Source organism: Coregonus clupeaformis, chromosome 20, assembly GCF_020615455.1.
Source record: "Coregonus clupeaformis isolate EN_2021a chromosome 20, ASM2061545v1, whole genome shotgun sequence".
Taxonomy (NCBI): domain Eukaryota; kingdom Metazoa; phylum Chordata; class Actinopteri; order Salmoniformes; family Salmonidae; genus Coregonus; species Coregonus clupeaformis.
Genome location: NC_059211.1, coordinates 20,059,038 through 20,201,854, shown reverse-complemented (window position 1 = coordinate 20,201,854; position 142,817 = coordinate 20,059,038). Strand labels below are relative to the sequence as shown.

The window sequence follows — 142,817 nt, the reverse complement described above, 5'->3', positions numbered from 1 at the left end:
CTCTGAAATATGCCGCAAACTCGTCACATTTAGATGTGGAGGAAGGTTCACATAGGTTTGAGGGGGTAGGATTTATCAGGCCATCAATGGTCAAGAAGAGCACTCTCTAATTATTCTGATTAATAGTGATCAAGTTAGAAAAATGAGCCCATCTGGCATTTGTAATTGCCTTGTTACAGTATATACAGTGCATTCAGAAAGTATTCAGACCCCTTGACTTTTTCCACATTTTGTTACGTTACAGCCTTATTCTAAAATGTATTCAGTTGTTTTTTTCCCTCATCAATCTACACACAATACCCCATAATGACAAAGCAAATATCTCATTTACATAAGTATTCAGACCCTTTACTCAGTACTTTGTTGAAGCACCTTTGGCAGCGATTACAGCCTCGAGTTTTCATGGGTATGACGCTACAAGCTTGGCACACCTGTATTTGGGGAGTTTCTCCCATTCTTCTCTGCAGATCCTCTCAAGCTCTGTCAGATTGGATGGGGAGTGTCGCTGCACAGCTATTTTCAGGTCTCTCCAGAGATGTTCGATCAGGTTCAAGTCTGGGCTCTGGCTGGGCCACTCAAGGGCATTCAGAGACAAATCCACTCCTATGTTGTCTTGGCTGTGTGCTTAGGGTCGTTGTCCTGTTGGAAGGTGAACCTTCGCCCCAGTCTGAGGTCCTGACAATGCTGGATCAGGTTTTCATCAAGGATCTCTCTGTACTTTGCTCCGTTCATCTTTCCCTCGATCCTGACTAGTCTCCCAGTCCCTGCCGCTGAAAAACATCCCCACAGCATGATGCTGCCACCACCATGCTTCACCGTAGAGATGGTGCCAGGTTTCCTCCAGACGCGACGCTTGGCATTCAGGCCAAAGTGTTCAATCTTGGTTTCATCAGACCAGAGAATCTTGTTTCTCATGGTCTGACAGTTCTTTAGGTGCCTTTTGGCAAACTCTAAGTGGGCTGTCGTGCCTTTCACTGAGGAGTTTCTTCCGTCTGGCCACTCTGCCATAAAGGCCTGATTGTTGGAGTGCTGCAGAGATGGTTGTCCTTCTGGAAGGTTCTCCCATCTCCACAGAGGAACTCTGGAGCGCTGTCAGAGTGACCATCAGGTTCTTGGTCACCTCCCTGACCAAGGCCCTTCTCCCCCGATTGCTCAGTTTTGCCGGGCGGTCAGCTCTAGGAAGAGTCTTGGTGGATCCAAACCTCTTCCATTTAAGAATGATGGAGGCCACTGTGTTCTTGGGGACCTTCAATGCTGCAGACATTTTTTTGTAACCTTCCCCAGATCTGTGCCTCGACACAATCCTGTCTTGGAGCTCTACGGACAATTCCTTTGACCTCATGGCTTGGTTTCTGCTCTTACATGCATTGTCAACTGTGGGACCTTATATATACAGGTGTGTGCCTTTCCAAATCATGTCCAATCAATTGAATTTACCACAGGTGGACTCCAATCAAGTTGTAGAAACATCTCAAGGATGATCAATGGAAACAGGATGCACCTGAGCTCAATTTCGAGTCTCATAGAAAAGGGTCTGAATACTTATGTAAATAAGGTATTTCTGTTAGTTTTTTATATACATTTGCAAACATTTCTAAAAACCTGTTTTCGCTTTGTCATTATGGGGTATTGTTTGTAGATTGATGAGGAAAAATAATAATTGTATCCATTTTAGAATAAGGCTGTCACGTAACAAAATGTGGAAAAAGTCAAGGTCTGAATACTTTCCAAATGCACTGTATGCCAAGTTGCTCTCTCAGAATAACATAATGGACCTGCAACTTTGACTTTCTCCACTTCCGCTCTGCCTTTCTGCAATTTATCTTTAATTGATTCGTTTCCTCAGTCATCCAAGGTGCTCTCCATTTGGATGTGGCCTTTTTCAACTTTACTGGAGCTATGGCATCAATGGTTGTCCCTTGGAAAAATTGTCCTTAATTTGCTATAAAAATGATCAACTAAATCATCACAAGAGGAAGGCAGAATAGGTGATGGAGTATTGTTCATACACTCAATAAAATCTGTAGCAACTTTAGAGGTAAGATAGCGTTTCTTACCAACAAGGTAGTAAAAAATACACAGTGGTGATCAAATAAAAAAAGCAACATCAACAATAGAGGACGTGTCAATAGAAAGCCCCTTGGTAATAACCAGGTCCAGAGTATGGCTGCGGTTATGGGTGAGCCCAGTAACATGTTAGATAAAGTCCATAGAGCTCAAAAGATTCATAAATTCATTGGCCTTGGAGTCAGTCTCTTTGTCAACATGAATATTAAAATCACCCAAAACAATGATTTTATCATAGTTCTCAAGGACAATAGACAATAGATCAGATAAATCAGTAAAGAAAGTGGGGCAGTGCTTTGGTGGCCTATACAGGGTTATGGCCAGCACTGGTGGCTGACATTTAAACAGTATAGCATGATGTTCAAAAGACCCAGTGTCGCCAAACGAAATATCCTTACAGCTGAGAGCATGAGTAAAAATAGAGGCTGTCCCCCAACCCTTTTCCCCTTTTCTGATAGAGTATGAAAAGCTGTAGTCCGGGGGGGAGGCTTCAATAAGAGCGGCACTACAGTCTGATGACAGCCATGTTTCAGTGAGAAACATGCAATCAACTTTGCGCTCGGTAATGAGGTCATTCACAAGAAAGGTTTTACTAGTGTTTGCTCTAACATTTAAAAGTGCCATATTCAATGAGTGTGGGCCACTCTGCCCCTAAGGCCTCTGCCTCAAGGTAAGCAATGGAATAACAACACAATTATTAATGTTACAACCACATCTCCACTCTAACAGAATGGTAGGAGATGACAGTTTGTATAAACTCACTAGAAGGCGGAGTTAAAGGAACATAATTAGGTTATTCACAATACTCATAGTGCCAGGAGTTTATATGCTTTCCAAGTTCTCTGTTGCTTATTCTGACAGGGAGAACTGGCTCACTATCAGACCCTGTCCGTCAGTCTCTTAACTAATGAACTACTGAACCACACAACTACTGACCACAACCACACAACTACTGAACACACAATTACTGACCACACAAATACTGATCACACAACTAATGACCACACAAATACTGACCACAACTACTGACAGCATCTACTGACCACTACTGACCACAACTGCTGACCACAACCACAACTTCTGACCACAACTACTGACCACACAACTACTGAACCACACAACTACAAGGACAGGTTTGAGTAGCTGGTGAGGTTGTGTCTCTCTCTGGCGTGAGGTAAGCTTGGCTTATATGGCTTATATACATAGTTTGAGCTTTGTCGAGTAAAGCTTAAACTATGTATTTAGATTGTAGTTAGGTATTGTAGGTAGTTATCGTGGGTTGTTGTATGTAATTATTGTAGGTAAGTATTGTATTCGGCTGAGCCCGGTGAAGCACGAAGCTAGCTAACCCACTACCTGGACTAGCTAGCAGGTAGCTACTGGTAACTATTAGCAACTGTGGATAGTTGTTTCACGCCTGAGAGTACCTGTAATTACGCCAGCTAGCTGCCTACAATAATTACATACAATAATGCCTACCATTCAGCTGTTTTTCTAACCTCATTGTCTGAAGCGTTAACGTAAGGTAGTAAGTGGCTACTGTGCTCTAAATGTAGCTGGCTTGTTGCTACCTGGATAGCTACTAAACAATAGCTGGAACGACCTAGCGAACAGACGCGAACTGGCTGAGTCAATTCAGTGGCTAGCTTTGCACTTGGCTAGCTAACAGTGGCTGCTAGGGGTAAGTTATAACCTACATTTGTGTTTTGTTTTTACATACTGGTAGCCAGAGTCGTTCAAGGGAATTCGGGACATGGGTGACTAGTTAACGTTAGCTTGGCTCTCTCTGTGTGTTCGTGCCGTGGGAGGAGGGGTTTCTTCGTTGGCAGAAAGCAATGGCTAGCTAGTATGCTAACTATTCTAGCTAACTAACTGGCTGAATAAGTTGACGACGGACTCGCTCAAGCTGTCGGGACTAACCCACAACGTTAGACACGGACACGAATGATCTGCTTGGCGTGTTGACACACTGGTGCTTTGTTGTGGCTGAGTATTGGTGCTAAACTGTGTTGTTGGAGTCCGGCATGCTAGTTGGCTGTGGCGTCATTTGACTAGGTGCCCTGGACGGTTTTCACGGAAGAATACTGTACCAAGTTAGCTAGCTGAATAAACTAAGTTAGTCTATTCCTAGAAAACATTGAACCGCTGTAGTTTACAACAATTATAGTTTCTGAGGTGGAAGTTGGGAGAGTTATATTTGGGTGTTTCAGTGAAACGTAAGTGAGGGAGGCCCCGTTCTCTCGCTTTCCCAGATGTTTAGTTCATTTCATTCCGATCTCCTTTGCATTATTGTAGCCATTTTCTGTAGCCTGTCAACTATGCCTCTGTCTATCCCTGTTCTCTCCTCTCCGCACAGGCTATACAAACGCCTCACACCGCGTGGCTGCTGCCTCTCTAACCTGGTGGTCCCTGCAAGCACGACCCACATGGAGTTCCAGGTCTCCGGCAGCCTCTGGAACTGCCGTTCTGCGGCCAACAAGGCAGAGTTAATCTCAGCCTATGCTACCCTCCAGTCCCTCGACTTCTTGGCGCTGACGGAAACATGGATTACCACTGAAAACACTGCTACTCTTACTGCTCTCTCCTCGTCTGACCATGTGTTCTCGCATACCCCGAGAGCATCTGGTCAGCGGGGTGGTGGCACAGGAATCCTCATCTCTCCCAAGTGGACATTCTCTCTTTTTCCCCTGACCCATCTGTCTATCTCCTCATTTGAATTCCATGCTGTCACAGTCACTAGCCCATTCAAGCTTAACATCCTTGTCATTTATCGCCCTCCAGGTTCCCTTGGAGAGTTCATCAATGAGCTTGACGCCTTGATAAGTTCCTTTCCTGAGGATGGCTCACCCCTCACAGTTCTGGGTGACTTCAAACTCCCTACGTCTACCTTTGACTCATTTCTCTCTGCCTCCTTCTTTCCACTCCTCTCCTCTTTTGACCTCACCCTCTCACCGTCCCCCCCTACTCACAAGGCAGGCAATACGCTTGACCTCATCTTTATTAGATGATGTTCTTCTACTAATCTCACTGCAACTCCCCTCCATGTCTCCGACCACTACTTTGTATCCTTTTCTCTCTCGCTCTCCTCCAACACTACTCACTCTGCCCCTACTCAGATGGTAATACGCCGTCGCAACCTTCGCTCTCTCTCTCCCGCTACTCTCTCCTCTTCCATTCTATCATCTCTTCCCTCTGCTCAATCCTTCTCCCTCCAATCTCCTGATTCTGCCTCCTCAGCCCTCATCTCCTCCCTTTCTGCATCCTTTGACTCTCTATGTCCCCTATCCTCCCGGCTGGCTCGGTCCTCCCCTCCTGCTCCGTGGCTTGACGACTCATTGCGAGCTCACAGAACAGGGCTCCGGGCAGCCGAGCGGAAATGGAGGAAAACTAGACTCCCTGCGGATCTGGCATCTTTTCACTCCCTCCTCTCTACATTTTCTTCATCTGATTCTGCTGCTAAAGCCACTTTCTACCACTCTAAATTCCAAGCATCTGCCTCTAACCCTAGGAAGCTCTTTGCCACCTTCTCCTCCCTGCTGAATCCCCCCCAATCCCTCTCTGTGGAAGACTTCGTCAACCATTTTGAAAAGAAGGTTGACGACATCCAATCCTCGTTTGTTAAGTCAAATGACACTGCTGGTCCTGCTCACACTGCCCTACCCTATGCTTTGACTTCTTTCTCCCCTCTCTCTCCAGATGAAATCTTGCGACTTGTGACGGCCGGCCGCCCAACAACCTGCCCGCTTGACCCTATCCCCTCCTCTCTTCTCCAGACCATCTCCGGTGACCTTCTCCCTTACCTCACCTCACTCATCAACTCATCCTTGACCGCTGGCTATGTCCCTTCCATCTTCAAGAGAGCGAGAGTTGCACCCCTTCTCAAAAAACCAACACTCCCTCTGATGTCAACAACTACAGACCAGTATCCCTTCTTTCTTTTCTCTCCAAAACTCTTGAGCGTGCCGTCTTTAGCCAACTCTCTTGCTATCGCTCTCAGAATGACGTTCTTGATCCAAACCAGTCAGGTTTCAAGACTGGTCATTCAACTGAGACTGCTCTTCTCTGTGTCACGGAGGCTCTCCGCACTGCTAAAGCTAACTCTCTTTCCTCTGCTCTTGTCCTTCTAGACCTGTCTGCTGCCTTTGATACTCTCCGAGTTGGGCATCTCCGGCGCAGCTCACTCTTGGATTGCGCCCTACCTGACCGGTCGCTCCTACCAAGTGGCGTGGCGAGAATCTGTCTCCGCACCACGTGCTCTCACCACTGGTGTCCCCCAGGGCTCAGTTCTAGGCCCTCTCCTATTCTCGCTATACACCAAGTCACTTGGCTCTGTCATATCCTCACATGGCCTCTCCTATCATTGCTACGCAGACGACACACAACTAATCTTCTCCTTTCCCCCTTCTGATAACCAGGTGGCGAATCGCATCTTTGCATGTCTGGCAGACATATCAGTGTGGATGACGGATCACCACCTCAAGCTGAACCTCGGCAAGACGGAGCTGCTCTTCCTCCCGGGGAAGGACTGCCCGTTCCATGATCTCGCCATCACGGTTGACAACTCCGTTGTGTCCTCCTCCCAGAGTGCGAAGAGCCTTGGCGTGACCCTGGACCCTTCTCCGCTAACATCAAGGCGGTGACCCGATCCTGTAGGTTCATGCTCTACAACATTCTGAGAGTACGACCCTGCCTTACACAGGAAGCGGCACAGGTCCTAATCCAGGCACTTGTCATCTCCCGTCTGGATTACTGCAACTCGCTGTTGGCTGGGCTCCCTGCCTGTGCCATTAAACCCCTACAACTCATCCAGAATGCCGCAGCCCGTCTGGTGTTCAACCTTCCTAAGTTCTCTCACGTCACCCCCGCTCCTCCGCACACTCCACTGGCTTCCAGTTGAAGCTCGCATCTGCTACAAGACCATGGTGCTTGCCTACGGAGCTGTGAGGGGAACGGCACCTCCGTACCTTCAGGCTCTGATCAGTCCCTACACCCAAACGAGGGCATTGCGTTCATCCACCTCTGGCCTGCTGGCCCCCTACCTCTGCGGAAGCACAGTTCCCGCTCAGCCCAGTCAAAACTGTTCGCTGCTCTGGCACCCCAATGGTGGAACAAGCTCCCTCACGACGCCAGGACAGCGGAGTCACTCACCACCTTCCGGAGACACTTGAAACCCCACCTCTTTAAGGAATACATGGGATAGGATAAAGTAATCCTTCTACCCCCCTTACCCCCAAAAAAAAAAAAACATATTGTAAAGTGGTTATCCCACTGGCTATAAGGTGAATGCACCAATTTGTAAGTCGCTCTGGATAAGAGCGTCTGCTAAATGACGTAAATGTAAATGTAAACTACTGACCATAACCACACAACTACTGACCACATCCATACTGTAGGGCCCAAAGAACCTGCAACACAACCACATAACTACTGACCACAACTATTGACATAAACACATTTAGCATCTCCTGGCTTCCACATGTAGCCTACAAGCCACTGATGCTGACCTTTAGAACATCTACATTTTAAAAAGTCTAATAGATCCATGTAATATAGCCTACACCTTCACAATAAATCCATTATTTATTTTAGACAGGTCTAAAGAAGCATGATATGAAGAAAATGTAGTCTATTTCAGAAGAACAGAATTGCATACTCTCAGTTGTCCTTATGTTAAGTCCTGATGTGGCTATGCCAAATGGCTGTGGGCTACACTAGTTCATTTAGCAGACAAGGTTTGCTTAGAATTCCGTGGCATTATTTTATATTATTTATAGTATGAAGAATACAATTGAACAAAGCAGAATAAAATAGAAAGGATATTTTCTCCAAAGGATTTGAGGGAGTGCGCACATGTGGCTATTCTTTGTTGAGTGGTTAACAAATAAATAGGTCCTCCTATATGCTTAATTTAGAGTTATTCATGTAACTTTAGTTGTTCTACAAACGTTGGGCTATATGTTTAGATTTGTAATACATTGTAAGGCTGCATGATGCAACTCTAAAAGTCACTTGAAAGGCTTGAGCTCTGCTTTGTTTTTTTTTGCGCAGGCTGTACACACTTAGTCAGTCTCTCATTCACAATTTGAGAAGCACTTGATAATGCCTCGATTTCACAATTTGAGAAGCACTTGATAATGCCTCGAATTTCCCGGTGGCATCCCCTTTGTGTGGCCATAATGCACCCCAAAAATATCAATGCCTTTTGTAGCCCTTCTCTGTAAATGCTGCCTGCTCCGAAGCAACTCTCATCTCACTCACACGGCTCTCCATCATGTGATCGTGTCTTTCTTACAGGCTACAAGTGAAGACAGACACATCAGGGACTCAACTGCGTGCTGCCTTATCCAATTCCGAGGTGCATATTGAAGATATTGGAAGAACTGTCCACTTTTACTTTTCGTCAGCCAACAAGATGAGTAGGCCTAACGAACAGCAAAACCACTAGCCTATGTCAATCTACTATCCCCCATAGTAAAACAGTTGACCTATTCTATTCTGTGCAATAAATAAATATTCCAAACATAGTCTGGGACAGTTGTGGGATGCGATAGATCCCAAATTAATACAACCACTAGCATCAAAAAAACATTTTTATGCAATGAGGCTGATGCAACAGATCAGAACATTTAGCTTTAAATGTTGATAAACTATTAGGCTATTTCTTCACTTCATAAGCTGCACACGACAGTATGCTTTAAGCGCGAATGTTCCATTCGCAGGAAAACACCATTATCAAAAGTGACCGCAAATGCGATTATGCATGTAATGATTTATTATAAAGGTGAATTGTTATGGTGAAAATGATCTTCCCCAAACTTCAACTCACACCCTGCTTATGTATGCCAGTTAGGCTCTACACCCCTTGTAAAGCAGGTTAATGTGCTTAATTTTAAGAAGTTATTTGGCCACTTTAGTTTTGATACAAACCTTATTAAAACATATAGGCCTATGGCTAGGCTACATGAGGTGTGCCCCTATTATTCGAAAAAGTCACACAAAAAAGGCATTGTTTCTTATGCTGGGCATCTTTCACAAGTGATAATATATAATTCACAAGTGATAGGCTAATATTGTCACCCATCAGATTATTCTCGCTTTGGATAAAAGCGTCTGCTAAATGGCATATTATTATTATTATTATTATTATTATATACTAAATAATATACAGTGGGGAGAACAAGTATTTGATACACTGCCGATTTTGCAGGTTTTCCTACTTACAAAGCATGTAGAGGTCTGTAATTTTTATCATAGGTACACTTCAACTGTGAGAGACGGAATCTAAACAAAAATCCAGAAAATCACATTGTATGATTTTTAAGTAATTCATTTGCATTTTATTGCATGACATAAGTATTTGATCACCTACCAACCAGTAAGAATTACGGCTCTCACAGACCTGTTAGTTTTTCTTTAAGAAGCACTCCTGTTCTCCACTCATTACCTGTATTAACTGCACCTGTTTGAACTCGTTACCTGTATAAAAGACACCTGTCCACACACTCAATCAAACAGACTCCAACCTCTTCACAATGGCCAAGACCAGAGAGCTGTGTAAGGACATCAGGGATAAAATTGTAGACCTGCACAAGGCTGGGATGGGCTACAGGACAATAGGCAAGCAGCTTGGTGAGAAGGCAACAACTGTTGGTGCAATTATTAGAAAATGGAAGAAGTTCAAGATGGCGATCAATCACCCTCGGTCTGGGGCTCCATGCAAGATCTCACCTCGTGGGGCATCAATGATCATGAGGAAGGTGAGGGATCAGCCCAGAACTACACGGCAGGACCTGGTCAATGACCTGAAGAGAGCTGGGACCACAGTCTCAAAGAAAACCATTAGTAACACACTACGCCGTCATGGATTAAAATCCTGCAGCGCACGCACGGTCCCCCTGCTCAAGCCAGTGCATGTCCAGGCCCGTCTGAAGTTTGCCAATGACCATCTGGATGATCCAGAGGAGGAATGGGAGAAGGTCATGTGGTCTGATGATACAAAAATATAGCTTTTTGGTCTAAACTCCACTCGCCGTGTTTGGAGGAAGAAGAAGGATGAGTACAACCCCAAGAACACCATCCCAACCGTGAAGCATGGAGGTGGAAACATCATTCTTTGGGGATGCTTTTCTGCAAAGGGGACAGGACGACTGCACCGTATTGAGGGGAGGATGGATGTATGCGAGATCTTGGCCAAGAACCTCCTTCCCTCAGTAAGAGCATTGAAGATGGGTCGTGGCTGGGTCTTCCAGCATGACAACGACCTGAAACACACAGCCAGGGCAACTAAGGAGTGGCTCCGTAAGAAGCATCTCAAGGTCCTGGAGTGGCCTAGCCAGTCTCCAGACCTGAACCCAACAGAAAATCTTTGGAGGGAGCTGAAAGTCCGTATTGCCCAGCGACAGCCCCGAAACCTGAAGGATCTGGAGAAGGTCTGTATGGAGGAGTGGGCCAAAATCCCTGCTGCAGTGTGTGCAAACCTGGTCAAGACCTACAGGAAACATATGATCTCTGTAATTGCAAACAAAGGTTTCTGTACCAAATATTAAGTTATGCTTTTCTGATGTATCAAATACTTATGTCATGCAATAAAATGCAAATTAATTACTTAAAAATCATACAATGTGAAAGCTGATCCTCCTCTTTTCAGTAGAGGCCCTCACTCTGAACGCAGCTACCACTTCATTAAAGCCGTTAGATGCAGTTTATCATAGCGCACTGCGCTTTATTACGGGCGACAATTTTAGTACTCATCACTGCATTCTCTACCAGAAAGTTGGTTGGCCCTCTTTGATGTCACGTCGGTTGATATTTTGCTATGTTTTCATTTATAAAGCCCTTTCACAAAAAGTCCCACTGTACCTAACACCATTACTAAACTTTAGACATGAGTTAACACACCCGATCTCAGGGATGGCTAACTCTGCAAATTCCTTTGGTCTCTACTGAGTTAGGTAAATCAGCTTTTAGTTTTCTGTCACCTTATTTGTGGAACAATCTTCAAAATGTTATTTCATTTGATGTTTTGGTGCCTCTCGGGCAATTCAGAAAGCTGATTGACGACCTTATTACTGATTAATGTATGTTTTTTATGACTGTGTTTTTCTTTCTTTCTGCTTGCATTTTGTATTTATGTGAGTATTTTCTGTAATTTATGTAATTCAGGGCGCATCTGTAAAAGAGACCTTGGTCTCAATATGACTCCCTGATAAAATAAAGGTTAAATAAATATTTAAAGCCTATATAAAGTGTAAAAACCTACCAATAGCCTTGGCTCACGTGAGCACAAATTTCCCCCATGCTGGTAGAAATACAGTACGTCATTTGCAACTGTGTCACAACTGTGTCACAACTGAAACTTGCAACTTGCCAACTCCTACCAGGGTCACCCAGCGACCTTGTCCCTGGCACACTTCATCTAAATACATGGAAGCTTATCCAAGATGTGTGCCAAGCCTGGTGGCAGAGGCCTTTAAGCTTTCTCAATATCCATCTCCTCATGTCCAATTCACAGAGAACCATATCATAATATTACACATCATTCACCATGTGTCACCATGTATGATATCAATTCGAAACACAAAGACACAGTAGCAAGGACAGTGGGTCTGCCTAACCTATTCATTTGACATTTTGCTTTCATCTTGTTGTATATGGGCGATATGTTCAAGAACCCATTTCAATTATATATTTTCATTACACAAAATCACTGTAATTTGATGATGACATACATACAGAGACAGTATAATCATATAAGTTACCTTTAGAATGATACTCAAATACATTCAAATAATATAGGCTACATTTACATGCAAACTTCAAAATGTGTTGATACTCTTTGTTAGAGTAGGTTACTTAATTTTCTGCTCTCAACGTTTTAATAAAGTACAAGGAAATGTTCCTTATAATAACATCCAGTCGGTGGGCTGGAACTGCACGCGCTTTAAATGGACGTGAAACGTGTGCAAAAGGAAAAAGTCTAAACGGGATCATTGGGACGTCCCAACTCTGATGTCACCCTTTTGAAGTTGACATTTCAACCAGTTAAGGTAAGGGTTAAGGTTAGGGTTATGGTTAGGGTAGGGGTTAAGGGTCAGGGTTTAGGGGGTATGGATGTCCCAAGGATCCCAAATAGCACTACCCGTCGTAAATATGCACGTCTTTACGAAACGCCGACGTTGATTGGAGCCGTTGGGTGTTCTGGGGACAGTGATTGGACACAAATCTGAGGTATGACCACGAGTGCGTACGTCTGCGTGACGCAAGTCACAGTTGGCTACAAATTGAGTGCTCGCGCGTCTTTATCAATGAAGTAGTAAAGACAGCTGGGCTACAACACAACACAACACCAGAGAAAATAGAATAATACCGAAACTTGAACTACTCCCTACCTCATATTATTTGGATTGTATTTGTTATTCACTGTTAGTGTCACTTCAGCTGGGACTTGGAGCAGAAATCAGAAAAACCGACTCAAAATGAAATGCGTTATAGGAATTGGCGGGTAAGTTATTAGTTGTCGTTAAAAAATATGTTTATTATATAATACACGTATATTTTGATTAGTAGACATTTATGAACTCATTAGTTGACATCAAAAGTCTAAACAATAACACATGCAATGTTACTTACTTAGCATGCTAGTTGGCAAGGGGGTTAGCTACCTCTCAAAGTAGATTTTCTCGTCAGCTAAGTTTTTTTATTTTTATTAAAAAATAGGTAAGAATCCAGGCAACTTTAGGCTAATTGTATTAACGCCATGTATTGTACTAACGTTAAGTAGTTAACCGGAGACTTGGTTGTAGCAAATCCCTTGGCACGTTTGTATGTTGTCATAGTCGGGCGGGAGATTTAAAATTCCAGCGCGGACTTTCACATTGAACATTGGAGGGAGTCTTTTTGAAATTTGCAAACGTGAGAGTCATACGCCTTGCTGGCAACTTGTATTCTAAATGTTTATTAAGCTGGCAAAAAGAAATAGTCATGCTATGTATATAATGTAACATTTTACTTGGCTGAATATCAGGCTAGATACCGCTAGATGTGGGACTGGCAACGTTTCGAGTTGTTTTCGAAGCTAACTTCTGACTAAATTCAGAGATACACTTACCAAACTTACCTAGCTAGTTATACCATTAATTTTTTTGTTTGATTGCCAACTTATTCAGAGTAGCTAACATTAGCTAGCTGAAATAGCAAGGTAATCAATGTGCCCAGTTCTGCCACAATGGCTAGGTTACTAGCTAGCTATGATGGGAACCTCAAAATTCTGCATGTAATGTTGACTGCTATTTAAGTAACTTACTGTAACAATACCTCCAAGGTATACTGATGAGTGTTGTATAGACTGTTCAGACGTTCAATGCACGGACGCCTTGCTAAATCGCATGTCATGTTTATCTATTTTCAGTGTGACCAATGGTGGGAAAACCACATTGACAAATAGGCTGATCAAGTCACTACCTAACTGTTGTGTGGTGCATCAAGATGACTTTTTCAAGGTAAACTTAGTTTTCTGCTACAACATATGTGGCTATACAGTGATGTATTTGCATGACCTTGCTAAGGGAAGGGCAAATATCCAAAACACTCACAACATTAACCAATAGCCATGATGTATGCCATCTACGTCACCTGTCCATAACTTTTTATTAGGTCTGCATAGTATGCTGTAAATTAACCTAGCACTGACATGATGCATAGCCTTAGACTCCTCCCTCAGTCTTATCTTTGACACACTCCTTGCTTATTGCCTTCCTAATTTCTTGAATTACAAACTATGTATGCATTGAACTGTACATAATCATAACTTCTGATTAACTCACTGCTCTTATGCTTTGTTTCCAGTGTTTTATTGATGACTCACTGTATGCAAAGCTACCGGTTATATATGGTTTCTCAATGCTATTTTGCATGTTATTATCCCCTGCATGCTTTGGCTGGGTGTGCCCGGCTTGCCGTGTTCAGCATGTAATAAGGTCTGCCCGTATACATATCAGCCTGCAGTTGCAGCAATGTTTTATTGGTGACTGTTATTTCAGAAACCTGATCAGATAGAAGTCGGGGAGGACGGCTTTAGACAGTGGGATGGTAAGCCTGGATTTCACTGTAGGAGACGCATAACTGATCATTGTACTTGTCCCTTAGGGTAACAAAGCATCCCTCAAAATTGCATATTTGATAGTACATACATGAATAGTAATACTACCCTAGAGCACAATTCCCATTAAACAAGACTGAACACATTTCTTCATCCAGGTGTGTCCCTTTTTTGCTAAACTTATTTCCCCTCTGCCTTTCTCTGTTCTATGCAGTGATCACAGCGTTGGACATGGAGTCCATGGTGAACACGATTCGAGGCTGGACTGAGAACCCAGTGAAGTTTGCCCACTCCCACGGTGTCAACGTGTCCCCTTCCACAGAGGTTGCCGACCCAGAGCAGCAGATCCACATTCTGATCGTGGAGGGCTTCCTTCTGTACAACTACAAGTGAGTTCATCTGCACAACTGCTAACTGGAAATTTACTAGCTAACGGGAGTAATCAGCTGGTTTGTGCAACGTGTAAAAATAAATTGGGCCATGGCGTATTCAAATTGCTTGCAAGCATTAGTTGTCATAGGAATAGGGGACAAGCTGTCTCAAATTTGGATTCGAAGAGTTGTATGACAAATATTTGGACTAGTGTCCGTTCAAGTGACATGTGGGCTGTGTTGGCAGCTAGTTAGAGCATGCTTTTCTCACTAATACACAGGGCTGTGTTTACACAGGCAGCCCAATTCTGGTCTTTTGACCGATCTGATATTTTGCCAATATTTGGGTTAAGTTCAGAATTGGGCTGCCTTTGTAAACTGCTGTAGAGGCTGGTCCTGCAGTGCAGGTAAGGGTGTCAACTGAATGAGGCACTCAGTGCTGTTGGATGATGTGTTCTCCAGAAGTGTGCCATCTCCATTATGGGGCTCCAGAATGCAGATAGACTTCTGAGAACCTCAGAATTGTACATTGGTGTAGAACTAGAAGTTACCTTGTTCTGTCATGTTCCCCCAGGCCCCTGATGGACGTGTACAACAAGTGCTACTACATCTCCATTCCATACGAAGAGTGCAAAAGGAGGAGAAGGTGGGAATGGGGAGACTTCAGATCACTAACATTCATATGTAGCTATAGTATGGTGGTCGTTCTGTCTGAAAAGAAATGACAAATCTCCTTTATTTTAAATTGAAAGTTGTGCTAAATTCATATTTTTGTTTCCTTTTTAGTACAAGACAATACACCGTCCCTGACCCCCCTGGCCTGTTTGAAGGCCATGTGTGGCCCATGTACTTGAAGCACAGGAATGAGATGGTTGAGAGCTGTTTAGACATTGGTATTTACACGTTTGGCTCCTTTTTCATTTGTCAGTGAGAGTTATTGAATTTCAGCTATGCAATTAGGTTTCTGTAGCCATTTTGGTGGTACTAGCTAGTAGCTACGACTTCTCTTTGGCAAATGTCCTGATCGAGCTTTACATTTTGCTATAGCGTATCTGGATGGTTTGAAATCAAAGGAAGATCTCTACAGCCAGGTGTATGAGGACATCCAGAATACACTGTTGAATCGTTTATAGGTAAGAGGTGACAATGGTGTGTTTTGACTTATGTCCTCTAACAGTGTTGACGCTAAATTGAGTGTGGTTATCTAACTTTACCTTTTCTGTTTTATACAGCAGGAACTCAATCTCCAAACCTGTATAGACCTGTAAATAGCACCAAGACTGAAGATGTCGTTTTTTTAAATTAAAGCATTCTTTTTTTAAATTGTATTCCTTATTCTGTTGATAGTATTGAAGGAATGTTAACTTATGTTTTACAGAATAATCATTTCTGTTTGTTTTCTTATCTAATCTCTTGTTACTCCATTACTTCTGTTAATTAAACCACTGCCTAGTATCAGAGGTAGAGGGTTTACTCTTACAAAAATCTGCCCATGAAAATATTTTTGTATGGAGGCCACAAAAAAAATAGGGTTTGCTAAATCTCCAAATAAGGCTTATTTGATCAATTAGAAGTTTCATGGTTAGTTGTTTTGAATGCACTGATATGTGGACACATGGCATTTTGTTAGCTTTGAGAAAAACAAATCTTTAAATCGGAGTTGTGCCTGTACATCTGCCCTCTCATTGGCTAGAATGGTCCCACCTGAACTGGCTGTGTCTTCCATCGTTGAGGACATGTATTTACTTTGTTAGTCAAGTGACCACTCTATTCTATCTTATGAATATAATACATGTTTGCTAGTATGTACTTGCCTGCGTTTGGCAGGTAAATTGTCCATCTCAAATTAAATTGGGTTGTTGCTATTCTGAGACTTTTCAATGTTACTCCTGTGTCCTGTCTTTATTTACATTTCTCAAATGAAATGAGGTACATGGGGTATCAATAAACAGATTCAAGCCAGTCTGTGTACACTCACAAAGCTGTCCTAGGGTTGACACAAAACAAAGGAGTGTTAATCTGTTTTAGGCTTGTGTATGTGCATACAGTAATATATATATATACTTCCACATTCATTGATTGAACTCGTACAAAGCCAGCTTGATAGAACACTGGTATATTTGCCATTGGGAGAAAAAATACCGGTATGATGTGGTAAACTGATTCTATGGTTCATGTGGAAGTTAAAACGCTGTCCTTGTTTACATTGTTTATCACACCATTAGATTCACTATAAAGGCCTAGTATAGTATGACCTATTGCTTTTCTAATGAAATGTGCATGTTGGTGTGTCTGTCCCTAAGGATGTTGCTCAACTGTCATTTGGTCGAGCTGCAGAGCCTTAGTAAGTGAAAATTGAAGCGGTGTTGGCAGGCGACTGGAGTAACCCCTGTACTTCCCTACTGGAAATACTGAGGGTTGAGGAGAGCGGAAGAGCTCAACTTCTCAAACTTCATGTGTGGGTGTTGTTGATCTGGAGAAAGGTTTTGACAAGATGATCAGCTCACTCATCTCCCTCTCACTTTGAGGCCAATGTGTTTGTCATGTTTCAATCCTAATAGTATTATAACAAATGCCCAATAAATGCCAATTTCAGGTGCTTTGTTGGTGGGGCCTACCAGTTCCCTGGCATAAGCATTGGAGGCTGTGGATTTGTGTTGTATGTCCCCCATATTAGTACGTGCCAACTGTCTTGCAGCAGTGTTGTGTAACCTGGAGACAATGGCGTGATAGCAGTGACAGGTGTACGATGTGTCATTGTGTGAACTGGACTCAACACCAAACATGGACCCTGCTAAGCTCTTTCTACTAAACTAGACCAACGGTCTTAGATCTCATAGATCCAAATCAACTTGTTGCTATTTGATAAAGTTTTTATGTTTCTGTAAGCTCACTTTAATGACTGCAGATTTTCTAACCAATGCAAACTGACTAAAGGTGGAAATATACAAATGCCATGGTACATAAACCAGCTCTAATCATCAGCTTTTCCTTACAATACACACACACATCCTACTGAAACTATGCTTGAATTATTGAAAACTGCTTTACAGTCTAGGCCTATATTGAATGTTAACCTGCGCAAAAACAAATCCTGTCTAGACATTTTCCTGGAAGAACAACCTTTTCGAAGGGAAACGTGTGGATAAACTCTGTTGTACATCCATCAATCTATGCGTTGCTGAAAAGTATCTACAGTTACACTGACCTACCAAGTCAAAGAGCAGTAAGTGCTCATAGAGTGAAACAGAAAATGTACTTGTTTTAATTGTCCGGCCAAATGAATTGTAAGCAGATCATTGGAGGTGTGGTTACCTGTTGCTTACTATGAGGTTATTTTTTATTCATATTGACCATGACCTCTGACATAACCTTTGACCCTAGACGGCAGTTACTGCCTTCTTGCTTGGTACATCCACTGGAATATGTTTCCATGCCGTTAAAAAAAAATATACAACCTTGTGTTCAGAGATTTCTTCGTATGTGGCTGTCAGTCTCATAGTTTGATACTTCGTATCAGCAAAGAGCAATAAATAATACCAAGGTAAACTGTAATAACTGCAGCCCAAAGCTTGGTGAAACCAAGGTAAAAAAGCAGTAACTCACATGAGTGATTGCGGTTACTGCTTTTTTCCTTGGTTTCACTGTAACTTCTTCCTGTTACTGCAGACATGGCATTCTGTATTAAATCAAGGTGAAACTGCATGCCAACAGTTTGTAGTGTAATGTTTGGCATGGTTAGGCAATTGAAGCAACAACACAGACGTTGTAGTTTGGTTTTAATAATCATGTAACTGCCTGACTGATGGTGCACCTCTCTGGGAGTGTTGTACATTGTGTCTACAGTCTTTCTCTTATCTCTTAAGCTCCCTTTGTAACAAATGCTTCTATTTCTTTAATGACTGATCCTAATTTATGGCTTCTGAACTTGTCAACGATTATAACAGTCATTGCTATGCCACAGTGAAGTACCAAAAATGTTTCTGAACAAAATGCTACAACTGTACCTTGTTTGAAATAAATATAAACATATGGTTTACAGATGACAAGGGGAGTTATTTACACAAAATATTAGCTGGTGCAATGAACATAAAACATTGCAATATTTCAACTTATCAAAAATGAGAAGAAATTGTTCGAAAAATAAAATAATTTATGGTAGTCTAACACTTTACAACACAGAATAAAGTGGTAATAACATGGTAATAGTATGGTTTCTCATAGCAACTACTGGCATCTAACATAGTTACATCCCAGAGTTCTACCTGCAATGCTACCTATGACCTGTGCCCCATTGACCTTAAATAAATAAAAACCAATTGACAGGGGGGAAGGGCTGTGAGGAACCTGTAGGAGACCGATATAGTAACCACCCGTTGGCACACATTCAGTTGCAGCCAGCTAACCTTGTAATGGTTGCCCTCTGGAAGACAGACCCTCACATACAAATTGCTAAAAGGCTCTGAGTGCTTGTGGACATAGACAGGTTGAGTGTTTATATTTAGCTGGGATTCCTGCATTGTCAGGTGAGGAGATATAGTGCTTGTATAAAGATGGACACCCCCACCCTCTAATCCACAGCATGACTGGCCTGTTGCCCATAGCTACCCTTCTGACTGACAGGCAGCTCCCTACCCTCAGCCTGGTCTCATAGACTAGACATAACATAGTGAATATAAATCCGGGACACTCAAATTACATTTACATTTTAGTAATTTAGCAGACGCTCTTATCCAGAGCGACTTACAGTTAGTGAGTGCATTTTTTTTTTTTTTCATACTAGTATGATATGTTACGTTTGGTATGGTTACATAAGACACATGGTTACTTAAGGCAAAAATGAAATGGGCAGGGTGGATAGGTGGGCGTGTAACACGAATGTCTAGCAACCCTAAGGTTGCGAGTCCGAATTTCATAATGGACAACTTTAGCATTTTAGCTAATTTACAACTTTTTAACTACTTACTACTTTATAGCTACTTTGCATGTTAGCTAACCCTTCTCCTAACCCTTTTAGCTAACCCTAACCTTAACCCTTTAACCTAATTCCTAAACTTAACCCTAACCCCTAGCCTAGCTAATGTTAGCCAGCTACCTAATGTTAGCCACCTAGCCAGAATTCGTAACATATCATGTTTTGCAAATTAGTAAAATGTTGCATGTTTTGCAAATTCGTAACATATTGTACGTTTAGCAAATTCGTTACATATAATATGAATCGTAATCCGTAACATATAGGAAAAGGGTGTTGGACATCCACAAATTAGTACAGTACATACCATAAGAAACGTAACATATCATACTAAATGGAGTGTTCTGGATAAGAAACGTAACATATCATACTAAATGGAGTGTTCTGGATTTACGTACAGAATAATAGGAAATGCTCTGAGACCAGGTTGCAGCCAACCTTGCTTCTCCTCCAGCCACAGTACACAATGCATCAGAGGGGGACAAATCAGGGGAACGGTGAGGCCTCCTCTGTCAATCATGTGCTCTTATGAATCCACTCTACACCCTCTCAATCACATATGTAATGAGTGGAAACAGAATGACGCACAATAAACCTTGTGCCTTCCCACAGAAACCTACTGTCGCTATCCTCTGTTACCTTGCAACATATAATGGCTGGACAACTGTTACGTATGAGTTGCATTAGCACAGAACTGAGCTGTATATTTACTTTATTAAACCCGATGCATATATTATAATCGTATACCACAGAAGTGGTCGTGGAGCCGTTTTATGCACAGTATATGCAATAGCTTACATAATCTTTTCATCTTACTATTCATAACATACAGGCATTCGTACTGTATTGTATACTGCCATCGGACAGTGATAATTAGAGCTCTTCAGTTGCAGACTATTCTAAGACTCCTGCACTGTAACAGATCTGACGTGAAGGCTTCGTGGAACATATCTGACCAGGACGGTAACAGATCTGACCTGTTAGATATCAGATCTCTGAGGAAGGAAAAGTTCACACTGTTTGACAGCAGCCAAGACTTCCATAATGATATATGTCAAATCATCATAAACCATTAAGTGAGATACAGATCAGTTTCTTACATAACTATAGAATTCATGTCTGGGTAATACTGGCAAAAAGCCATGTCTCTAAAACCTAAAAGAGACGATTGGTCATTGTGTTGGTATTGGTTTGCATTGGCATTATCATTCAAAATTGATGTATTGTAAAACTTTAATCCTCCCCTGAAAATGTAGATAAATAATTATCTTGCCATTTATATTTGGCAGCTTATTAGAGTGAGACACTACAAAAAGCTAGACTATTTCTATTTCATAAGGGCAACATTGGAACCAAGTTTTGTCATTTATGGTTTGTATGCATGTTTGTTCTTCACTGCAGATGTTATGGTTATAAAATAAACCCTCATTTAGATGTCAACCTTGCCATCTATCATGGTGCTCTTGAAGTAAATTAAGTGTACAGCGATATCATCTTTGTGTCCCATTATGGCATCTGTGAGCACATGGGCTGCGCCATTGAGGCAATCTCCATTTTGAAGTAGTACATTTTCCGCTTCTACTACATCTATGAGTTGGCAAACAAACTGAAAGTGTGCATACTGCCACCTAGTGTTTGCTCACAAATATAATTAATTGGCTGATCCCTCCTGACAACCCGGATGGAATAATGTGATCTTTCCTCAACACATAGGAAGTCCCACCCAGTTGACTACTTTAAAATGGTGGAAGCCTTCAGTGGCAATCAATGTCCATGCCAAAACGGGTTTTATCCATCTAGAGTCCTCTATCTAACTCTATGACTTCAGCCTTGCATGGAACAATACAGGGGTAAACAAAATGTATGCACTCACTAACTGTAAGTCGCTCTGGATAAGAGCGTCTGCTAAATGACTAAAAATGTAAATGTAAACTGGACTACAGGTCGTATGGCAGGCATTTTGTAGTTTTACTTAACCGAGTCAGGTGCACTGCGTTTCTTCCAGTAAATAAATAGGCTACCTTCCCTAGAGGTCACTGCCATCATGTGGTAAGGTTTTCGTGGTGGTAATTGAGAGATTTAAAGAGAGTCATAGAGAAACAGAACTCGATAACCCCTATTATTATCCCTCAGCTGTATGGTATGCACTACTGTATTTCAGAGAAGTAGTGTGAGGTAACACAAAGCCCACTGTGTGATTTTACCGTGTGGCATTTACCGTTAAAATAAACAGTGTGAATGGATCTCAAAGAGCCATGCAGTGGCAGCGCGCGTCACCTGCCTGTGTGCTTATTTACATGATGCAAATAGCGCCTACTATGACACATTTTCTATTCAGGTATTATGAAGGTTTTCAATTTAATCCACGTATACAACCTATTGCTTATGATGGCGATCAGTCAGTTGTGACAGAAGTTCCCAATTAATGCCTAAAGGTGTGTCATGACATTTGACCAAATCAAAGTTGAATGACCAATCAGGGGACACATACGTTTTTGACTAAAATCACTTAATTTACTTTTAGATATCTTGCCTTTTCAGTAAAAAATCTCAAAGTGCTCTGAGAAAGGGCTACCTACCAACTATGGGCAAAATGTACTTATACTGAACAAATAGTTCTATAGCCCACCCGACGGTTAAATTAAACATGGTATTTGTAAAATAAGCCCTTGCTCCTGTCTGTGCAAGCGTAGACAAACGAATTCTATGAAAGTGAGTGGCTATATTTCCACTTTCCAAGTCGTTCACCTGACTTTCATTGTGGAGATTTGGTGCGCAACCGCATGAGGGAATCAAGTGTGTGTACAAAACATCACCCGTATCCCAGCATCACTTAGACTACATTTTCACAGAAGTGTCAAATTTACGCAGTTAATGTCCCAGAGTTTGGTATAGTTCAGATAATTTTAGCCATGGAGAAGTTTTATTTCTACCTTTCTGCCTGCTTTATGTTCTGGTTCGTTTAATCACTGGACAGCTCCATTTACGCACGCGTATGGGGTCATTGGAGACACATAATCCAATGGGAGAACGACGGTCGGGTGTGTAGATTACTCAGCACGGGGTCTGAATATCACGCACCGGCACAGACGAGGAGACTACCTGTTCAGCTCTACCTGACCACCAAGAGGGATTTCAACAGACATCACCCACCTTCTGCAACAAATAGATCCTCTAGAACTAGAACATTGGTTCTGGAGGAGAGCATTCGATCGAAACCCAGCATATTCTGAATGCACTGCGCGCAGTGAGTCAGACGTCTCGGTTCTGGGCTCTTCGCCATTGGCCGCGACTGCACGAGCGCAGCCAGAAATCAACCGCACGTCACATCCCCGAGGGATACGGAGCCGGTGGCGGAATACCCAGGAGCGCGTCCGCCTCCCCAAGGAGGCACCGGCTCGACTTCCAACGGTACTGGTCTCGGGGCTCTCCAGGAGTTCTCAGGTTGTGGGATCCCGAAGGGGAGGACGAAACCCTGCTCGGGATGATGTCAGCCTGCCGGTTCGGCGACAGGTCTCTGCGTCACGGGTTAGGAGCGAGGAGATTACACATGGTCGCGGCACAAACCAGGCGCGACACGAGAAACCAGAAGCATCAACCCAGGCACCCACATCTGGGTACGTGAATAATACAGAGGGTGCAAACACTAGACAACGCGCCCCGCGCACTGCCAAAGCAGTGGATTCCATTTCCTCATCCAGACGCATTCCAGCTCCAGAATCAAATGCATCTCCAACTGCTCTGAGTGCGCTTTCTGACAATGGCGTGGACTCACTCACAGCCCCAGCAATCACTCGCTCGCAGCCCCAGCAATCAAGGACGGTTGAAAGTAATAATATGATAGCTGACCCAAACAAAAAACACCAAAATGCAGTTTTCTATAACATGTACCCGTCAGGCGGGAGAACCACAGCACCTGTGCGTCATCCACCGAGAACAGGCTATGGCACCAGATTATTTCATAACGGTAAAGTAGAAGGTGATGTGACAATATACCTTATAGAGTATTTGCTTTGCATTATGCAGACATATATTTACATCCAGATAAAAGTACAGTATATTACAAACAATTTATAAAACTCTCACACATCCTTGTAAATCATACAACTAACATGGATGGCTTGTGATTCCTCTTCCCCCAGTCTCCCAGACCTTGTTCCTGACCTCTACTATATCCAAGCTGCTTATTATATCCAACTTGTACAGATGTATGCCCTGAGATGTGCTAGAGAGGAAAACTGTCTGTCATGGTAGGAGTTCATGTTTTATGATTGATTATGCATATCCGTGTAAGATCAATTGCGCTAAAACATTTATCTTGACATCATCTATGGGTTATATCACAAATGACATCTACAGTTAGTTGATTGATTAGGTAGAAATCAGACAGGTTGTATGGACCAGACTTCTTTGGCACTGGCCCGTTTGGGAGTAACAGTATAGTGACAGAGCGTCATACAACCTGGCAGCCAACCTAGATTTTCTCTCTCTGCTCTGCCAAGTAAAATAAACTCCAAATGAAAGGCTGTGGATTCCTGAGGTGAATGTCAAACTGTCCAAAGTACACCTCAAGCCTCCTCCTCAGTGTATTCTAAAGTATAATAGGTGAACCAATATTAACTTGTTATTATGTTGCTATTAAGTTGTCATTAATGATCATTCAAATGACGTTCCATGCACTTATCAGTCATAATTGGGGTCAGGAGTATTTTCTGACCAAGAAAGTTATGGTCAGGTCACATTGTCAGGAGAAACTCCTGGTCTTAGTCACTATGTAAAGTACATTATTTTGATTGCTCTCCCCCAAGGTCAGCATATTGACCAGGTGTCAGAGACTACAGGACTCTGCTGAGGTTTCCCCAAAGGGTGAAGAACCAGGGGACAGCTGACTTCCTCCCAGTCAAACCCAGACACCAGTGGGAATGGCACAGCTGCCACCAGCACTACCACAGCATGGTGGCCTTCAGTAACTATGACCTGCTGGATGTCATCACGGGCAGGAAGGTGGCAGAGGGACACAAGGCCAGCTTCTGTCTGGAGGACACCAGCTGTGACCCAAGAGTACGCAGACGCTTCGCTTGCACAGCACACACACAGGTTCTGATAGTTTAATCGATCAGTCAACCAATCAATCAGTTTTTTATGTGTTTTTAATCACTTTTACATGTGTTTGGTACAGGGATTGGGTCCTGGTTGCTATGACACCTACAATGCCAACATTGACTGCCAGTGGATTGACATCACGGACGTGCCAATGGGAAACTATATCATTTTTTAAATTTCTCCAAAGCATATTGCAAAACTAGCAACGTGTCATTGACCTATCTTGTCTCATGATGTCATACATCATGTGATGGTGAACCCAGTGCAGGAGTCAGATTTCTCAAACAACATAGTGAGGTGTGAAATCAGGTACACAGGAACCTATGTCCACACCAGGAACTGTAGGATCACTGGGTAAGTCATAGAGACTTTCTGTATATAATTTATGTACACATTAGATTTATTGTACTGTGAAATATGTGTTTGTTTATCATTGGTTTATGTCATTGATTCCACAGGAGTTAATCCTAAATTGCTCTGGTGGAGTGGTGTCACGACTTCCTCCGAGGCTGCCTCCTCTCCTTGTTCGGGCAGGCTTCGGCGTTCGTCGTCACCGATCTTCTAGCCACTGCCGCTCCATATCTCATCATTCCATTTATTATTGTCTTGTTTATTACACACACCTGGTTCATATCCCCTCATCAGTACCTGTATAAGTGTTCCCTCTGCCCTGTTGTCCCTCTGCCCCGTTCCGCTGGTGTACAGCTATCTTTAAGTCATACCACATATTCTCAATTGGATTGAGGTCTGGGCTTTGACTAGGCCATTCCAAGACATTTAAATGTTTCCCCTTAAACATTTACATTACATTTACATCATTTAGCAGATGCTCTTATCCAGAGCGACTTACAAATTGGTGCATTCACCCTATAGCCAGTGGGTTAACCACTTTACAAATTTTTTTTAATTTTTTAATTTTTTTTAAGGGGGGGGGGGGTAGAAGGATTACTTTATCCAACACTGGAGTGTTGCTTTAGCAGTATGCTTAGGGTCATTGTCCTGCTGGAAGGTGAACCTCCGTCCCAGTCTCACATCTCTGGAAGGCTGAAACAGGTTTCCCTCAAGAATCTCCCTGTATTTAGCGCCATCCATCATTCCTTCAATTCTGACCAGTTTCCCAGTCCCTGCCGACGAAAACCATCCCCACAGCATGATGCTGCCACCACCATGCTTCACTGTCGGGATGGTGTTCTTGGGGTGATGAGAGGTGTTGGGTTTGCGCCAGACATAGCGTTTTCCTTGATGGCCAAAAAGCTCAATTTTAGTCTCATCTGACCAGAGTACCTTCTTTCATATGTTTGGGAAGTCTCCCACATGCCTTTTGGCGAACACCAAATGTATTTGCTTATTTTTTTCTTTAAGCAATGGCTTTTTTCTGGCCACTCTTCCGTAAAGCCCAGCTCTGTGGAGTTTACGGCTTAAAGTTCTCATATGGACAGACACTCCAATCTCCGCTGTGGAGCTTTGCAGCTCCTTCAGGGTTATCTGTGGTCTCTTTGTTGCCTCTCTGATTAGATTGCACACAGGTGTAATAATAATAGTTTGTAGGCCAAACCGTTCGGACGCTACAGAAGTTTTTGTGAGAAGACCAATTTTCAGCATGTCTCATGGTCCGACAAACAGCTGTGCCACCTTTCACCGCAGATGCGGAAGGCAGACATAGGCAGATGCGGTCGATTGAGACGCAGCCCATGCAGAAAAAACTGATATCTCTAGCTTAAACGGACAGATTTTGTATTATGTTACTTAGATTGACGCACGGGTGCGTCAATAGACTCTTACCTTTAATTAGAATTTTGCATCAATAGACTCTTAAGTATATGGTGTACCTTTAATTAGAATTCTGTCGACAGACAGAATACATTGAGAGAACTGGTTCAGAAAATAGGGATCAAGTAGAAAGTCATCTATATAAATATATGCATATTCATCTCCGTTTTAACACCAACTGGTAGATTTAAAAATAGTCTGATCTTGTAGATTATTTAGGCTAATTTTAGGGTTAGGAATGAATTATGGTTTGGAGAGCCTTTAAGCACAAATTATATTGATGAATAAAAAATATAGTGGTTTGATTCATTCTGATGGTAATGTTAGTGGAAAATTAGAGTACATAGAATTATAATAGGGAGAATAGTGAACAATAGTAGGCTATACCCTCCTCTATTGCCTGCACTAACCATGGAACTGTGCGATGACACAGCCAAGTACTGCGCCATGCATCGGGTTCAAACTGTTATGGCTGCTTCATAACGATTGTTAATTTACATGTCTTTAAAAAAAAATATTATCAACTGTTACTAATGATCCTCAGCAACAACCACATGGTTGTGATGGCATTTACAGAGGAAGCAATGTAATTAAATGGAATGATAATTTAGGCTATTCAGGAATACGCATAGAGAGAAAAGTGCATAAAATGTTATAATGTTCCTTTTAAGCGCGCTTAACTTGGGTTAGAATTCCCCCCTATGATAATACACACAGGTTTGTTATTGACCTTGGAAAGGAATACACTTGTTTGGAAAGACAGTAATTATTAGCTTTTGGAAGCAATAAGAAAGTGTGACTGTGGTCTTTCAAACCCTCACTCACAGTGTGCACTGTATTGTTGGGTGTTTAATCTGTCACCTCCCATGGCCTCATCATCCCCAAATGAAGCATTGACAAAGATTCTTATGAAGTATCACTGAATTAGCATTGGCACAGTTTCAGTGCATGCAAGGAACCGGAGAATGGATGGCCTTCTTTAGAGTGGAGGGAGAGGGGCATGTAGGGGTGAGTGTCTGAAAGTATCAGGTAATACTTACTGTAAATAAACAGAGACAGACACTACCCAGTGCACGCAACATGTAAAGCGTTGGTCCCATGTTTCATGAGCTGAAATAAAAGATCCCAGAAATGTTCCATACGCACAAAACATTTATTTCTCTAAAGTGTTGTGCACACATTTGTTTACATCCCTGTTAGTGAGCATTTCTCCTTTGCCAAGATAATCCATCCACCTGACAGGTGTGGCATATCAAGAAGCTGATTAAACTGCATCATCATTAAACAGGTGCACCTTGTGCTGGGGACAATAAAAGGCCACTCTAAAATGTGCAGTTTTGTCACAACACAATGCCACAGATGTCTCAAGTTTTGAGGGAGCATGCAATTGGCATGCTGACTGCAGGAATGTCCACCAAAGCTGTTGCCAGAGAGTTGAATGTTCATTTCTCTATCATAAGCCACCTCCAACGTCGTTTTAGAGAATTTGGCAGTACGTCCAACCGGCCTCACAACCACAGACCACGTGTATGGCATCGTGTAGGCGAGTGGTTTGCTGATGTCAACTTTGTGAACAGCGTGTCCCATGGTGGCGGTGGGGTTATGGTATGTGCAGGCATAAGCTTCGGACAACGAACACAATTGCATTTTATCGATGGCAATTTGAATGCACAGAGATATCGTGGTGAGATCCTGACGCCCATTGTCGTGCCATTCATCCGCCGCCATCACCTCATGTTTCAGCATAATAATGCAAGGCCCCATGTCGCAAGGATCTGTACACAATTCCTGGAAGCTGAACATTTCCCCGTTCTTCCATGGCCTGCATACTCACCAGACATGTCACCCATTGAGCATGTTTGGGATGCTCTGGGCGACGTGTATGACAGCGTGTACCAGTTCCCGCAAATATCCAGCAACTTCGCACAGCCATTGAAGAGGAGTGGGACAACATTCCACAATCAACAGCCTGATCAACTCTATGCAAAGAAGATGTGTTGCGCTGCATGAGTCAAATGATGGTCACACCAGATACTGACTCGTTTTCTGATCCACGCCCCTACCTTTTTTTAAAGGTATCTGTGACCAACAGATACAAATCTGTATTCCCAGTCATGTGAAATCCATAGATTAGGGCATAATGAATGTATTTAAATTGACTGATTTCCTTACATGAACTGTAACTCAGGAAAATCTTTAAAATTGTTGCATGTTGCATTTTTGTTCAGTATACATACAGAGTCAGCTGCTATACCAATGTTATTTCCTATAACTATAGAACCATGTCACATGGGTTCATAACTTTGAATAGTCTACTTTTACAATACTGGTTTTTACATTAAGAGAAACTTCTCTAAAAGTGGTGGAATACCTTGCAAAGACAGTTGAACTATTCATAATTGACCTGTTGACTGTGTTTTGGTTAAAAATGTTCTATGTCTTGTTAGCAATAAAATATAGACGTTTCATTTCAATGATATCAAATAACAATAAATAATCAAGTAATATAGAGGACAAATAACCATAAACAAAAAAGTAAAAATTAATTATTTAATGTGAAATAGGTTCTCCTATAGATTAACTATTATTTATATAATATATTATTAACTTCAGAACCATTTGACTAGTAGTCTCTAGTGCAAGATGAGACAAGAACACAGCCTTAGACATTGGCGCCCTCGTCTGGTGAAAATGAATAATGTCGCAAGTGACATAGGACAGAAATAAGCGTTGGATATTTAGATAAAAGAACAACAATCAATTAAACTGTTTAACCACACATGTGGTTGTATTTAAAGGAATCAACAGATTTCGCACCAAGTATTTGAGAGCAAAAACTTGTTATTCAGGAATTCCAACATCACTTGGGGCCCCCGTGTAGCTCAGTTGGTAGAGCATGGCGTTTGCAACGCCAGGGTTGTGGGTTCGTTTCCCGGGGGGGGGGGCAGTATGAAACATGTATGCACTCACTAACTGTAAGTCGCTCTGGATAAGAGCGTCTGCTAAATGACTAAAATGTAAATGTAATGTTTTGAGTTCTTTGAGCACGCCCCCATTCACATCGACGGGGCTGTAGTGGAGCGGGTCGAGACTTTAAGTTCCTCAATATCCACATCAATAGGATCTATCATGGTCCACACACACCAACACAGTCGTGAAGAGGGCACGACAAGGCCTCTTCCCCCTCAGGAGGCTGAAAAGATTTGCATGGGCCCTCAGATCCTCAAAAGTTCCACAGCTGCCCAATTGAGAGCATATTGACTGGGTGCATCACCGCTTGGTATTGCAACAAGGTCAGATCGTGAAGTCAATGATCGGGTCGGAAAGTCGGAGCTCTAGAAAGATGCCAGGGTTCCCGACTTGGAATTCATAGTTCGATGACAAGTCAAAACGATTTTTCCCAGTCGGAGCTAATTTTTCCCCGAGTTCCCAGGTGTCATTAACGCACTGAGGTCAGAGATTTCCGAGTTCCCAGTTGTTATGAACGCAGCATATCTGCCAACCATCAATTTATATATACACTAGATAACTTATTGGGGGCGCTGTGTTGAAGCCACCATGCCTCCATCTTGGCACTCCCCACAGTTTAATTTTTTTAGAAGCTATAGAAATGCATTTATTAATGTCTACATAATTTTTTACCACATGTATTATATTACAGACACCTTAATGCATACTTTGAAATTAGATTATGTGAGCTAAACATAAATCTGAAAAAATATATAAAAACATGATCCTTAAAGTATAATTTTTAGAGATTACTAATGAAAGGCCTCCTGTAGCTCAGTTGGAAGAGCATGGTGCTTGCAACGCCAGGGTTGTGGGTTCGATTCCCAAGGGGGGCCAGTATGAAAAATGTATGCACTCACTAACTGTAAGACGCTCTGGATAAGAGTGTCTGCTAAATGACTAAAATGTAAATGAATACTGTAGAATTCCATTCATTCCTATGGAGGACTGCTCCTACCCGGGAGTGCCAATATGGCCGACCGGCTGCTTCAAAGCCTCTCAATGGCCAATACATAGCATCTGTCATCCAGGGTTTATATACATCATTTCTGGCAAACCATTCAGTATCATTCGATAGCAGTAGACCAAAATGGCCATCATCAATAACTTGGCCTTTCTTGCTTTATTGGTTGTAACATTAACAGTTGCATTGGCTAGTGCCGATGACCGAACGAAAACGGTGGAATTCAACGTAAAACCCGGCGGAGAGGTCCACACGTTCTCCGAGAAAATGGTAAACGATATTAGCTAGCTAGCTGATGCATGAGCTAGCAACAACATTCAGCTAGTAAACAGTACTGCTAGTGAAGTCGTGTATGCTGCATTATGTGCTCAGAACAATTTTGTCGTCATGGAGCTGTTGTAACTTACTATTAGATCATGTTTGTGGCACAAATATGCATACGAATTGACTGTTTAGCCAAAGAGGGTTAGCCAGCATGCTAACTTGCCGGATAGTTCCCTGCAAGCTATCGTGCTGTTGGATATTCACATAGCTATGGTAGCTAATTCAAATAACAAACAGGCATATGATGGCACCACTCACAAATGAAATCTAATTTAAACCATCTAAAAATAATAATAATAACCAGATGATTTTTAAAAGGCTCTGGTCGTCGCATGATGATGAGGCAACGACCTCTGATATGCTGACACGTCTCTACCAGAGTGCCACAAGGAGGCCTTTCATTGGTCTAGAATAGAGCTATACTTCCTCCATGGTAATTGTCCAGAGTCAATAGCTGTGTTCGAATACTAACCGTACTATTTGTGACGTAAATTGAGTATGTAGTATGCTTATTGGTCATAGTATTGATATACACTGCTCAAAAAAATAAAGGGAACACTAAAATAACACATCCTAGATCTGAATGAATGAAATAATCTTCTTAAATACTTTTTTCTTTACATAGTTGAATGTGCTGACAACAAAATCACACAAAAATTATCAATGGAAATCAAATTTATCAACCCATGGAGGTCTGGATTTGGAGTCACCCTCAAAATTAAAGTGGAAAACTACACTACAGGCTGATCCAACTTTGATGTAATGTCCTTAAACAAGTGAAAATGAGGCTCAGTAGTGTGTGTGGCCTCCACGTGCCTGTATGACCTCCCCTACAACGCCTGGGCATGCTCCTGATGAGGTGGCAGATGGTCTCCTGAGTGATCTCCTCCCAGACCTGGACTAAAGCATCCGCCAACTCCTGGACAGTCTGTGGTGCAATGTGGCGTTGGTGGATGGAGCGAGACATGATGTCCCAGATGTGCTCAATTGATTCAGGTCTGGGGGAACTGGGCGGGCCAGTCCATAGCATCAATGCCTTCCTCTTGTAGGAACTGCTGACACACTCCAGCCACATGAGGTCTAGCATTGTCTTGCATTAGGAGGAACCCAGGGCCAACCGCACCAGCATATGGTCTCACAAGGGGTCTGAGGATCTCATCTCGGTACCTAATGGCAGTCAGGCTACCTCTGGCGAGCACATGGAGGGCTGTGCTGCCCCCAAAGAAATGCCACCCCACACCATGACTGACCCACCGCCAAACCGGTCATGCTGGAGGATGTTGCAGGCAGCAGAACGTTCTCCACGGCGTCTCCAGACTCTGTCACGTCTGTCACGTGCTCAGTGTGAACCTGCTTTCATCTGTGAAGAGCACAGGGCGCCAGTGGCGAATTTGCCAATCTTGGTGTTCTCTGGCAAATGCCAAACGTCCTGCACGGTGTTGGGCTGTAAGCACAACCCCCACCTGTGGACGTCGGGCCCTTAAACCACCCTCATGGAGTCTGTTTCTGACTGTTTGAGCAGTGCTCTGGCAGTGCTCCTCCTGCTCCTCCTTGCACAAAGGTAGAGGTAGCAGTCCTGCTGCTGGGTTGTTGCCCTCCTACGGCCTCCCCCACGTCTCCTGATGTACTGGCCTGTCTCCTGGTAGCGCCTCCATGCTCTGGACACTACGCTGACAGACACAGCAAACCTTCTTGCCACAGCTCGCATTGATGTGCCATCCTGGATGAGCTGCACTACCTGAGCCACTTGTGTGAAAGCACCGCCAGCATTCAAAAGTGACCAAAACATCAGCCAGGAAGCATAGGAACTGAGAAGTGGTCTGTGGTCACCACCTGCAAAACCAGTCCTTTATTGGGGGTGTCTTGCTAATTGCCTATAATTTCCACCTGTTGTCTCTTCCATTTGCACAACAGCATGTGAAATGTATTGTCAATCAGTGTTGCTTCCTAAGTGGACAGTTTGATTTCACAGAAGTGTGATTGACTTGGAGTTACATTGTGTTATTTAAGTGTTCCCTTTATTTTTTTGAGCAGTGTAGTTCATATGCCAAAACTTCCCGGGTGTTGTACTACATTCGCCAAAATACGAAGTATACAAGCAGTGGACACTATTTACGTGCTTTTGGTCCCATAATGCAATTCTTCAGAAAACAGGCGTGGCTTCACAACAGCTTCAGATTTAAAGAAAGTGGTGGAAAATATGCAGCCGAAGTCCGACGAGAGCGGATACAAATTCATTGCTTTAACTAATTATGACAAATGTTGAGCTATGTAATAAAGTAATGCCTTTTCAAATAAGTTACACGTTATGTTGTCTGACAATTTGTTAGCTTTGCTAGCCTTACGAACCGCATAGCATATCATTACAGCAGTTGCTTGTATGTACCGGTATATGTTATCTAGCTACCGTCCTAACGTTAGTTGGCTACTAATACATCGAACTTGCCAGTATATTAACTATATGCTATCTAACTAACTACCCAACGTTTATTGACTTGATTATACACGTCATTCTTAGTTTAGCTAAGTGGTTTAGACGTTGTGCGTTCTCAATGGACATTGTTAATGAAGTCGTAAAATGTCTAACAAGCTAGCAAGAAGTTGCATAGCAACAGCATCAACTTCCAGTAGACAGGCGACGCGCTAGTACACTCAACTGAAAGGATACTGATCGTTTACAGTATACTAAAAAATGAACTAATAGTATATAGTATATACTCATTAAGTGTTCTTAGATACAGCCCTTAGCCGTGGTATATTGGCCATATACCACAAACCCCCGAGGTGCCTTATTGCTATTATAAACTGGTTACCAATGTAATTAGAACAGTGTAAAAATAAATGTTTTGTCATACCGGTGGTATACCAAGGCTGTCAGCCAATTAACATTCAAGGCTCGAACCACCCAGTTTATAATACCTAATTTTAAACCGGGTAGTTTGGCTCCTGGATGCTGATTGGCTGAAAGCCGTGTTATATGATGCCGCGTTCAAAACAACTGGGAACTCGGAAATCTCAGACTTCCGACTTCAGTGCGTTAGACAACTGGGAACTTGGGAAAAAACGAGCTCCGACTGGGAAAAATAGTTTTGAATGGTCATCCAACTTGGAATTCCATGTCGTAAACTCGGGCATCTTTCTAGAGCTCAGACTTTCCGACCTGAAGATGACTGACGTCATGATATGACCTAGTTTTTTCTCAAGTTCCCAGTTGTCTTGAAGCACCATGAGACAGTATACCACAGGTATGATGCAAAACGACTTGTTTACTGTTCTAATTACGTTGGTAACCTCTTTATAATATCAATAGCGCACCTCAGGGGTTTGTGGTATATGGCCAATATACCATGGCTAAGGGCTGTATCCAGGCACTCTGTGTTGCGTTGTGCTAAGAACAGCCCTTAGCTGTGGTATATTGGCCATATAACACAGCCCCTCGGGCCTTATTGCATAATTATAAACTGAATGGTTCGAGCCCTGAATGCTGACAGCCGTGGTATATCAGACCGTATACCAGGTGTATGACAAAACATTTATGTTTACTGCTCTAATTACGTTGGTAACCAGTTTATAATAGCAATAAGGCACCTCGGGGGTTTGTGATATATGGCCGATATACCACGGCTATGGGCTGTATCCAGGCACTCCGCGTTGCGTCGTGCTTAAGAACAGCCCTTAGCCGTGGTATATTGGCCATATACCACACCTCCTCGGGCCTTATTGCTTAAATATACAATAGTAGCCTATGCATTTTTGAAAATCAAGTGCCCCTATTTATTACAAATTGCAGATCTTTGAGATAATAATGAGCATTGTTTGACTCCCAAAGATCCCATTTGACTTCCAAACAATTAGGCCTACAAATAATGAACACACATTTGTCTTGTCTATTAATTATGTTCATTCCTGGCTCCATTTAATCACCAAGAAAATGTAATTAATGTCTACAATTACTACTACTTTCACAGAGAGAATATGAATGTTCATTCACTTATGCATCACAAGGGGGAACCAACGAGGTAAGTTGTATCCTAATTAAAGTTGAGTTTTTTTCAACCTAATAAATAGGACATTTCATTCTAGTCTAGTGTTGAAACATAGGCTACCTGCTGTAAACTGATTAATAGGTTTCTAGTGTGAAGTGTAAAACTAAATTCTAATGTAGATCACCAGAAAGTACATTTCAACCTTTGTCAGAATACATAATCAAAATCAAAATATTGATATTCTAATAACATGTATTCATGTTGTGTTGTTTTAACAGCAATGGCTGATGAGTGTGGGCCTGAGCGATGACGACGGCCTGTTCTCCTGCTCAGTGTGGAGGTAAGCTGTAAATCCGTCTGTGAGGTTACACTCTGAACAATGGATGTTAGGATGCAGAGATATCCATGTACACTGAATTACTTACTCATTCAAGTGTCGCATGGTGGTTATTCACCCGAGATGTCCCAGTTCAATCAGTTCCAGTTTGTCATCTTGACTTTGTCTAATAAATAACTAATAGCAGAATCAACAGACTTCTGTAGTGATTTAATCTGTCTTCATTTTGATTTCTTTCTTCCTTTTTGTTGATAGACCCCAGGGGAAGTCCTACCTGTTTTTCACACAGTTCAAGGCGGAGTTGAAAGGAGCCAAGGTTGAATATGCCAGCGCATATGTAAGTATCCAACATACAGATGGGTCATCTAATTTGCTATCCTATCTGCATTTCTACATAATAATGCATTGGAGCAGAAACTTTGCTAACATGTTTTGTTGTATAAAGTAGATAACATATCTGTCCAATATCAGCATATCGTTGCTGTAGCATTGACTTGTCTTCCCCTCTGGTCTCCTGGTTCAAGTGCGCTATTGTCTGTCTCAGTGATAATGAGGTAAAACTGCACATCACCATGGAAACATTTCTTCTGAGTTTCCGGTGTGTTCCTACACATTTTCTGACTTCTGTCTGTCTTTATCCTGATTTACTGGCAAGCTAAATCAAAGCTAATATAGGGTTTATATGGGTAGAGATGATCAAAGAGATTGTTATGGCAACACACATAGGTACATCCCCTATGCATTTATTTGGACAGTGAGGCTAAAAGTTTTAATTTGGCTCTATACTCCAGCATTTTGGATTTGAGATCAAATGTATTATATGAGGCGACAGTACAGATTGTCGCCTTTTATTTTAGGGTATTTTCATACATATCTGTTTTACCGTTTAGAGATGAAAGCACTTTATGTATCTAGTCCCTCCATTTGAAGGTATCATTCATTTAGGACTATTTTCAGCTGGCGTTAAACCAGCGCAATTTTCAAACGCATGCTTGTCTGCAATTTCGACCTGTTAAAGTCGGCGCTCTTCTGTTTTCAAACCCTAGCGCCAGGATTGGTAATTTACCTGAGCTCGCTTGCGTTGAGGTGGGAGAGGTGGCAATATCTGAGGTGTGTCCTTAAAAACGTGCGACAAAGTGCCAATTTCAGGCAGCGCTGGTGGGGAAATTTTAAGACCAACCAAAAGCTGGTCTTAACGGTTGGTTATGGCATGGATTTTGACAGCGGAAGCGCAGCCTATCCAGCTGTGACGCACATTGCCCATATGTACATGGAACAAGATAGATTTTTGTGTCCATAAACCTGATATTTAGAAACATAAAAAACACATGTTTTTTTTCCCCATTTAATGTTATTAAAAACCATTGCCTCCTCTCAACGAAGGCTGTTTTTTTGGGGGTCTTGCCCAATGCATTCACCAAGTAGTCAATACTATCATAAAGGGTTTGACTCATGAGACTGCTTTGAAATGTATCTTAATCACCAAAGCTTAATTAAAATATAACGTTTGGGAGTATCCTCTTTTTACTGTATCTATGTAGGTAATTGTACATTATTTTAGCCAGCTCCTATTATTTTGGATGTGCATAAAACCCCCTCCATGTTGGCTATATGACCATCATGGAACTACAGATGAGATGATCCATTGACACTCGTATTTAGAAACATTGAAGTTATTTTCCTGTAACAATTGCTCGTTTTTCGTTTGATTAAAAAACAAGCCCTTATAGGCTACCCTTACCCTACTATAATGAAAGCTGGTTCAACAGCAATGCATCTAGTATCTTTCTTATCCTGGCCATGCATTAGCCAAATAGCCTATCCATAAAAGGTTTCTAAGTGGTCTACTCGTGAGGCTTTTGCCGACATGCTTTTGCATTATTCATAATTCACATAGGCCTAGCTGCAGTGCAAAGGCTACTTCATTCGGCTTGTATCCATCCCCATTTTCAAAGAGCGCCTCTTGTCCGGTTACCAAAGACGCACTCCTCCAAACATATTCAAATTATTCAGTCCTGTAATCGCCCAGAGGTGGGACCAAGTCACTATTATTCGAGCCACAAACAAGTCTCAAGTCACAAGGTCAGAGTCTCAAGTCGAGTCCCAAGAAGAAAGGGATAAAGTCCAAGTTGTACATTCAAAGAGCAAGTCGAGTCAAGTTTTTTCAAGTCAAGTAAAAAAAATCTATACATGCAATGACTTGTTCACCTACAAATCGAAACCTTGGGACTATAGTTCTATCTGATGTTTTTGTAAAAAATGAGTTAGTCACATAATAGATCTTTAGATGATTCTTCATACCAGATAGAACTTTCTAGTTTGGAAATTTTCACTTACAATTTACTTTGTTGAAAAAATCTAACTTCACAGACAAAATGAAAAACTAGAAAGTTCTATCTGCATTAACCCATTTTAACTTGGCACTATAAGGTTCTATCTGCAATCCAATCACCAGCTTGAACAAATACAGACGGACCCATCAGAACACATCTTTGCCATCTCCCACTAAGTATGGTCTAGGCTAGTCTAGCCAGCATAAAAAAAACTGTCAGAAATCTTAAAGTAAATGATGGCACATCATTGTTCAGTGATGGCAGTAATTTGTCTGATGATCATAATACATTTCTTAATGTATTTGATGTGTTCTGACTATCTTGGTAAAAGTGTTATTCAATCATTTTTTATTTTTTTATTTTAGTCATTTAGCAGACGCTCTTATCCAGAGCGACTTACAGTTAGTGCATACGTTTTCATACTGGCCCCCCGTGGGAAACGAACCCACAACCCTGGTGTTGCAAGTGCCATGCTCTACCAACTGAGCTACACGGGGCCATTTATGTATTCAAATGGCTACAGTTTTCTTAAAAACTGAACATGTCTACTTCAGAAGTGTCAGATAGAACCTTCTGGTGGAACCCAGAGTGACACGCACACAGGGTCAACAATCGCTGCGTAAATGTAGCCTGTCATTAGTCATAAACGGTGATGCATTTTCAAAATGCAAGATACAGAAATTAACTGCATTTTAGACCTGCATTTTGAGCTGAATGTCATTCATAGCGGTCAATATCAACTGGCGATATCATGTAACATTGTTACTTCTCTGGAGTCCAGAGCAAGCAGGATCATATGGCCTACCTGTATGAGGCGGGGGTTGCAGGATCAGATGGAAAGGATGATCTGTAGCCTTTTTCTTCCTCACAAATATCGTAATTAATTTGCCATAATTAAGGAACTCTGGAGCTCTGTCAGAGTGACCATCGGGTTCTTGGTCACCTCCCTGACCAAGGCCCTTCTCCCCAGATTGCTCTGTTTGGCCGGGCGGCCAGCTCTAGGAAGAGTCTAGGTGGTTCCAAACTTCTTCCATTTAAGAATGATGGAGGCCACTGTGTTATTGGGGACCCTCAATGTCTGTTGGTACCCTTCCCCAGATCGGTGCCTCGACACAATCCTGTCTCGGAGCTCTACGGACAATGCCTTCGACCTCATGGCTTGGTTTTTGCTCTGACATGCACTGTCAACTGTGGGACCTTATATAGACAGGTGTGTTCCTTTCAAATCATGTCCAATCAATTGAATTTACCACAGGTGGACTCCAATCAAGTTGTAGAAACATCTCAAGGATGATGGTGGTCCTCTGTAGCTCAACTGGTAGAGCACGGCGCTTGTAACGCCAAGGTAGTGGGTTCAATCCCCGGGACCACCCATACACAAAAATGTATGCACGCATGACTGTAAGTCGCTTTGGATAAAAGCGTCTGCTAAATGGCATATTATATTATTATTATTATATTATGATCAATGGAAACAGGATGCACCTGAGCTCAATTTCGAGTCTCATAGCAAAGGGTCTGAATACTTATATAAATAAGGTATTTCTGTTTTTTATTTTCAATACATTTGCAAAAAATTCTAAAAACCTGTTTTCGCTTCGTCATTATGGGGTGTTGTGTGTAGATTGATGAGGAACATTTTTAATTTAATCAATTTTAGAATAAGGCTGTAACGTAACAAAATGTGGAAAAAGTGAAGGGGTCTGAATACCTTCCGAATGCACTGTACTATACAATTTACGGGAGCCTAGTATTTGTGTTTTATTTGAGAAGTGTCAAGGCCTATAATCGTTGAAGTAAATTACAACAATGTTGACTGCCAACACTCCAAACATATTGAGCAAACACTGGATGTTTCTTTTTTTTACTATGACTCCTTACTGTAGTCTATGCTATTTAATAAACTGTATCAATCCACAATGGATTAGAAAGAGAATATTCCGGAGTTGATGACAACGCAAAGACATCAATAACAGAATTTGAGACAATGGCTAGATACCCATAGACTTCCTTGCAGTCATTGTGCTAACGCTAGTTAACATTGGCACGCGAAACTACTAACTTTTCTTCATACTGGACACAGAGACATAAAAATGGTATCCACAAGTTCATCTGACTCTGGGGAAGTATTGTATATAAAGGGCCTCATTGCCAAAATCCCAAAGTATCCCTTTAAGCCATCAAAACCCAGCCATTTCATGGAACTCATAATTCCTGCAGTGAAAATAGCTAAAATATTTCTGATTTCTATAGCCGTAGTGCCATCGCTAAGATTGACATTGCATTAGGTTTGTTAAAATAGACCCCATAGTGTAGGCCTATTAAATCAATCATGATTATCCATAATCATGTTAGCATCCACATGAATGTAGAAGTGTTCAGAAACATTCTATTCTTAATTACAATAAAAGTGACTCCAAAATGACACAATACATTATTTACCATTCATTTCTATTGGGCACAACAACATCTGAAACACAACCAAAACAAACTGCAAATGCATCTAACTACTTTGTAGAGTCACAAGCTTGATGTAGTCATTGTGTGCTAGGAATATGGGACCAAATACTAAATGTTTGACTGAATGTAATACACTATAAGTGAATTTGTCCAAATACTTGACACCTTCACATAGGGGGGGACTAGATGACCTACATAAAGTGCTTTAATTTCTAAACGGTAAAACAGATATGAATGAAAATACCCTCAAATAAAAGGTGACATTCTGTACTGTCATCTCATATAAAACACTTGATCTCAAATCCAAAATGCTGGCGTATAGAGCCAAATTAAAAGATTGAAAGAAGTGAGTCTTATTCAGTACATTTAGTAATTGCTAAAGTCTACCAGTTGTCCTCTGTAGCTCAGCTGGTAGAGCACGGCGCTTGTAACGCCAGGGTAGTGGGTTTGAACTCTGGGACCACCCATACACAAACATTTATGCACGCATGACTGTAAGTCGCTTTGGATAAAAGCGTCTGCTAAATGGCATATTATTATTATTATTATTATTATTACCAACCTTGCCATTAGGCATCCCAGCTAAGATAGACAAGCTAGCTACTCTAACTTGATTGATAGCCTGAAATGGCTTCTTGGTAGTTAGTTATGAGGTTGGGAGATTGGGAACCTATCTGGGCTAGCTAAAGCAAACATTATAAAATTGCTAGGTGGCTAGTAGTATTACAGAGAAACGACAACAAAAAATGCAACAATCTTTTTTTTTTTTTTTAACAGGACAAATCTGAGGGGGCACGGGCCCCTGTGTCCCCTTATGGGCTCTGTAGGGGAGTGTATTTGAGAGAACTATATGTATTGCAGTCAGAGAATACATTGTTAGCATGTTGCATTCAGATCTAACAATTTATTATTCTCTCAAGTAAATGCTGCTGTGTTCAGAGTACAGGCAACTGTCTCAGATTAGTCGCATCACATGTAAATTGCACGCAGTGATTCCCAAAACTGTTTGTGCTGCGACCCACCCACCATAAGCTTTTGTTATCTCCCTCTGATTTACTAAGTAAACTAGACCAGTGATTGTAGTCACGACCCAGTTTCCCACCACAACTCCACATGAATCAATGACAACCCACCAGTGGTTCCCAAAACTCCATTCAGGGAAACACTGTTCTGAAACATTGTTCTGAAACACTGTTCTGAGGAGTCTGACAGGGGAGGAGGCTTTGTACATCGCAGCACACACCGCTCTCCCACAGGGCTCTCCTTGAACAGCCTCCCTCGCAAGGACAAAGCCCCAGACAGATACTGTCACCAGAACAGCACTCTTCAACCTCTCCTCCTGCCGGCACTGTCCCCTGTGAAAAGACCGAGAGAAAAAATAACACTCACTAAATGTTGTGATAAAAATATCCAGCGCTCCTAAAAAGCAAAGCAACTTCTCTACCTTGTCACTCCACTGTAACTCTCCTTGCCTCTGCCATGATGAGTTTCTCTTTTTTCCATTCACCAACCCTTTCCCTTGTTTGTTATTTATTTTCTCGTCAATCCCCTGCTCTCATCTCTGCCCGTCATCGTCTCTACAGTCCCAGACTGCAGCGGGAGGACAGAGGGATGTGACTTTGAAGGAAGATGAATTCACTGTGGGAGATTCTACAGGTGAGATGACTAGTCTGCTTACTGCTGATCTACTGCACTCCATCTGTCTGTCACAGCAGCTCAAAACTCTTCTTTTTTTTTTTACCCAATTGTCTGGAATGAAGAGTTTCCTACAAAAGTGGATGGAATTATACTATGTTGTTGTTGACATTCTGCCATCATTGCTATGATTTTCCAATATGAAGATTTAATCTACAATATATTATAACAATTTACTGAATGTTGTTTTTGATTGAACGTTGTACTTGTGTTATGATTCCCACGGGGGGCCAGTATGGGAAAAAAAAAAAAAAAGATAGTGTAAGTCGCTCTGGATAAGAGCGTCTGCTAAATGACTAAAATGTAAATGTAATGATGATGCGGTAACTAATTTCCTCTCCCATCGCCCTTCCAGTGACCCACAAAGATGGGAAGTTCCGCGCTGAGCTCTCCAAACTGACCATTATTGGCCGGACACGACACGATGAGCTCTGATTGGCTGGAAATTTGAATGACTATTGTCATATCGTCCAATCGTGACACCCAGGCGAGCTCTCAAGACAGGCCAATGTACCCTACTGTCCACTACAATGGCAAATGGATGGCATTCAAACACAAAGGACGATACAGTAATGAGTTACAGCCTGTCAGCTTGGTGGTCTACAACTTTACTGTTCAATAAGTCTATCGTTTATTTTTTTTATTTTATTTTTAGGAATATGGCTTTACTGTATGAGGATGTCTGATCTTGGCGGGTGTAGAGAGATGTAGGGTCAGAGGATTTATCATTCTTATGCTAAGCCAGGGAAATGTGAGTGATCTATTGGCTTCATCGTGCACACGTAAACACAATTATGTTTTTCCAATCTGCTGCTTCTCTCTGCAAGTAAATGGTTAACACAGACAGAGTAGAGCAGTGAGCCCAGTTTCTCTGTGCTTTTGATCTAGATAGAGCATGGAGCACCTGATTCAACCAACCAATCATCATTCAATGCGGTTGATTAAGTTTTACTCCCTCCTCTCTCACTCCTACCAACAGTCTTAATGAAGCTAGGTTGAGTTTTAGAACAGATGCTAATTTGGCCCACCAGGATTAGAGATGTACTGTCTTGCATTGATGTATGGGAAAGTTAGTTAGCAGCACGTACCATATCCATCCAGGTTTATCCCTGTCTGTCCAGAGGAGGACCTCTGTGTTGATAGTGGAGTCCCCCTCCTCACCAGCGAGAGTCCCTGGGGTCCCAACAGGAAATGCCACAAGGCGCTGACAGGCATCGAGAGACAGACAAACAGAAAGTTACTTATTTTTTAAATTGTCTTTTCTACTGTGTTCTGATTCACAGTGTGCAACTTATGCTCCAATAAAAGTCATGTCTGGGAATGTGAAATGTTTGTTCTCATGTTTTGTTTTGACAGAGCTGTGCTTGATCAGAAAGTCCCTGCTTCGTGATGGTTGTCAGCTTGGATTACTTTCAGAAAAGTTCAGTGTGCTGATGTTTTACAGTGCACACATTTTCAGTTCAGTAGATTCCATAGACCTACAGTGTAACTTAATGTTCCACATAAGAATGGAGCTACTACGCAAAGTAATTCAAAATGCTTAAAGTTTTTGGACATTACAAATGTATATGTGTGCACATCAGTCTTGGCAATACATTGTTTTCCCTTCCTACTACAATGGCACCTTTATTTGCCAATGTTTCACTTTCTGTTGGTTGAGTTGCCTCTCTCTAACCAAACTATAAACACGTAATTACTATTGTCCATCTGTTACTACTAGAACTGTTTACTTTGAACTTTCCTGTGTCTATTTAACCATCAGAAAACATAGCCAGAGCCAACATTGTTTAAAATTGCATTGTCATGTATTCCTAAGATCCCTGATTAGAACCATGTTTCCAGTCCCAAATGTATCTGCTGAAGTACATGTCAAGTCTACAAGAGGGCATCAAATTAAACACTTATGATCTACAACATTCAATGACATTTTACAACAACTGTGATACATTTAGATTGCTTCTGAACTACGGACACGATGATACGACCCAATGAGTGAGTCATGACTTCTCTCTCATAAATGCTCTCAGACAGTTTGGCCTGCATTTCCCTGTCTCTCTTTCTTCCTCTGTATCTCCTGACTGACATTTACAGGGAACAGATGGTGCTTGTGGAGGAGGGGGTTCAGGCTAGAGGCAGTGGAAATGCAATAGTGTCACCACCAGGGGCCCTTTGAAGGATAGGACTAATGACCAGCTGCCCCCCTGTCTCTGTCCCCGTCTCACCCTGACACACATCCAAGCACAGGGTGACCATGTCAGCCAAGAGACACGTGACGCCAAAGAGGCATTCTCACTTCCTATTTGGCCCTGTCAATATCCTGCAATGTGAGCATCTGCATCGGGACCTAGTCTTTACAAGTGCAGTGGAGCCAGCTGTTGCTGTCTCTTATCCTCCTATTAAGATTCGGTCAGAGCCAAGGCAGGAAGGGGGACAGGGTGTCAGCACAAACGCGGCATGGCTTTGCTGACATATACTCACCCGAGACGCCTCCCGTCACCTTGGAAACTTGGCCTCTACTCCTGCAGCTCTGGCTGTGGCTCCATCCATCCAACCGCCTCCCTCACACCGTGGTCGAGAGCAGCCTTCTTTTCACAGTGTATGGGGGAGTCTTCCTGGGGTCCTTTCCTTTACTTGCCCGATCAAAGTTTCCATTGTGCGGGTAAGGAGGAGGCTTGCGGCCCCTGGGCCCTGGAACTCTCCCTGGGCCATGAGGGGCCACCTGGCCCTGGGTTAGCCCCAGTGATTTAGCAGATGTTGGCCTCAGCCCCTCCACCCTGGTCTGGGTCTCAGGGTCTCTGGGTTGGCTGACAGGGAGAGGCTCCACCATGGGTGGCCCTGCTTGGGTCGATATGGTGACAGAAAGACCAAGGGCAGAGGGATGAGGAGGGGGACTACTTTTTTTGGGGGAAAGCCCAAGGTTGTGAAAGAGAGTAGGGTTGAGGGGGTAATGTAGACTGCTCTTTTTGGGGTAAGAAGCAGGATTGTGTGGGTAACGCTGACTCTTGACTGAGGGAGCAGGGGTGTTGGGGTGAGGTGGGTTGGTACTGAGGGGGGAAAGAACAGGGGTGGGAGGGCAAACAGGGCTACTCCTATGAGGGCTGGGAGCAGGTTGGTGGGGGAGGCAGACCGGGCTGGAGGCAGGGTTGTGAGGCTGATGTGAGTTAGTCCTGATGGGGGAAGACAGAGCTGCTTCCCCCTGCCTGGCCTCCACACCCCTGAGCCTCTGGTGGCTGCTGCCCTTCGCCACTCCACTGGAGCTGGAGGTGGAGCTGCTGTCGATGGGCAGGCTGGGGCTGGCCTCCTCTTCACTCAGGTCAATGGATGAGGTCAGCAGCTCAATTTGCTGTACCACCTGTGAGAGGGATTAGGCTACACGGTCAGAGATGGGGCTGGAGAGATGGGAAGAAAATGAGACTGGAGAAAAAGTTTGATCTGCCTCAACCTTTGTTCTGTGTGCTCGTGCTGTTGCTAAACAAATTGTTTTTCTCACTTAACTATTCAAATTCGTTGGTGTCTTCCTTCAGGTCCCTGACCTTCTGGTCTGGGAAGAGATTTTCCGTGACCACACTACAACAGCATTGCTGGATGTTTCTCCACACATTTATTCAACTTTCTAACATTTACAATACCCTCGCTCTCAGGCTGCACTGATGCTGAGAGGGGCCGATTTACATGTCACTTTTACAGGATGAGAGGCAAGGTTAAGGCATTTCCATAAATGGATTAAAAGCATGGTTCCAGCTGCTCCCCTTTCAGCATCTGGTGGTGGAGGGACTGGAGAGGAGAGGGTACCACTGCTGAGCATCACTTTCAACCATTGCATACATTAGGTAAATAGAGCATAGCGAACGCCACTTCCTACCTTTAAAAATTCAGTGAAAACTTCACCTCTGTGCTGTTTCATAGAAAGACTGTCACACTGTGGTGGATAGATACTTTGCAAGCAGTGATTCTGAGTGCAGGAATAACAGTGTATATCAATGTAGACGCCTCTTTAATGTATGTAAAAGTAACAAAGTAGGGACTGGGATTATGGTCTTTCTGGAACATGCAAAAATAGCCCACGGTACAACTGCTCTTTAACAGTCCCTTCAGGACCTGAAATAGCGTGATAATTTGTTTATACGAATATCAAAGGAACATCAAAAGAACCTAGCTGGAATATCTTGGAGGCTAAATGACAATACCAGGATCTCTCTCTCCCTCAGAAACAACTTAAAATCCTTGCATCAAAGACAGACCCTAGCTGTAACTTATAGGCAAACAGAAATGTCTTTACCTCCTTCATCTCCTGATGGATGTCCTTCAGGCCTCCTAGAACCTCCTCCAAGTTCTCCACCACTTTCCGGATCTGATCCCGGACCACCTTCTGGTGCTTCTTTGACCCAGTCAGGCCTGACCCACTCCTGGAGCCCTGGTCACCACTGGGGGGCCTGGTCTGGACGTCCTCTGGGGCGGGACAGGGCTTACTGGGACTCTGCTGAGGTTTGAGAGTGGGACCTCCCATATCTCTCTGAGGAACCTCTGTGGAGAAGATGACCTCATGCAGAGAGCTGGGTCCATTGTAACCCTCCACAGGTCTAGTCAAGTCTTTCTGGTGTAATTTGGTCTCTAGTCCGCTTACTGGTCTAGTCAAGTCTTTCTGGTGTAATTTGGTCTCTGGTCCGCTTACAGGTCTAGTCAAGTCTTTCTGGTGTAATTTGGTCTCTGGTCCGCTTACAGGTCTAGTCAAGTCTTTCTGGTGTAGTTTGGTCTCTGGTCCGCTTACAGGTCTAGTCAAGTCTCTCTGGCTGTTTCGGACATTCTTTTTGTTGGAACTCAAGGTGGAACTGAAACTCTGGTGTCTTGGTAAGCCCTGTGTGGCTGTGGCTGAATCCACCCAGCTGGATGTATGAAGGTCTTTCTGACAAGTCTGTCTAGAATAGCCCCAAAGCTGGTCCTCCAAACAAACAGGCACTTTACAGCCGTCTTGACCTTTGAACTGTGTTGGCGGAGCGGGGCAGAGGACGGGGGCCTTCACGTACTTCCTGACTGAAGGGTGTGGTAAAGTCTGGCGGGGGTTCCCAACAAAGGAGCATTCTGTGTAGTGGTCCCTGACAGATGACCTGTGTCTCAGGCCTGGCTCTGGAGACTGGCCATGGCCCCACCTGGAAGGACTGCCCGCTTGGCTGCTCAAATCTGGCTGCACATGATGCTCCCACAAGCCGAAGTGCTGTCTCCTAGCCTCCAGACCCAGTTCATTCAAATGGGGACCCGTCCTTTCCTTCCCATGTATGTTGTTCATCACCTCTTGTGATGTAAAGCCTACCTCCTTGGCTCTGTTGGGATAGGTAAGGTTGGCGTCAGCCCGCCTGCGCTGCCCATTGAGTCCCATTTTACTGTGGTGGGCCCTGAGTCCATTGTGAAGCCAGAGGTCGAGATGAGGGTTGCTGTGTTGAACGCCTCTGTGCTCCCCAGGCGCTCTGGTGTCTGAGAACATGATAGAAGCAGTCCAGCAGTCCCAGAGAAAGACTCCTTAAAGAATGAGCTTTTCCTCCAGCTTCCCGCCCTTGCCATTCACATGGAATGTTTTTCTCATTGACTTCTCTCTCTCCTGCTCTTTCCCTCTTTCTCCCCAAAAATGTATTCCGCTTATTTCTCCTTAGACCCCCACCCACTTGCTCCCTTTTCCTGTCCAAGCCTGTGTCTCCCTCTCACTCGCTTTCCCTCCCTGCATCTCTGGCTCAGTTGCTGTGGCACGCTTCCTGTCTCTCCCCCTCTCTCACTCATTCCCCCTCCCGCCCGCACTGCGCTGTCTCCCTTTCTCGCTCTTTCTTCCTCCCACTCTTTCTCACTGCTGTACCTCTCTCTTTCTCCCTCTGTCGCTCTCTCTCTCTCTGTCTGTCTGTCTCTCTCTTGCCCCTTATATCCCGCTTGTGGAGGGAGACTAGTGGAACTTCAATCAAGATTCCTGTTTTTTAATCCCTGGTAGACGCTGTGTCTCCGCGTGAGCCTCCCCACTCCAGCTCTCATCTGATTACTCCTGTTCTGGCTCAGCAGTCCATAGCAACACTGCACCCATAGCATACAGCAGTTAGTTACACAAGCATAAAAAAACCCTGACCAGGTACAAGCTGTAACACACCTCCCCCAGCCTGTTAGCTAAAGTACTGCCACCAATGGAGCCGAGGCACCTCTTATTGTTTCATCTTATTTTCTGCTTCTCTGACTTCTATTTGTTCCAATTATGCAGTGGCAGCTGCTATTTGCAGCTCAATTCAAATCCCATCTTGGCATGGCAACTGTCTGGTTTAGTTGGCATGTGTCTGACAAGCCCAGAGATGCCTCCTAGGTGTCTGTTTACTCACCGTGCAGCTCCCTCCTTGGATGCACCCTAAATGAGACAATGACAGTCACTGAGAACACTGACAGTGGCTGTCACTCGGGAAGAATAGTTTCAGCATTTGCCACAAACTTACTCAGCACAACAAACTACTCATGTGGAATCCCCTTTAGTGGCAATAGGAAAATTAATGGAGAAATACTGCAGAAAGACCATGACATGGTCTAATAAATACATGTACTCAAAGTGATGGGGGTTAATCCCCATTCCAGGGTAAGAAGATTCCTTCTCAAAACGTGAGCGCCTGTGCTTAGTTGACCACTGCTGTGTGGATAACAACTAACTCTGGAAGTAATAGAGGGGGCTGTCTTAATCCCTCTAAAGCTCTACTTGAACATGGTTTACGCTCTTTCCCATTCCCCAGCTGCTTCCAATTGCTGTTTCCTTTGTTTCAGTGAACACCTCTGCTGCACAATCACTCCATTCCCCATTGTTCACAAGGTCACTCGCGAACGTAAACAGATCCCCAAAAATGCACACACCTGGATTGTAGTGCTCTCGTGTGCTGAACTTTAGTCATCATGTAGCTACCTCTGATTAAAACTCTCTAATTCCAACCAATCACCATCCCACTGTGTGTGGACCATAAATAACGTCCAGGCAGCGAAATGCACAATGGTAGCTCATTTTAAAGTCAACGTGGAATAATAAGTATGTGTCGCAGTTGCTCGTCTCACAGCAGTCGACGTACGGTGGAGCCCAGTTAGAGACCTTCACTCCATCCATTACGGTAATGTGTGTGCTTATAGAGCCACCCCAGCTTTACAGGACTACATAGTAACAGAGCCACAGTAGACTAGCTACAGTGCATTCGGAAAGTATTCAGACCCCTTCTCTTTTTCCACATTTTGTTATATTACAGCCTTATTCTAAAATGGATGAAAAAAAATATAAATCCTCATCAATCTACACACAATACATTTTTGCAAATGTATTAAAAATTAAAAACAGAAACCTTATTTACATAAGTATTCAGACCCTTTGCTATGAGACTCGAAATTGAGCTCAGGTGCATCCTGTTTCCATTGATCATCCTTGAGATGTTTCTACAACTTGATTGGAGTCCACCTGTGGTCAATTCAATTGATTTGAAAGGCACACACCTGTCTACATAAGGTCCCATCTCTGCAGCAATCCACCAATCAGGCCTTTATGGTAGAGTGGCCAGACGGAAACCACTCCTCAGTGAAAGGCACATGACATCCCGCTTGGAGTTTGCCAAAAGGCTCCTAAAGGACTGTCAGACCATCAGACACAAAATTCTCTGGTCTGATGAAACCAAGATTGAACTCTTTGGCCTGAATGCCAAGACTCACGTCTGGAGGAAACCTGGCACCATCCCTACAGTGAAGCATGGTGGTGGCAGCATCATGCTGTGGGGATGTTTTTCAGTGGCAGGGACTGGGAGACTAGTCAGGATCAAGGGAAAGATGAACGGAGCAAAGTACAGAAAGATCCTTGATGAAAACCTGCTCCAGAGCGCTCAGGACCTCAGACTGGGGAGAAGGTTCACCTTCCAACAGGACAACGACCCTAAGCACACAGCCAAGACAACGCAGGAGTGGCTTCGGGACAAGTCTCTGAATGTCCTTGAGTGGCCCAGCCAGAGCCCGGACTTGAACCCAATCGAACATCTCTGGAGAGACCTGAAAATAGCTGTGCAGCTATGCTCCCCATCCAACCTGACAGAGCTTGAGAGGATCTGCAGAGAATGGGAGAAACTCCCCAAATACAGGTGTTTCAAGTTTGTAGCATCATACCCAATAAGACTCAAGGTTGTAATCGCTGCCAAAGGTGCTTCAACAAAGTACAGAGTAAAGGGTCTGAATACTTATGTAAATGTGATATTTACGTTTTTTATTTTTGAATAAATTAGCAAACATGCCTAAAAACCTGTTTTTGCTTTGTCATTATGGGCTTTTGTGTGTAGATTGATGAGGGAACAAAACAATTTAATACATTTTAGAATAAGGCTGTAACATAACAAAATGTGGAAAAAGTCAAGGGGTCTGAATACTTTCCGAAAGCACTGAATATCCTGGTGGAGCTTCTGCCTCTGTATACACGGCACAGAGACATCAGAGAGAAGCAGAAGCAGGTTATGTAAGAGTATGGTGGAGATATTCCTCTAGAGCGGTGAAAAAAGGGTTTCAGTCACAGTCTGAAGCACCCAAGGGCATGTTGGTAACTTTATATAGGCACTTGATGATTCAAGAGCAACACAGTATAGCAACTATTGAACTTTTTGTTGCTGTCTTAGAGAATGACTCATTACAATAGGAAAAAAAGCAGTATTTTTGTAAGTAACCATTGAAGTGACTGAATTCCCTCAGTTCTTATTCAAGCACTGTCATTCCTGAGTCCATCAGGAGGTCTTGCCACTGTGTAAAATAATATGTTGGTCGGTTCCTGTGTATTTTTTGTTTTTGTTTGGATATCTTCAGGCTTACATCTTTGAAATAACCCGTCAGTCAGGTGCACTCAGAGGATTCACTAGAGCAAGAGGAAAAGAAGACAGGGGGTTTGAAAGACTGACTTCCAAGTTCCAGGTAACTGTCATAGCTCCAATTGCCAGAGGGGATAGCCTCTTTAAGCATAAAGGATGAGGCAGAGTTCACAAAATAAAAGCAAATATAGCCGTTTTCTAACCCAGGATCTACATAGAAAAGAAACTCAAGCATGTAGGAAACTCAATAACAATTCAGCATATGAACTGGAATGTAGTGCTGTGTAGCTCATACATGAAGTAAAAGTGCTCTGTGGATTTCTGAGATTCGCTTGTATATAAGAGACAATACTGCAGGTGCATTACCTTTTCAGGACATTAAAATGATAGCTCATTACGATCCATAAATGGAAAAGATAAGCATTGAAAAAAAGTCACATTTGACATGCCTATCTTTCCCATTCATTTGATATTGAGGCATAGCTGGAGCTACACAACAGATGGTGTGGGACTCATGACATTCAACCACTTTTGAGGTCTGAAAATATCTGAAAAACTTTGATTTTGGAGTGATCTATCCCTTTGAAAACTCATCTCTATGGATGCAGTTCATTAGGATGCCAAGCTGTGATGTGTCTGGTGTTTGGGACAGGGTTGGGGTAGATAGACTCTTTCCATACATACAGTATAGTTAACACAAGGCCTGAGTGGATGTGAGTGGACTGACTAATGATGTCTTCACAGGCCTGCATGGTTCAGCTGCCTCCCTTCTTAAGATGCAGGACTTCTCCTTTGTAGTTGGTTCATTATGTAAAAATTATAATAAAGCCTTAATGGAAGGCAGCTTCATACCAAAATGTATTAAAGTTCACATTAATATCCACTTTGATAATCAAGTCAGGGACTGGCAGGTCCAAAGTTTAATTTTCAGCCAGACCATTGAAGCAAGTCACACTGGGGAGAAAAACAACATTAATAGGTATCAGAGGAGGCTGGTGGGAGGAACTATAGGAGGACAGGCTCATTAATGGCTGGAATGGAATCGATGGAACGGAGTCAAACACGTTGCTTCCATATGTTTGGTATCATTCCATTGATTCCATTCCAGCCATGGTCCTCTGTAGCTCAATTGGTAGAGCATGGCGCTTGTAACGCCAGGGTAGTGGGTTCGATCCCCGGGACCACCCATACGTAAAAATGTATGCACACATGACTGTAAGTCGCTTTGGATAAAAGCGTCTGCTAAATGGCATATTATTATTATTATTATATTATTACAATGAGCCCATCCTCCTATAGCTCCTCCCACCAGCCTCCACTGATAGGTATACAGTATACAATAGGTATATACAGAATTCTTTAGAAATGTGTGCCAGCCATTTTCTGCTAGGCTTCAATGTCTAATTCTCTGTCCACCCTGAAAGAGAATTGTATCTTATTAGGATTCAGAAAATGATTGGACACTTACCAGTACCCTTTCAAGTCTTCACAATCATTCCTTTACATGTCAAAAATGCCTTGAATGGCTAATCTAGCCTGACACTGTCTTTCGGAAATGATCAAAACCAATAGCTAAGAATGAATTCACACAGCTGGCATTCGAGGTAGATGATAAAAGCGCTTCCCATTCACAAGCTGATAGAAAATGTATTTCCTGAATCCTGACCAAGGTAGAATTACTGTAGCCATGTCATTGCTAAGGGGAAAGCTTCATTTCCGCTCCATTGGCCTCCAGCTTTACCTTTGACCTGGGCACGCCTGTTTGGAAATTAATTAAGAGGGAAAAAAGGACCCAAAACAAAATTGTTTGTCAGATAGGAAGTTAGGCTTGTGTTTAGTTTGGGAACATGGCTAACAATATCCTGACCGGGCGGAAGGGATTTTCCTGACCCAATCCAGGTCAGACGCACACAGATTATGTTCTGATCTAGCTGCTGAAACAGCATTAAGCTGGAAAAGGAGTGGTGCTTTATCAAGAAAAAACAAACAATTTATTGATGTAAAAAAAACTAGTATTCATGTATATTTGTCATGTCTAATACGGACAATGCACACTAAAACAAACCTATGTACAACAATGTATAGCGAAGAATAAAAAAAAACACTTCACAATCCATTACTTAAAATAATGTATATTTTGTGAGCTAATGTAAAATGTATAAAGCACATGAATTGGTCCATATTTAATCCTCTAACATTGGGTCCAATTCTAGTAAGTGTGTCATGAGCACAAGCTCTCAGACTTAAACCTGAGAAGTGTTGAGATTGGAAAGAATGGCATCTTTGACATTTAAGAACTAAGGTATCTCAAGTATTCTGGGACTTCCATTTTCTAGTCCTGTGAGCATTCACTTAATACAACTCCCCCAGACGTAGGAGGATGAAGTCAAATGGAGACTACATCATGAAATAAATGGAGGGAATAAAAAAAATATATAGAATGTTACATTTGAAAACAATCTTTATCAAGTTCATACCGGTTTCCCTAAAGGTCCTTCTCATGATTGCTGAGATTGCTTATCTCTCCCTTTCCTCTCTTTGGCAGAACTGCTACAGTACAGACCAGGGAGGTTTCTGTGACAGAGTAGAGAGAGACACAGCAGATCCTGGAGAACACAGCGCTCATTACAACTCTGCTGCAGCTCTTAACCGGTGTACACTGTCACTGAGAATACTAAATGAGGCCACAGCGCAAACAGTCTCCTAGACAGGCTCTGGCCGTACAAAAACACACATATAGGCCGAGAAAATAAAACAACATCCATTATGTGCAGGGTAGTAGTATATAACAAACTAAACAACAATCTAAATTGTTCATTAAAAAACAACTTCACTCCCAAATAGGACTTGCATCAAGCAGAGATGTGATCTCAATCACATTAAATGAGGCTGGGGTGTTGGAGTGGATTAGCTGTAGGTAGGCTATTATTGGCCTGGAGTGGGGGGATAATTCATGGAAGGTACAATCCGGTATTGTTTTAGTCTCTGCTCTAATCCATACCATGTTACGTGACGAAACAGCCTAGGCCTCACCAACAAAGGCAACCTACTTCCCTTTCCCATATCCTCCAGTCAGTAACATTGACATGACTGTATATGGAGAGTCTCTCTCGGCTGCGCAGAAATCAAAGTGTTTTCTGGGCGGGGGTTTCGGTACAGCTCAGATGAAGTTAAAGAGCTGATGAGTCAGCAGCTCAGTGACAATTAGGGTGCACGGCACAATCAACTTCCTCCATGTTTATAGCCCCATGACCCAAATTACAAGCTCTTTGGTGTGCTAGCAATAATTAGGGCCAAAGCAGGCTACAGGTATTTTGATCCAAACACAGTGCAGACTTCCTTAGGATATGGAGTGTAAATGTGATGCTGAAACTGGATTATTGGTCTGTTGCGTTAATTATTGCAAAACAACCACAGTACTGTTTTAACCTCAAGTAGCATTCCTGTCTAACAACAGAGTCCCTTATCGTTGTCCTGAAGTAGGTTAAAATCTACTATTGTCCTCTTCGCTCTGAAAGCATTTCAGCCCATTAAATTCACTACTCATACATATGATCTTCAGGCTGTGTTTGGGAGACCTTCCAGGGGGACAGACAGCCATTGAAAAAAGAGGGGGGGGGGGTCAAAGGTTGCCCTCGTCCAGCATCTTGTTGACACCGTCGCAGATCCTCTGCAGGTGGCTGCGGTACACCTCGGAGGGGCCGTAGAGAGCCGCCAGGAAGTCACAGTCGGCGAAGTGGTTGAACACGTGGTTGACCCGCGAGTGGCTCTTGGCTGTCAGGTGGCGGTTGATTGCCTGGTGCAGCAGCTCCCGGCACTCGTTCAGGATGGCGCTCATCACACGCCGGTCGAATGTGAATTCGATCTGGTGGAAGCTGACGGCCGTCATGGCCAGTGTGTGGACCTTCTTCCTGGAAAGGAGACGTGGACATTGTTGTTATGCATGATGGCTTAGGTACAGTCGATGGCAAAGGACATGCCATTGCTTTTTTTCCCAGCCCAACACAATGATTGGTTTCATTAAGGCTGGAATAAAAACCAGTGCAAATTACAACCTCAACATCCAGGGCTGGCAACCCTAATCAAAGACTATTATACTCCCGTTAAAGATGCACTCCAGGATCTTAAGCATAACACATTTGTAACATCTAGTACGAATTGGATGATGTAGTACACAAAAAAACAGGAACCACTTTTGGCTCATGAGCACCACTTTCAAAATTACTGGCTGAAATTATACAAAAGTTTGAGAGTGCATCTTTAATGCTATCTACAGCCATAATTATTAAATACATAATCAATCATATATCATGTAATCATATAGCATAATCAACCTGAAGCCCTCGACCAGCACCAGTTCCTCCCCGTTGAACTGGTTGTTGCGGTAGAGGATGCCCAGCTTCACCACCATCTTGATGAGGTCCTTGATGATCTTCTGGGCCTCCTTGCGGTTGCGTGTGTACTCCTTGGTGACGCGGTAGAGCTCGTCCAGCACCTCGCTGCTGGTGTCATCAATGAAGAGGTTGGCCACACTCTTGGTGGCCATCTTGCTCATCAGCTTCTTCTGGGCCTGAAGGGCCAGGGTCTTAGTACTGAAGGAGTCCATGATGACGTCTGGAGCGAGGGATGAGGAGAGAGAGAGAAGAGAGGAGAGGAGAGGTTATACAGATGCACACTCACTAGAAATTATGTTTGGCTGCTTTTCCTCCACTCTGCGGTCTGACTCATCCCAAACCATCTCAATCTCTGATAGTCCCACTAAGCCCAAACCTTCCATTCCTGTGGCAGTCCTCATGAGAGCCAGTTTCATCATAGTGCTTGATGGTTTTTGCAACTGCACTTGAAGAAACTTTCAAAGTTCTTGAAATGTTCCGTATTGACTGACCTTCATGTCTTAAAGTAATGATGGACTGTCGTTTCTCTTTGCTTATTTGAGCTGTTCTTGCCATAATACAGACTTGGTCTTTTACCAAATAGGGCTATCTTCTGGTATACCCCCCCCCCCTACCTTGTCACAACACAACTGATTGGCTCAAACACATTAAGGAGGAAATAAATTCCACAAATTAACTTTTAAGAAGGCACACCTGTTAATTGAAATGCATTCCAGGTGACTACCTCATGAAGCTGGTTGAGAGAATGCCAAAAGTGTGCAAAGCTGTCATCAAGGCAAAGGGTGGCTATTTGAAGAATCTCAAATATAAAATATATTTTGATTTGTTTAACACTTCTTTGGTTACTACATGATTCCATATGTGTTATTTAATCATTTTGATGTCTTCACTATTATTCTACAATGTCAATTTTTTTTACAAATAAAGAAAAACCCTTGAATGAGTAGGTGTGTCCAAACTTTTGACTGGTAGTGTAGTTGAATGGAAACGTACCGTAGTAGGCAATTGTCACATCTATATTCTCTGCTCTATGTCTAAATGTCGACAAAAAAAGTAATAAAATCACTGGACAAGTTAATGGAAACATATCTAGTGAAACCTGATAGTGGATTTTCTTAATGTTTTATTACATACAGGGAGGAAATAACAGATGTTTATCTGGATACATTCATGACAACATATGGGAAACATGTTTGCCTTTTACATTTTTTGTGCCAGCAGATGATCCAAAATCATAAGCCAAAGCACAGAGAGAGAATCTGGCACACATTTTCATTCATGGGCAATAAAGATAAAACACCAGGTAAAAAAAACCTAGGTGTCATTTTAGATTTTGAACTCAATTTTGAATCACACATTAGGAATGTGACCAAAATAGCTTTTTACCACCTGAGGAACATTGCCAAGGTGTGGCCGTTTCTATCTCTGGCTGAAACAGAGAGACTCATCCATGCTTTTATTACAAGCAGGCTTGACTACTGTAATGCTCTCCTGTCTGGTCTACCCAAGAAAGCTATTGGTCAACTGAAAAACATACAGAATGCTGCAGCACGTGTACTGACCAAGACTAGAGCACACATTACACCGGTTTTAAAGGCTCTGCACTGGCTACATTTTACGATTATTCTATTGGTTTTTAAATCAATCCACCATTGTGCACCCCAATACATGTCAGATGTGCTTTTGAGTGGTGTACCCAGTAGGTCCCTCAGGTCCTCTGGCACTGGCCTTTTAACTATCCCAAAGCCTAGGACCAAGAGGCATGGAGAAGCAGCCTTTAGTTACTATGCCCCCAGCCTCTGGAATAGCCTGAGAACCTGAGGGGGGCCGAAACTGTGGACATATTTAAAAGAGATGCTAAAACACAACTTTTTAGCTTTGCTTTTCCTTAGGGTGCTTTTTTTTGTTTCAGTTTGTTGTGTAGTAAAATATTTGTTTTTATTTTCATTGTTTTTGTTTTTTCCTGTGAAGCACATTGCATTGCATCCATGTCTGAAATGTGCTATATACATAAAGCTTGATTTGATTTGCAGTTCTGCAAAGTAGCCAATGATAGGACTGTCTCTTTAACTACCGGCTGAATACACATTTAGAACACAAAATAGGTTTTTGTGTGAGGAATGGAAAGGGAAGGGGATACCTAGTCAGATGTACAACTGAATGCATTCAACCAAAATGTGTCTTCAGCATTTAACCCAACCCCTCTGAAATCAGAGAGATGCGGGGGGCTGCCTTAAATCGACGTCCACGGCGCCCGGGGAGCAGTTGTTGTTGCGGGTTAACTGCCTTGCTCAAGGGCAGAACAGCAGTTTTTTTTCCACCTTGCCGGCTCAGGGATTCCAACCAGCAACCTTTCGGTTACTGGCCCAATGCTCTTAACCGCTAGGCTACCTGCCGCCTCCGCTAGGCTACCTGCTATCACGCATGTGTGTGCGTATTTGTGAAGAGGCTAGCTCCGAGCTCTGTGTGTGTGTGTGTGTGTGTGTGTGTGTGTGAGTGTCTGTGTTGCCTGCAAAAGGACAATGACTCAGAGGAAGCCTCAACACATTGTGGCAGCTCATAAACAATGGGTCAGGGGGCCACAGGCTTTCACATCTTCTGCATTTCCTCTGCCAGATGAGCCCAGGCCCCAGACATTACAGCAGCAGCGCCGCAACAACAGGAACCCAGGAACAACAGGTTCAGCTTCAGCCTGCCTCAGTCCCTAATGAAGTAGGATGAGGTTGCTGAGGTGAGGTTGCAGGTAAGCAGAGCCTAGATCTGTGCCCATCTCTAGCATGCCACACGTCAGTATGTGCCCGTTAAAGAGAAACATTAAATGCTACATTAGTGTCACCTCTAATATATGTCAGTATCCTAGCAATCAATACTCCTTCCAAGATTAAAACAATGTCAAACCTTTATTAAAATCCTAAATGTGATCGAATGCTAATCCGAGTGTTCATATTCACAAACAGCAATATTTGCAATTTGTTATTACTGTATATAGTGAGGGAAAAAAGTATTTGATCCCCTGCTGAATTTGTACGTTTGCCCACTGACAAAGACATGATCAGTCTATAATTTTAATGGTAAGTTTATTTGAACAGTGAGAGACAGAATAACAACAAAAAAATCAAGAAAAACGCATGTCAAAAATGTTATAAATTGATTTGCATTTTAAATGAGGGAAATAAGTATTTGACCCCTCTGCAAAACATGACTTAGTACTTGGTGGAAAAACCCTTGTTGGCAATCACAGAGGTCAGACGTTTCTTGTAGTTGGCCACCAGGTTTGCACACATCTCAGGAGGGATTTTGTTCCACTCCTCTTTGCAGATCTTCTCCAAGTCATTAAGGTTTCGAGGCTGACGTTTGGCAACTCGAACCTTCAGCTCCCTCCACAGATTTTCTATGGGATTAAGGTCTGGAGACTGGCTAGGCCACTCCAGGACCATCATGTGCTTCTTCTTGAGCCACTCCTTTGTTGCCTTGGCCATGTGTTTTGGGTCATTGTCATGCTGGAATACCCATCCACAACCCATTTTCAATGCCCTGGCTGAGGGAAGGAGGTTCTCACCCAAGATTTGACGGTACATGGCCCCGTCCATCGTCCTTTTGTTGTCCTGTGCCCTTAGCAGAAAAACACCCCCAAAGCATAATGTTTCCACCTCCATGTTTGACGGTGGGGATGGTGTTCTTGGGGTCATAGGCAGCATTCCTCCTCCTCCAAACACGGCAAGTTGAGTTGATGCCAAAGAGCTCGATTTTGGTCTCATCTGACCACAACACTTTCACCCCGTTCTCCTCTGAATCATTCAGCTGTTCATTGGCAAACTTCAGACGGCCCTGTATATGTGCTTTCTTGAGCAGGGGGACCTTGCGGGCGCTAAAGGATTTCAGTTCTTCATGGCGTAGTGTGTTACCAATTGTTTTCTTGGTGACTATGGTCCCAGCTGCCTTGAGATCATTGACAAGATCCTCCCGTGTAGTTCTGGGCTGATTCCTCACCGTTCTCATGATCATTGCAACTCCACGAGGTGAGATCTTGCATGGAGCCCCAGGCCGAGGGAGATTGACAGTTCTTTTGTGTTTCTTCCATTTGCGAATAATCACACAAACTGTTGTCACCTTCTCACCAAGCTGCTTGGCGATGGTCTTGTAGCCCATTCCAGCCTTGTGTAGGTCTACAGTCTTGTCCCTGACATCCTTGGAGAGCTCTTTGGTCTTGGCCATGGTGGAGAGTTTGGAATCTGATTGATTGATTGCTTCTGTGGACAGGTGTCTTTTATACAGTTAACAAGCTGAGATTACGAGCACTCCCTTTAAGAGTGTGCTCCTAATCTCAGCTCGTTACCTGTATAAAAGACACCTGGGAGCCAGAAATCTTTCTGATTGAGAGGGGGTCAAATACTTATTTCCCTCATTAAAATGCAAATCAATTTATAACATTTTTGACATGCATTTTTCTTGATTATTTTGTTGTTATTCTGTCTCTCACTGTTCAAATAAACCTACCATTAAAATTATAGACTGATCATTTCTTTGTCAGTGGGCAAACATACAAAATCAGCAGGGGATCAAATACTTTTTTCCCTCATTGTAGCAGCTGACCGGCTGCAGATGAAATGTGCCTGCTATGTAACTACTGTGATTTCCACTCTTCTCTGTCTTTTCAAGAATAACAAATCGGTCTCCTTTGAGTGTCAGCGGGAGGCTTCCAAGGGAGTACCCATGTCAGAAATCCGACAAGCTGTCCCTGCAACACTGTCAGAGAGAGGGATACTATGCCCCTCTATCAGTGGATGTAAAAACCGCCACTTTGCCTGCCACATTCAATCACAATGTGTCAATGAGAATCTAAACAGGGTTGCTTTGAGGAGAGACGAGTACATCTCACGACACACAAATAACATCTAAAGTTCACGGCTCTCTCTGCTAGAAGTATGAAAAAACATATTCAGTTTATCACAAAACCGGAAAGCAACCTCTGTCCAGTGAAGTCCACAAAGCATATTGCATGTACAGTAACAGACAGTTACATGACCTACAGCATGGTCAACAAGTTCATGTTTCAGACATTTTCGGACCACTAAACAACTACTGATTTAGAACCACAGAGAGTTACCGCAAGTCGCAAAGAAAACAGGAGCTGCATCCATTTCAACTTCAACATCATCAAATCACCTCTGCTTAGTCAAATACAGTGACAACTAAAAGATACCAAAAACTATTTATTCCAATCAACATAAGCTAAATATGATGTGGCTGTCCATGGTTCTGATTTCTGTGTGTGTGTGCGTTCGTGCAAGTAGATGTTGACTCACCCTACTTGTAGAGAAACGCCAATGCCATCCTCCTCTCTTTTATTTTTTGTTGTCCTAGGCTACCTGGCTAAAATGCTTGCTCGCTAGTCTAACTTCCATTCATAGGCAACATTAGCTAGTTAACGTTAGCCTTCTACATCTAGCTACTGTACATATTGAACTTCCATCCTCTCAGACCAGGGGCACAAAAATGTATGCTCTGGCTGGGCCACCCAAGGTCATTCAGAGACTTGTCCCGAAGCCACTCCTGCGTTGTCTTGGCTGTGTGCTTAGGGTCGTTGTCCTGTTGGAAGGTGAACCTTCGCCCCAGTCTGAGGTCCTGAGGGCTCTGGAGCAGGTTCTCTCTGTACTTTGCTCTGTTCATCGTTCCCTCGATCCTGACTAGTCTCCCAGTCCCTGCCGCTGAAAAACATCCCCACAGCAGGAAGCTGCCACCACCATGCTTCACCGTAGGGATGGTATTGGCCAGGTGATGAGCGGTGCCTGGTTTCCTCCAGACGTGATGCTCGGCATTCAGGCCAAAGAGTTAAATGTTGCTTTCATCAGACCAGAGAATCTTGTCTCAGAGTCCTTTAGGTGCCTTTTGGCAAACTCCAAGCGGGCTGTCATGTGCCTTTTACTGAAGAGTTGCTTCCGTCTGGCCACTCCACCATAAAGGCCTGATTGGTGGAGTGCTGCAGAGATGGTTGTCCTTCTGGAAGCTTCTCCCATCTCCACAGAGGAACTCTGGAGCTCTGTCAGAGTGACCATCGGGTTCTTAGTCACCTCCCTGGCCAAGGCCCTTCTCCCCCTATTGCTCAGTTTGGCGGGCGGCCAGCTCTAGGAAGAGTCTTGGTGGTTCCAAACTCCTTCCATTTAAGAATGATGGAGGCCACTGTGTTCTTGGGGACCTTCAATGCTGCAGAATTCTTGCAGGTTTTTTCTCTGACATGCACTGTCCACTGTGGGACCTTATATAGACAGGTGTGTGCCTTTCCAAATCATGTCCAATCAATTTAATTTACCACAGGTAGAGTCCAATCAAGTTGTAGAAATATCTGAAGGATGATCAATGGAAACAGAATGCACCTGAGCTCAATTTCGAGTCTCATAGCAAAGGGTCTGAATACTGTAAATAAGGTATTTCTGTTTTTTATTTTTAAATAAATTCGCAAAAATGTCTAAAAACCTGTTTTGGCTTTGTCATTATGGGGTAGTGTGTGTAGATTGATGAGGGGGGTAAAAATAATTGTATTCATTTTAGAATAAGGCTGTAACGTAACAAAATGTGGAAAAAGTGAAGGGGTCTGAATACTTTCCGAATGCTTTATAGTACTCTCAGGGTACCAAACACTCCAGGATCCGGATCATAAGGGGATATGTGAAAGCATGTTATCTGTATCATGTACGGTTCATGGATCATTAGGTCTTACAGGGGGCATGTATAGGTCTAAAAAGTTCCTAGAATTGCAATGTCATCATGGTTCTCAAAAATGGTTTGTGTTACAAATGTAATAAGCATATCAAACATCCTTCCTCCCAATGAAGTTTCTATGTGAGAATTGCCAGAACAATCTGATTTACCAAAAATATTTTCAGGCTATGCAGGCATGGAATCACCCACAATGGTCATGTAAGATGTAGCCGTGCTTTGTGTCGAGTCTGAACGGATCACCTCACAATCAGCTATTCACATGAAACATTTCCACTGTCTGGTAATGAACAGTATCAATTAGGATTACTGGCTGCTGCAATTTTATCTTTCATCAAGTTGTGTGTTTTTCCCCGTCCTCTCCTCTCTTCTCTTGTGCTGTTGCATAACAGTGGAGGTGCTAATGAGTGCTGGAAACTCAGTTTTGTGTGAGTGTGTGTGTGTGGGGTACATGCGCACATGGTTGTGCAAGTATATATAGTGTTTGAGTACGTCTATTTTGTGTGTGTGTGTGTGTGTGAGCGTGCACATGTGTACAGTATGTATCTCTGTGTGTTTCAAGTTTGAATGTCACATGCACTGTTTCCCTAGTGCGCGCGTGCTGTCGCTCTCTCATCCTCCCACATTGTATCAGGGGTTGTGCACAGAGCCTAATAGGGAGACAATGTGCCTTCACTCACAAACCATTCTTTTTTACAGTCTTCTCAGATCTAAAAGAGCCTGCTGCGGGTTTAATAATTAATGTGGCGTCATAAAATGTATCACAGATTAATAATTGATACAAGCAATAAAAAATATAAAAAATAGACCAAGGTAAGAAGTCTGCCGTGACGCCACAGGTGAACCAGGAACAGGGCTGAGGGGCCAAACTCAAACAGTGTGTTCTATTGTAACATTGTAATGATGTTGATTGTTTTCTGCCCAGGGACTACAGTTGAAAATGAGCTCTCTAGCTAAATCTGGTGCAATGGCATGTTGTACATGGTCCCTGACAAATAAACAAATAAATAAAAAATAAAGAGAAGCAATGTCCCAAAGCTATCTCATGTGTCATTTGTCTCTAGTCTGTTGTATATGGTCTACTTTCTATGAAGGATAGGGAGGATTCACTGCCCTTCCAAGAGGACGCGGACAGACCGTTTCAAGTTTCCTAGGTAACAGCTGAAGCTGCCTGGCCAACTGAACTTTGCAGTCTTGTAATCAGGTGAAACATCTCTGTGCTGCGGTTGTCAATGAGTTAACTTCCATCTCCACAGGAATAATCATACATTTCCAGCAGTGCTTGAGTGGCAGAAATCATGACAAACAGGTTCAACGTAAATTAATGTTAAGGAAATGAAGCTGGCTTCCTGGCCAAAGTGGAGCTCAGTTCTCAGTTAGCTGAGCAACCAAACTGTAGCAGTAACTGACCCACTTGGTTGTCAGCCATAGCCAGCAAGTGTAGCAACCTACATACAGTACAGCTGCAAGAGGTAACTCATTCATGGCCGCAATTCATGCAAACTTTCAGATGATCCTATTATCCATATTGTAAAGATGCAATCATTCACATCAGAAATGAAAACTGTCATTCAAAACTCATACTGTATATTAATATTAATCAAACATAAAGGTAATAAAAATCGAATCTTGAGTTGCAAACTATGCCTATATTCTACAATAACGTAGGCTAATTATTGAAAGTCTAATGACATTACACACCTATTGGGCATCCCCTTCCTTGAGCCAGTTCTGCCACCTCCCACCCCTCCACTGTATTTTCAAAGGACTAGATATTATTGTTTGCTGTGTGTTTCTCAAAGACTTAAATCTTTATCATTCAGTAAAATACCATTAACTTACCTTTCGTTCAAATCAAACCGGATGCGGGGTGTGAGTAAAGAGACCGCGGAGTACAGTGCTACAACTTGACAATTTAATCTAAGCAAAATCTCGAGTCTTCATTATGGCAATCCATAGCAAATCCATGTACAGCTCCATGAATCGGACCTTCGTCTTTCCTCGAGAAAAGGCTCTTCTCAGTTGACTTAATGTAAATGTATGTACTGTTGTGTAAATATTTGAGTGTTTTCTTCTCTCCCTGTTGTAACCCGACTCCTCTTCACAAAAAGTTTCAAACATGAAGGACTTCGAAATTTCAAGATTGATGTTATTATGGACCAATGGAAGAAACCAGTAAGATTGACCAAACCAATCATACTGTGGGAAAATCCCTTTATCGAGTCAACATCCCCCCTCCCATTCTGTTTCCAGTAATTATCGTAATCTAGCTCCGAAATCCAAGGTTGAGAATTTCCCAAATAAAATGGCATTAGGGGAACAATGAGCAGGAACTATGGAGTGTTGGTTAATGTCATAAAGTCCAGTGGACTACACAATTGTTTAATCATAACATTTACATTTTACATTTACATCATTTAGCAGACGCTCTTATCCAGAGCGATTTACAAATTGGTGCATTCACATTATAGCCAGTGGGATAACCACTTTACAATATGTTTTTTTTATTTTTTATTTCTTTGGGGTGGGGTAAGTGTTGGTAGAAGGATTACTTTATCCTATCTCAGGTATTCCTTAAAGAGGTGGGGTTTCAAGTTTCTCCGGAAGGTGGTGAGTGACTCCGCTGTCCTGGCGTCGTGAGGGAGCTTGTTCCACCATTGGGGTGCCAGAGCAGCGAACAGTTTTGACTGGGCTGAGCGGGAACTGTGCTTCCGCAGAGGTAGGGGGGCCAGCAGGCCAGAGGTGGATGAACGCAATGCCCTCGTTTGGGTGTAGGGACTGATCAGAGCCTGAAGGTACGGAGGTGCCGTTCCCCTCACAGCTCCGTAGGCAAGCACCATGGTCTTGTAGCAGATGCGAGCTTCAACTGGAAGCCAGTGGAGTGTGCGGAGGAGCGGGGTGACGTGAGAGAACTTGGGAAGGTTGAACACCAGACGGGCTGCGGCATTCTGGATGAGTTGTAGGGGTTTAATGGCACAGGCAGGGAGCCCAGCCAACAGCGAGTTGCAGTAATCCAGACGGGAGATGACAAGTGCCTGGATTAAGACCTGTGCCGCTTCCTGTGTAAGGCAGGGTCGTACTCTCTGAATGTTGTAGAGCATGAACCTACAGGATCGGGTCACCGCCTTGATGTTAGCGGAGAACGACAGGGTGTTGTCCAGGGTCACGCCAAGGCTCTTCACACTCTGGGAGGAGGACACAACGGAGTTGTCAACCGTGATGGCGAGATCATGGAACGGGCAGTCCTTCCCCGGGAGGAAGAGCAGCTCCGTCTTGCCGAGGTTCAGCTTGAGGTGGTGATCCATCATCCACACTGATATGTCTGCCAGACATGCAGAGATGCGATTCGCCACCTGGTTATCAGAAGGGGGAAAGGAGAAGATTAGTTGTGTGTCGTCTGCGTAGCAATGATAGGAGAGGCCATGTGAGGATATGACAGAGCCAAGTGACTTGGTGTATAGCGAGAATAGGAGAGGGCCTAGAACTGAGCCCTGGGGGACACCAGTGGTGAGAGCACGTGGTGCGGAGACAGATTCTCACCACGCCACTTGGTAGGAGTGACCGGTCAGGTAGGACGCAATCCAAGAGTGAGCCGCGCCGGAGATGCCCAACTCGGAGAGGGTGGAGAGGAGGATCTGATGGTTCACAGTATCAAAGGCAGCAGACAGGTCTAGATGGACAAGAGCAGAGGAGAGAGAGTTAGCTTTAGCAGTGCGGAGAGCCTCCGTGACACAGAGAAGAGCAGTCTCAGTTGAATGACCAGTCTTGAAACCTGACTGGTTTGGATCAAGAAGGTCATTCTGAGAGAGATAGCAAGAGAGTTGGCTAAAGACGGCACGTTCAAGAGTTTTGGAGAGAAAAGAAAGAAGGGATACTGGTCTGTAGTTGTTGACATCAGAGGGATCGAGTGTTGGTTTTTTGAGAAGGGGTGCAACTCTCGCTCTCTTGAAGACGGAAGGGACATAGCCAGCGGTCAAGGATGAGTTGATGAGCGAGGTGAGGTAAGGGAGAAGGTCACCGGAGATGGTCTGGAGAAGAGAGGAGGGGATAGGGTCAAGCGGGCAGGTTGTTGGGCGGCCGGCCGTTACAAGTCGCAAGATTTCATCTGGAGAGAGAGGGGAGAAAGAAGTCAAAGCATAGGGTAGGGCAGTGTGAGCAGGACCAGCAGTGTCATTTGAATTAACAAATGAGGATCGGATGTCGTCAACCTTCTTTTCAAAATGGTTGACGAAGTCTTCCACAGAGAGGGGGGGTGAGGAGGATTCAGCAGGGAGGAGAAGGTGGCAAAGAGCTTCCTAGGGTTAGAGGCAGATGCTTGGAATTTAGTGGTAGAAAGTGGCTTTAGCAGCAGAAACAGATGAAGAACATGTAGAGAGGAGGGAGTGAAAAGATGCCAGGTCCGCAAGGAGTCTAGTTTTCCTCCATTTCCGCTCGGCTGCCTGGAGCCCTGTTCTGTGAGCTCGCAATGAGTCGTCAAGCCACGGAGCAGGAGGGGAGGACCGAGCCGGCCGGGAGGATAGGGGACATAGAGAGTCAAAGGATGCAGAAAGGGAGGAGAGGAGGGTTGAGGAGGCAGAATCAGGAGATTGGAGGGAGAAGGATGGAGCAGATGGAAGAGATGATAGGAGGGTGAGGTCAAAAGCAGAGAGGAGTGGAAAGAAGGAGGCAGAGAGAAATGAGTCAAAGGTAGACGTAGGGAGGTTGAAGTCACCCAGAACTGTGAGAGGTGAGCCATCCTCAGGAAAGGAACTTATCAAGGCGTCAAGCTCATTGATGAACTCTCCAAGGGAACCTGGAGGGCGATAAATGACAAGGATGTTAAGTTTGAATGGGCTAGTGACTGTGACAGCATGGAATTCAAATGAGGAGATAGACAGATGGGTCAGGGGAAAAAGAGAAGATTAATATTTGACCTCATTAAAGGAAAATATTGCCTCAGTTGCTGAGTTGGGTAGAGAGACAGAAACCGAGAGACAGAGAGAGAGAGAAAGAGAGAGAGAGAGAGAGAGAGAGAGAGAGAGAGAGAGAGAGAGAGAGAGAGATTGTAAAACCAGACACAAGGTGTTTAACAGCAGATATTTTCTGGACAGGAAAGCATAGGTTTTGCCCCGGTTTATGAATTCATGGGTTTAGCAGGAATTCCGGAGGTTATGTTGTTCATTGTGAATCGCATGTTTTAATCAACAATCAACAAGCTCTTTTTTTCTGTTATGGACCTGATGAAAACGAATATAAATAACTCATAAACATTCAAACCAGATTAAATAGGGCTATTTCAAACAGATATCGTAGGTTACATGCATAATCTTATTTATAGAATATCACCACATTCATATAGTTAGTTCATAGGCTACTCTGCAATCCAGTCATCCATAATATTATTGGTTTTTTATGCTTATTGTCATCCTTATCACAGCGCATCCGTGTGGTGCACAGGGGTGTGTTGTACGCTTTACTCGCTGGACGCTCTAGTAGGCCATTAATTAGATGGCAAGCTTGTTCAGGAGCGCCGTTTAGTGGAGTGTTTGGATATTGCCACTTTGTAACCAATAACATACTGTAGCAAACGGTGATACACTGGGAACTCAAAACAACTGGGAACTCGGAAAAATACGAGGTCAAATCATGACGTCAGTGATCTTCAGGTCGGAAAGTCGGAGCTCTAGAAAGAGGCCCGAGTTCCCTAGTTGGAATTCCGAGTTGGATGGCCGTTCAAATAGATTTTTCCCAGTCAGAGCTAATTTTTTTCCAGAGTTTCCAGTTGTTTTGAACGCACTGAAGTTGGAAGTCTGAGATTTCTGAGTTCCCAATTCCGAGTTCCCAGTTGTTTTGAACGCGGCATTACTCAAATTGAAGGCCAGCCGGGGTACTGCAGGCTTCCATTAGCAACTAAACTATCCTTATAACTTATTCTGTGTACGATTTCAAAATAATCGATTCAAGGACATGCATCTGGTGTATTAGGAGCAATTATTTCTACCATGATTGTCGTTCTCCCTTGGAATCAACCAATAGGAAGCTCTATGCAAAAAAAGTACGTACAATTTAACTCGGTGGTCCGAGTTTCCGAGTTGTCTTGAACGCGTTAAATACGTTGTGTGATGACGCGTCGGTGCTACGTGTCTAGGAAGTCATCCAGTCAACATGGCGACGCAACAAGGAGATGTTGATGAACTCTTCGATGTGAAAAATGCTTATTATATTGGCAGTTATCAACAATGTATCAATGAAGCTCAGAAAGTTAAGGTAATTATCTGCTGATAAACCGTTTGTGCAACATGGCTAATAGCTAGTCTTTCTGTAGTGTCGATGTAATACGTTTGGACTGGCTAGCTAATGTTAGCTAATCAGCTAGTAGCTGCTAACGTTAACATCTGTTATAAAAGCAATTCAAGGAATTAGATCATGTTAAATAAAAAACATAACCTACTTGCTATTTCCTCTTTATAGCCATCAACACCTGAGAAGGAGGTTGAGAGAGACATGTTTCTGTACAGAGCATATATTGCCCAGGTAAGTTCATAATTGCACAGATGGAGATATACTTATTGGAATGTGAAATTACGTGTGTAACGTTAGTGTCACTGTGCAATAATTACTATATTGTTTTTATTGTCTAATTTTGAACTATAACTTTATCATCCGAAGATGCTGCCGTTATAAGTTCCATTAAGACACCGCCTGTCAGTATTGTATCAGTTCTCATCTCCTGTATCATTTCAGAGGAAGTATGCTGTGGTGATGGATGACGTCAAGGCGAGCTCCTCGCCAGAGCTCCAGGCTGTCAAGATGTTTGCTGAGTATCGCGCCAACGAGGGCAAAAGGTTTTATTCAGTCAATGTAACATTAAACAGTCAATATAACAACCCACCTATGTAATTAAAATGAAATGCTCTTTGTTGACTCCTTTGGTGGTGTAACAATATTGCTGTCTTTGTTGCTTGTGCAGGGATGCCATTGTGGCTGAACTTGACAAGAAGATGACCAAGAGTGTAGATGTGGCCAACACAACCTTCCTGCTCATGGCTGCGTCCATTTACTACCATGAGATGAACTCGGATGCTGCCTTGAGGACCCTGCACCAGGGAGAAAGTCTGGAGTGGTAAGGACGATCACAGGATACTATTCATGTTTATAGCCCCTGTTATTATGTGTTTTGCAATACGTGAATGTCCTTCTTTTTCTGTTCAGCATGGCAATGACCATTCAGGTGCTGCTGAGTTTAGACCGTGTTGATTTGGCAAGGTATGTCTGCTCCACACACCATCTGATTAAATGCCTTTAAAATACTTTTAAGTAAATTTAGTTCAAAGGATTCAGCAAATTGAGCACATGATTCAGTGTTGGTCATATATGGCGTTGTTGACTTATTTTGACACAAAGGAAAGAGCTGAAGAAGATGCAGGAGCAAGACGAGGATGCCACACTGACCCAACTGTCCACGGCTTGGGTCAACATCGCTGTTGTGAGTGTCAGCCCATAGTGAAGAACCCTACATGCTATAATACATCAGTGGAGCGGGCCTCATTGCCCCTCACCTGAAAAAAAAAAAGGCTTTTATTGACAGCGCACCACTCTCAATGGAAAAGTAGTCATCCCTTTAGGACTGAAGTCAACTCAATTTCTGTTTTTCATCTGATCAACAGAAGAAGGAAAAAAAGGACTCTTGCCTTTCCCTTTTTTTTCAGGGAGGAGAGAAGCTGCAGGATGCTTACTACATCTTCCAGGAGATGTCGGATAAGTACTCCCCCACTTTGCTTCTGCTGAATGGCCAGGCTGCCTGCCATATGGCCCAGAACAAGTGGGAGGAGGCAGAGGGGGTTCTCCAGGAGGCACTAGACAAGGTCATTACTTACCTCAAATGCACTCTTAATATCAACTGTAGACATATTTCAGAGATTAAGCAGTAGAGATGTCTAGAGGGTTGTTTAAATATAGATGAACACTATTTGATAGCATAACATTATAGGGTGTTACAGTGAAGAAATGTATTGGTACAATTTGAATTAGTTAAACCGATTAGTGGTGTCTGTTGTCTTATCCAACCACAGCAATACAAGTTTAGTGTCATCATAAGCAAAATACTTGCAGTTATAGCAATTGTCCAGTAGGTGGCGCCAAATGCGTACAAAATAAAAATATAAACCCTAGACCTGCAGTTGATCGAAGATGGGGAAAAGTGGTCCAGAGTATAACCAACACCTTGTTGGGATGTCACAGAAGACTGATCCTTGATTAAATTATTACACATAAAGATGTCACATATTTTACACTTGTTCAGACAATGTAGCTCAGTTGGTAGAGCATTGTGCTTGCAACGCCAGGGTTGTGGGTTCGTTTCCCACGGGGGGCCAGTATGAAAATGTATGCACTCACTAACTGTAAGTCGCTCTGGATAAGAGCGTCTGCTAAATGACTAAAAATGTAAATGTCAAATTGTGATATAAATACACTAGTAATGCAGTTGTTGTATACATATTTCAGAAAATGTGATGAAACATGTATGAATGAAACGGGGTAATGAGCAAGGTCATACAGTGCATCGAGACATTTCTATGAGAAACAGTGGGTGTTTTCCAACCTCTTATAGAGTCTGTTTTTCCCCTAACAGGACAGCAGCCACCCTGAGACTCTGATCAATCTGATTGTGCTGACCCAGCACTTAGGCAAAGCTCCTGAGGTAAGATTTTGCATACTTTTTGCCACAGATACTGAGAAATGTTTGTCTCTAGCTAGGTTTAATAATAATATGCCATTTAGCAGACGCTTTTATCCAAAGCGACTTACAGTCATGCGTGCATAAATTTTTGTGTATGGGTGGTCCCGGGGATCGAACCCACTACCTTGGCGTTACAAGCGCCGTGCTCTACCAGCTGAGCTACAGAGGACCACGACCAGGTTTGTTTGGCAGACATTATCAAAGCTTTGGAATGACAAAAGGGGGTTTATTCAATTTGCTGATATCTTGCACATTAGTGCCCTTCTCCTTAAACAGCAATAAACTCAGAAGACAAAGTTCTAGGGATAAAGTCTAAAAAAATTCTGCTTGTGATAGTGAGTAAATAATATAATCTTGACTATCTACAGAACACTTTCTTCAATTGGGGTCAAAGTAATCACCAATCAAGGTTATTGAACTCAACCGAGGTGTATATAGATAAGACCTTGTTCTAATGATTTATGATAATGATTTATGAATGTTTTTATATGCATGAACTTCCTTAACATCAATCGGTTATGTATTTGTTGGCAGGTAACCAACAGGTATCTCTCTCAACTGAAAGATGCCCATAGAGCTCACCCCTTCCTTAAAGACTACCTGACCAAGGTACGTGGATTACATTTGCCCATACACATTTCTACTTCAAATCAAATGTTATTTGTCACATGCGCCGAATACAACCTGTATAGACCTTACAGTGAAATGCTTACTTACAAGCCCTTATTAACCAACAATGCAGTTTTAAGAAAAATATGTGTTAAGTAAAAAAATCAAATAAACATTAAAGAGCAGCATTCTTCCTTGTTACAACCTTAGCTCTCTTGGAAGGAAATTTAATGATTTGATTGGTGAGCACTGCAGCATATCAAGTCTGAGCATTTAAAAATAGGTTGACTTTGATTTCATAGACTTCACTACACCATAATTACCCAATTTAAGAAGTGTAAATCAACATTGAAAAGTCTGGTTGTATCGTTTGTTAAACCAGTTTATTTCAGTCTACAACAGTGTCACTAGTTAAACATTTTCTACCATGTGTAAAATGCTTCTACTTTTTTACCTCAGGAGAATGAATTTGACAGACTGACGATGCAGTATGCTCCCACTGCAACTGCGTGAGACAATGGAGGAATCTGTTTGGACCCCAAAACATTATTAATACTGGACACACAACTGATGGCTCCATGTCTCTTTTTGTCTATCAATATGACAAATGCTAAACTGTATGGATTAAAATTGACTTGCACATTTAGAAATTTGAAGAATAAAAAAATACACTTTTTGTCACTCTGTTTCCTTTTAGCATTCCTCAAAAATTTACAATAAATGTTTTATGACCCTGTTTACACCCAGTGTGTGTCCGTGTGAAACCAGTGGTGTAGTGGAGGGTAAACACAGTTTACCAACTTGTTAAAATGTTCTTTAGCCAATAGTTTACCCACCTTTTGCGGAAGAGTGCATTGAATGTATAGGGAGTGTTATTTTTTTCACCGCGATCAGAGTTTACCCACTATGCGTGTGAAATTATCAATTTTTTTAATGAGTGGGCCATTAAATTCATGATTTATAGAAATTCCTCTGTGCATGCCCAATGTACAGGTATATTTTAACTATCTACCCTACACTGAGTGTACAAACATTAGGAACACCTTCGTAATATTGAGTTGCACCTCCTTTTGCCTTTAGAACAGACTCAATTTGTCGGGGCATGGACTCTACGAGGTATCGAAAGCGTTCCACAGGGATGCTGGCCCATGTTGACTCCAATGCTTCCCACAGTTGTGTCAGGTTGGCTGGATGTCCTTTGGGTGGTGGACCATTCTTGATACACACAGGAAAGTGTTGAGCGTGGAAAACCCAGCAGCGTTGCTGTTCTTGTCACACTCAAACCGGTGTGACTGGCACCGTACTACCATACCCCATTCAAAGGCACTTAAATATTTTGTCTTGCCCATTCACCCTCTGAATGGCACACATACACAATCCATGTCTCAAAAATCCTTCTTTAACCTGTCTCCCCCCCTTCATCTACACTGATTGAAGTGGATTTAACATGTGACATCAATAAAGGATCACAGCTTTCACCTGAATTCACCTGGTCAGTCTGTCATGGAAAGAGCAGGGGTACCTAATGTTTTGTATACTCAGTGTATATTTACCAGTGGTGTAAAGTACTTAAGTAAAGAATACTTTAAAGTACTACTTAAGTTGTTTTTGGGAGTATTTGTACTTTGCTATTTATATTTTTGACAACTTTTACTTTTACTCCAATACATTCCTAAAAGAAAATATGTACTTTTTACTCCCATAGAATTTCCCTGACACCCAAAAGTGCTAGTTACATTTCAAATGGTCAGGTAAGTACAGCAATATGGTCCAATTCGCGTACCTACTAATATAACGCGTTGTGATCCCTACTGCCTCTGATCTGGCGGACTCGCTGAACACAAATACTGTGTTTCTAAATGTTGTCTGAGTGTTGGAGTGTTCCCTTCTGGCTCTAACAGGATCCAGCATTTCTCAGATGTAACCTTGTATGTTACGGCACCTATTTGCCCGGCTCTGGTACCTCGCAGCATTATTTATACAATTTGTTCACTGTTTGCACTGTAAACATTTTTTTAAAAAGCGATCAGATTTAAATCAAGTTGCCTCTAGGTTATTTCTCCCGCCTCCTGCGCAATCTTCCTAATCCTTCCACACTGATTTCAGACCTGCTCTCTTATTTGTACATATAGGTTATGGGACGGGCCGGCGAGGTAAGTAACTGATCTTGAAACAGGTCTTGGCAGTGGTGGTCAGCTAGTGAAAAGGTCTGTCTGTATGTAGCCTAGGCTAGTCGTCTCCCTACTGAATTTGAAACAGGGAAAGCCAAATCAAAAATGAATAAGAAAAGGCAATCAACTTCGACGTTTTTCAAGTCCAAAAATCCTGAAAAGTATGGTGAATCGAACCCGAAATGAGCCAGAGAACTGTCAGTTCCGGATGAGAGGAGTGAGAAGCAAACTGCTCCTGATGGCGATGCCTCAGCTAGCAGTGCTGCTTATCCCGCCAGTTCAAGACCAAGCAAATGTATAACCTCTGGCTTGGCAAGCAAAATTCAAAGCTGGGCTGTACAACATGCAAAAAGGTAGGGAGTTTGGGCCCGGAAATGACTGGAGGGATGAAACTAGCAAAAGAGTTGGTGGAATGTACAGTAACATCTTCTGCCTCCAACATAAAAAAGCAACAAAGAGCCCTCAGAATTTTTTTTTTTTTAACATGCCCAAACCAAGGCCCATTTAGCGGCAGCAAGCATTGTACACAAGGCTAAAGAGGACACCTTAACACAGGTTGTAGTTAACGCTCAAAATAAAAACATAGACACTACAGCCAGTCTTCCGAACAGTTTACAAGGAGGCTAAAAGTCACAGACCCGATCATGGTTTTGAGCAAGAAATTGACTGTCAGGAGTTAAATGGATTTGACATGGGGAGAATTCTCCATTCCAATGTTGCTTGCTCCAACATACAGCAACATATTTCCTCCGAAATGAAGCGAAAACTATTTGAAAGAATAGTACAGTGCTCTCCCAAAATCTGCCTAATGCTCGATGAGGCTACTAGTTTGAATAAAAAGAGTGCCTTGATTGTATACATCAGACTTCAGCTGGCAGATATGGACGTACCAGCAAACATTTTTGTTGATCTTGTGGAACTGGAGGATTTATCTGCTGGGGGAATTGTCCGTAATCTGTTATCTGCATTAGAGGGTGTAAAGTTTACTGAGGACTTTCTCTCCAAAACCCTAATTGGAATTACGTGTGATGGTGCGTCTGTCATGCTATGAGGCAAGAGCCGAGTAGCAACAAGGCTCCAGGCCCTCTTCCCTAATGTAACCATTTGGCACTGCTCCGCACACAGGCTTTATCTCGCAGTAGGCGAGGTCAATCATTTAAAAAGACTTATGGACAAGCTATATGCGCTTCATAGGGTATCCAACAAAAACCGAATGGAGCTGAGGGACTGAACAGAGAGTTTAGACATTAAGCTGTGCAAAATCGGCCGGATCTTGGACACTAGATGGGTGGCATCCAGTTTTAGAACTGTAGAGTCTGTGTGGAAAAATTACCCGGCTCTTCACAAGCATTTCACCATAGCAGTTGAGAATGCCTCCCGCATCGGCGTGACTCGTCAGAGCTATAGTGGCCTTGCCATGCGCATATCCTCGCATGCGTTTGTTAACAATCTAGGCCTTATGTTTGATGCACTTCAAGAACTATCTGAATTGTCACTCGAGATCCAAAAGAGAGACTGCACAATTATTACTGCACACAGGGCAGTCACCAGGGAAGCGAGGGTGTTCAGTGCAATAGCAGAGCAGCCAGGCCAACACACACAACTCAGCCAGAGAGGGATTCAGGAGACCTCTTTCCAAGGCGTCAGAGGGAGGTTTTCGAGAGCTTGGCGAGGAACATGGAGGCTAGAATGTTCTCTCAATGAGGATGGGCGGTGGACAATATAGGACACAGCCAGTTCATATAGGAACTGAAGGCGCTGTATGCGCAATACTGGCCGAAGGACGCAGGAGCACTGTATGTAGAAACAGAGATAGAATCTCTCTGCCAGCGGTTTGGCATTGACAGTCCACGTACAGTCATACGGGCATACAGGCAGTACAGGGACACTAATGGTAATGATAAAGGAGCCATTCCAGATGGACTTAAAGAGCTGTTGATGGCGGTCAGCACCATCCCCATATCCAGTGCAGAATGCGAGCAGGGATTTTCTCAAATGAATCTGATTTGCACCTCAACCCGAGCCTCTGCATACCTCCACCATATCAGGGCTACTCTTTCTGAACATTGTTGGCCCACCCATGACCAAATTCAACCCAGTCCCCTATGTGAGGTCATGGATTGCTAAAGGACACAGATGTGTCACAGACACCAGGAGCAACTCAAGAAATAGGGAGGAGAAGACGCACAAGGAAATGGCTGTGTTGTGGGAGGTTTTGGTAAGGTAGGGAACTAAGGTAGGAACTAAGGTAGGAACATCTCTTTCCTTTACAAACTTGTTCTGTGCTGTGAAGTTAATCTGAATATGCGCTTCATATTATCACATAGGCAGGAGGCATATACAGTTGAAGTCGGAAGTTTACATACACTTAGGTTGGAGTCATTAAAACTTGTTTTTCAACCACTCCACAAATTTCTTGTTAACAAACTATAGTTTTGGCAAGTCGGTTAGGAAATCTACTTTGTGCACGACACAAGTAATTTTTCCAACAATTGTTTACAGACAGATTATTTCACTTACAGTGGGGAATTTTTTTATTTAGACAGCCACCAATTGTGCAAGTTCTCCCACTTAAAAAGATGAGAGAGGCCTGTAATTTTCATCATAGGTACACGTCAACTATGACAGACAAAATGAGAAATAAAAATCCAGAAAATCACATTGTAGGATTTTTTATGAATTTATTTGGAAATTATGGTGGAAAATAAGTATTTGGTCAATAACAAAAGTTTCTCAATACTTTGTTATATACCCTTTGTTGGCAATGACACGTTTTCTGTAAGTCTTCACAAAGTTTTCACACACTGTTGCTGGTATTTTGGCCCATTCCTCCATGCAGATCTCCTCTAGGGCAGTGATGTTTTGGGGCTGTCGCTGGGCAACACGGACTTTCAACTCCCTCCAAAGATTTTCTATGGGGTTGAGATATGGAGACTGGCTAGGCCACTCCAGGACCTTGAAATGCTTCTTACGAAGCCACTCCGTTGCCCGGGCGGTGTGTTTGGGATCATTGTCATGCTGAAAGACCCAGCCACGTTTCATCTTCAATGCCCTTGCTGATGGAAGGAGGTTTTCACTCAAAATCTCACGATACATGGCCCCATTCATTCTTTCCTTTACACGGATCAGTCGTCCTGGTCCCTTTGCAGAAAAACAGCCCCAAAGCATGATGTTTCCACCCCCATGCTTCACAGTAGGTATGGTGTTCTTTGGATGCAACTCAGCATTCTTTGTCCTCCAAACACGACGAGTTGAGTTTTTACCAAAAAGTTCTATTTTGGTTTCATCTGACCATATGACATTCTCCCAATCCTCTTCTGGATCATCCAAATGCACTCTAGCAAACTTCAGACAGGCCTGGACATGTACTGGCTTAAGCAGGGGGGACACGTCTGGCACTGCAGGATTTGAGTCCCTGGCGGCGTAGTGTGTTACTGATGGTAGGCTTTGTTACTTTGGTCCCAGCTCTCTGCAGGTCATTCACTAGGTCCCCCAGTGTGGTTCTGGGATTTTTGCTCACCGTTCTTGTGATCATTTTGACCCCACGGTGTGAGATCTTGCGTGGAGCCCCAGATCGAGGGAGATTATCAGTGGTCTTGTATGTCTTCCATTTCCTAATAATTGCTCCCACAATTGATTTCTTCAAACCAAGCTGCTTACCTATTGCAGATTCAGTCTTCCCAGCCTGGTGCAGGTCTACAATTGTGTTTCTGGTGTCCTTTGACAGCTCTTTGGTCTTGGCCATAGTGGAGTTTGGAGTGTGACTGTTTGAGGTTGTGGACAGGTGTTTTTTATACTGATAACAAGTTCAAACAGGTGCCATTAATACAGGTAACGAGTGGAGGACAGAGGAGCCTCTTAAAGAAGAAGTTACAGGTCTGTGAGAGCCAGAAATATTGCTTGTTTGTAGGTGACCAAATACTTATTTTCCACCATAATTTGCAAATCAATTCATAAAAAATCCTATAATGTGATTTTCTGGATTTTTTTTCTCAATTTGTCTGTCATAGTTGACGTGTACCTATGATGGAAATTACAGGCCTCTCTCGTCTTTTTAAGTGGGAGAACTTGCACAATTGGTGGCTGACTAAATACTTTTTCCCCACACTGTACCTAGGCCCTAGGCTATTGATGGATTCAAGACAAGGTCGTTTTTATTGATCTCTGATTCTCAGTTTGTCAGTGTCAAAGTAGCCTGCCATTTCGATCATTTGTGTGGTATTAACAAAGATTCTGCCAGTTTCCAGTCATGTAAAATGACGTAGAATTGCATGAAATGCGTTTATAAAAGGCCATTATGGTAATAAGCCCAATGGTTTATTAAAAATGACTACTTTTTTTTCATGCATTCCGCTACCTCAAAACTCACCCATTTTTACATTTTAGTCATTTAGCATACGCTCTTATCCAGAGCGATTTACAGGAGCAATTAGGGTTAAGTGCCTTGCTCAAGGGCACATCGACAGATTTTTCACCTAGTCGGCCCGGGGATTAGAACCAGCGACCTTCAGGTTACTGGCACAACGCTCTTAACCACTAAACTACCCGCCTCTCGTGCTCACTGTTTGTTCTGGCACCTCAAGATTTACAAATTAAGCACTACTTTTACTCAACTAGTATTTTATCGGATGACTTTCACTTTAGTCATTATCTATCAAGGTATCTACTTTTACTCAAGTATGATAATTAAGTACTGTAGCGACCCGCACAGACAGCTGTGTGTTATGTGTTAGGCTAGTAGATGGTTGTGTTGTACCTACCAGTACCCAGTGTTCGCGGGGTCCGACATGTCAATCAACCTGCTATCTGCCAATCACGGGAATGCCTGGAATGTTCTGATGCCGGGCATCCTGGCGGTTGGCGGAGTGGCGTGGAGGGGGGTTGGGCAGGGGGATGGAGCATTGGAAGTTAAGACCAGGTTTAGCCTTTGTTCTCTCTCTTTTTTTACGTCTGGGCTTCACAAGAGACGGTCGCGATTGGCTTGTGGGTTATCTTTCATTTATTTGGCGTGGGCTACGGCCAAACAGTAGCCTGTGTAAATTTGGTTTAATAAACCGTCCATTCGTAAACTCAATCCTCTGTCTGGACAGTTGTTCTTTTATGATCTAGTCAGGTCATTACATTGGTGTCAGAAGTAAAAACGTTGATAAAAGTTAGCCAGCTAGCTAGCTGACTTCTGTGGCTAGCTACCGTAGGTGAGAACGGGGGTTGAAGATGCTTCGAGGGAATCCGAAAGTGAAGGTGGAGGTAGGGGACGATTATGGCCAAGGAGGTGCGTGTGCATGGACGTCGGGGGTTCTGGCTGAGGAGATCGCCAGGGCATCGGAGCCCAGAGGCCGCTTGAGGGAGGAGCGTTAGAGTGATGGCGGCTGAAGCGGGCATGAGTGCTTCGTCGACTGTGTTTCGCGCGGATTCTGGTGGGCGGACCGAAGGGGTGACGTCGACGCGGCGGGACGAGGAATCTGGGGCTCAGGATGTAAACAAACATGGCGGCGCCCAGTTCCCGGCTGCGTCCGTATCCGTTAAGACCCCGAAGTATTCCGGTAAGGCGGATTGGGAAGCTTTTCATGCTCAGTTTGAACTGTTAGCTCATTTTAGGGGGTGGTCGGATGAAGATAGGGCACTGCAGTTGGCTTTATGCCTCACGGATGAAGCTCTGGCCTGTTTGATATTGATTAGCCCCGAGGACAGATGTGATTATGGTGCTTTAGTGGGAGCACTGAGGAGGCGCTATGGACAGTGTGTACAGCCCGGGCTACTGCGCTCCGAACTGAGTAATAGACGCAGGCAGCCTGGAGAGCCTCTACGGGTGCTAGCTAATGACATTGAGAGCCTCTCTCGGCGGGCATATGCTCACATGCCCCCTCCGTGCAGAGCGAGCTAGCACGGGACCAGTTCATACAGGCGCTCTCTCCTACAGAGCTGCGCATACAGACCCAGCTGGCTCATCCTGAGTCATTGCAGGTAGCCTTGGAGATGGCTTTGGAGAGGGAGCTGGTGTGGGCTGGGGCTTCAGCTGGGGCTTTGGTGGGGGGTGCAGGGAGACAGACCCTCTGTGCGAGCTGGGGGGCAGAGCAGCCCGGAGCCGGAAAAGCCTGCATGGGTGGCTGAAATGTCAGAACTAATTCGTGCTGTGTCGCTACAGGCGGCACGAAACACACGCCCTGGTCCCAGGGTCTGCTGGGGTTGTGGCCAGCCAGGCCATCTGCGCCGAGATTGCCCCATGTCCCCCAGAGCTCAGGGGAAACGGCTCGGGGTCCGCATAGACCGGGTAGTGCGGACCCCTGGCTTTCTATCCCAACCACCATCTTCTTCAGGAGGAGCCCACCGGCACAGACGGGGAAGCAAGGCTCCACTTCCCCAGAAGCAGACGAGGGCAAGCGGATGGAGCCTGTTGTTGTGGTGGGCCGGACCTGTGTTGGGGACTTTTGTCATGTCCCTGTCACTGTGGAGGGGGGTGCCCTGCTCCGCCCTGGTGGACACTGGGTCCACAGTAACCCTGGTGAGGCCAGATATTGTGCCAGGTTGGACTCAGTGTGAGCCTACAACTGTGCAGCTCCGCACAGTCACAGGTGAGCTGGCACCCATGAAAGGGAAGGGAATAATGACTCTGACAGTAGGGGGCAGGACTGTGCGTCATCCTGTGTGGGTGGCGGCTGTGCAGGACCCTTGTATCCTGGGGTTGGACTTTCTTAGGAGCACAGGCTGCCAGTTAGACCTAAATAGGGGCACACTGAGCTTTCCAGGGAGGGCCGGAGGTCACCATGGCCCCTAATGTCACATTCACTCAACCCAACAAACCCTTTACTCCAACAGTTAAAGCAGCAGAGACTCATGGCTGCCCCCCTCCCCCACATCTGGGTGTGACTTTTCCCCAGCCCCCCTGTCACCTACGGCGTTGCGTTACATTCCCCCAGCTACCTCCACGACACAGTCCTCTGTGAGCCCGGGCCGCGCCCCCAGCCCAGCTACCCCAGATGGGAGGGGAGAGGACACTGTCTGCAGTAAGGGAGATATGGGGGAGGAACTGTGTTGGTCTTGACCCCGAGCAGCAGGAACGGTTGAGGCAGTTGCTGTTTGAATTCAGAGACAGCTTTGCGCTGAGTGAGGAAGAGGTGGGTCAGACTCATCTGGTGCAGCATGAGATCGACACAGGTGATGCTCGACCTATCAAGATGCGTCCCCGCCGTATCCGCTGGCACGCCAGGAGGCGGCAGACAAGGCTGTGTTGGAGATGCAGCGGGCAGACTTCATTGAGCCCTCAGACAGCCCCTGGGTGGCGCCAGTCGTCATGGTTCCGAAGAAGGGGGGCAAGCTGAGGTTCTGTGCGGACTACAGGCGGCTGAATGAGGTAACTCATACCCCATACCACGTATCGATGAGTCGCTGGACCTGGTTAGGGGGTCCTCCTGGTTCTCCTCACTAGACCTCCGCAGTGGCTACTGGCAGGTGCCCCTCTCCCCAGAGGCCAGAGCCAAAACTGCGTTCTCCACTAACAGAGGACACTGGCAGTTCAAGGTCCTGTGCTTTGGCCTGTGCAACGCTCCAGCTACTTTTGAGCGTTTGATGGACAGGGTGCTGGATGGCATCCCCGACAGCAGTGTCTGGTATACCTCGATGACATCCTGGCCCATGGCAGCTCCTTCCAGTCAGCCCTGGGGGCGCTACGGTGTGTGCTGGAGAGGGTGGCTGCCGCAGGTCTGAAGCTCCACCCCGAGAAGTGCCACTTCATGAGGAGAGAGGTGTCCTTCTTGGGCCACCGAGTGGGGAAGGAGGGGATCAGCACCATGGAGGACAAGGTAGCGGCTGTCAGAGACTGGCCCACCCCCACCGACCAGCGTCAGCTGAAGAGCTTCCTGGGCCTGGCCTCGTTCTACAGGAGGTTTGTACGGGGCTTCTCAAGCGTTGCTGCTCCACTGAACCGCCTGCTGCCGAAGGACAAGGCTTTCACTTGGACAGTGGAGTGTGAGGAGGCGTTCAACACCCTCAAACGTGCACTGATCGAGGCCCCCGTGCTCGCTCCCCCTGACCTCACATTGCCCTTTATCCTGGACACAGACGCGAGCAATGTGGGCATGGGTAGGGGTGCTGGCCCAGGTGGGGCCAGAGGGGGAGAGAGCAGTGGCGTACTTCAGCAAAACATTTGACAAACATGAGCGCCGCTACTGTGTCACCCGGCGGGAGCTCTTGGCTGTTGTGGCTTCCGTCAAACACTTCAAGTACTACCTGGGTGGTCTGCCCTTTACTGTAAGGACTGACCACTCTGCTCTCCAGTGGCTCATGTCTTTCAGAGAGCCAGAGGGGCAGGTGGCACGCTTGTTGGAGGAGCTTCAGCCGTATGACTTCTCGGTGGTGCACAGGGCAGGGGCACGCCACTCCAACGCCGACGCCATGTCCCGTCGGCCCTGTACTGCAGACGGCTGCCGCCACTGTGAACGGAGAGAGGGACGGGAGAGAGAGCTGTGTGCAGAGGAGGGGGTCTGTGCCACAATGTGTCGGGCGGCGGGCCTGTCTGCTGTGAGCTGCAGACTGTCAGACGTGGCTGAATGGGGGCAGCAGCAGGGACGGGACACAGACCTACAGCCAGTGCTACAGTGGGTGAGGCGCAGGTGAGGCCACCATGGGAAGAGGTGACAGCGCTCTCACTCGCGACCAAAGGGTTGTGGTCAAAGTTTGAGCGACTGCGGCTGGCTGATGGCGTGTTACAGCGGGCATGGAAGGAGTCAGCTACGGGGAGGAGAGGTGGCAGGTGGTGGTCCCAAAGCATTGCGGAGGCTGTGCTCCAGAGTACTCATGGGGGGGTGGGGACTGGACACTTTGGGGTCACAAAAAACACTGCGCCGCCTCCGTCAGGGCTTTTACTGGGGGGCAGCACAAGAGGGATGTGGAAGACTTTTGCCGCCGCTGAGACAACTGCACAGCGAGAAAGGGCCCCCCAGGCCGCTCTCATGCTCAGCTCCAACAGTTCCCAGTGGGGGCTCCCATGGAGAGGGTGGGAGTGGATGTAGTTGGGCCGTTACCCACCACAGACAGTGGGAACCGCTGGGTGCTCACGGCCATGGACTATTTCACAAAATGGCCCGAGGCCTATGCTCTGCCTGACCAGGAGGCAGAGACCATCGTCGACGCCCTGACAGCGGGGATGTTCAGCAGGTTTGGAGCTGCAGAGTCCATCCACAGCGACCAAGGCAGAAACTTTGAGTCCCGTGTGTTCGCCACCATGTGTGAGAGGCTGGGTATGCACAAGACCCGCACTACTCCTCTCCATCCTCAAAGTGATGGCCTTGTGGAGCGCTTCAACAAAACGCTTGGACAGCAGCTGGCCATCGTCTCTTCCAAACACCAGCGTGACTGGGACAAGCACCTGCCTATGGTCCTCATGGCATGCCGCTCCGCTGTCCAAGACTCCACCTCCTGCACGCCTGCCCTCCTCATGCTGGGGAGAGAGATCCGTACCCCTGCGGAGATGGCGTTTGGTCGGCCCCCTGGATAGCCCTCATGTTTCCCCGGGGCCGGAGTATGCCCGGAGACTCCAGGACCGCCTGGAGACAGCCCACACCTTCGCCAGAGAGCAGCTGCTGAATGCAGGTGTGAGGCAGAAGAGGAACTATGACGTGCACACCCGGGGAAGGCACTTTGTGGCTGGGGAGCTGGTCTGGGTCTACAGCCCGCTAAGGAAAAAAGGCAGATGCCCCAAGTTGGACAGTCACTGGGTGGGACCCTGCAGTGTCCTGGAGAGGGTAGGGGAGGTTGTTTACCGGTGCAGCTTCCTCCCAGGGGGAGAAAGGTGACACTGCACCGGGACAGGTTAGCCCCATATAGAGGGGCCTCTTCTCCCCAAACCCCAGGAACCCCCACAATTCCCCTCTCTGGCAATGACATTCTCCAGGCACCCACCCCCAGGTGCCGCAGACAAGGCTCCAGACAGCCCACTCCCCCTGTGTCACCGCGTGGTTCCCCAGAGCCACGGACTGTACTACCCGTTCCCGCTTCCTTGTCCCCCATGTCCTTGCCTTCATCCCCTGGTTCCCAGAGGGGCACTCTGCGGCCATCACAGCCACGCAGGCAAAGGAGACCTCCGGGTCGCTTCAGAGACTTTGTTTGTTCCCTCGGGACGAGGGACTTTGTGGTGGGGGGCTGTGTAGCGACCCGCACAGACAGCTGTGTGTTATGTGTTAGGCTAGTAGATGGTTGTGTTGTACCTACCAGTACCCAGTGTTCGCGGGGTCCGACATGTCAATCAACCTGCTATCTGCCAATCACGGGAATGCCTGGAATGTTCTGATGCCGGGCATCCTGGCGGTTGGCGGAGTGGCGTGGAGGGGGGTTGGGCAGGGGGATGGAGCATTGGAAGTTAAGACCAGGTTTATTTAGCCTTTGTTCTCTCTCTTTTTTTACGTCTGGGCTTCACAAGAGAAGGTCGCGATTGGCTTGTGGGTTATCTTTCATTTATTTGGCGTGGGCTACGGCCAAACAGTAGCCTGTGTAAAGTTGGTTTAATAAACCGTCCATTCATAAACTCAAACCTCTGTCTGGACAGTTGTTCTGTTATGATCTAGTCAGGTCATTACAGTACTTTTCCCATTACTTATATTTACTATGAATGGAGTAAATGCATTTTATAGTGTTTGAACGTGTTTTCTGGAAAAGTCGACATCGTGCTGTCGCTTTAAATAATTCAATTATTTTTTTATCCCAGTAGTTGAAGAAAATAGCAGGCCATAAATACGTCATAGTACCTCTGTTTCTTCGTTCAATTTGAAATTAGTGGCTTTCGGTGCGGGTGCAGAACATTATAGTCGTGTCGGTAAAAACGTTTACTAGCTGTACTTTTAATATTGTAACCAGAGAGGTTTGAAGTGCCGTGTGGAATCATGTTCAACATTGATTCCCATTAAAAGAGCACGCATTTTTTTGTCACTTGTCAAGACGCAGCATCACAGACACAGCAGGACACGACCAGCAGCGGCACGACAGAGGAAGGCGAACATTGAGGATATCTTGACTTTTATCGGCGTTACTGCTTGTTTTCTTAGTATTAGAAATGTTTCAGGACCACTGGTTTGGTATCTGGTAGGAATAGGTTATTATAGCTGATGAAATGACGAAGATATGTTATATAAGGCGAATAACGGAGATCAGACAGAATTTAACGTTAGCCTCACAAGAATCGCATGTGATACCTCGACTGTTCTCTAGTATGGCACATCTTTAGTTTAGGTAGCTAGCCAGGTAGCTAATAATACTTACTGGATTTTTTTTTCTTGGAACACGAACGTGATTTTACAGCTACAGCTAGTTTGGTAGCCGTTGTAAATGCTGGTCTACCCGGTATTGTGTGCATTTAATTTAGCTAGCTAAGCGGCTAACGTTAGCTAAATGATGAGGTAGTATGCGTAAAAGACGAATGGCCAAAATTCTAGCCAATGTTTACTAGATCATAGAATACAGTAGCTTGTAATTTTAATAACTATAGCTAAGTAATTACCGTTGGCTATTAAATAAATCCAGCCGGTTTACCCTTGTTTTTTGTGGGTTTATAATCCAATCAGACATAAATTGTCTTTATATGAAATGGGCCCATGTCTTAATTTAGAAAACAAAGAATTAACGTTAGGCTACTTGAGACTAGGTTAAGCTGCTTAAAGTTTTTCCGAGTTTTTAGTTTAGCTAGCTAATTAGCTAGATAACGTTAGCTAGATACAGTAGTTTGGAAGCGTAGGTAGCTTGCCGGGCTATCTCGTGTAAGGAGAAAACGCTGTCTGTGAACCTAAACCAGGGTCCGTTTTCTAAATCGCCGTTTTACGTGCTGCCACAATGGACAGTCACACCGATGTTGACAGCATGAGCGTCAGGGAGGTGGAACCCATGCCTGGCTATGCGGGTCTCGTAACGAGAGCGTCTACCGTGATGATCAGTGCCTTGAGAGACTGTAGCGCTTGCGGTCTAGAGCTCTCTAAAAGGACGCTCCTGGAAAACGCTTATATTACCTGGACCGAAATCGGTCTTTTCTTCATGTGCGCCGTTATGTGGACGCAGATACGACGGGGACTAACAGAATGTCTGTTCAAGGTAGATACACCCCCTTACTCAGCTTTCCCCTCAGTTTTGCGTACTATACATTCACATACACATTTCTCCACAAATTACATAAATTCCCTATTTTCTTGAAGAACCATGAGCCTTATTCTCGTTCCCTAATTATAGGAGCCTTCATTGGGTGTTATAAAGGTGTTAATGTCACATGTTTCATATACCTTGCAGTATTAGTGGAATAAGATAACCATTGTATTTCAATTATGATGAATTACATTTCACTTTTCAAGCCCATCACAGGATATGAAACACTGGTCTGTTTCTCTCTGGTATAAAAACACAAATTATTTTCCTTGCTGAATTCAACAATTGTTTTCTACTGTACTGGGGCTTGTCCTCCTGACAAGTTAATCATGATGCCCATCAAATTGCAGCATATGAAGAAGACCTTCATTCTGAGGAAGGCCTACATGCTACACTCAGATACCTTTAGTGTCTCAGTGTGTGTCATCTTGTGGTTCCCAACCAGGGGTTCTAGGACCACAGGGGGTACTTGAGAACACTAATGAGACCATAGGCTTACTTGTAAAATGCACATGAGGGAGTACTTTAGGGATACTCCGGGCAGAGCAAAATTCACTGTTGTAGCCAAAATCAAGATCAGATACGCTAAGGTAGTGGGTTCGATCCCCGGGACCACCCATACACAAAAAAAGAAAGAAAAAAAAACGGTATGCACGCATGACTGTAAGTCGCTTTGGATAAAAGCGTCTGCTAAATGGCATATTATTATTATTATTATTATTATTATTATTATTATTATTATTATTATACTGATTCAGTAAGACTACGGAAACCCTTCACCTCAGCTAACGACTCTGCAATAAAATATTAACTCCCAGGGTACAAAGACCAGAGCAGAGATGTGGCAAGCAAGCCTTGCTGAGGAGATTAAATACCCATACATGGAAACCACAGACAGCACCTTTTTTCTAAGAGTGTAGGCTGTCCCCATAGGAGAACCCTTTGAAGAACGCTTTTTGTTTCCAGGTAGAACCTTTTTGGTTTCCATGTAAAATCCTTTCCACAGAGGGTTCTACCTGGAACCCAAAAGGGTTCTACCTGGAACCCAAAAGGGTGCTCCTATGGGGACAGCCGAAGAACCCTTTTGGAACTCTTTTTTCTAAGAGTGTATAGCCTCCCTAATCATTGGTGATTGACTTAAGTCCGTAGACTGATGAGGAAATCAGTGCATGTGAGATCTACTACTACAGTACCATTGCCTCTCAAGCTGCTGTCACAGCAATAACACAAGCGGGCTAAGACACAGTGGTTTCCTGGTACGTGCTCTAACTATTCAAATAGCCTAGTAGCTAGGATCTCTTTAATTTTTTCCCCACACACATTGTCAGTTATCCATCAATTAATGTGTTACACCCTATAAGCATATCTTGGCCTAACAATGAATGAGTACATTCATAATCCTCCCAGCTTTTGGCTCCATGACAGTAGTAGAGGACTTAAAGCTCTGCTGAGAGATACACAGACTCTGACTCTCCCACCAGGGGCATCATTTCAGCTAAACCAAGAGTATGGCAAAGTGACAGGGGGGAAGGGTTTTTGTTTTAGGTTATTGTCCTACTGTCTGGTGGAAAGCAGACTGAAACAGGTTTTCCTCTAGGATTTTGGCTGTGTTTAGCTCCTTTCCGTTTCTTTTTTATCCTGAAAAATTATCCAGTCCTTAACGATTACAAGCATACCCATAACATGATGCAGCCACCACTATGCTTGAAAGTGTGGAGAGTGGTACTCACTAACAGGATGCATGTTTTGAAATATTTTTATTCTGTACAGGCTTCCTTCTTTTCACTATGTCAATTAGGTTAGTATTGTAGTACAACTACAATGTTGTTGATCTATCCTCAGTTTTCTCCTATCGCAGCCATTGGCCTCATGGTGAAATTCCTGAGTTAGAAAGGACGCCTGTATCTTTGTAGTGACTGGGTGTATTGATACACCATCCAAAGTGTAATTAATAACTTTGCCATGCTCAAAGGGATATTCAGTTTATTTTATTTTATTTTTTTATCTACCAATAGGTCCCCTTCTTTTGGAGGCATTGGAAAACCTCCCTGGTCTTTGTGGTTGAATCTGTGTTTGAAGATATATGTATGTGTGGGGTACAGAGATGAGGTGGTCATTCAAAAGTCATGTTAAACACTATTATTGCACACAGAGAGAATCCATGCAATTTATTATGTGACTTGTTAAGCAAATTTCTACTTATTGACTCAAGACATTTCAGCTTTTCATTTTTTATTAATTTGTAAACAATTTGAAAAACATAATTCCACTTTGACATGATGGGGTATTGTGGGTAGGCCAGTGACAAAGAATCTCAATTGAAACCATTTTAAATTCAGGCTGTAACACAACAAAATGTGGAAAAAGTAAAGGGGTGTGAATTATTTCTGATGTGCAACAATAGTAATCATAATTCTTGTATTTTTATGAACTACACAAGCACCAAAATCCCTGTTTGTTGACAAGTGGCAATAAGTCACTGATATCGATTAGGGGGGAAATCAGGTTGTACGTGCTGTTGAAACTAACACAACAAAAAAAACACATGGAAACTTTTGTCAATCACTCATACAGTGCATTCGGAAAGTTTGACCCTTGACTTTTTCCACATTTTGTTACGTTACAGCCTTATTCTAAAATGGATTAAATAAACGTTTTTCTCATTAATCTACACAAAATATCCCATAATGACAAAGCGAAAACTGGTTTTTAGACATAAAAGATAATAGAAATAAAAATACCTTATTTACATAACTATTCAGACCCTTTGCTATGAGACTCGAAATTGCGCTCAGGTGCATCCTATTTCCATTGATCATCCTTGTGATGTTTCTACAACTTCCACCTGTGGTAAATTCAATTGATTGGACATGATTTGGAAAGGCACACAACTGTCTATATAAGGTCCCACAGTTGACAGTGCACGTCAGAGCAAAGACCAACCCATGAGGTTGAAGGAATTGTCCGTAGAGCTCCGAGACAGGATTGTGTTGGCACAGATCTGGGGAAGGGTACCAAAAAATGTCTGCAGCATTGAAGGTCCCCAAGAACACAGTGGCCTCCATCATTCTTAAATGGAAGAAGTTTGGAAACACCAAGACTTTTCCTACAGCTGGCCGCCCGGCAAACTGAGCAATCAGGGGAGGTGACCAAGAACCCGATGGTCACTCTGACAGAGCTCCAGAGTTATTCTGTGGAGATGGGAGAACCTTCCAGAAGGACAACCATCTCTGCAGCACTCCACCAATTAGGCCTTTATGGTAGGGTGGCCAGACGAAAGCCACTCCTCTGTAAAAGGCACATGACAGCCCGTTTGGAGTTTGCCAAAAGGCACCTAAAGACTCTCAGACCATGAGAAACAAGATTCTCTGGTCTGATGAAACCAAGATTGAACTCTTTGGCCTGAAGGCCAAGCGTCACGTCTGGAGGAAACCTGGCACCATCCCTACGGTGAAGCATGGTGATGGCAGCATCATGCTGTGGGGATGTTTTTCAGCGGCAGGGACTGGGAGACTAGTCAGGATCAAGGGAAAGATGAACGGAGCAAAGTACAGAGAGATCCTTGATGAAAACCTGCTCCAGAACGCTCAGGACCTCAGACTGGGGCGAATGTTTACCTTCCAACAGGACAACGACCCTAAGCACACAGCCAAGACAACGCATGAGTGGCTTCGGTACAGGTCTCTGAATGTCCTTGAGTGGCCCAGCCAGAGCCCGGACTTGAACCTGATCGAACATCTCTGGAGAGACCTGAAAATAGCTGTGCAGCGACGCTCCCCATCCAACCTGACAGTGCTTGAGAGGATCTGCAGAGAAGAATGGGAGAAACTCCCCAAATATAGGTGTGCCAAGCTTGTAGCATCATACCCAAAAAGACTCAAGGCTGTAATTGCTGCCAAAGGTGCTTCAACAAAGTACTGAGTAAAGGGTTTGAATACTTATGTAAATGTGATATTTCAGGTTTTATTTAAATATAAATGTGGAAACATTTCTAAAAACCTGTTTTTGCTTTGTCATTATGGGGTATTGTGTGTAGATTGATGAGGGGGGAAAAACAATTTAATCCATTTTAGAATAAGGCTGTAACGTAACAAAATGTGGAAAAAGTCAAGGGGTCTGAATACTTTCCAAATGCACTGTAAATCAATTATCATGTTGAAATCAAAAGCTCGACAGGGGGGAGATGAGGTTGCGTGTCCTGTTAAAATGTACACAGCTCCAAAACCACACAGAATATGGTAATAATGTGTACATAACTGGTTAGAGGACAATTTGTAGATGACAGCTAGCTACGTTTTGAAGTGTTGCATTTTGATTCAAGTGGGTCGCCAAAGGAGTAAGTGTAGCGCAACACTTTTTTGGTTAATCACTTCCATCGATATCACGCTAAAATCAATAGAACAGGGAGCAAACGTTTGGAGTGTAGCACTGTTTAAACTAACACTATTGAAAGGCCACACGGAAACTTGGAATAACCTATACATTGTTGGTTAAATGAGAACTTGTAGAAGGCTTATATCTATATTCAGGAGGCTGCCATCACGGAAAAGGGAACAGACCACTTCTTCTGTTAGTTAACGTAAACCAGGGGTGGGCAACTTTAATGTAAAAAATTGCGAGCAAGACATTAGTGGCCCCCCTCTTGACAGCAGAGATTTTTTTGTTTTTGTTTTTGAGTTAATTTCGTGCAATTCTATACATTTTATCATGGCGTGTAGAGAAAATGTTCCGGTTTGCTGCAATTCTACACATTTTGCTTTGAGGTGAAAATGTAAGCTTGTGTAAGGTAGTAACAGAAACGGTCCACATTAGGGAAATGAGTGCAATATACAATACTTTAATATGGTAAAATAATTCAACGTCAAATTATAGTATATGTTGTCCACTCACAAACTATTGCAACAATGACATCTATTTCTCACTCATTTAACCATTTAGAGAGTAAAAAAATGCTCTCAAACACAATTTAACCGGGTGCTCTAGACTAGAGTCTCCATAGTGTCTGTGCAGCAGCGTGAACGTTTGACGTCCCTACTAATATGACTAATATGACTAGGATTGTGCCTTTGGCTTCTGGACAGTAAATGAAAGTTGATTTGAAAACCAATAGAACATGCAATAAATGCTGGTTCCAATGGCGTATGAAGTGTTGTTAAAATTAATAATTCCCTCAACATTTCTAAGGTGGTATTTTGGCTAGGCTAGGCTACTTTGAAACAAGGTAAGACATGCTTCATAAATGGCATAAAACCTCCAGGTTTGAAACAATTAAGTTTATGGTTAAATAGTTTCAAAATACTGATCTCCTCCGCTCAGATTCAAGGTGGGTGATGTGCGGTGCGCAACAGGCACTGTCCTTCACTCTCCGGTCTTATGACCATTTGCTCTGAACGAACTGTGCCTCAAGTATGTCGCAGAATAAAGCCTTTAGACGTTAATGTTAATTATCCTTAATTATATTTGTCAAACATGACTGGCGTTTAGGCTATATTAAAGTTTGGCTACATTTTCTGCCCCTTTCCCTTATGTCCGCATCGGGTTGGACATGAGACTGTAGCCAATATGCATATCAACTACACTTTGACATGTAGGCTTTTTTATTTATGTACAGTACCAGTCAAAAGTTTGGACACACCTACTCATTCAAGGGTTTTTCTTTATTTTTACATTGTAGGATAATAGTAAAGACATCAAAACTATGAAATAACACATGGAATCATGTAGTAACCAAAAAAGTGTTAAACAAATCAAAATATATTTTAGATTCTTCAAAGTAGCCACCCTTTGCCTTGATGACAGCTTTGCACACTCTTGGCATTCTCTCAACCAGCTTCATGAGGAATGCTTTTCCAACAGTATTGAAGAGTTCCCACATGCTGAGCACTTGTTGGCTGCTTTTCCTTCACTCTGCAGTCCAACTCATCCCAAACCATCTCAATTGGGTTGAGGTCGGGTGATTGTGGAGGCCAGGTTATCTGATGCAGCACTCCATCACTCTCCTTGGTCAAATAGCCCTTACAAAGCCTGGAGGTGTGTTTTGGGTCATTGTCCTGTTGAAAAACAAATGATAGTCCCACTAAGTGCAAACCAGATGGGATGGCGTATCGCTGCAGAATGCTGTGGTAGCCATGCTGGTTAAGTGTGCCTTGAATTCTAAATAAATCACAGACAGTGTCACCAGCAAAGCACCCCCACACCATCACACCTCCTCCTCCATGCTTCACGGTGGGAACCACACATGCTGAGATCATCCATTCACCTACTCTGCGTCTCAGAAAGACACGGGGGTTGGAACCGAAAATCTCAAATTTGGACTCATCAGACCAAAGGACAGATTTCCACCGGTCTAATGTCCATTGCTCGTGTTTCTTGGCCCAAGCAAGTCTCTTCTTCTTATTGGTGTCCTTTAGTAGTGGTTTCTTTACAGAAATTCGACCATGAAGGCCTGATTCACGCAGTCTCCTCTGAACAGTTGATGATGAGATGTGTCTGTTACTTGAACTCTGTGAAGCATTTATTTGGGCTGCAATCTGAGGTGCAGTTAACTCTAATGAACTTATCCTCTGCAGCAGAGGTAACTCTGGGTCCTCATGAGAGCCAGTTTCATCATAGCGCTTGATGTTTCTTGCGACTGCACTTGAAGAAACTTTCAAAGTTCTTGAAATGTTCCTGATTGACTGACCTTCATGTCTTAAAGTAATGATGGACTGTCGTTTCTCTTTGCTTATTTGAGCTGTTCTTGCCATAATATGGACTTGGTATTTTACCAAATAATGCTATCTTCTGTATACCAACCCTACCTTGTCACAACACAACTGATTGGCTCAAACGCATTAAGAAGGAAAGAAATTCCACAAATTAACTTTTAACAAGGCACACCTCTTAATTGAAATGCATTCCAGGTGACTACCTCATGAAGTTGGTTGAGAGAATGCCAAGAGTGTGCAAAGCTGCCATCAAGGCAAAGGGTGGCTACTTTGAACAATCTCAAATAAACATATATTTTGATTTAACACTTTTTTGGTTACTACATGATTCCATATGTGTTATTTCATAGTTTTGATGTCTTCACTATTATTCTACAATGTAGAAAATTGTAAAAATAAAGAAAAACCTTTGAATGAGTAGGTGTGTCCAAACTTTTGACTAGTACTGTACATGAAAAATAGATTTGAATATTGTTGGCCTCTGATACAATTCTGATCGGTGTAATTGTTTGATATTGTGATTTTAGCGTGAATTCTTTTTACTTGTCCATTCAGACAACTTAAATCTATATTCTTCTTGTCTGACATTTTTTAAAAACTTGTCCCGGACAAGAGGACAAGCGTTAATGTTGAGCCCTGATGTCAAGTCAAACAGCAGTTACCTAGCCAAAGCCATCTACTACAGCCATCTTTACCTCTGCACTGTTATGAGAAAAAGCCGAGTTGTTCCCCGCAGCTGCGTCGATGTGCTCTCCAAAAAGCCAGCCATACAAAAAGCCTTCCCTCTTGCTTCCAGGCGTCTGCACGGTCCTAAAGTCAGCCTGCGAATCCCGCTAAACTGCATTTGCCTTTAATCGGGATGTGAATGATTTTAGTAGCCTATTTTAAATTGTTGGTGTTGAGCTAGGTTATGATGACTGCCATACCCTGCCATACCCAATTGACGCCCCTGTCTCTCGCCCTGTTGGGGTTGACTGGGAGGTGCCCAATGTCCGTCCCAACAGATATGGCTCACAGCTCGTTATTCATTTGGACATTTGGCTGGGTGAGAAGTAGAGCTAAATGCTATATATCTGTTGGCTCAGATGTGGTCAGGGAATTCAGGGAATGGGCTGTTTTTCCTTTTAGTCACAACTACTGTGGACAGACCCTGGATGAGAAATTGCCGGGCCTTTCATGATTCACTACACTATTACAATCTGATGCAACGCCATTGGGGTATTTCTCGAATTACGTGTTTTTGTGTGTATAGCGTAAAATGAAGCAATAGCGTTCAGTGCCATGTAAACCATGTTAATGAAAATGAGCATCCAGTGATGCATTGAGGCTAACCTGCTAGCTTTCATCTGAGAGGAATGGGTCACCGTGTACTCCGATATAGCAGAACAACTTCAGCCTCTCATAGAATGAAGGGACGCGATAAATAAAACACAAGGCATCCAATTAAATCTCCTGGGTGCTCCTGCTCCACTACTCCCTTAAATATTTGAAACTGTCAGGGAGCTGTTTCCACAACCTCTGTCTCTGTGGCAGCATGGGTATATAAAGAAGCATCTGAGATGAAGGGGGAGTAGAGAGAGACATAACCTACAGTGAACCCACTGACTGACTGACTGACTGACCTTCATGCAGCAACAGTAGTTTCTTTCTACCCCTACAAACCCCCGACCACGCTGGAAAAACTCTGGCCACTAGTTACCTATAGACTAACTAGGACACCATTTTCTTTCCTGTGCACATGGTCAGGAAAACCTCCTCACCCTGAGAGTATGATATTGAGTCTGACATTGTGGTCATGTGGCTCATGTCTTCACATAAGATGGCCTCTCTGACTTCCCTGTGAAAAATGCCTTTTAAGGACTTTATATTTGGAGGATAGAGACGCACACTGTTGAGCTCTGATGTGCAGACGGCTCAGAGCTGTCAGTTAACTTCAGGCTTTGTAGTTACTGTTGTTATTACACTGTCTTAACTCGGTCACTGCACTGCACCGAGGGCAGAGGTGTCGGCTAAGAACACTTGGGCTCAGACAATAAACTGTAGGGCCATAAAGGCTCTCTGTATCAGTGTTTGCCATGTGTAAAGCATTTGGATGCTCTTTGTGATTAACAGTACTACCTAGTGTAAGTGTTAGTTATTTTATTGCTATACACTTGCCTATATGACAAGGAGGTCAGTGTATGACTGTGCGGGTGTGTGTGTGTGTCTGCCTTGACTGTCGGTATATTTATGAGTGAGTGTGCGTGTGAAAGTGCACAATGCCTGACTTCCACTTCCTGCTGCTGTAGTGCAGCAGCAGTGTGGTGCCTCAGTCGCCACTCAGGGGGAGGAGAGCAGAGGAGACTGGGGCTGCAACTGGGGCCAAGGCTCGGCCATGCTGGCTCAGCACACCCAGCTCTTATTAACGGGGTCAATTTCGGCACTGATACATGGCCTGTCTGCCTGTCTCTCCACAGCCACAGCCTCTCAGGGCCCAGCCAAACGTGCCAAGCCTAACTGAAACGCACTCAGCAGCAGTTTATAACCTCTCTTATGAATTCCACCCTCCCAATGCCACTTGTAGCAAATAAATGTACTTGACAGTGTTAGCCTGGTTTAAGGGCTTATCAGCATTGGGCTAAGTATCAAAACCACTTACATAAACATTTTAGTCATTTAGCATACGCTCTTATCCAGAGCGACTTACAGTTAGTGAGTGCATACATTTTCATACTGGTGCCCTCAACCACAGGTCTTGGATCAGATTACCCTACCCCCTGATCCTAATGTAAACCATTTGGGGATGGGAAAATAATATAATCTGACCCTGTGTCAGTGGTTAGGGGAAACTACCTACCGACTCTGTCAACATCCCCTCTGACTAACTAACTTCCTGGTTATTCTAATTTCTAAAACCGTCTGACATGAGTCATGACAAGTCACACATAGAGGCTTAACGATTACTATTACCAAACTGTAGTAGTGTAGTAAAACTATTTGTCTTGATTAAAAGTCCCAGCAGCCCTCAATTAAAGAGACGATCCTTACATGCCCTCATATAAAGATTGATTAAGTGTAGCAGGTCTCTATATACAGTGGGGGAAAAAAGTATTTAGTCAGCCACCAATTGTGCAAGTTCTCACACTTAAAAAGATGAGAGAGGCCTGTAATTTCCATCATAGGTACACGTCAACTATGACAGACAAATTGAGATTTTTTTTCTCCAGAAAATCACATTGTAGGATTTTTAATGAATTTATTTGCAAATTATGGTGGAAAATAAGTATTTGGTCACCTACAAACAAGCAAGATTTCTGGCTCTCACAGACCTGTAACTTCTTCTTTAAGAGGCTCCTCTGTCCTCCACTCGTTACCTGTATTAATGGAACCTGTTTGAACTTGTTATCAGTATAAAAAACACCTGTCCACAACCTCAAACAGTCACACTCCAAACTCCACTATGGCCAAGACCAAAGAGCTGTCAAAGGACACCAGAAACAAAATTGTAGACCTGCACCAGGCTGGGAAGACTGAATCTGCAATAGGTAAGCAGCTTGGTTTGAAGAAATCAACTGTGGGAGCAATTATTAGGAAATGGAAGACATACAAGACCACTGATAATCTCCCTCGATCTGGGGCTCCACGCAAGATCTCACCCCGTGGGGTCAAAATGATCACAAGAACGGTGAGCAAAAATCCCAGAACCACACGGGGGACCTAGTGAATGACCTGCAGAGAGCTGGGACCAAAGTAACAAAGCCTACCATCAGTAACACACTACGCCGCCAGGGACTCAAATCCTGCAGTGCGAGACGTGTCCCCCTGCTTAAGCCAGTACATGTCCAGGCCCGTCTGAAGTTTGCTAGAGTGCATTTGGATGATCCAGAAGAGGATTGGGAGAATGTCATATGGTCAGATTAAACCAAAATATAACTTTTTGGTAAAAACTCAACTCGTTGTGTTTGGAGGACAAAGAATGCTGAGTTGCATCCAAAGAACACCATACCTACTGTGAAGCATGGGGGTGGAAACATCATGATTTGGGGCTGTTTTTCTGCAAAGGGACCAGGACGACTGATCCGTGTAAAGGAAAGAATGAGTGGGGCCATGTATCGTGAGATTTTGAGTGAAAACCTCCTTCCATCAGCAAGGGCATTGAAGATGAAACGTGGCTGGGTCTTTCAGCATGACAATGATCCCAAACACACCGCCCGGGCAACGAAGGAGTGGCTTCGTAAGAAGCATTTCAAGGTCCTGGAGTGGCCTAGCCAGTCTCCAGATCTCAACCCCATAGAACATCTTTGGAGGGAGTTGAAAGTCCGTGTTGCCCAGCGACAGCCCCAAAACATCACTGCTCTAGAGGAGATCTGCATGGAGGAATGGGCCAAAATACCAGCAACAATGTGTGAAAACCTTGTGAAGACTTACAGAAAACGTTTGACCTGTGTCATTGCCAACAAAGGGTATATAACAAAGTATTGAGAAACTTTTGTTATTGACCAAATACTTATTTTCCACCATAATTTGCAAATAAATTCATAAAAAATCCTACAATGTGATTTTCTGGAATTTTTTTCCTCATTTTGTCTGTCATAGTTGACGTGTACCTATGATGAAAATTACAGGCGTCTCTCATCTTTTTAAGTGGGAGAACTTGCACAATTGGTGGCTGACTAAATACTTTTTTTCCCCACTGTAACTGGCTTTAACGAAATAGCGTATGAAGAAGCAGACAGGAACTCATTTATTATTATTCACTAAACAACTCCTATCACTCACTTGTGTTTACCACATGTCTTTCCCCTGGCAAGCTGGAATGCACAGCCTTGACCACAACAAAAAAAAGTGTCCCTCTGTAGACAAACAGCACATTGTGGCTGTCAAACTTGGCAGAGCTCTGTAACCCCAACAACTACTCTATGACAATACGATTGAGAGGGCAAAGGAAATCTGAGCTCATTGTCTCCTCAGCACAACATAGCGCTGAAGAGCCCAGAGTCTGAGAGAGTTGTGGTGGGACCATTAATTAGTAGTAGGCTAGAATAGCTATCCAGCCTGTTGACAAGGAGTTTCCCACTTTCCATGCTTTTTAAAGGTAGGACCGTAGTTTAATACTTTTCAGTGTTTTTTTTAACAGGATTTAGGCCTACATGGAAGTTTCTCGTTAGGCAGTTGAAGGGCTAGTGTACATCTGCACATTTATAATTGTAGGAAAATAGCAAATTCTTCTGTAATTGCCACCCGGTGTAGTTGTCCGTCTCCTCCTCCCCCTCTTGTTCCGCTGTCAGACCAGCCCTCAGCCAGAGCCTGTTGGTTAGCATAGCAACAGGATAGTTAGCCCCACATGAGCTACACATCTGGGAGAGCATAACCAAAGATAGATCACAGCTTATTGTTTCCAATGGGAACAAATGAGTCATAGTGGGCAGAACAAGCAAGGAGGTGGGCAGAGCCAAGCACGAGCTAGCAAGATCCTATTAGCCCATTCTAGCATACATCTGCATATTTCTGTTAGGGAACGTCTATTCTGTGAAGTGTGCTTGTGCAATAACTCAATTCGCCTTTGCACTCCTTCTAAACAACGCAATTGTTTATAACTTTGGCAAAGGATAAAGTCTACAAAACGTTGTCCACTCTGTTCAGAACATATTCTAGTTTTGGGAACAGAAAACTGTATTGAGATCAAATGTTTCATCAATGAGAAAATGTGCAGACTGTTGGCCAAAATCCATCTCCTTCCATCTTCTCCCACTGCCGGCCACTGGGCTTCCTCTCACTACCATAATTTGGTAGTGAGTGGAAACGCCAAGCGGATGCTTCACATTTATACATCCAGTGAAATATCTGTCTCATTGTTCTATCTGTGGCATAACAGTGGCTGTTTTACAACGACAGCCTAGGTATTACTCTGTTATCCCAAACACAAAGGCAGCTGAGCTGACACTACCAGGTTTGTTTGAGCTGAACCCACTGTTGTTCGACCTCTTCCTCCCCCCACCTCCTCCTCATCGCTAAGCCTCCTCCATCTTGTCAAAGATTTATCCAGGGGATGCAAGTCTATATAGTTCTTGACTCATCCCTGTAGTGTCATACGGTCTAAGCGTAGTTAATAGAATCAACACTAATCAGCTAGCCTCTCCTTTAGTTCCTACTATATGACCGCCTGGCTTGGCCCAGCAGGCAGTGACGTGGTTAATACAGTGACCTCATAAACCGCAGGCTCCTGGCTTTATGTATCCTCTTACATGCTGACCAGACCACACGCGACATGTTGATTTTTTTTCTCCCACACCATACACGATCAGGACACGCAGGTTGAAATATCAAAACGAACTCTGAACCAACTATATTAACTTCGGGACAGGTCGAAAAGCATAAAACATTTATGGCAATTTAGCTAGCTAGCTTGCTGTTGCTAGCTAATTTGTCCTGGGATATAAACATTGGGTTGTTATTTTACCTGAAATGCACAAGGTCCTCTACTCCAACAATTAATCCACAGATAAAACGGTAAACCAAGTTCAGGTTTCCTTCAGGCTTCTTCTTCTTCTTTGGACTTTATATTTCGGTTGGCAACCAACTTTAAGATGCATTACCACCACCAACTGGACTGGCGTGTGGACCTCAGTTATTCTTTCAATCACCCATGTGGGTATATGCTCCTAAAAACCAATGAGGAGATGGGAGAGGCAGGACTTGCCAGGTTCTATTTTAGCGCCTGGCCACGCAGACATTTTGCAATGCTCGCGCACGCGACACGACCAGTCTGGTCAGCATGTTAGTGTTGCCAATTTCATGCCTGTTGCATTATGGATGATGACCATATGCCTACACATACACACACGCACGCGGGGAGAACGAAACAGCTTGTGTAAATAATTGAGGAACAGTAGTTAATTTTTGTCTTGCTGCAAATGGCAGGATATGACAAACCACTCTCTCTCTCTTAGTGATGCAACTTTCTGTCAATTTTGCTGCCGACTAACCAACCCCCATTAACCGGTTAACAAACGGTTAAATTCGTTCCAAACAGTAAAATGACATGACCAGCAGAAAATACTATACATGGAAGGAACGGAAATGTTTTCATTAAGAGCTTAAAAAACATGCGACAATAGCAAGCCTATCCTCTCATATTATTGAACATGCAACTACTGTAATGAAGCAAAAAATGTAATACATCATTTTCAAACATTTGCCAAATTGCAATTTGTGGGTCCACCTCCGACTCAGAGCACAGAGAATCAGACTGATCCGAACTCACTGGTTCTGGTGGATGGGATACCCTCTGGGGGGCTCATAGTCGATGGTCCTAAAGTCATTTGGAGAGGTAAATTGAGAGGTAAATGTTTATAAGCTCAGCATAACTACCATTTCTTGCTTTCTCAAATGTCAACCAAAGCTTAACATACTTTGTCAATTGGGCCTCACAGAAGTGCTTTCAGTGGTCGACCGTCCAACTGCTCCAACTGGAGAATATTGTTGACTTCCACCGAGGTAACCCTAGGAAGACAAAGAGAAAAATATCAGTGTTAGGGAAACTAAAACTAGATTCAGGTTATTTTGTGTGCAAATGCAAATAGTTGTTATCTGAGATGTTTTATATTTCACTGTATATTCACCTTAACAGATGGTGACCCCAGCTCCCGTAGCTCTCCTTCTGTTTCTCCTGCGCCTTATCGGTGTTTAGTCTCACCTTGATGGATAACAGGAATAAATGCAATTATATTTCATATTACAAATACATTTCTTACATATCTCTTGGAGGGCCAGAAAATAAATTAACAGCGGACAGTAATTTTTACCTGGTCAAAAACCTCCACATCCTTCTCAGTCCGTGCCTGAAGGTGGTCCTCAAAGGCGTTCTGATCTGGTTCGACAATTTCCACCACATCAGACTACAGTACATGCAATAATTGAATATACAATTGCATTGTTTACCTCAGTCAAAAGCTGCGGCTCCCGCTTACAGCCCATAAAAAATTGGGGTAACGATTTACTTTGACTACATATTATAACGCATTCATTACACATCTATAAGTATTTCATGAACGTGTTATAACAGGTCATAATCACATTATTAAAGGTTAATGAAATATATCCATAGCATATCTATAGCGCATTCATGTCATGCTATGCAAGAGCTCATATTTAGGTATCTTAAATAGTCTGCTAAATGGCATATTATTATTATTATTATTAATAGCTGATGCGTCATTACAATGACAGCTTAGTGTCATCATTATGGCTGTAATCAAACGTGTGCTTCTGCCATACCAGTGTTAGTGTGGTTTTGCCAAACCACATTTAGAATATATAGTCTGTACTAGCTCCATTTTTCCCACCGGCCAGTGTAGGCCGTTGACTTACCTTCTTCTTCTTCTTCTTCTTCTCACTGAGCGTATGGGGATCCCCATACATTTTACAGATCAAATCGTGTAGTTGAGAGTGATAACTCTTTTGTAACTCATTAAAAGTCCTCCTCCACATCACAATTAAGTTAATCATACTGGTCTATAATGCACACATGAAGGGTCTATGTATGTATGAATTCTATGCAGTCAAAGTAAAGTCAAATCTATTTTCCCATTCATAAAGCATTTATAGCTAAGCACTTCACGGTAATTAACTGTGCAGTTTGCCACTCTGATCTAAAACACCAACATTAAAGGTCTATGTATGAATTCTATGCAGTCAATATACTGTCATTTCTATTTTCCCATACATAAAGCATTTATAAAGAATTAAAACATGCCACACTGATCAAAAAGAATAAGGACACAACACAGAATGTTAAAGGAAATATGAACATTTTATTAACATTTTCCAAATGTAGCCTAGCACAGAAAACAATTTCTAAGGACATCTCAGAAGAATCCTACCGACATTTTTCAGTCTCACTTTTCCACAGAGGTGTTATATTAGTGTGCAACCCAAACTTCGGACGCTACAGACGATTTTGTGAGAAGACCGATTTTCGGGATGTCTCATTATCTGAATAACACCGCTCTATCGCTGTCACCTTTCACAGCAGATGCGGAAATGCGACAGATATCTCTAGCTTAAACGGACTGATTTTTATGGGGATTTTTTTATTAAGCTTATTAGATTTCCGCGGGGGCGAGGACATCGACTCTAAGGGGTTAATGTTGGCATTATAGATCAGATGGCAAACTGCACAGTTAATTACCGTGAAGTGCTTAGCTATAAATGCTTTATGAATGGGAAAATATATTTGACTTTACTTTGACTGCATAGAATTCATACATAGACCCTTAATGTGTGCGTTATAGACCAGTATGACCAATTTAGGCCTAATTGTGATGCGGAGGAGGGCTGTAAATTAGTTATGATAGGGCTGTAAAAGAGTAATGAGATGACCCTCAACTACAGGATTTTATACATTACATTTACACTGAGGATTCAACCCTGTGGAGATCTTCACTCACCATTGACCTCAGTAAGAAGAAGAAGAAGAAGAAGAAGAAGAACAAAGAAGAAGAAGAACAAAGAAGAACAAAGAAGAAGAAGAGGAAAGAAGAACAAAGAAGAAGAAAGAAGAAAGAATACTGACCGGAGGGGGAAATGGGGCAATTACAGGCTATATGTTACAGGCTATATATATCAACATAATTTTCAAAACCGCTTTTGGCCTTTTGGCATATTCACTAACACTGGTAAAACAGAAGCACACTTTGAGAACAGCCATAATGATGACCCTATGCTGTCATTGTAATCATGCATCTATTAAGATGCCTAAATATGAGCTCTTGCATATCATAACATGAATGTGCTATAGATATGCTATGGATATATTTAATTAACCTTCAATAATGCAATTGGGACCTATTATAACACATTCATGAAATTCTTATAGATGTGTAATAAATGCGTTATGGATATGTAGTCAAGGTAAATCGTTACCAAAATTGGTAAAAGGCCCAATTGGGACCCATGTTATAGCCCACATGCCCAACTGAGCAAAAAATATTCACACATTTGTGAATCGTTGCATTAATCAAGTGTGCAACATTATGTGCAATATGGTTTAGATGAGTAGCTCCTGTATAGTTTGAATTGCTATCCTTATTTTGTTTGTCTATATATACTATGGTATTTATGGTATGTTAATAGGTTCACACACACAATGCAGGAATGTGGCTTGGGCCATACCACATCCAATGCTAAAGTAAGTATAGTGTAAACAGAAAAAGTGCAAATCTGATGTTGAAGAGATAGATCTTACTACACATACTTTACTAATGTAAATCCACCCTTAATCTCACACCTAAAGGCAATTAGCAGGCGGATGATGGGGGTTAATGTCTCCTCTGAGAACAGGTAATAATCTCTCCCAGGTGGAGCGCTGTGGTTGCCTACTCAGCACAACACACACACACACACACACACACACACCATAGAGAGAGTTAAAGAGAGAGACACACAGCATCTCTCCACAAGTGTATGCTGTTTGTTCTCTTGGGTATGGTGTGATTTGTATCGTGTGAATGTATTCAGTGATTATGGTGTGTTTTGTTTGTGTATTGTCTCTTGTGTGCATGGAGTGTGTGTACAGTATTTCTCTTTTCGAGCATGGTGTTGGTGTATCATGTTTCTCGGTAATGTACAGGCTGTGTAGGGTAAGTGTACCTATTAAGCCCACCAAAATCTAAGTTTAGACATTTCTATCATATACTGCCCTAATGTTTGTAAGAAAAGTGGAGATATAATGAAAGATTAATATCTCATGTAAAGTTTTATGACTTTACTTCCAACATTTTTTAATAAGACAAACAAATATTTGATAAAATATGTGAAAAGTCCGGACTGGGCTTAATGGGACCTGAATGTACCCTTTAAGCCCATGGGTGTAACAAATAAGCCCACCTCTTAACTAATTAATTTGAATTAATTTACAAATGTTCAAAACTTCCAAACTGACATTTCTTATGCAAAATGTGATTATTATTAATCTCCCCTAAAGTTATTAAAATAAACTAATCATTACTATTCATCATGAAAGTAGCACTCATAACAGGGGGGTGTCCAATCATATCCACAGAACATGCTGACCAGAAGCACCATCGCCAGCATGTTGATTTCGCGATACATGGCCCCATCCATCCTCCCCTCAATACGGTGCAGTCGTCCTGTCCCCTTTGCAGAAAAGCATCCCCAAAGAATGATGTTTCCACCTCCATGCTTCACGGTTGGAATGGTGTTCTTGGGGTTGTACTCATCCTTCTTCTTCCTCCAAACACGGCGAGTGGAGTTTAGACCAAAAAGCTCTATTTTTGTCTCATCAGACCACATGACCTTCTCCCATTCCTCTTCTGGATCATCCAGATGGTAATTGGCAAACTTCAGACGGGCCTGGACATGCGCTGGCTTGAGCAGGGGGACCTTGCGTGCGCTGCAGGATTTTAATCCATGACGACGTAGTGTGTTACTAATGGTTTTCATTGAGACTGTGGTCCCAGCTCTCTTCAGGTCATTGACCAGGTCCTGCCGTGTAGTTCTGGGCTGATCCCTCACCTTCCTCATGATCATTGATGCCCCACGGGGTGAGATCTTGCATGGAGCCCCAGACCGAGGGTGATTGACCGTCATCTTGAACTTCTTCCATTTTCTAATAATTGCGCCAACAGTTGTTGCCTTCTCACCAAGCTGCTTGCCTATTGTCCTGTAGCCCATCCCAGCCTTGTGCAGGTCTACAATTTTATCCCTGAAGTCCTTACACAGCTCTCTGGTCTTGGCCATTGTGGAGAGGTTGGAGTCTGTTTGATTGAGTGTGTGGACAGGTGTCTTTTATACAGGTAACGAGTTCAAACAGGTGCAGTTAATACAGGTAATGAGTGGAGAACAGGACGGCTTCTTAAAGAAAAACTAACAGGTCTTTGAGAGCCGGAATTCTTACTGGTTGGTAGGTGATCAAATACTTACAGTGGGGAAAAAAAGTATTTAGTCAGCCACCAATTGTGCAAGTTCTCCCACTTAAAAAGATGAGAGAGGCCTGTAATTTTCATCATAGGTACACGTCAACTATGACAGATAAATTGAGAAAAAAAAATCCAGAAAATCACATTGTAGGATTTTTTATGAATTTATTTGCAAATTATGGTGGAAAATAAGTATTTGGTCACCTACAAACAAGCAAGATTTCTGGCTCTCACAGACCTGTAACTTCTTCTTTAAGAGGCTCCTCTGTCCTCCACTCGTTACCTGTATTAATGGCACCTGTTTGAACTTGTTATCAGTATAAAAGACACCTGTCCACAACCTCAAACAGTCACACTCCAAACTCCACTATGGCCAAGACCAAAGAGCTGTCAAAGGACACCAGAAACACAATTGTAGACCTGCACCAGGCTGGGAAGACTGAATCTGCAATAGGTAAGCAGCTTGGTTTGAAGAAATCAACGGTGGGAGCAATTATTAGGAAATGGAAGACATACAAGACCACTGATAATCTCCCTCGATCTGGGGCTCCACGCAAGATCTCACCCCGTGGGGTCAAAATGATCACAAGAACGGTGAGCAAAAATCCCAGAACCACACGGGGGGACCTAGTGAATGACCTGCAGAGAGCTGGGACCAAAGTAACAAAGCCTACCATCAGTAATACACTACGCCGCCAGTGACTCAAATCCTGCAGTGCCAGACGTTTCCCCCTGCTTAAGCCAGTACATGTCCAGGCCCGTCTGAAGTTTGCTAGAGTGCATTTGGATGATCCAGAAGAGGATTGGGAGAATGTCAGATGAAACCAAAATAGAACTTTTTGGTAAAAACTCAACTCGTCGTGTTTGGAGGACAAAGAATGCTGAGTTGCATCCAAAGAACACCATACCTACTGTGAAGCATGGGGGTGGAAACATCATGCTTTGGGGCTGTTTTTTCTGCAAAGGGACCAGGACGACTGATCCGTGTAAAGGAAAGAATGAATCGTGAGATTTTGAGTGAAAACCTCCTTCCATCAGCAAGGGCATTAAAGATGAAACGTGGCTGGGTCTTTCAGCATGACAATGATCCCAAACACACCGCCCGGGCAATGAAGGAGTGGCTTCGTAAGAAGCATTTCAAGGTCCTGGAGTGGCCTAGCCAGTCTCCAGATCTCAACCCCATAGAAAATCTTTGGAGGGGAGTTGAAAGTCTGTGTTGCCCAGCGACAGCCCCAAAACATCACTGCTCTAGAGGAGATCTGCATGGAGGAATGGGCCAAAATACCAGCAACAGTGCGTGAAAACCTTGTGAAGACTTACAGAAAACGTTTGACCTGTGTCATTGCCAACAAAGGGTATATAACAAAGTATTGAGAAACTTTTGTTATTGAACAAATACTTATTTTCCACCATAATTAGCAAATAAATTCATTGAAAATCCTACAATGTGATTTTCTGGATTTTTTTTCCTCATTTTGTCTTTCATAGTTGACGTGTACCTATGATGAAAATTACAGGCCTCTCTCATCTTTTTAAGTGGGAGAACTTGCACAATTGGTGGCTGACTAAATACTTTTTTTCCCCACTGTATGTCATGCAATAAAATGCAAATTAATTACTTAAAAATCATACAATGTGATTTTCTGGATTTTTGTTTTAGATTCCGTCTCTCACAGTTGAAGTGTACCTATGATAAAAATTACAGACCTCTACATGCTTTGTAAGTAGGAAAACCTGCAAAATCGGCAGTGTATCAAATACTTGTTCTCCCCACTGTAGGTTGAAATATGGCAATTAAGCTAGCTAGCTTGCTGTTGCTAGCAGGTAGCGTTCTCCTGGCATCCGCCAAACCCAGATTAGTCCGATTCCTCTGTTCCAGAGTCCAATGTCGGCGAGCTTTATACCACTACAGCAGACGCTTGGCATTGCGCATGGTAATCTTGGGCTTGTGTGTGGCTGCTCGGCCATGGAAACCCATTTCATGAAGCTCCCGACGAACAGTTCTTGTGCTGACGTTGCTTCCAGAGGCAGTTTGGAACTCGGTAGTGAGTGTTGCAACCGAGGACAGACGATTTTTACGCACTACGCACTTCAGCACTCGGCGGTCCCGTTCTGTGAGCTTATGTGGCCTACCACTTCGCGGCTGAGCCGTTGTTGCTCCTAGACGTTGCCACTTCACAATAACAGCACTTACAATTGACCGGGAACAGCTCTATTAGGGCAGAAATTTGACGAACTTACTTTTTGGAAAGGTGGCATCCTCTGACGGTGCCACGTTGAAAGTCACTGAGTTATTCAGTAAGGCCATTCTACTGCCAATGTTTGTCTATGGAGATTGCATGGCGGTGTGCTCGATTTTATACACCTGTCAGCAACGGGTGTGGCTGAAATAGCAGAATCCACTCATTTGAAGGGGTGTCCACATACTTTTGTGTATATAGTGTATGTGCTCGGCTATGCACCAGCCATGCTGTGTGTTGATAGCACCTGGCTCGCTCTGGTCTGTGTGGTATGGGGTGATGATAAGGCCTGATTGTGTGGCAGTCACACTAGCCTCGGAGCAGACAGGCTCGCAGTGGAGTAGACGACTGAGGGGGGTGACTGCGCTGACAGCTGGCCTCTATAAATAAACGTTGCAGGCAGGGGGTGGGGAGGGAGGGACGTGGAGGTCTGAGGCACACGGTGGATATCCTGCTGTCTGCGACATACATGACTCACTAAACACATGCTGCGCGGGCCTATCAGGGGCGAGGATATAGGTCACGTGACGCAGCGTGCTGTCTGTCGCTCTGGCAGCATGATCACATAGGACCTCTCTTGGTCTTCCTCTTTCGTTCTCGCTCTGTCTCGCTCTTTCTTTTTCTTTCCAGCTCATCACTGTCCCTGCAAATCTGGGGCGTCGGACAGGGAGAAAGATAGAAAGAGAACTAGTCCTGCTGCACTAAGCAGAGATGGACGCCCAAGGCCTGTTCCTGGGCCGGCTGCTAACTAGTGACAAGTGATTGAGATGTATCAGAAAATAGACCCCTTTCACTTGTTTATCTCGGGTTACAATGGAGCTGGAGGTGTGCTCGGCATGGGCCGGCTGGTTGCCTAGAGAGGCACAGCTCCTCTGTCATGGGGTAAGATAAGGAGCGGGAGTTTGGTTTCTCATCCGGCACGCCGGCCGACGGATCGTCTTTGAGCCCAGCGGCTAGGGTTCCTCTGGCCCTGTGGAAGGTCTGGTTTATCAGGACACAGGGAGGAAGGGGGGAGAGAGGGGTTACTGTTAAGCTATCTCGGAATGGGCCTCTTCTCTGAAGTAGCGGTTACCAGTTCACAGACAGACAGACACACACAAACACACAGCAGTACAGGAAGCCTCTCGCCGACTTCCTGTATTTTCTGCTTGCATAACAAGCCATAAACAGACATGGGGAGATTTGCACGAGAAGACACGTTTCTGCCAATGAACGTGTTTGTAGTAGTGCACCCACCATGTGATTCACGGCAGCGAAACAGCCCTATTACTTTATCAATGTGCGCACATACTGTATACCACCAATACATAACATTCCATTGAGTTTTGAAACAATCTGAAAGGTGAGATTCCCCACTCACACATTTGAACAATAGCCAAGTGTCCTGTGATTGTGTGTTGCAGCCGTTTGCACAATGGTGTTGTCTCCAGCCCAAAGATACTGCCAAGATGCCAGAGAGCGCGTGGAAGCTGGTCTTCTACACCATGTCCTGGTCCTACAGCACCTACCTGCTCTTCTTCACCAACTACACCTTCTTCCACGACCCGCCCTCCGTATTCTATGGTAAGACGTAGGACATGAAACAAGGTAAAATAGTCAGTAGTTGAAGAAGAAAGGGTGGTTTAAACTTAACTACAGTTAAGCAATGATAACATAAGCACTAAGGCATCTGTAAGAAAGCATTAAAACCTTTAAAGCCTTGAAGAGGTCTGCATTCTTCAAAGTTACCTTTAACCTTCTCTTTTTCTACAAATAACTTCTGTTATTCAGCTATAATAACCTAACAACAAAAGTATCTGTAGCTAAAGCATTTAAACCTTCAAAGCCTGGCCCCGAAGATTCCTTGGGAAGTTACTTTTACAAGTATTTAAGAAGAGAAGGTCTGCACTCTTCGAAGTTTCCCTTTTTCTACTAATAACTCCAGTTAACCTCTTAAGGATCGAACCTTTTTGTCAATTTCCGCCTAAAATGACATACCCAAATCTAACTGCCTGTAGCTCAGGACCTGAAGCAAGGATATGCATATTCTTGATACCATTTGAAAGGAAACACTTTGAAGTTTGTGGAAATGTGAAATTAATGTAGGAGAATATAACACATTAGATCTGGTAAAATATAATACAAACCAAAAAACATGTTGTTGTTTTTTGTTTTTTTCATCATCTTTGAAATGCAAGAGAAAGGCCACAATATAATATTGCAGTTTAGGCGCAATTTAGATGTTGGCCACTACATAGCAGCAGTGTGTGTGCAAAGTTTCAGATTGATCCAGTGAATACTGGACTATTTTGTATCAAGTCTGACCAAATGTGCCGAATTGGTCAATTTATACATTTTCAAGTACATAACTATAGAGAACATACAAAAGTGATATGGTAATACAACATTTATGTTTTCACATTCCCAGGAATGTCATACATGATGGATCAATAGCTTATACACTAACTTTCACACATCTAGATGGCCGGGCAGGGTGGGTGTGGAGAGGGGTTCAAACTTTAGAATCCAGTTCCTACATTTGAATATAAAAATTGATTTTATCAAACAAAACTATGCTACTTTTTATCTCTGGGACCCTTAGGATGACAAATCAGAGCAAGATTACTGAATGTAAGTACATGATTTACCTTCAGAGGTGAATGTATCAAACCAGTTGCCGTGCTACATTTTTTGTTGTTGTGCACTCTCCTCAAACAATAGCATGGTATTTTTCACTGTAATAGCTACTGTAAATTGGACAGTGCAGTTAGATCAACAAGAATGTAAGCTTTCTGCCCATATAAGACATGTCTATGTCCTGGAAAGTTTGGTGTTACTTACAACAGTCATGCTAATCACATTAGCGCACGTTAGCTCAACCGTCCCATATACGGGACACCGATCCCGTAGAGGTTAATTAACGATAGATAACTTAATAACTAAAGTAACCAAAGCATTGCAACCTTCAAAGCCTTGACCTATTGAACCCTCCGGATGCTTCTTTTACAAGTATTCAAATAGAAGCCACATTTGTGTTTTATATTTGCATTTTGTGTCTGAACTGACCACAGGGCATCTCTACTCTGTAACCATTGCCCTACACAACCCACTATCAGCATTTCAGTCCTACAATATCAATTGTCATTATTTTATCTTTAATTTATGGCATCCCTTCCTTCCGATTCCATCAGACTTTCAGGTGTCAGTCGGTGCTTGGGTTCGTTTCAATCTCCCATTTCCTCGATTGAGGCGATCAGTTGTTCTTTAAAAGGCCCTGCACTTTTCTAATAGCTGTCACTCACATTGATAGTAGTCATTCAACCTGCTCAGGCAATGTGGCTCTGCTCTTAGTTCTCCTAGAGAAACAGGGAGGGAGAGAGAGAGAGATGCTTTAGCTCTTGTAGAAAGAGAGAAGGGAAGGGAGAGAGAGAGAGGCTCCTATTCCTGGAGCACTTTAATATCTCTTGCCGCCGCTTTTTCAATGTTTAATGATGGAACATCTGATCAATAAACATTACGGCCTGTAACCTCATCTCATGGAGTCAAAAGTTGCCCCAAACGTTCCGAGACAATGTTTCCGTTTACGATACCCTTAATGCCTTAAGGGAACGATGATGATGACCCCTGGTCCTCACATGCCTGGAAAACCTGATGCCATTGCTGCTCCCACATCAGGTATTCCTCTGGAAGTCACCTAGTATAACCAAACAGAACAGCTGCCCCCTGCAGAACCAAAAACAAACACTGTAAGCTTCTAGCCAGTTAGACTGTATGTAGGTCAATAATGTTTTATCTTGTTTGATTACCTTACATGGAGGATTTGGCTCACTGTCTTTATATTGTCGTTAACCAAATGGGATGTAGCTAGAGAGGGTGTGTGTGTGGACAGGCCTCTCCTCTAACCCTCAGCCTCTCTCTCTCTCCCTCTCATCTCTCTCTCTCTCTCTCTCTCTCTCTCTCTCTCTCTCTCTCTCTCTCTCTCTCTTTTTTTTTTTTTTCTCTCTCTCTCTCTCTCTCTCTCTCTCTCTCTCTCTCTCTCTCTCTCTCTCTCTCTCTCTCTCTCTCTCTCTCTCTCTCTCTCTCTCTCTCTCTCTCTCTATATATATATATATATATCTATCTATATATATATATAATATATATGTCTTCTCCCCCTCCCAGACTGGAAGAGTGGCATGACGGTGCCCACGGACATCGCCATCGCCTACCTGATCCAGGGCAGCTTCTACGGACACTCCATCTACGCCACGGTCTACATGGATGACTGGAGGAAGGATTCTACCGTCATGGTGGTGCACCACCTTGTCACCCTGGCCCTCATCACCTTCTCCTACGCTTTCAGGTAGCTAACCACTCCCTGCCTGGTGGCCCCAAGTTTGGGAAACGCTGCCCAAATGTGATGCAGTGTAATCTTACTACCTTTCAAAGAAAATTGATGGAATACTGGCAACATTTCCGTGTAGTAATAGTTGTAAATTATAGATGTAGGTCAAGGTTTTATTTTTACGCTATGTCAATTTGTGGAATCAGAACGTCGATTTGTCATAGTGTAAAAAGGCTACAGGTTATTTGATGCTGGAAAAAAATTATCGGTGTTATTTGATGACTGTTAGACTATTCCCCTACTTCAAACAGTATTTGTTTTAAAGTCACTCCTTGTTATTGACTAAAACTAACCCTTTGGCTGTCACATTGTATCATCTAGCTAACAGCACAGCTGTGTCCTTGGCTAATTTTGTTTGTGTACTGACGCTGTGCTCCCCACTGCTCTCTCCTTTCAGATTCCACAACATCGGGTTGCTGGTGCTGTTCCTCCACGACATCAATGACATCCAGCTGGAGTTCACCAAGCTCAATGTCTACTTCAAGACCCGGGGAGGGGACTACTACCTCATCCACGACATCTTGTCCAACATGGGCTCTGTCAGCTTCAGCATCACCTGGTGAGGAGAGAGAAGACACACACAGACAAGCACACACACGCATGACAAAATACTACAGTTTACTATAGAATACTACAGTGCTTACTATAGAATTCGCTGATCCTCAACACTGGGGCCCCACAAGGGTGTGTGCTCAGCCCCCTCCTGTACTCCCTGTTCACCCATGACTGCGTGGCCAAGCACGCCTCCAACTCAATCATCAAGTTTTCCGATGACACAACAGTAGTAGGTTTGATTACCAACAGCGGTGAGACAGCCTACAGGGAGGAGGTGAGGGCTCTCGGAGTGTGGTGTCAGGAAAATAACCTCTCACTCAACGTCAACAAAACAAAGGAGATGATCATGGACTTCAGGGAGTACCCCCCTATCCACATCGACGGGACAGCAGTGGAGAAGGTGGAAAAGTTTTAAGTTCCTCTGCGTACATATCACTGACAAACTGAAATGGTCCACCCACACAGACAGTGTGGTGAAGAAGACTCAACAGCGTCTCTTCAACCACAGGATGCAGAAAAAATGTGGCCTGTTTCTTAAAACCCTCACAAACTTTTACAGATGCACAATTGAGAGCATCCTGTCAGGCTGTATCACACAACCGCCCACAACCGCAGGGCTCTCCAGAGGGTGGTGCGGTCTGCACAACACATTACCGGGGTCAAACTACCCGCCCTCCAGGACACCTACAGCACCCGATCAAAAAGATAATCAAGAACAACAAACACCCGAGCCACTGCCTGTTCACCCCGCTATCATCCAGAAGGCGAGGTCAGTACAGGTGCATCAAAACTGGGACAGAGAGACTGAAAAACAGCTTCTATCTCAAGGCCATCAGACTGTTAAACAGCCATCACTAGCACAGAGAGCTGCTGCCTACATACAGACTTCAAAATCACTGGCCACTTTAATAAATGGAACACTAGTCACTTTAATAATGTTTACATATTTTGCATTACCCATCTCATATGTATATACTGTATTCTATACTATCTATTGCATCTTAGCCTATGCCGCTCTGACAATGACATTGCTCATCCATATATTTATATATTCTTATTCCATTCCTTTACTTAGATTTGTGTGTATTAGGTATTTGTTGTGGAACTGTTAGATATTACTTGCTAGATATTGCTGCACTGTCAGAACTAGAAGCACAAGCATTTTGCTACACTCGCAATAACATCTGCTAACCATATGTATGTGACCAATACATTTGATTTGATTTGAATTCTATAGTAAACTGTAGAATACTATACTACACATTGTAGTAGCCCTGGATAATGTGTAGTACTTGTAGTATACTGTAGTAAATACTACAGTATTATCCACAAAAAAACACTGTAATAAATACTACAGTAATGTCCTCCAAAACACTACAGTCCGCAAAAACACATCCTTTTTTAACTATAGTAAATACTACAGTATTTAATTTGCATATAACCTGCCCATTCCCCTCCCCCATATTGCAATTTGTGCCATCCATTATTGAGAAACCTACATGCCAAGTATAGACCATATTGCATTCCCTACAGGTTATTGAAAAGAGCAGAAGCGCTGAACTATCTGTTCAGAACCCCCAGTCCTACAGGTTATGGAAAATGTGCTCTTTTAGTATTTCTCTAGTAGGTTTCCTGAAGGAGAAAGCCTCCACTTCTATGTCAAAGATAATACAACAAAAACAGAATAGTAAATACTACAGTAATGTCTGCAAAGATACTACAGTAAATATTACAGTATAGTACAGTCCTCAAAAACACTACAGTATATACTACAGTATATTACAGTCTGCAAAAACACTCCAGTAAATACTACAGTAAATATTGCAGTATAGTACAGTCTGCAAAAACACTACAGTAAATAGTACAGTAATGTCTGCAAAAACACTACAGTAAATACTATAGTATACTACAATCTGCAAAAACACTACATTAATTACTATAGTATATACAGTGAGGGAAAAAAGTATTTGATCCCCTGCTGATTTTGTACGTTTGCCCACTGACAAAGAAATTATCAGTCTATAATTTTAATGGTAGGTTTATTTGAACAGTGAGAGACAGAATAACAACAACAAAATCCAGAAAAACGCATGTAAAAAATGTTATAAATTGATTTGCATTTTAATGAGGGAAATAAGTATTTGACCCCCTCTCAATCAGAAAGATTTCTGGCTCCCAGGTGTCTTTTATACAGGTAACGAGCTGAGATTAGGAACACACTCTTGTTACCTGTATAAAAGACACCTGTCCACAGAAGCAATCAATCAATCAGATTCCAAACTCTCCACCATGGCCAAAACCAAAGAGCTCTCCAAGGATGTCAGGGACAAGATTGTAGACCTACACAGGGCTGGAATGGGCTACAAGACCATCGCCAAGCAGCTTGGTGAGAAGGTGACAACAGTTGGTGCGATTAAGAAACACAAAATAACTGTCAATCTCCCTCGGCCTGGGGCTCCATGCAAGATCTCACCTCGTGGAGTTGCAATAATCATGAGAACGGTGAGGAATCAGCCCAGAACTACACGGGAGGATCTTGTCAATGATCTCAAGGCAGCTGGGACCATAGTCACCAAGAAAACAATTGGTAACACACTACGCCGTGAAGGACTGAAATCCTGCAGCGCCCGCAAGGTCCCCCTGCTCAAGAAAGCACATATACAGGCCCGTCTGAAGTTTGCCAATGAACATCTGAATGATTCAGAGGAGAACTGGGTGAAAGTGTTGTGGTCAGATGAGACCAAAATCGAGCTCTTTGGCATCAACTCAACTCGCCATGTTTGGAGGAGGAGGAATGCTGCCTATGACCCCAAGAACACCATCCCCACCGTCAAACATGGAGGTGGAAACATTATGCTTTGGGGGTGTTTTTCTGCTAAGGGGACTGGACAACTTCACCGCATCAAAGGGACGATGGACGGGGCCATGTACCGTCAAATCTTGGGTGAGAACCTCCTTCCCTCAGCCAGGCTTTGAAAATGGGTTGTGGATGGGTATTCCAGCATGACAATGACCCAAAACACACGGCCAAGGCAACAAAGGAGTGGCTCAAGAAGAAGCACATTAAGGTCCTGGAGTGGCCTAGCCAGTCTCCAGACCTTAATCCCATTGAAAATCTGTGGAGGGAGCTGAAGGTTCGAGTTGCCAAACGTCAGCCTCGAAACCTTAATGACTTGGAGAAGATCTGCAAAGAGGAGTGGGACAAAATCCCTCCTGAGATGTGTGCAAACCTGGTGGCCAACTACAAGAAACGTCTGACCTCTGTGATTGCCAACAAGGGTTTTGCCACCAAGTACTAAGTCATGTTTTGCAGAGGGGTCAAATACTTATTTCCCTCATTAAAATGCAAATCAATTGATAACATTTTTGACATGCATTTTTCTGGATTTTGTTGTTGCTATTCTGTCTCTCACTGTTCAAATAAACCTACCATTAAAATTATAGACTGATCATGTCTTTGTCAGTGGGCAAACGTACAAAATCAGCAGGGGATGAAATACTTTTTCCCCTCACTGTACTACAGATTTATTTTACTACAGTATTTTCACTATAAAGTTAACTTTAAATACTACAGTATACTACAGTAAAAACAGTCCGCAAAAACACTACAGTGAATATTATATAGTATTTTTTCATGTGGGAAGCGCACGCACGCACTCCCATACACACACACACACACACACACACACACACACACACACACACACACACACACACACACACACACACACACACACACACACACACACACACACACCTGTCCTGAGAGATCACAAGGATGTTTGAAGCCCTGGACAGTGCTAGTCTTTGTCCCTTAAAGCATCTGAGTAATACAGCTCCTCTGTGTCCCTCCTCTGTGCAGGTTTTGGTTCCGTCTCTACTGGTTCCCTCTGAAGGTCCTGTACGCCACCTGTGTGTCCAGCCTCCAGTCCGTCTCAAACATACCCTTCTATTTCTTCTTCAACTTCCTCCTCTTAACACTCCTCTGCATGAATATCTACTGGTTTTTGGTGAGTATTGGACATCCATCTGCAGCAGCAGGTCACAAATCTCACAGTGGCGTGCACACATACTGTACCGTAGCTCATTTGTCAGATGCTTGGTAAAACAAGACTAATCTAAGTCAGAGAGGGTATTCGCTCACAGATTTATGTTCCTAAGAAGTTAATAAACATTGCATGACAGTTCTATGACCGTTGCCTGGTCTTCTTTGTTCCTATTAGCCTCCTCTGTCAGGGGTTGATACAAGCATTAAAAAGAAACTGCACTGACTATGTGACATCAGACCTCTCTCCCCTCTTTAACCCCTGACCCCCCCTCTCTGCCTACAGTTTATAGTGGCGTTTGTAGCGAAGGTCGTGACGGGGCAGATGAAGGGTGTGAAAGACCTGAGGGAGTACGAGGGCGAGGAGGCAGCTCAGAGGGCCGCAGCCCTGCTCAAGGCCCAGCAGCAGCCGCAGGGTGAAGATGCAGGACATCTCAACAACTCTGCTGAAGGGTGAGGAAACACAGTCACACACACACTACTTTACCACGTTGCATTTAACCAGTGGATATGAATCACCAAATTATATGTATTATAGTATACATTACCGTGAATGTTTTACTGTACTGAAGTAATGTCACAACCATACACTATACAGAAATCTCTGGGAGACCATCATTTCAAAACATCCAGAGAGAAAGTTTTTGTCAGGCAAACCTTAAGAGGTTATGACCCCTTGGCCTCAGATGACTCTGTAAATTAAATTACTCATGCTGGGGTATCTCAGCTCACAATTCATTGAACACCATGTGTGTCCATAGCCGTCCCAAACCACAATGCCTAATCCCTACTGATTTACCAAAGCAAACCACACCAGCAAACCACACCAAGCCAAAAATCCTCTGCTGAGCCAGCCCTCACATCCACTGCTTAATCCCACTTTATACTACAGCCCGGTCCAAAAACAACCTTGACACTCTTCCCCTCGCCCCGGCCCCTTCATATCTGGATTCAGTGACATACAAGGGCTAGAGGCTAGGCTAGGTGAAGGAAGTAGGGTTGTTGTTATCTGGTTGTGAAGATTGCCATCCACCACACCCATGTTAAATCTTATATCACACCATGCTCCAAAGAGCTCTCCCCTTGAGTAAGTGCCTCTGCTATAGCGTGACACACCTGGATCTGTTCCCAGTCCCCTCTTGTAACCCCAGTAACCTGTGCTCTGTCAGACCATCCAGTATGACCTCAGAGCTGCAGCACGTGGCCTTGTCTTGTGTAACATACAGATAGACAGGATCAACGCGCTGCACTTATTGAGGTGTGATTATGCGGTACGGCCTGACCCAGCCCTTATCTGGCGCCTTTGAACACCAGTGATATCCTTTTGGTTTTACTGTGTGTATGCATAGCTGATCACCTTTCCACTAGCTGACATTTGGTCCATTTTCTTCCTCCCTCCTTTCTTCTCACAGGAAGCACGTGCAGAACGGGATCACTAAGGAGAAGCATCTATAACGGCCTCTCTAGCTCCACCTCCTGGCACTTAACTCTGAATGCAAGCAACGCTAGGCGACCTAGATTGTTTCAGATTTAGGTCTAAGTGACTCAAGGGGTCTCGCGAAAAGGATGAAAAAACTATTGATCATTTTTATTTCGTTTTTTTAATTTCATCGTGTTTTATTTGTTTAAAAAAAAGTATATCACTGCGAATGTTATTTCAGGTGACCTTTGTCTTATATTAACATTATGTTTGAAGAAAGAAAAGGTGTGAGTTTTGGGAATGTCCTCTCGTGTAGCCTACCAGGGCGTTTAGAAGTCGTGTCAGCTCTGACCAACACTCGCAAGACAAGGTTGAGCTACTGATGCTTAGGCGTCTAGTCTACACCTATACAAACTAGATAATGTGCACACATTAGAGGACTAAAGCATTCATACAGTAACCATGTCAAAGGTCCTTTCTAGTATAGAGACCTGGATCTGTCTTTTTAAAGAGCGTTCCTCTTAAAAGCGTAGTGGCTTTTTTAGTTCCTATCCCCTCTTACTCCAGGAGTGTATGCTAAAATACTAAAAGGGAAGTATTGTATCATGTTACTACCGCGAGTGTGAGAGTGCATGTTATGAGCTGGTTTTGTTTTACCAACATGTATTGATTTTCATATCATTGCACAGATAGATAGTGAACACAGACATTACCCCAGCCTGACCTGCATTATTTGAAGAGCCACGTAGGTGTAGTATTGATGTGTCTTGTAAATGTGAATGACTCGTGTTCAGATTTTTAAGGGAAACATAAACTCTTTCAACTTTTTTTCTTACTGTCGATAAATACGCATTGGAAATATTGCTTGCATTCCTGTATTGAAAATGTAATGTCACATTTTCTGTTTTTATAGCATCTGTTGTTGCACTGAAATGAAGGCATACAAGCTGATAGCTGGTTAATGACAGCCGATGTAGCTGAAATTGATTGATTGGGTTGAGGATCATCCTTATGATTTCGTTAAAGAAATGAATTTGACTAATCTTAATAACCAATATGTTGGCGGTTCACAGAAAGCAAAGGGCCCTTGTGTAAAAGAAGATCAAAATCAAATATGAAAAACATTTATGCACATATGGTATTCAGGAATGCATGACATTGGAATGGTTTTTAGAATATGCTATGAAGTCATTTTTTAATAACACAAATGAAGAAAGAACTACATAGACTTATTCTTGATCAATGTGCAGAACTCATCTTAAAAAAAAGTCATTTGAGCAGACACCACCACACCATCATACAGTCCAAATGGTTCGGTGTCCTCTTTACATTTGAATGTGCTCCTGGTTGTGTGTGCCTGTGTGCTACAACTGTCCAGGTTTTCTTTGCTGTGACTTATAGGGGGTGCTGTCCTTTTCGATCAAATTCAAGCTCTTTCGTTATGATGAACAGCATGCTTGTGCTGGAACAGGCCACAGATGTGGGCAGGTGGAAATGTCCATAGTTGTGGACGTGTCTTTCAGTCCCCAGCTACCACTAGTGCCAGTGCCCGGGATTACCTAGCTTTTGATTTTACATTCAAACATTGTCATTATTATTATGATTATGATAGATTTGTTAAATTTCTGCTGTTTCTGAGAACACTGTAATCCAGTCGTGTCCCTTTTCGTGTGTATGCGTCTGTTAATAGTTTGGGACAGATGAGGTGCCCTGATATCTACCATGGTACTGTCCACAAAGGTCCGTGTGCACTTTGCCTCCACCTCGGCCCAGCTCTCTCCCGGTCTCTCCTCTCCACCAAAGACAAACACCACCAACAACCTGATTGGCTCTGTGAGGTGAAACTACTCACAGCAAATTCACTCTAAAACAAAATAGGTCGTTTAAGTTTACTTTTGAGGCAGATTTCGCTGTTCTTTTTTACCAGCATTGAATACAAAAGTCCATCCGGTTCTTGATGAAAATGTGGAAACATTTTGTGGAAGAAGTATTATGTTATGCATTTCCTTTGATAGTTTAAGAATGTGCCAAAAATGTTGACCTTTATCACTGAGAAGTGTTCTGATGAGAGGCCTGGTTGGGACCTGAGTGGCTAGAGGAAGGAGAGGGAGGTTGTAGTGAATATGAAGGGCTTACACCCTACAGGTGTTTCTTACAAACTGCACTGTCATTTTTATAATTGTTTATTAGAGAAAAAGGGAAATCAGGGGAGAATTTGGTCATTTGTAAGACTTTCTGGGCGTTAAGAATAAAATGAAGTATGACGTTAAATAGTGAATAGGTTTTAGGTAAATAGCATAATGTCTTGGACCATTAACACACTGCAAGGTCTCTAACATCAGCCTCATTTTTCCCCACTCTTAAAGTTTTAATCTGACCGCTTTGTAAATGTGACCACTTGGAAATGATAGGTATTTACTCTTTTGTAATACTTTTTGTTTGTTTGTTATATCTCCATTCAACCAGTGTTATTGTAGCATGTCTTCCCTTAAAATAAAACATGTAAATAAATAAAAAAGAAACCGGGGTCCCTGAGTTATTTCTACAAATTAATTTATTCTTTGTCATTTTCATTGCAAGAATCAAGTTTATGTGGACCAGGTAAAACACAGTCGAGACAGAAAAGTAAAATGTAGGTGTTGGACAAAAAGAGTCTCCAAAATAGGAGGAGAGTTCAAGTCAGTGCACAGTTCAGCATAGTCTGCTTCAATAAATTAAAATATATGTACCACACAACTTTGTACCTTGTGTAGATAGGCGAATCTCGACAGTCCATTTGCTCTCACTGACTGCGGGAGCGACATGGCATGCAGTATCACATGTAAGAATACCAACTACAGCACTCAAGCACTGTCTCCTCTCCCCTCCTCGCTTAACTCAAGATCAAAGACTGTCAGGGATATAGACAAAGACACGGGACAACACATTGACATTACCAGGTCCAATTTGATCTACCAACACGTCTTGCCTTTTAAGACTTAAATTGATGATGATAAGGAGAGCAAGGGGGGATTTCAACATGCTATGTCTGCACATCGATGTGGAGCTCACCGTGTTGCAATAGACATGTTCAGATAGACTGAGCCAGAATCCTGTTGGTAGACTGTGACCTTATTGCAACACTGCATACATCTCTGATTAACATATTTGTGGGAGGGGAGGGTCTCATGTTTTCACATTTTCAAAGGGCATTTGTAATCAAAATGAAGTCACACAGTGACACCAGTAAACTAGTCTACAAAGGCGTGAAACCGAAAAATTATAGAATGTAAATTATTTTCTATAACCATACTTACCCTAGTGATGGCAATGGGTAGTATGGGGGACAATTCATCATTCTAAATGCATGTTCTTATTCATACATACAGTGCCTTCAGAAAGTATTCACACCCCTTGACTTTTTCCACATTTTGTTGTGTTATAGCCTGAATAAAGCATTTATTAAATTGAGATTTTGTGTCACTGGCCTACACACAATACCCCATAATGTCAAAATGGAATTATGTTTTTAGATATTTTTACAAATTAATTAAAAATGAAAAGCTGAAATGTCTTGAGTCAATAAGTATTTAACCCCTTTGTTATGGCAAGCCTAAATCAGTTCAGGAGTAAACATTTGCTTATTAACAAGTCACATAATAAGTTGCATGGATTCACTCTGTGTGCAATAATAGTGGTTAACATGTAAGGTCCCTCAGTCGAGCAGTGAATTTCAACCACAGATTCAACCACAAAGACCAGGGAGGTTTTCCAATGCCAAAGTAAAGAAGGGCACCTAGGGGTAAAAAAAAAAAGAAGCAGACATTGAATATCCCTTTGAGCGTGGTGAAGTTATGAATTACACTTTGGATGGTGTATCAATACACCCAGTCACTACAAAGACACAGGTGTCCTTCCTAACTTAGTTGCCGGAGAGGAAGCAAACCGCTCAGGGATTTCACCATGAGGCCAATGGTGACTTTAAAACAGTTACATAGTTTAATGGCTGTGATATGAGAAAACTGAGGATGGATCAACAACATCGTAGTTATACTACAATACTAACCTAATTGACAAGATTGAAAAGAAGGAAGCCTGTACAGTAAAAATATTTCAAAACATGCATCCTGTTTGCAACAAGGCACTAAAGTAATACTGCAAAAAATGTGAGAAAGAAATTAACTTTATGTCCGGAATACAAAGCGCTATGTTTGGGGCAAATGCAACACATCACTGAGTACCACTCTTCATAATTTCAAGCATGGTGGTGGCTGCATCATGTTATGGGTATGCCTGTCATCCGCAAGGACTAGGGAGTTTTTTTAGGATAAAAATTAACGGAATAAAGCTAGGCAAAGGCAAAATCCTAGAGGAAAACCTGGTTCAGTCTGCTTTCCAACAGACACTGGGAGACAAATTCAGCAGGACAATAACCTAAAACACAAGGCCAAATGGTACACTGGAATTGCTTACCAAGACGACATTGAATGTTCCTGAGTTGCCTAATTACAGTTTTGACTTAAAATCGGCATGAAAAACTATGGACTTGAAAATGGCTGTCTATGAATGATCAACAACCAATTTGACAGAGCTTGAAGGATTTGTTTAAAGAATAATGTGCAAATATTGTGCAATCCAGGTGTGTAAAGCTCTTAGAGACTTACCCAGGAAGACTCACAGCTGTATTTGCTGTCAAAGGTGATTCTAACATCTATTTACTCAGGGGTGTGCACATATTTTTTTTCACTTTGGGGTATTATGTAGGTATTATGGGGTATTGTGTAGATGGGTGAGAAAAATATATATTTAATCAATTTTGAATTCAAGCTGTAACACAACCATATGTGGAATAAGTCAAGGGGTATGAATACTTTCTGAAGGCACTGTATTTAATTAGTTCAGTCAACAAGGCCATCGGTCATGTCATCTACACACTATTCAACATTTAATTTAGACTATTTCTTAAAAAACAAATTGGGGTTAGAGAAAAATAAATCATATAGAAAAATTAATCTAGTCAGGGTGACCAAATATATCAACCATCCATCCAAACAATATTACAGAGTCTCACTGCTACTCCTGCACAGTCATGCTACTCCATAGCTGCCCAAGAAGACTTGTAGTTTGGCAAAATTCACACTATAGGGCACTGAAGAGTGAGCTGTGGGTATAGAAATGCCCAATCCCATATCAACCTCTAGTACCTACTCCTTATGCACTTGTGGAGAGGATTGGATAGGTGTAAGCAAACTGGTGAAAATGTAACCTAGCCTACCTGAGCACAAGGTAACGCTATTCCCATATTGCTTACACCTATCAAATTCTCTCAGATCATAGGGGAAAATAGGGGTTAGGGACTAGGAGTTGATGTGGGATTGGGCGTACGAGGTAACGTTTGACATCTGATTGCAGGAGGACAGGAAGACCAGAGTGCATTCTGACTTGAGAGCCATTGAAGGAATCGACTAGATGGCTAATCTTGGCAGAGAGAAATGATTCAACACGTTTCATTTCCAAAGAAGAACAAAGGCGATAGATTGGGTAAAAAAAAAAAAGAGCTGCTTGGTCCGCCCCCGTTTTGTTATTGGCTAGAGCTCGTTGTCGGTGTGAGGAGGGGAGGAGTCTGAATGAGAGGAAGAAGAGGGGCTTAATGCTGCTTGGTCTTGGGCGCTGTGATTCTGCGCACCACACTGTAGAGAACCACAAAGTGCTGAAGAGAGAGAAAAAAGTGAGAAAGATATTACCCAGCTAGCACATAATGTTCTGAGAACCATATGTTTCTTAGAGCAGAGTTGTCCTATGGTTATTTTGCATACAACCTTTCCACAACCTTCTGGGAATGGTGCAGGATACCCAGCTAGCACATAACGTTCTGAGAACCATATGTTTCTTAGGTGGGAATTTCAATACTTCAGCATAACATTTTACATTTACATTTTAGTAATTTAGCAGACGCTCTTATCCAGAGCGACTTACAGTTAGTGAATGCATACATGTTTTTAATTTTTAATTTTTTTATACTGGCCCCCGGTGGGAAACGAACCCACATCCCTGCCAGCCAAACCCTCCCCTACCTTGGACGACGCTGGACCAATTGTGCGCCGCCCATGGGTCTCCCGGTCGCGGCCGGCTGCGACAGAGCCTGGACTCTAACCAGGATCTCTAGTGGCACAGCCTGCGATGCAGTGCCTTAGACCACTGCGCCACTCAGGAGTTGATACAGGTTTCCTCATGGTTCTATTTAAAGTTATGTTCTCAAATTGTTCAGAGAACGTTAAGAAACAACGTTCTTCTGTGGGAATTTCAGTACTTCAGCATAATGTTTTATACAGGTTTCCTCATGGTTCTATTTAAAGTCATGTTTTCAGATCATTAAGAAAACTTTACATAAAAAACACAAGAAAACATAAGTAACGTTCAAAAGAACGTTCTAAGAATGTTATTTAAGAACATACATTCCGTTCTCAGTGTCAACAAACCTCTCTATCCTCTATCTTGTAAAGTGTGTTCAAGTGTTTTGGCCGCGCCCACAAATTGGCCACACCTGATCTTAATGAGTGCTTGTTTCCTTTGAAGTGGGTTTGTTTAAATAGACTAAAATGAACAGCTTTGGATGAGTAAAAAACCTTGGCATGCTAGCTCAATCTTTGGTGGCGCAGTGGACTAACTCCGTGGATAGGAAACAGAAGATCATAGGTTCAAATCTCCCTGTCGCCATGCCACAAAAATAAATGTGTTTGCATGATTAATGCCTAAGCAAATTAATTTCCATGTGTCCTATCTGTGCTTGGAGTTCAATTTAACCAAAATAAGCTAGCAGTGTTATTAAAAGTCTTACGTTATTTAATTACTTATAATTTCCGTTCTCAGAACATTAATAAAACATCCCAGGAAAACATTCAGGGAACCATAGTAAAACATTCTCAGAACCTCCCTGCAACCTAAAAAGTAACGTTCCCAGAACAGCCAAATGTCAGGAAACGTATGGCTTCGTTCCTAGAACCAATGGGAAACCAAAAACGTATGTTCCCATAACTTAACCCCTTGAATAACCAGGTAAGCCGACTGAGAAGACAGCATTCATATGATTTACAGCAATGACCGGGTTAGGAGTTGCAGGGGGAGGCTAGGTCAACAGATTAATGACCATACATCAAAATAACATTAGTAGCCATCAGAATGGCGATGTTGGATCAATATATACCTGGATGGCCAGATATATCACTCCGAGGTAGGCTGCAATGCAGAATGCCAGAAGCAGGTCAAAGATGGCTGGTTTCACCCTGTTAGGAAAGTGGGTGTATAAAATGACAAGAGTGTAAAAGGGGAAAAAAACAGACACAAAAGCAACCTGAAGAGGTTTGATGTGAAAGTCAATAGGCGTTTGCTCTATTGCACTAAAGCTCAGCACTCTGAGGGCTAAATACAGCAGGCAGCCATCACCTCTACCTGTAAGCATTCATGGTCTGTTTGAGCTGATCGTAGAAGACAAACTCTGGGTCTCTGAGGGAGAGAAAAAATATAGCATTTGTCACGGCAACATCATCCATTTCTAAACCATAATGTTCATTGGTTCAATGAACAACAGTAAATAGAAATATTTACTATTTGATCCTTACAAATTATCTTCTACAATAATGGAGTGATTCTGTCACTGTTTTTTACCACTATGAGCGGTCTTAGTAGTTCTTTGATTCCTTCAAGGAAAACACGGCAGAACCACTAGCTGTGACCAGTCAAGAGGACCATTGACACCCTGTATTAGCCGTAGCGCAGTGGTCAGTGACTGGTCACCTCTTGTCAGCCTTGACGTAGTGCCTGCGGACGTCCTTCAGGTAGCATCCCAGGTGGTACTCCAGGGTGCTGACCACGCTGCTGTCCTTGTCCACCAGCTGGGCGGCCCGCGGCTGGGCTGTCAGCCAGTCCACCACCGACGACAGCTGCTCCTCCTGCATCTGCTGGCCGTGCAGGCAACACACACACGGACACACAAATACACAGACTCATAGTCAGTGGCCTTATAGTACACACCTTGATACACACTTGTCTTGTTAAGCACACACACGCACACATCGTGACCCTGACTATAACACAGCTACACACCACACAAACACTAGCCTAAGGGGTCCACTGGTTGCCCCCTACTCAGGCCAAGCCTCAGGTCAAAGTCCTGGTGTGTATAGCAGCCTTCAAAAAGTATTGGTAAAGGTCATGTCAGAGACAGCCTCAAAGGGAGGGGACAGTATGGTTAAGCCACGTTCAACCACTCACCATTTGCTCAGTGAAAATCTGCAGGTCACCTGGGGCACCCTGGACACACGCACACACGAGAGAGAGAGAGAGAGCGAGAGAGAAGTCAAACCTGCTGTACAGTACAAAGGGCAACCCACACTGAACAAAAATATAAATGCAACATGTAAAGTGTTGGTCCCATGCTTCATGAGCTGAAATAAAAGATCACAGAAATGTTCCATACGCACAAAAAGCTTATTTCTCTCAAATGTTGTGCACATATATTTGTTTACATCCCTGTTAGTGAGCCTTTCTCCTTTGCCAAGATAATCCACCTGACAGGTGTGGCATATCAAGAAGCTGATTAAACAGCATGATCATTACACAGGTGCACCTTGTGCTGGGGACAATAAAAGTCCACTTTAAAATGTGCAGTTTTGTCACACAACCCAATGCCACAGATGTCTCAAGTTTTGAGGGAGCGTGCAATCGGCATTCTGACTGCAGGAATGTCCAACAGAGTTGTTGCCAGAGAATTGAATGTTCATTTCTCTACCATAAGCTGCCTCTAACGTCGTTTTAGAGAATTAGGCAGTACGTCCAACTGGCCTCACAACTGCAGCAGACCCCGGACCTCCACATCCAGCTGCTTCACCTGCGGGATCATCTGAGGGGGGTGCTGTGGAGTAGTTCTGTCTGTAATAAAGCCCTTTTGTGGGGAAAAACTCATTCTGATTGGCTGGCTGCCAAGTGGGTGGGCCTATGCCTTCCAAGGCTGCACCCCTGCCCAGTCATGTGAAATCCATAGATTAGGGCCTAATGAATGTATTTAAATTGACTGATTTCCTTATATGAACTGTGATTAAATAAAATCTTTGAAATTGTTGCATGTTTTTATTCAGTATAGATATCAAAAGCAACATGAAAAACATTGACTTGAATTATATGGCTTTCAATATTGTTCTACATATCTTTACCTTCTCTGTGAGGTTGTAGATGACTCTGGCCAGTGACTCTGCAATCAGCTTCGTGTTCCTGCTGAGCTTTCTCAGATCCACATGAGGTCTGTAACAGTAAATCACAGTTCAATTCACAGTTAAAATTACCCAGCAATCAAGAGCAGCTCAACTCTGAAAACACACTGATGGAGAATGTGGGGAGCACAGATAGTCCACTACACTGGGTGGGGAGGTGGGGTGGAGGGGAGGTGGCAGTGATGATGTTTGGGGAACAGACAGTTCAGTACAGTGGGATGAAGGTGCCCAATCCCAAATCAACCCGGTAGCCCAGCGTTTTTCAACGTTTTTTTATTCCAGGTGCCGGCAGGCCATGTGCCCATGTTCTTGAGGGACTGCTAGCAATAAAAGTAACACAGTATTAGTATCAGTTCATACACCGGCTAGCAACCTCCCTTTATCAGATTTTAAGCAACATGGTAATAGCTCCACCTTGCTGTGAGACAGATCTACAAAAGTCCCACATCTACAACATTTTACATTTTAGTCATTTAGCAGACGCTCTTATCCAGAGCGACTTACAATTAGTGAGTGCATACATTTTTCATACCCCGTGGGAAACGAACCCACAACCCTGGCGTTGCAAGCGCCATGCTCTACCAACTGAGCAACAGGGGACTACAAGGCAGGGGTGTGGGCAATACGGTCCAGGAGGGACAGCAATGTGTGCCAGCTTTTGTTCTAGCCTAGCACGTACACACCTGATTCAAAAGATCCTAATGGGCAGTTGATTACATGAATGAGGTGTGATAGGTGAGCTGGGCCTAGGCAGGGGTTGGGGCTTGTGGATGGGGGGGGTCTCTTGGTCGGACAGCAGTAATAAACCCACCCAGCAGGTGGCTCTCCCGCTCCATGTTGAGAAGAGGGGGACACTGACCGCACGTCCATAATGCTGGAGCGCTGCGCCTCGCGATGGCTGTTGAGGTGGGACAGCGTGAAGGCCGGCAGCCGGCGGATCCCGAAGCGCTCGTGCTCCCACGCCAGTGTGTCGTCCGCCAGGTTTATCTTCTTGTGCACCATTGAGAACTTGACCTCTGGGTACTGGCTGGATGCCACCTGGGGGTGACAGAGGGGGTCAGAGGTTAAAGGTCAGAAAAACTTACAGTAGGGAACTTTGAGTGTACATATAATGTGCTATGCGTGATCAACATATATCAATATATATATATATATATATATATATATATATTGTGTATATCATATTAACTTAAATTATCTAAATATATAAAAATATTTTTTATGTGGTTGGTGTGATGTGGTGGTCCTTACAGTCTCCACCTCTTTGAGCAGGGCGTACTGGGCGGTTCCCTCTTTAGGGGGTTTGGACACGTGAAGGTGCAGACCGTCTCCGTTCCCCAGCGTGTCCAGACACAACACAAACGCCACATTGTCCTGCAACAGACTGGAGTCTGCAGAGAGAGGGAGGAAAGGATAGATAAAGGGAGAGAGGAAGACAGAGACTGTTTACACTGCGATATCTATGCAAATATCAATTTCCCAAATATCATGCATGCCCATTGTTTCGCACACATGACCTCCATTTAATGACACTTGTGGCCGGTATCATGTTTCATTCCCTTTCATTTCCAGTATGTATTGTACAGATGTGATTATGTGTTCCACTGTAGCAGTCATAATAGCCATCCTGTAACTGATTCTACAGCGTTATCATGTGAGCTTAGTGTACCTGTATGATCCAGGTTGTCCTCCAGCCAGCGTTTGGTGCCTTGGTAGTTGAACTTCCCTCCCCCAGAGACAAAGAAAAGCAGGTTGTACCTAAGAAGACAGTAGGTGTGTTAGAAATGACAGGAGAGGACATTCTTATCAATGTGGATGTTCTCTGGCCTCCATTAGGTCAACAGATTTGAACAGTTCTACAGAGTCTGGTAGCTACAGTGCCTTCAGAAAGTATTCATACCCCTTGACTTATTCCACATTTTGTTGTGTTACAGCCTGAATTCCAAATGGATTAAATATATGTTTTTTCTCACCCATCTACACACAGTACCCCATAATGGTCCTCTGTAGCTCAGCTGGTAGAGCACGGCGCTTGTAACGCCAAGGTAGTGGGTTCGAACCTCGGGACCACCCATACACAAAAATGTATGCACGCATGACTGTAAGTCACTTTGGATAAAAGCGTCTGCTAAATGGCATATTATTATTATTTATTATTATTAATGACAAAGTGAAACATTTTGTATTTGAAATTTTAGCAAATGTATTGAAAATTAAATACAGAAATATCTAATTTACATAAGTATCCACACCCCTGAGTCAGTACTTTCTAGAAGCACCTTTAGCAGGTAAGTCTCTAAGAGCTTTCCACACCTGGATTGTGCAACATTTGCTCATTATTCTTCAAGCTCTGTCAAATTGGTTGTTGATCATTGCTAGACAACCATTTTCAGGTCTTGCCATAGATTTTCAATTAGATTTAAATCAAAACTGTAACTCGGCCACTCAGGAACATTCACTATCTTCTTGGTAAGCAACTCCAGTGTAGATTTTGCTGTCTGTTTTATGTTATTGTCCTGCTGAAAGGTGAATTAATCTCCCAGTGTCTGGTGGAAAGCAGACTAAACCAGATTTTCCTCTAGGATTTTGCCTGCGCTTAGCTCCATTCTGTTTATTTTTTATCCTGAAAAACTCCCAATCCTTAACGATTACATACGGAGAGTGGTACTCATTAATGTGTTGTATTGGATTTTCCCCAAACAAAACACGTTGTAGTTAGGACAAAAAGTTAATTGCTTTGCCACATTTTTTGCAGTATTACTTTAGTGCCTTGTTGCAAACAGTGTCTGCTAAATGACTCAAATGTAAAATGTAAATGTTTTGGAATATTTTTATTCTGCACAAGCTTTGTTATTTTCCCTCTGTCAATTAGGTTAGTATTGTGTAGTAACTACAATGTTGTTGATCCATCCTCAGTTGTTTTCTCCTATCACAGCCATAGGCTTCATGGTGAAATCCCCTGAACGGTTTCCTTCCTCTCCGGCAAATGAGTTAGGAAGGAAGCCTGTATCTTTGTAGTGACTGGGTGTATTGATACACCATCCAAAGTGTAATTAATAACTTCAACATGCTCAAAGAGATATTCAATGTCAGCTTTTTTTTTACCCAACTACCAATAGCTTCCCTTCTTTGCAAGGCATTGGAAAACCTTCCTGGTCTTTGTGGTTGAAACTGTGGTTGAAATTCACTACTCGACTGAGAGACCTTATAGATAATTGTATGTGTGGGGTACAGAGATTAGGTAGTCATTCAAAAATCATATTAAATACTATTCTTGCACAGAGTGAGTCCATGCAATTTATTATGTGACTTGTTAAGCACATTTTTACTCCTGAACGTATTTTGGCTTGCCATAACAAAGGGGTTGAATACTTATTGACTCAAGACATTTCAGCTTTTAATTGGTAAAAACATAATTCCACTTTGACATTATGGGGTATAGCGTGTAGGCCAGTGACAATCAAATCTCTATTTAATCCATTTTAAAATCAGGCTGTAACACAACAACATTTGGAAAAGGTCAAGGGGTGTGAACACTTTCTGAAGGCACTGTACATGTTGGGAAAGTGAATGTCAAAACATACTGTATAGTATCATAGGGGAAAGGCTACAGTCAGTTAAAATGTGTCTCTGAATTCAGAGGTCATGTAATCTGCAATTTCTCTGCAACACATAACACTGACATGTACTTTGCGTCCTGACGACAGCCCCTTTCTCCCCTGCTCTCTCTATGTAGGAGGGGCTTCTTGCTGTCTTGTTCCTTTTTACTAGTGATATGCAAACAGCCCATATGCAAAGTTAGCAGTGGTTACTTGTTAGCATTTTCATTCGGTCAGTATGGAGCATACGCCAACACTAGAGCTCACCAAACACCATGGAAAACAGCCAGCGTGCCATTACGCCAACACATTTACACTAATGTAGCCCCTCGTCTCAAAGTGCACTCACACTCCAGAGTACACATTTACATTACATTTTAGTCATTTAGCAGACGCTCTTATCCAGAGCGACTTACAGTTAGTGAATACATATATTTTTTTTAAATACTGGCCCCCCGTGGGAATCGAACCCACAACCCTGGCGTTGCAAACGCCATGGTCTATCAACTGAGCTAGATCCCTGCCGGCCATTCCCTCCCCTACCCTGGACGACGCTGGGCCAATTGTGCGCCGCCCATGAGTCTCCCGGTCGCGGCCGGCTGCGACAGAGCCTGGATTCGAACCAGGATCTCTAGTGGCACAGTTAGCACTGCGATGCGGCGCCTTAGACCACTAGGAATCGACAAACGTCTTCTAAGAACCACATCCTTTCTACTCTATTACTATAACTAATCAACTCTTAAAAGCAAAGTACATTGTAAACACAGGAAGATCTGTGAGTTTTACAAGCGGAGTGTGATTTTCCTAAAGGAAACGTGTGGATGGTTATAACATTGTAATAAGCCTGATTTCTCTGAGGGGCTGTCGACGTGACGTGTGTTGCTCACCCAGCGTGTGTCCTCTTGTAGGTGTAGAGTCTGGAGAAGAGCCTGGCTAACTCCAGCAGCATAGACACCCCACTACCGTTAGAGTCTGCTCCATAGGACAGCCACTGGACAGAACAACACCAAAGTCACACAGAGTCAACACATTTACTTAGCATCTTCACTTCTAGTGGAGCAGAATTCCGCAACATAAATAAAGATAACTATCATATAGTAAGAATATTATAAATATAGCATATTATAGAATATACTGAGGTATATGAAGGGAGAGCTGGGTGTACCGGAGCGACACCAAAGGAGTCATAGTGAGCCACCAGGACAATGGTGGGCAGGTCCTCTCCTCCAGTTCCAGCCAGGCGCCCCTAGGAGAGGACAGGGAGACAGTTATTAGACAAAAGTATATTGTATTAGGATTTATATTTTATATCAGTTCTATAACATCTCGAAACACAATATACTACTACATGAATGTTCTGTGTTATGTCATGTTTCATGTTATGTTTGGCAACAGCTAATGGGGATCCGAATAAAATACGAAATACTACATTTTCTGTTATCTTATATGAAAGTAAAGAATGTAGCCAAGGGTATGAGACTTAAGACATCAATAAAGACAGGCATGGAATACCTACCACGATGACTTAAACTGAAACCCATTATGTGAAACAAGCCCATTGACCGATGGCCGTATGCATTATGTAGAGCGGAACACTTGAGGCCTCATGAAATCCACTGATCTCCTACTACATGGTTAAGGCCATTATTCCCCTGGGTTTGACACCTACCTTAGTTCAACACACTCACATGCACACACACACACACACACACACACACTCTAGAATATCATATAGACCCAAGAATGAAACACAAGGATAAGAAAACGATCAAGTTATTTGCTTCTAAATCACTTAACACCTTAAGTGTGAGCAGTGTGTTAATGTGTACTGGTCTACTGGTAACCCATTAACAGAAACTTAAGATGTCTGAATGTTTGGATTAAATGTCACAGCACTACATAAATCATTAAACAGATAAAGGATAATGGTTTAACCATAATGATTCTCACCTCTAGACTGGTGATGGCCCAGTCACTCACTGCCTTGCTCTGAGCCCCACTCGTCACCATCTGAAAGCCATTAGCTGTGGCCGTGTGGATCAGCACTGGGAAGACATGGGGAAAAGGTGTCATTAAATCCCTAGAAAGAATTTCACTAGAAAAGAATTTCCTCTAACAACGTTTCGACCGACAGTTTTCAACACAATATTTGTAAATGTCCTGCACCTTCGGCTGCAGAGGAGGACCCCTGGGAGGAGGAGGAGGTGAGGGTCTGTGTGTAGATGGAGAGCAGCTCATCGTCCTCCAGAGCAAAGTAAACCGGGACAATGGTCTCTGTGGCCAGCATCTCTGGCTCCAGCTCCATGAACTGCTACAATGTAGAGGAATAAGGAATGCCAGGTTATCACTCACAAGACAACAGAGTGTGAATGTGAAACAGCATAACATTTGGACACTTTGGCCTACTTCACTCCAGCAAGTCTGTTTTTTCAAGTGTTGCTGATAAGGAGGGAGTGTTGTGACTGCCAGTTTTCCTTGAGGGTAACATAAACAAACTTTACAAGAACACCAAAGGAGCTCTAGCTTTCAAAACAACTCAGGACCTTGCCTCTTGATTTGACGTCCAGGGTAGTTTGCTGTATGGTCATAAGCCCACTCATAAGGCATTCTAATGCATTATTACCTGTACTATGTCCTGCGGCATGGTGGACATATTCTTGGGGAGTATGATGACCACAGCCCCAGCGGACTGGCGCAGGGCTTTCTGGTATCTCTCATAGGAGAAGTCCACTAGCCGCATGATGACACAGCGGCGGCTTAGCACTTCCGCCTCCACTGTGCGGGCCTCTGTGTTCAATATGGCATTCCTGGTACCTGGAAATCACAAGTGGGATCAGATCAGTAGGGGAGGGATGTGTGGAAACACCTTTCAGTGACTAGCTAGCTACAGTGAGGGGAAAAAAGTATTTGATCCCCTGCTGATTTTGTACGTTTGCCCACTGACAAAGACATGATCAGTCTATAATTTTAATGGTAGGTTTATTTGAACAGTGAGAGACAGAATAACAACAACAAAATCAAGAAAAACACATGTCAAAAATGTTATACATTGATTTGCATTTTAAATGAGGGAAATAAGTATTTGACCCCCTCTCAATCAGAAAGGTTTCTGGCTCCCAGGTGTCTTTTATACAAGTAACACTCTTAAAGGGAGTGCTCCTAATCTCAGTTTGTTACCTGTATAAAAGACACCTGTCCACAGAAGCAATCAATCAATCAGATTCCAAACTCTCCACCATGGCCAAGACCAAAGAGCTCTCCAAGGATGTCAGGGACAAGATTGTAGACCTACACAAGGCTGGAATGGGCTACAAGACCATCGCCAAGCAGCTTGGTGAGAAGGTGACAACAGTTGGTGCGATTATTCGCAAATGGAAGAAACACAAAATAACTGTCAATCTCGCTCTGCCTGGGGCTCCATGCAAGATCTCACCTCGTGGAGTTGCAATGATCATGAGAACGGTGAGGAATCAGCCCAGAACTACACGGGAGGATCTTGTCAATTATCTCAAGGCAGCTGGGACCATAGTCACCAAGAAAACAATTGGTAACACACTACGCCGTGAAGGACTGAAATCCTGCAGCGCCCGCAAGGTCCCCCTGCTCAAGAAAGCACATATACAGGCCCGTCTGAAGTTTTCCAGTGAACATCTGAATGATTCAGAGGAGAATTGGTTGAAAGTGTTGTGGTCAGATGAGACCAAAATCGAGCTCTTTGGCATCAACTCAACTCGCCGTGTTTGGAGGAGGAGGAATGCTGCCTATGACCCCAAGAACACCATCCCCACCGTCAAACATGGAGGTGGAAACATTATGCTTTGGGGGTGTATTTCTGCTAAGGGGACAGGACAACTTCACCGCATCAAAGGGACGATGGACGGGGCCATGTACCGTCAAATCTTGGGTGAGAACCTCCTTCCCTCAGCCAGGGCATTGAAAATGGGTCGTGGATGGGTATTCCAGCATGACAATTACCCAAAACACACGGCCAAGGCAACAAAGGAGTGGCTCAAGAAGAAGCACATTAAGGTCCTGGAGTGGCCTAGCCAGTCTACAGACCTTAATCCCATAGAAAATCTGGAGGGAGCTGAAGGTTTCAGTTGCCAAACGTCAGCCTCGAAACCTTAATGACTTGGAGAAGATCTGCAAAGAGGAGTGGGACAAAATCCCTCCTGAGATGTGTGCAAACCTGGTGGCCAACTACAAGAAACGTCTGACCTCTGTGATTGCCAACAAGGGTTTTGCCACAAAGTACTAAGTCATGTTTTGCAGAGGGGTCAAATACCTATTTCCCTCATTAAAATGCAAATCAATTTATAACATTTTTGACATGCATTTTTCTTGATTTTGTTGTTGTTATTCTGTCTCTCACTATTCTAATAAACCTACCATTCAAATTATAGACTGATCATGTCTTTGTCAGTGGGCAACGGTACAAAATCAGCAGGGGATCAAATACTTTTCCCCCTCACTGTAGCTAGCTAGCAAGGTGACATGATTGATTCAATGCTGTAGTAGTAGGCTATTATTAGGCAGGGCAAACCCGTTTTGGTGATTTCTGGTATGTCATCAAAATATATCAATCACAGCATGTTTTTTTAATCATTCAGAAGTTTTTACCTGATTATGTACAATACCATTGGAAATGAATGTTGAAAGTTCCATTTATATTCCTAAAACTTTAGTTGAAAATTATGCTGTCACTGCTTCCTGTTGACATTTTGATAAATAGCCAATGTCAAAACACTGTTTAAACGTGTCCAAATCAATAACCAATATGCAGAAACAGTTTGTGATAGTATATTTTAGGTTTAGGTTTTCACTATCTACACATACATGTGCAACAATAGTAATCATATCGTAAACTGCACACAAAAACCCTGTTGTTTTGACAAGTGGCAATAAATCACTCATATTGATTAGGCGGGAAATCAGGTTGTATGCGCTGTTGAAACTACCACAACTCAAATACCACATGGAAACTGGAGATATTTTTACATCACTGTTTTCTCTAAATAAGCTTTGTTGTACAATTAAAGGTCAAATACACTGCATTTCAAACAGTCAGCAATAATCTAATGAATTCAGGGTTTGTGAAATTATACGTAGGCTAAATATAATCCACAACCATAAAACACACTAACAATTTAATTATTTTATCAAAACAGTTTTTTTCTCGCAATAATCACTGATCTGGCTTTCAAGTTTGTCTATGAAAATGCCCTTTTTGTTCGAAATTTAACCAGAACCATGCATAATGCACATTCACTTCTTGTAGCAGGCATTACAGAAAATTAACACAGGTCTCATAAACATTCTCTCAAGCACAAGCCCACGTGCTAGTGAGTAGCCAGCTAATCTTTATATTTCAAGTTAGCAAACTTGGATCTATTTCCTAGCTAACAAGGCAGAACAGTTGAATTAATATGAACACACCCTTCTGTCCGTCTCCAACTGTTTGAACAGCACGCTAGCCTGACCCTGTCTACTTTGTTCAGATGTTGAAATCAAGTAGCCTACCTTATTTCTCAGAATGAGAATGAAATAATTGTGTTTTATGATTTCTGCACATTTATAAAACTAGACAGCTAGTATAAGTGTCTTTGGCTAAAATGCTGCTAGAGCGTTTTAGTAGTGTCTGTTCTGTGCGCAATTTGTGCAGTTGAGGCATAAAAAGGGTATTGTTAGACAGGTTAACTTCTCCTTTACAGTAAATGAATGTCTCAATGTGTTTCGGTGTCCATATAACAGATTCTGTTGGACCAAACCTCAAATGCAAATAGCTAGTTGAAACCACTTGACAGAGAGGAAGACATGATCTCTCATCTTTGTTGTGTGAGTGGCAGGGGGGCTTGGTGTGTGTATGTGTAAACAGTGGAAGAGGCAAAGCGAGAGATTTCACTCACGCCAAAATGTGTCCAAAATAAGCCCAATGCGTTTCTATGGGCTTATTTTAGATCTAAACTTGGTCGTGTCTACACTTGACACTTACATGTGACTTCTGCTATCAGAAAAAGAAGATTGCATTGAAAATACGTGTCTAAACACACAAAAGTCACTTTGTGGTCTGATTGTGTTCAGATCTGGCTGACCACTTCAGGAGGTGGTCAGGGATGCATTGTATGTGGATTTCACCTCAGTCACGACGCAATTAGGCTACCGTCATCAGCACTCCTCCCACAAGTCTCCAGAAAACTTGTGTTTTGGGACCGAGAGGCACCTTTTCATTATAACGTTGGAGGAAATACGTTTCTTAGCGTGTGAGGAACATGTTTGCTGGCCTCATAAATGCTAGCCAGCTAGCTAATATTTAGAAGGGGAAAAAATGGTTTGGCTATAGTTATGCTAACCCGTTTGTAATTCCTTTAGCGTTGCAAACGGGTTAGCTGGCTAGTTAGCTACTGTAGTTAGCTACTACCATCAGTTGTTGTTGTGTTATCATATTTAGCATATTCCACCATTTGTAGAATGCATACTGTCATTTGAATACAGCGAGAAAAGGGAATCCGGACACACTGTGGACACGGTAGACACATTTAAATGTAGGTGTAGATGCATGATGCATTCGGAATTCCATGATGAGAACTCTATGATCAGAATACTAAAGCTGCATGAACTGTCAAGTCTCGACATGGCCCTTGCTGCTTGCCGCTTGCCTTCCTGCCTTTGGGACAACAACTCCCATTGTTAGGGCAGAGATATGAGCATCTCGTCATTATATAGAGATCTCTGGTGTAAATGGGAAGGTGCACGAGACGAAACCAAAAAGACAACATGAGAACAAGCAGAAGGACATAAACGCTCATAAAAACAAACAAAAAACTTGATTCTTGCAATACAGTTATTTGGGATACAGGTATTGGAATATCGCGCAACAAAATTAATTTAAATTAATCTAATTAATTAGATATATCGTCCAGCCCCACTTGAACCCTTTACGTCCCTACTATCACCCAGCATGTCTTTAAATTCAACTAAATGTGACATGTCACCCATGACAATGTGACAAGCCACACACACTTTTTGACTTCACCCATTTTAATGTAAATGAAACTTTACATATTTGACCTTGGTAAAAGTGGTCAGAAAGTGATATTTGTTTTGTAATAGAGTTGAAGTCAGAAGTTTACATACACCTTATCCAAATACATTTAAACTCAGTTTTTCACAATACCTGACATTTAATCCTAGTAAACATTCCCTGTCTTGGGTCAGTTAGGATCACCACTTTATTTTAAGAATGTGAAATGTCAGAATAATAGTAGAGAGAATGATTTATTTCAGCTTTTATTTCTTTCATCACATTCCCAGTGGGTCAGAAGTTTACATACACTCAATTAGTATTTGGTAGCATTGCCTTTAAATTGTTTAACTTGGGTCAAACGTTTTGGGTAGCCTTCCACAAGCTTCCCACAATAAGTTGGGTGAATTTTGGCCCATTACTCCTGACAGAGCTGGTGTAACTGAGTCAGGTTTGTCGGCCTCCTTGCTCGCACATGCTTTTTCAGTTCTGCCCACACATTTTCTATAGGATTGAGGTCAGGGCTTTGTGATGGCCACTCCAATATCTTGACTTTGTTGTTCTTAAGCCATTTTGGCACAACTTTGGAAGTATGCTTGGGGTCATTGTCCATTTGGAAGACCCATTTGCGACCAAGCTTTAACTTCCTGACTGATGTCTTGAGATGTTGCTTCAATATATGCACTTAATTTTCCTTCCTCATGATGCCATCTATTTAGTGAAGTGCACCAGTCCCTCCTGCAGCAAAGCACCCCCACAGCATGATGCTGCCACCCCCGTGCTTCACAGTTGGGATGGTGTTCTTCGGCTTGCAAGCTCACCCTTTTTCCTCCAAACATAACAATGGTCATTATGGCCAAACAGTTCTATTTTTGTTTCATCAGACCAGAGGACATTTCTCCAAAAAGTAAGATCTTTGTCCCCATGTGCAGTTGCAAACCGTAGTCTGGCTTTTTTTATGGAGCAGTGGCTTCTTCCTTGCTGAGCGGCCTTTCAGGTTATGTTGATATAGGACTCGTTTTACTGTGGATATAGACACTTTTGTACCTGTTTCCTCCAGCATCTTCACAAGGTCCTTTGCTGTTGTTCTGGGATTGATTTGCACTTTTCGCACCAAAGTACGTTCATCTCTAGGAGACAGAACACGTATCCTTCCTGAGCGGTATGACGGCTGCGTGGTCCCATGGTGTTTATACTTACGTACTATTGTTTGTACAGATGAACGTAGTACCTTCAGGTGTTTGGAAATTGCTCCCACGGGTGAACCAGACTTGTGGAGGTCTACAAAATTTTTTTGGAGGTCTTGGCTGATTTCTTTTGATTTTCCCATGATGTCAAGCAAAGAGGCACTGAGTTTGATGGTAGGCCTTGAAATACATCCACAGGTACACCTCCAATTGACTCAAATGACGTCAAATAGCCTATCAGAAGCTTCTAAAGCAGTGACATCATTTTCTGGAATTTTCCAAGCTGTTTAAAGGCACAGTCAACTTAGTGTATGTAAACTTCTGACCCACTGGAATTGTGATACAGTGAATTATAAGTGAAATAATCTGTCTGTAAACAATTGTTGGAAAAATTACTTGTGTCATGCAAAGTAGATGTCCTAAAAGTCTTGCCAAAACTATAGTTTGTTAACAAGAAATTTGTGGAGTGGTTGAAAAACGAGTTTTAATGACTCCAACCTAAGTGTATGTAAACTTCTGACTTCAACTGTATATATATTTTTTCTTTAATGTCAATTATCTAAAAACACGTAAACTCCGATTTTTTTCATTTTCGCATCTGTTCTAGCTTAGACCCTTTTTTACATTGTCTGAGGTGTTTGTGTTGTGCCCGCCATCGGTTGAGACACAGCATGATCTTGAATACAGGGTGGGTGTCATGTTTTGGCTGATAATGTACTCAAATGGGAATAAAATAGAAATTTCAACTTTCAAATGGTACCACAAAAATTGTTGGACATCCACACATTAGAGAATGATGACTTGAATGGGAATATCAGTTGTTTTAAAGGGATACTTCCGGATTTTGGCAAGGAGACCCTTTATTTACTTCCCCGGAGTCAGATGATTTCCTTCATACTGGACACAATGCCATAAAAAAATCTGAGTTTATGCGTTTTTAGATAATTGACGTTAAAGGTAAAAAAATAAAAAATAAAAAGTTATTTTTTATCCTGAAATTATTACTTTTTTTGACAACCCTGTTTGTAATCTTTTAAATGATATCAAACTCAACTGTTTATCTTTTCCAGTGATGAAGACATGGATGTCTCAATTATAATTTGTATTCAGAAATTAGCGAGTCGGACAGCTTTTTGGGCACATTCTTACAACAATTCTGTGAATAATTTATCGTCTTTACCTATCTGGCACACCTGGCTCATTTGATTGTGTATTCTACATCACTATGAACATTTTAAGATATTATTGGGCATACTACAATTATACAGCTGTGGAAAAAATTAAGAGACCACTACACATTTTTCTTAAATCAGCATCTCTACATGTATGACAGCCATTCCATTCCAGTGTCTGTTGAATTCCAACACAGGCACACCTCATTCAACTGAATTAGGTACTGATTAGTTATAATTATAAAAACCACTGCTGTGGTCATCACTATCCTCTTGCAATAGGACCAGCTGGATGGCAAAAACAGTGCTAATAGTACCTCAAAAGTAATATTAATCATAAAATAACTATTGACCATGCCAAAAGAGTTGAAAAGGAAAGTTTTGAGTGAGGAAAAGAAGGGTTCAATTCTGGCTTTACTGGGAGAGGGATACAGTGAGCGTCAGGTTGCTTCCATCCTTAAAATGTAAAAAGACGGCGGTTCATAAGAACAAGGTCAAGCAGCAGACATTGGGGACAACAAAGCTACAGACCGGCAGAGGGCTCCTATGGGCAGGGCTGAAGTCGTGCAAAGCTAGAAAAAAGCCCTTCATCAATGAGAAGCAAAGAAGAGCCAGGCTGAGGTTTGCAAAAGACCATAAGGATTGGACCGTAGAGGACTGGAGTAAGGTCATCTTCTCTGATGAGTCCAATTTTCAGCTTTGCCCAACACCTGGTCGTCTAATGGTTAGACGGAGACCTGGAGAGGCCTACAAGCCACAGTGTCTCGCACCCACTGTGAAATTTGGTGGAGGATCGGTGATGATCTGGGGGTCCTTCAGCAAGGCTGGAATCGGGCAGATTTGTCTTTGTGAAGGACGCATGAATCAAGCCACGTACAAGGTTGTCCTGGAAGAAAACTTGCTTCCTTTTGCTCTGACATTGTTCCCCAACTCTGAGGATTGGTTTTTCCAGCAGGACAATGCGCCATGCCACACAGCCAGGTCAATCAAGGTGTGGATGGAGGACCACCAGATCAAGACCCTGTCATGGCCAGCCCAATCTCCAGACCTGAACCCCATTGAAAACTTCTGGAATGTGATCAAGAGGAAGATGGATGGTCACAAGCCATCAAACAAAGCCGAGCTGCTTGAAATTTTGCGCCAGGAGTGGCATAAAGTCACCCAACAACAATGTGAAAGACTGGTGGAGAGCATGCCAAGACGCATGAAAGCTGTGATTGAAAATCAGGGTTGTTCCACCAAATATTGATTTCTGAACTCTTCCTAAGTTAAAACATTAGTATTGTGTTGTTTAAAAATGAACATGAACTTATTTTCTTTGCATTATTCGAGGTCTGACAACACTGCATATTTGTTGTTATTTTGACCAGTTGTCATTTTCTGCAAATAAGGATGGGCAACTCCAGTCCTTGGGGGTCTGATTGGTGTCACGTTTGCCACAGCCCCAGCTAGCACACCTGACTCCAATAATCAACTAATCATAATCTTCAGTTTGTCTCCCGTTGTCCTAGCTAGCTACCGGTGTCGCTCCCGCCTCCCGCCTGTGTACTGGAGTCCTAGCTAGCACAGTGTCCTTCGACCCCGCCTGCCAAGCACCTGCCCTCGCCGTAACGTTAACAGAAAGACGGGAAATGAGTGCTCAGCAGGCGGGCCGAAGGACACTGTCTACCAGTGTCCTAGCTAGCTAGCGGTGTCGCCCCCGCCTCTTCTTCTGTGGGGTTTATCGGTGGTTGGCATCCAACGTTATGGTGCATTACCGCCATCTACTGTACTAGAGCGCCCCCGCCAGTTCTGTTAAAGTTACTGCTAGGGCATCTGTGTCTGTTTTTTTTTATTACATCACTTCCTCACAGCTTTGATAAAGAGAGGGTTAGGGTGGCTGGTATATCTGTAGCCCTTGATCATGACTCTCAGTTCCATCACACATAAGAGTCATTGGACGGAGGCGTCTTCTGTCGGTGGGAATTTTGTTAAGATCCCCGAATCTCGGTCTGAACATTAACATGCATCGCTTGCGGTACGGTTTTGGAAGCATAAGGACCTTATCTTTCAAATAATAATTTTCTAAAAACAAAAGGTTAAATTGAATTGATACACACATTGACAGGGCTCCAAACACGTGTGTAAGCGTAACTAGGGAAATATAGTTTCATCTGATGGAGGCACCCATAGCTGTATGGATCTGTGCAAAACGACTACAGTAAGTGTATCTTTTTTATTTGAAGGATTCTTTCTCGCTGATGAACGAGAAGGGCCATATGTTACGAAAGTCGTATCGAAAAGCGATGATTGTTGACATTTCTAAACGTTAAAACACATCGTCGAGATTGTAGTTCACATGAGGCAGTCGTTGGGCAAAACTCATGGCTGAGAATTTAGGGAGAAGGCAGAATCCCACCTAATTAGAGAGCTAGTATATCTGTTACATCTGCTATCCAACGCATCAACAGATTACACATCAATTTGAAGTTAAAACATTGCACATTAATTATACTACAATGATGGCATATCCTAAACGAAAAATAATAATTTTATTTCCCTTTTGACCCATATTTTAATTGCATAGACAATCAGGGGAAATCCAGAAAATCTAATCTCAAAGGAGCATGAAGATGGCTTGCTGGAAGGGGGATATTCCTCCAGCTGCGCCCACACGCAGGAACCAATGGGATGCTAGGGGGGGATGCCCACACTCAGACCCCCGAATTGCGGGCCGCAATCACACACTATTGACACTTGTTAGCTAGCTAGCGCGCTAACGTTAGCTAGCGCGCTAACAGAGAGCGTTTACTTAGGGAAATAACTATGCCTTATATCGGGGTAGCTAACCACAGGACTGAATTGCCATTCAATAAATGCACAAAATACAATTTTTAAATGCTTACCGTACGGTTGTCCCTGCAGGTCATACTGCTGCATGCGGTACACGGTGAATTCATGTGCGGCTTCAGCTGGAAGGGGTGAGACGAGAATCAGCACCGCAGGGATAAACACAATGAAAGTCAGGGGGAAAGAGTACTTAAACATGTTATCGAACACCTCACTAGCCTCCTCAAACATCTTGACCTTCGTATTGAGGTCTAAACAAGAGGAAATTGATAATCTAGGCTGTTGCTGGATCGAATCTAGTCGTTAGCCTAGCTGTCATTCAGTAACACAATCGACACAAGTGGATTTTAATATGGCAAAAAGCTTGGCCACCTAACTAAACACGCACGAGCTTGCTTTTTGAATGGCATGGACATATTGTTACATCTTCCATATCTGTAATGAATATTCTTTATTATACAAATTAATTTGTCCCGTTCATTGATTTAATTAATGAGAATATTCATCACTGCGAAATCTCTGCTGCTAAGGGTCCAACAGGGGCCATCAGAGACAGCTTCGTGAATTTTAGGCGAGGCTGTGCAGTTGTGGAATTCAACGGCAGGGGTCAATGTAGACCAGCGGTGGTCATGTCTAGATGGGCTACAGCCAATAAACCCTGGATTACAAAATGCTATGTATTGGCCATTGAGAGGCTTTGGCAAACGAAACTCTGTGGCCATACTGTACAGTCTTTGCTTTGGCCAAAGATTATGGATATACTGACAAGATACATCTCTCCGCCCTAACAAAGCGGCACGACGGGCAGTCTAGCTCCCGCCTATCCTTTCTTTGGATTGGTGGATACATCTCATTATTGTAATATATTTTTAAATATTCGATGAGGGTTGTTAACGTCGACTGCCTGTATTCAATGGAGAGAGACGCTACTAGCTTCATGTCATGAATATGCATAGCCAACTCCAATATAACTTGTAAAAATACGAGGTCAAATCATAACGTCAGTGATTTTCAGGTCGTCAGTTATCTTCAGGTCGGAAAGTTGGAGCTCTAGAAAGAGGCCCGAGTTGGAGTTCCGAGGTCATAACGATTTTTCCCAGACTGAGCTCGTTATTTTCCGAGTTCCCAGTGGTTTTGAACGCTGCATAAGCAATACCATTTTTTTGTTGACCAAATTCTACACTCTCATAGAGTATCACAGTATGAGTCATAATAACCATAAAACCTAGCGGTCAAACAGGGAAATGGTTCCAATCGTTTTTCCACCATTCATTTTTCCCTTAGGGGATTTTAGAAACACTTAAAATAAGGGCTGTGTTTCGTGTAGGCTCACCTTGTCTCTCTAGGACAAGGTGACTTATCAATATATTCGCCTGTATTTACCCCACAAAAATGAAATGCTAATTAGCTGCTAATGTGGTTATCATAAAGAACTAGAAATGCCATGACGATCTGGACGAGACCGCCGAA

The 142,817-nt window shown here is 43.2% G+C and overlaps 7 protein-coding genes, 1 non-coding gene and 1 pseudogene across 12 annotated transcripts; 6 read left to right on the top strand and 3 right to left on the bottom strand.

The window, feature by feature from the left end:
- The first annotated feature begins 12,339 nt into the window (after positions 1-12,339).
- On the top strand, positions 12,340-16,421 carry LOC121533622 (nicotinamide riboside kinase 2). Of its 2 annotated transcripts, XM_041839734.2 has the most exons (8): positions 12,340-12,568; positions 13,475-13,565; positions 14,106-14,154; positions 14,379-14,553; positions 15,110-15,181; positions 15,322-15,428; positions 15,583-15,668; positions 15,768-16,421. In XM_041839734.2, the coding sequence occupies exons 1-7, from the start codon at positions 12,543-12,545 to the stop codon at positions 15,666-15,668; spliced, it is 606 nt and encodes a 201-aa protein (XP_041695668.1). In that variant the 5' UTR covers positions 12,340-12,542; the 3' UTR covers positions 15,768-16,421. The 2 variants fall into 2 exon arrangements, with proteins under 2 accessions (XP_041695668.1, XP_041695669.1); XM_041839735.2 differs by lacking the exons at positions 12,340-12,568; positions 14,106-14,154 and having other exon boundaries at positions 13,478-13,565.
- A 6,923-nt stretch (positions 16,422-23,344) lies between these two features.
- Positions 23,345-24,968, top strand: LOC121532918 (annotated as a pseudogene).
- Positions 24,969-30,382: 5,414 nt separating this feature from the next.
- Positions 30,383-42,816, top strand: LOC121533623 (myeloid-derived growth factor). The gene is made up of 6 exons (XM_041839736.2): positions 30,383-30,623; positions 34,646-34,696; positions 34,942-35,003; positions 35,256-35,337; positions 41,377-41,449; positions 41,844-42,816. The coding sequence occupies exons 1-6, from the start codon at positions 30,480-30,482 to the stop codon at positions 41,921-41,923; spliced, it is 492 nt and encodes a 163-aa protein (XP_041695670.1). The 5' UTR covers positions 30,383-30,479; the 3' UTR covers positions 41,924-42,816.
- A 1,156-nt stretch (positions 42,817-43,972) lies between these two features.
- LOC121532734 (proline-rich protein 36-like) lies at positions 43,973-47,153 on the bottom strand. Its single transcript, XM_041838525.2, has 2 exons — positions 45,768-47,153; positions 43,973-44,840 (listed from the first exon to the last, which is right to left on the bottom strand). The coding sequence occupies exons 1-2, from the start codon at positions 46,965-46,967 to the stop codon at positions 44,049-44,051; spliced, it is 1,992 nt and encodes a 663-aa protein (XP_041694459.2). The 5' UTR covers positions 46,968-47,153; the 3' UTR covers positions 43,973-44,048.
- A 6,780-nt stretch (positions 47,154-53,933) lies between these two features.
- Positions 53,934-63,555, bottom strand: LOC121533624 (tumor necrosis factor alpha-induced protein 8-like protein 1). Its single transcript, XM_041839737.2, has 3 exons — positions 63,270-63,555; positions 54,651-54,930; positions 53,934-54,227 (listed from the first exon to the last, which is right to left on the bottom strand). The coding sequence occupies exons 2-3, from the start codon at positions 54,920-54,922 to the stop codon at positions 53,939-53,941; spliced, it is 561 nt and encodes a 186-aa protein (XP_041695671.1). The 5' UTR covers positions 54,923-54,930; positions 63,270-63,555; the 3' UTR covers positions 53,934-53,938.
- Positions 63,556-67,534: 3,979 nt separating this feature from the next.
- LOC121533625 (coatomer subunit epsilon) lies at positions 67,535-71,436 on the top strand. Its single transcript, XM_041839738.2, has 10 exons — positions 67,535-67,673; positions 67,878-67,940; positions 68,151-68,251; positions 68,377-68,529; positions 68,619-68,672; positions 68,811-68,892; positions 69,116-69,271; positions 70,039-70,107; positions 70,681-70,755; positions 71,215-71,436. Exons 1-10 carry the CDS (start codon positions 67,572-67,574, stop codon positions 71,266-71,268), a joined length of 909 nt encoding a protein of 302 aa, XP_041695672.1. The 5' UTR covers positions 67,535-67,571; the 3' UTR covers positions 71,269-71,436.
- A 12,210-nt stretch (positions 71,437-83,646) lies between these two features.
- LOC121533626 (ceramide synthase 1) lies at positions 83,647-118,938 on the top strand. The gene is made up of 7 exons (XM_041839739.2): positions 83,647-84,998; positions 107,315-107,474; positions 110,052-110,232; positions 110,672-110,833; positions 114,692-114,839; positions 115,161-115,327; positions 116,287-118,938. Exons 1-7 carry the CDS (start codon positions 84,744-84,746, stop codon positions 116,327-116,329), a joined length of 1,116 nt encoding a protein of 371 aa, XP_041695673.1. The 5' UTR covers positions 83,647-84,743; the 3' UTR covers positions 116,330-118,938.
- Positions 112,427-112,479, top strand: LOC121534365. Its single transcript, XR_005994597.1, has one exon. It is a non-coding gene; the product is annotated as a U7 small nuclear RNA (small nuclear RNA).
- Positions 118,939-120,912: 1,974 nt separating the features above from the next.
- LOC121533627 (nicalin-1) lies at positions 120,913-141,716 on the bottom strand. 4 transcript variants are annotated; one of them, XM_041839740.2, is made up of 15 exons: positions 141,404-141,716; positions 131,762-131,952; positions 131,305-131,449; positions 131,089-131,183; positions 130,304-130,384; positions 130,026-130,129; positions 127,209-127,297; positions 126,791-126,930; positions 126,351-126,577; positions 125,483-125,570; positions 124,545-124,583; positions 124,068-124,231; positions 123,723-123,776; positions 123,478-123,556; positions 120,913-121,983 (listed from the first exon to the last, which is right to left on the bottom strand). In XM_041839740.2, exons 1-15 carry the CDS (start codon positions 141,576-141,578, stop codon positions 121,921-121,923), a joined length of 1,734 nt encoding a protein of 577 aa, XP_041695674.1. In that variant the 5' UTR covers positions 141,579-141,716; the 3' UTR covers positions 120,913-121,920. The 4 variants fall into 4 exon arrangements, with proteins under 4 accessions (XP_041695674.1, XP_041695675.1, XP_041695676.1 ...); XM_041839741.2 differs by having other exon boundaries at positions 124,068-124,228; XM_041839742.2 differs by having other exon boundaries at positions 126,399-126,577; positions 141,404-141,715.
- Between the last annotated feature and the right edge of the window lie 1,101 nt (positions 141,717-142,817).

Bases quoted from the DNA above. Each gene is read 5' to 3' on its own strand.
- LOC121533622 (XM_041839734.2), top strand. From the start codon at position 12,543: ATGAAATGCGTTATAGGAATTGGCGG. The intron at 12,569-13,474 runs GTAAGTTATTAG...ATCTATTTTCAG, and splicing joins TGCGTTATAGGAATTGGCGG to TGTGACCAATGGTGGGAAAA. The intron at 13,566-14,105 runs GTAAACTTAGTT...CTGTTATTTCAG, and splicing joins ATCAAGATGACTTTTTCAAG to AAACCTGATCAGATAGAAGT.
- LOC121533623 (XM_041839736.2), top strand. From the start codon at position 30,480: ATGGCCATCATCAATAACTTGGCCTTTCTTGCTTTATTGGTTGTAACA. The intron at 30,624-34,645 runs GTAAACGATATT...CTACTTTCACAG, and splicing joins ACACGTTCTCCGAGAAAATG to AGAGAATATGAATGTTCATT. The intron at 35,004-35,255 runs GTAAGCTGTAAA...TTTTGTTGATAG, and splicing joins TTCTCCTGCTCAGTGTGGAG to ACCCCAGGGGAAGTCCTACC.
- LOC121532734 (XM_041838525.2), bottom strand. From the start codon at position 46,967: ATGTTCTCAGACACCAGAGCGCCTGGGGAGCACAGAGGCGTTCAACAC. The intron at 44,841-45,767 runs GTAAAGACATTT...TCCCTCTCACAG, and splicing joins TCCATCAGGAGATGAAGGAG to GTGGTACAGCAAATTGAGCT.
- LOC121533624 (XM_041839737.2), bottom strand. From the start codon at position 54,922: ATGGACTCCTTCAGTACTAAGACCCTGGCCCTTCAGGCCCAGAAGAAG. The intron at 54,228-54,650 runs GTTGATTATGCT...TCTCCTTTCCAG, and splicing joins GTGCTGGTCGAGGGCTTCAG to GAAGAAGGTCCACACACTGG.
- LOC121533625 (XM_041839738.2), top strand. From the start codon at position 67,572: ATGGCGACGCAACAAGGAGATGTTGATGAACTCTTCGATGTGAAAAAT. The intron at 67,941-68,150 runs GTAAGTTCATAA...GTATCATTTCAG, and splicing joins ACAGAGCATATATTGCCCAG to AGGAAGTATGCTGTGGTGAT. The intron at 68,893-69,115 runs GTGAGTGTCAGC...CTTTTTTTTCAG, and splicing joins CTTGGGTCAACATCGCTGTT to GGAGGAGAGAAGCTGCAGGA.
- LOC121533626 (XM_041839739.2), top strand. From the start codon at position 84,744: ATGGACAGTCACACCGATGTTGACAGCATGAGCGTCAGGGAGGTGGAA. The intron at 84,999-107,314 runs GTAGATACACCC...TGTGTGTTGCAG, and splicing joins TAACAGAATGTCTGTTCAAG to CCGTTTGCACAATGGTGTTG. The intron at 115,328-116,286 runs GTGAGGAAACAC...TTCTTCTCACAG, and splicing joins CTCAACAACTCTGCTGAAGG to GAAGCACGTGCAGAACGGGA.
- LOC121533627 (XM_041839740.2), bottom strand. From the start codon at position 141,578: ATGTTTGAGGAGGCTAGTGAGGTGTTCGATAACATGTTTAAGTACTCT. The intron at 126,931-127,208 runs GTACACTAAGCT...CTCTCTCTGCAG, and splicing joins GGACAACCTGGATCATACAG to ACTCCAGTCTGTTGCAGGAC. The intron at 121,984-123,477 runs GTATATATTGAT...CTCTCTCTTCAG, and splicing joins TGATATATCTGGCCATCCAG to CACTTTGTGGTTCTCTACAG.